Here is a 138,375-nt window from a genome sequence, read left to right as displayed (position 1 = left end):
CCTTTTATTTTTTGGATATTAACCCCTTATTAGATAGATGGTTTGCAGATATTTTCTCTATAAATTGCCTTTTCATTTTGTTGATTGCTTCTTTCGCTGTGCAAAAACTTTTTAGTTTGATGTAGTACCGCTTTGTTTATTTTTGCTTCTGTTGCTTGTGCTTTTGGTGTCATACCTAAAAAATCGTTGCCAAGACCAATGTTAAAGAGCTTTGTCCTTATGTTTTCTTCTAGAAGTTTTATGGTTTCAGGTCTTGTCTTTAAGTCTTTAATCTGCATAGCCATTCCTTTCTCCAGGAAGTCTTTAATTTATTTCAAGTTAATTTTGTGACTGGTGGAAGATACAAATCCAACTTCATTCTTTTGCATGAGATTATCCAGTTTTCTGGGCTTCCCAGGTAGCAGTAGTGGTAAAGAACTGGCCTGCCAATGCAGGAGAGATAGAGATGCAGGTTTGATCCCAGGGTTTGGAAGATCCCCTGGAGGAGGGCATGGCAACCCACTCCAGTATTCTTGTCTGGAGAATCCCGTGGACAGAGGAACCTGGCAGACTACAGTCCATAGGGTTACAGAGTCAGACACAACTGAAGTGACTTAGCACACATGCATCCAGTTTTCTAACACCATTTATTGAAGAGACTATCCTTTCCCCACTGAGTATTCTTGGCTCCCTGGTAAATTATTAGTTGCTGGTGGGTATGTGCTTGCTAAGTCACTTCAGTCATATCTGACTCTTTGTGACCTCATTAACTGCAGCCTGCCAGGCTCCTCTGTCCATGGGATTCTCCAGGCAAGAATACTGGAGTGGGTTGCCATGTCCCCGTCCAGGGAATCTTCCCAACTCAGGGATCAAACCAGCATCTCTTATTTCTCCTTCATTGGCAGGCAGGTTCGTTACCACTAGCCCATGGGAAGCCCATTAGTTGACCATATATGTATGATTTTGTGGGGAAGGGGACTTTTGATTCTGTTTCATTGTCCATTTTTATGGTAGTACCACACTGTTTTGATTACTATAACTTTGTGATATCATTTGAAATTAGGATGTGTGGTTTCTCCAGCTTTGTTCTTCTTTCCAGGATTGCTTTGGCTTTTGAAGATATTTTGTGGTTCATACAAATTTTCGATTATTTGTTCTATTTCTATGAAAAATGTCAATGAAATTTTGATGGAGATTGCATTGAAGCTATAGATAGCTTTGGGTAGTATACACATTTTAATAATATTAATTTTTTGATCCATGAACACAGGTTATCTTTCCATTTAATTGTGTCTTTCAATTTCTTTCATCAAAGTCTTATAGTTTTCAGTGTACAGATCTTTCACCTCTTTGGTTAAATGTATTATTAACTATTTTATTGTTTTTAATGCTTTTAGAAATGAGATTTTTTTCATTTCTTTTTCAGATATTCTGTTGTTGGTATATAGAAAGGCAACCAATTTTTGTATAATTTTGTAAGCTGAACACATCATTTTTCCAAAGGTGTAGCAATCATCATTTTAAACAGTATTTCATGTTATATATAATACATAAAACACTCTCAAATTGTTTAAAAAAAAGTTCCTATGACCATGTAAAGCTGGCAGTGTTCTGTGGGACCTTACAGAATTCTCAGATTCTCAGGAGATTAATTCAGAGATTAACTGACTGTGTGGATCACAATAAACTGTGGAAAATTCTGAAAGAGATGGGCATATCAGACCACCTGATCTGCCTCTTGAGAAACCTATATGCAGGTCAAGAAGCAACAGTTAGAACTGGACATGGAACAACAGACTAGTTCCAAATAGGAAAAGGAGTACGTCAAGGCTGTATATTGTCACCCTGCTTATTTAACTTATATGTAGAGTACATCATGAGAAACACTGGGCTGGAAGAAGCACAAGCTGGAATCAAGATTGCTGGGAGAATTGTCAATAACTTCAGATATGCAGATGACACAACCCTTATGGCAGAAAGTGAAGAGGAACTCAAAAGCCTCTTGATGAAAGTGAAAGAGGAGAGTGAAAAAGTTGGCTTAAAGCTCAACATTTAGAAAACAAAGATCATGGCATCTGGTCCCATCACTTCATGGGAAGTAGATGGGGAAACAGTGGAAACAGTGTCAGACTTTATTTTTCTAGGCTCCAAAATCACTGCAGATGGTGATTGCAGCCATGAAATTAAAAAACACTTACTCCTTGGAAGGAAAGTTGTGACCAACCCAGATAGCATATTCAAAAGCAGAGACATTACTTTGTCAACAAAGGTCCGTCTAGTCAAGGCTCTATGCCCCAACCAGTAACGCTGAAGAAGCTGAAGTTGAACAGTTCTATGAAGACCTACAAGACCTTTTAGAACTAACACCCAAAAAAGATGTCCTTTTCATTATAGGGAACTGGAATGCAAAAGTAGGAAGTCAAGAAACACCTGGAGTAACAGGCAAATTTGGCCTTGGAATATGGAATAAAGCAGGGCAAAGACTAATAGAGTTTTGCCAAGAAAATGCACTGGTCATAACAAACACCCTCTTCAACAACACAAGAGAAGACTCTATACATGGACATCACCAGATGGTCAACACCGAAATCAGATTGATTATATTCTTTGCAGCCAAAGATGGAGAAGCTCTATACAGTCAGCAAAAACAAGACCAGGAGCTGACTGTGGCTCAGACCATGAACTCCTTATTGCCAAATTCAGACTTAAATTGAAGAAAGTAGGAAAAACCACTAGACCATTCAGGTATGACCTAAATCAAATCCCTTATGATTATACAGTGGAAGTGAGAAATAGTTTTAAGGGCCTAGATCTGATAGATAGAGTGCCTGATGAACTATGGATGGAGGTTCGTGACATTGTACAGGAGACAGGGATCAAGACCATTCCCATAGAAAAGAAATGCAAAAAAGCAAAATGGCTGTCTAGGGAGGCCTTACAAATAGCTGTGAAAAGAAGAGAAGAAAAAGCAAAGGAGAAAAGGAAAGATATAAACATCTGAATGCAGAGTTCCAAAGAATAGCAAGAAGAGATAAGAAAGCCTTCTTCAGCGATCAATGCAAAGAAATAGAGAAAAACAACAGAATAGGAAAGACTAGGGATCTCTTCAAGAAAATCAGAGATACCAAAGGAACATTTCATGCAAAGATGGGCTCAATAAAGGACAGAACTGGTATGGACCTAACAGAAGCAGAGATGGCAAGAATACACAGAAGAACTGTACAAAAAAGATCTTCACGACCCAGATAATCATGATGGTGTGATCACTGGCCTAGAGCCAGACGTCCTGGAATGTGAAGTCAAGTGGGCCTTAGAAAGCATCACTATGAACAAAGCTAGTGGAGGTGATGGAATTCCAGTTGAGCTATTTCAAATCCTGAAAGATGATGCTGTGAAAGTGCTGCACTCAATATGCCAGCAAATTTGGAAAACTCAGCAGTGGCCACAGGACTGGAAATGGTCAGTTTTCATTCCAATCCCAAAGAAAGGCAATGCCAAAGAATGCTCAAACTACCACACAAGTGCACTCATCTCACATGCTAGTAAAGTAATGCTCAAAATTCTCCAAGCCAGGCTTCAGCAATATGTGAACCGTGAACTTCCTGATGTTCAAGCTGGTTTTAGAAAAGGCAGAGGAACCAGAGATCAAATTGCCAACATCCACTGGATCATCGAAAAAGCAAGAGAGTTCCAGAAAAACATCTATTTCTGCTTTATTGACTATGCCAAAGCCTTTGACTGTGTGGATCACAATCAACTGTGGAAAATTCTGAAAGAGATGGGAATACCAGACCACCTGATCTGCCTCTTGAGAAATTTGTATGCAAGTCAGGAAGCAACAGTTAGAACTAGACATGGAACAACAGACTGGTTCCAAATAGGAAAAGGAGGTCGTCAAGGCTGTATATTGTCACCCTGCTTATTTAACTTATATGCAGAGTACATCAAGAGAAACACTGGACTGGGAGAAACACAAGTTGGAATCAAGATTGCCGGGAGAAATATCAATAACCTCAGATATGCAGATGACACCACCCTTATGGCAGAAAGTGAAGAGGAACTAAAAAGCCTCTTGATGAAAGATGAAAGTAAAAAAGTTGGCTTAAAGCTCAACATTCAGAAAACGAAGATCATGGCATCTGGACCCATCACTTCATGGGAAATAGATGGGGAAACAATGGAAACAGTGTCAGACTTTATTTTTCTGGGCTCCAAAATCACTACAGATGATGACTGCAGCTATGAAATTAAAAGACGCTTACTCCTTGGAAGGAAAGTTATGACCAGCCTAGATAGCATATTCAAAAGCAGAGACATTACTATGCCAACAAAGGTCCGTCTAGTCAAGTCTATGGTTTTTCCTGTGGTCATGTATGGATGTGAGAGTTGGACTGTGAAGAAGACTGAGTGCTGAAGAATTGATGCTTTTGAACTGTGGTGTTGGAGAAGACTCTTGAGAGTCCCTTGGACTGCAAGGAGATCCAACCAGTCCATTCTGAAGGAGATCAGCCCTGGGATTCTTTGGAAGGAATGATGCTAAAGCTGAAACTCCAATACTTTGGCCACCTCATGCAAAGAGTTGACTCATTGGAAAAGACTCTGATGCTGGGAGGGATTGGGGGCAGGAGGAGAAGGGGACGACAGAGGATGAGATGGTTGGGTGGCATCACCAACTCAATGGACCTGAGTTTGAGTGAACTCCAGGAGTTGGTGATGGACAGGGAGGCCTGGCGTGTTGCAATTCATGGGGTCGCAAAGAGTCAGACATGACTGAGAGACTGAACTGAACTGAACTGAATTTAGAGATTAACTGGGCTACTTGGGAATCAGTCTCTGGAGTTAGGTTGTTGACAACAATTTTTAGCCTTTTACTTTAAACCAGGGGTTCTCAACCTCCAGGCCATGGACTGATACCTCCTGTCAGATAAGCAGTGGCATTAGATAAGAAATAAGTATGCAATAAATATAATGCACTTGAATCATCCCCAAACCATCTCTTCCACCCTCCTTCTGTGGAAAAATTTTCTTCCATGAAACCAGTCCCTGGTGCCAAAAAGGTTGGGGACCACTGCTTTAAACATAAAAAATTCATAAACCTCATGGTAATTCAAGTCAAAACGGTTGGGGAAAAGTCACTCATAATTTCATCACCCTAACAAATGAACTGGCAACCCACTCCAGTACTCTTGCCTGGACAACCCCATGATGGAGGAGCATGATAGATTACAGTCCATGGGGTCGCAAAGAGTCAGACACGACGGAGCAACTTCACTCACTCACTCACTCAACAAATGAACCATATTCATTTTTACATGTTTAGTCCATATGTTTTCTAATGGTTTGACGCATACCCTTGAAATTACAAATTGGCAACACAAATATAGATTGCTTTTGAGCTGTGAGAGATGCTTGCATAGCATTTGAGGGGTAACACCACACAAGCGGTTTCATTGTCTTTAAAAACTCTTCTGACACTTATAAAAACATTAAAAAAGATCATAGTCTGGAGCTTCCCTGGTGGCTCAGTAGTAAAGACTCCACCTGCCAATGCAGAAAATGCAGATTCCATCCCTGGTCCGGGAAGATTCCACACGCTGTGGGGCAAATAACCCCGTGTGCCACAATTATTGAGCCTGTGCTCTAGAGCCTGGGAGCTGCAGCTACTGAGCCTATATGCCTCAACTACTGAGGCCACACACCCTAGGGTCATTCTCTGCAACATGAAAAGCCACTCCTATGAGAGGTCCGTGCGCTCATTGCACTTCAACTAGAGTATAGGTCCTGTTGCCTGCAACTAGAGAAAAGCCTGAACAGCAATGAAGACCCACCACAGCTAAAATGAATAAATAATTTTTAAAATGTGCTTATTAAAAGAAACATAATCTGTGTACACATCTCCTGTTGGAGATTACAGTCTCAGAGAACAAATGAAGATCATGGTTTGTTCACTACTGTATACCTTGCACATAAAGGACAATCTCTGTTGGAAAAGTGAATGAGATTGATAAAGATGGGCGTCTGACTACTGGAGACTGAGACCAAGAGGGAAAGGAAAGTTAGCTATTCTCCAAGCTTCTCTCTGACTTGACTAGTGACAGTCTTGCATGAGAAGGGGTATAAAGGGGTAGGTATAGGACACCACCAGGAATTTACTCAGTGTAACTCTCTGGAGTCCTTGTCCACTTCTGGCCACCTAAGGCTCTCATCTCCACTTATCTAGAGACCAGAGGGAAAAACACTGTGAGAGTTTTGAGAAGCCCTATTCTTTCACAGTAGCCAGAGATTCAAGAAGGTCTATAGCAGACCAGAGTAACAGGCAGGTCCACAAGAGGTGCCCTAGGGAGCACCCTGTGCAGTTAGGGGTCTGAGGACATGAGGTAATTTGGAGACAGCCAGCTGTTAAATGTTTAGCAGCACACCACCGAATAGAGGCCTGTGCTGGGACAAAGAGCTCTGTGGAGACGTCATGACTGAAAGCAAACGGACAAAACCATCAACTCCACCAGTGGTGACAGCGCAATACCTTAAATGGCCAGCGAGGAAGGAAACATATGAGCTGAAGTTCATCATCAAGCAATAAGACCAAACTAGTCCTTCCAGAACGTGACTAAGGAGGATCCTGGACACCCCCTAGACTTCAGGCTCTTCCCCTTACTGCCCCAGCATTCTACAATCCTATCACTGAGCCAGTATCCTCCCAAAGTCACTGAGCATCTACCTACCCTCATTACGGAGTCATTCAAGAGACTTTAAAAGCCAGGACTAAGAGACTTTTGATCATTTAATTCATTTTTCATACTATAACTAAAGAATATAGAGCTTGACAAAATCTCCTTGGAAAGTAGGAAAATGAATTTATTTATTTATTTAGGCTTAGCTGCAGGGCATGTGGGGAAGAAAGGGGAGGGGTATCTTAATTCCTCTACCGGAGATTGAACCCATGTCCCCCTGTAGCGAAAGCGCTGAGTCTTAACCATCAGATGGCTAGGGAAATTCCAGGAAAATTAGTTTGTTAGAGCTGGCATTTTTGTATCAATATTTACTGAAAAAGGAGAAAAGTTTTTTTTAAATGGTGAGAAATGCTGTTTTACACTGCTGCTGCTGCTGCTGCTAAGTTGCTTCAATTGTGTCCGACTCTGTGCGAACCCATAGATGGCAGCCCACCAGGCTCCCCCGTCCCTGGGACTCTCCAGGCAATAACACTGGAGTGGGTTGCCATTTCCTTCTCCAATGCATGAAAGTGAAAAGTGAAAGTGAAGTCGCTCAGTTGTGTCCGACTCTGTGCGACCCCATAGACGGCAGCCTACCAGGCTCCTCTGTCCATGGGATTTTCCAGGCAAGAGTACTGGAGTGGGGTGCCATTGCCTTCTCCACTGTTTTACACTAGAGTATAGATACTTCTATTTTCTGTACACCTCATGATTATGCTATTCTTGATCTTGATCTGGTATATATTAGACTCTGATTGAGGTGGTGTTATATAAATAAACAAATTAACAAAAAATAAATAAGCAGGATGTTATTCTCAGTTCCAAAAAAGTCATCATTAAATTTGGAAATGGTATCTTAGTAATAGTTCTGATAGGGGTGGGCCAAAGTTAAGTGTGTCTATTGCATCCATACTTGGAGTTTTTTAAAATAGTAATTTCACATTTATATAGGGCAATTCTGACCTGGTTACATCAAAGTGACTTTAAAATGTAGTGCTTCAGACCTGTGTCCTAAATGACCTTCTATCTTCACCATTCTACTCCCTCCTCCTTAAAACTTCAGCATAAAGAAGACAGGAGCTTTGCCAATGACAGTGGTCACTAATGTCATTCATAAACAACCATGACCACATGCTTTATACAGGTAGTAGGAGGTAAATAAAGTCTATGCAAATTCTTTTTCTTCATCATATTTTTGGGGGTATGGTAAAAAACATTCTACCTCTTTATGGTTGAAAATACCCTTTTGCCGGCTGCACAATGTGAAAATACTGCAGCATAGAATAGGAACCAGGCAGCAGTTGTATCTTTTGCAATCAAGTTCCTCATATGCCTGACATGTGGTGGTTTTCTTCTGCAAAAGTAGTAGGTGGTAGAGTAGAAAAACAAGAAGAAAAGAGGGAAGTCAGGAGAGTCATTCATTCAGTTAATATTTATTGAGCCATACTATATTCCAACTGTTGTTCTAGGCACTGTTGATAGAAACAAAGCCAGGATCCTTGCAAAGATCCTGCTTTGAGCTTGAGTTCTAATGAGATAGAAATGAATAAAGTTTTATCACAGAGTATGTTGCACATGAGTATGGGAGCTATTGATGCACAATGACAGGCTCACATTGAAGCCTACTGTATGCTTTTTATAGGTATGTTTGGAACTTATTGTAGATATTAATTACATGTACCCACCAATGAGAATTCTAATAGCAATTGTGATGTTATGTTAAAATTATTTATTTATTTTTGGGTATGCTGGGTCTTTGTTGCTGTTCAGGCTTTTCTCTAGTTGTGGTGAATTGAGGTGTGCACTCTCTAGTCGAGGTGTGAGAGCTTCTCATTGTGGTGGCTTCTCTTGTTGCAGAGTACCAGCTCAGTAGTTGTGGCTCCCAGGCCACAGGCTCAATAGCTGTAGTGCATGGGCTTAGTTGCTCTGCCGCATGTGGGATCTTTCTGGACCAAGGATGGAACCCATGTCTCCTGCATTGGTAGGCAGATTCTTTAGGTATATGTTTGGTTGCTGGCATTCTGGGAGCAGGAAAGGGACGTGGCTAGGGCCTCTGTAGTTCAGCATATAGCTTCTTATACAATACACCAGTTTTCAACTCAATGACTTGTCCTTGCCCTGCGTGTGGCTTGGTCTCCAAGTTCAGAGCCTTTTGGGTTAATTTCTTCAGAGTACGAACTTCCATTCTCCTGTGCAGTAGTGAGTAGAGAGGGGAATATCTATCTGGCTGCTTAGAGTTGGAAGGGGACCTGGGACTAGGGATCCAACCATTTCCCACACTTGTCCACCAATCCCACTAATTTTAAAGTCACATCTTCACTTCTCCTTTTGTGGTACTTGCTACCTCCAAACACTGAGACTTTCAATTTTTAGCTCATTCATTGGAATTCCCCTCTGAAATGCTTATATTTCAACTCCCTCTGCTCTCTTAAGTTAGTTATCACTACATTCACTTTCCATCTTCTGTAAGTTTGTTGAATATTTTTGGTTTCTGTTTCCCCTCTAACTTGTTGTATTTCTTGACTGTTATTTTATTGGTGCTTGAGAGGAGGAATAGACGTGTGGTCACTCTGCCATGTCTTTCTTCCTTTATCTAGTTAACTTGATTTTTAATCCCAGGCTTTATGACAGTTAGCATCCCAATAATTGGATGTAGGAATAAAAACTCCCAAGAAAGGTTTAACAGTTGAGCAGTTTGTTGAAGGAGCTTGAGTCATTTTTCAACTGTTTTAGATATTTACTTATTTGGCCGTACCAAGTCTTAGTTGTGGCATGTAGGATCTTCGACCTTCACTGCTGCTTGTGAGATCCTTAGTTGTGGCATGTGAACTCTTAGTTGAAGGATGTGGGATCTATTTCCCTGACCAGGGACTGAACCCAGAACTCCTGCACTGGGAGCACGGAGTATAGACCCTGACCACCAGGGAAGTCCTTGAGTCACTTTTTTCTTCAGTCACTTTTTAGTGGAAGAAACCCTGTGCAAACAGGCTCAAGCAAAAGAAGAACTGATTGGCTCACGCCAGTTGGGAGATTCAGGGGGCTGAAAGAACAATTTTGGTCTAAAAGAGAAATTCAGAGAAATAATTTATTATATAGAAGGAACATAAGCTCTCTATATCAATTAGTATAAGTAAAATAAGTTAATAAATTCAAGACAAAGCAAACATGTCAGCTAGAAGTTTTGGAAGGAGACAAACAAGAAGAGAAACAAGTAGGAACTGCAGAATGTCTATATTTTTGTGAACACAAAGCAAGGGCAGTGAAGAACACAGTGGAAATAAGTCTGGTGTGTTTCAAGCTTCACTCAAGTTGTGATATGTACACTCTTTCCCCACAGTAGTTCTAGCAATAGAACGTCCTCTTTATCATAATGACAAAGACCACTTGCACATTAAATAACTAACTGTAGGGCAAAGTCATAGGCAGTCTCTCTAGCTGAACCTTGGGCAACTATCTAGAGAGGAGTTTGGGGAATGATTTGGAGAGAAGTTTCAGAAGTGTTTGACCACAGATACAAGAGTAGTATCATGAAGAAAATAATTTGCTTGTGAAAAGGATTATCTAGACTTGAGAGAGCTTTTGGTACTTCCAACCTGGTATCTTTCTCCCTGACTTTGGTCAAAGTTAATGAAGACAATAAATCATGTGCTTGCATGTTCTAATTGTCCCAACAGTTGTTTCATTCGCACAAATGAGCTTGAAGGAAATTCAGGGAATCCAGGATTGGGAAATAGTGAGACTTTTTACTCCTGGTGAGCTGGGCAAGGGCGTCCCTGGTGGCTCAGACAGTAAAGAATCTGCTTGCAATGCAGGAGACCCAGGTAAATAAGTCTGGGACTGGAGCAATTGAGCCTACTGCTTCAGAGCAGATGGTAGGACAAGAAAGGAGTTAACATGGAGTGGGCTTTAGATATTACTGGATCCAGGGGCTCAAATGATGTCATCAGGGCTGTTTCCCTACCTCCTAGTTCTGCTTATCTCTTGCAGTTTCATTCTGGGTTTCTCAAGTCCCAGATGTTTATGCTTCCAGCTTAGCAAATCCAGAAAAGAGAGAAGCCTTTCCCAATAGCTCTGATGAAAAATTCCTGAAGGTGATTCTGATGTTCTGCTGGGTTACCTGTACCCAGCAAGAAATGTACCAACAAGAAATGACACTCAGGAAATGGGGAACTCTGGTTGGCCTCATCTGGCCACTTGTGTTCTCTTGTGATGATGATCATCATGTGGCCCTGAAAGTTCAGCCCCAACTAAGATATTTGGATTGAATTCCTAACAGGAAAGAAGAGCTCTAGTCTAAAGGGAAGGAATCAGACTATTAAAATAAATGACGTCCATTACAGATTCATTCAGTACCTATGGAGTAGAATCTTATACTGTGTGCTAGCAAGCATGGTCCCCAACAGAGATTATATCATTTGATATAAAACATTCCAAGCTTTTAGAATAAACATGGAATTGACTTGTAAAGCAATGCTTAAAATTCTCCAAGCCAGGCTTCAGCAGTATGTGAACTGTGAACTTCCAGATGTTCAAGCTGGTTTTAGAAAAGGCAGAGGAATCAGAGATCAAAGTGCCAACATCCGCTGGATCATGGAAAAAGCAAGAGAGTTCCAGAAAAACATCTATTTCTGCTTTATTGACTATGCCAAAGCCTTTGACTGTGTGGATCACAATCAACTGTGGAAAATTCTGAAAGAGATGGGAATACCAGACCACCTGACCTGCCTCTTGAGAAACCTGTATGCAGGTCAGGAAGCAACAGTTAGAACTGGATATGGAACAACAGACTGGTTCCAAATAGGGAAAGGAGTACATCAAGGCTGTATATTGTCACCCTGCTAATTTAACTTCTATGCAGAGTACATCATGAGAAACGCTGCGCTGGAGGAAGCACAAGCTGGAATCAAGACTGCTGGGAGAAATATCAATAACCTCAGATATACAGATGACACCACCCTTATGGCAGAAAGTGAAGAGGAACTAAAGAGCCTCTTGATGAAAGTGAAAGAGGAGAGTGAAAAAGTTGGCTTAAAGCTCAACATTCAGAAAATGAAGATCATGGCATCTGGTCCCATCACTTCACGGGAAATAGATGGGGAAACAGTGGAAACAGTGGCTGACTTTATTTTTTTGGGCTGCAAAATCACTGCAGATGGTGATTGCAGCCATGAAATTAAAAGACGCTTACTCCTTGGAAGCAAAGTTATGCCCAGCCTAGATAGCATATTCAAAAGCAGAGACATTACTTTGCTGACAAAGGTCCATCTAGTCAGGGCTATGGTTTTTCCAGTGGTCATGTACGGATGTGAGAGTTGGACTATAAAGAAAGCTGAGCACTGAAGAATTGATGTTTTGAACTGTGGTGTTGGAGAAGACTCTTGAGAGTCCCTTGGACTGCAAGGACATCCAACCAGTCCATCCTAAAGGAGATCAGTCCTGGGTGTTCATTGGAAGGACTGATGCTGAAGCTGAAACTCCAGTACTTTGGCCACCTGATGTGAAGAGCTGACTCATTTGATAAGACCCTGATGCTGGGAAAGACTGAGGACAGGAGGAGAAGGGGATGACAGAGGATGAGATGGTTGGATGGCATCATCAACTCGATGGACATGGATTTGGGTGGGCTCTGGAAGTTGGTGATGGACAGGGAGGCCTGGCGTGCTGCGGTTCATGGCGTTGCAAAGAGTCGGACACGAGTGAGCAACTGAACTGAACTGAAGAAATAATTAAGTAAAATTTAATTTAGTGTGATGACCATAGTACCTGTAGAAAGGTTGCTATTACAGCCTCATTTATTAGGCTTCATAAATATGAGCTTAAAAAATTGGTAGCTGTGAACATGGAGACCATGGCAGTGGTTGACAGAGGAGGAATAATTTTAGAGTAGATGATATGCCCCTATTGACTTCTCAACACCCAGACTTCTCCAACCTAGTCTTCATCTCAATGCTCTTCTTATCAAGTTTTTAATCCAATTTTTTCCTGCCTGAAAAAGAATATAATGGTTCCATGTATGTAAATTATACCTACAAATGGTTACTTACAAGAAAAAAATAATTTTACCTATGAGAAAATAGTCAACTTTTCTGAAATATCTATTTTATAAAGTGAGGAATACCTAACAAATATAAAACTGGACCTGCAAGATATTTTTTGTTAATCAGATATAGTCTGAATGTTCTCACACCTATTAGCCTATGGGAACCAAAAGAGTCACATCAATAATAAACGCATACCCAAAAGACTTCAATAACTTCCTCTCTCAAAATCTTCACCAGTTAATTTGGGAGTTTTGACTGGGTATTTTGCACGCACTTAGGAACAAACCTGCTCATGTTCCTGTCTTGGTCTAATCTCCTGGTGGAAGTCCCTTGTTCAAAATCTGTTTGAAGGAGTCACCAACCCTGTTGCTGGAACTCACCAGATAAATTCTGCTTTTTGTCTGCTGAATTCCACACAGCACTTACTGTACTTGCTTTGCTCCACTCATTCGGAAATGAAGACGATATCCCCAGCCCACTCTGTTCTTTGTTACTTGGGTCTGACAGATTCTTGTTCACAATCTGCTCTCTTTTCCTTTCTTCCTCAGTTTTCAAATCACCCAAACCGCCAGTCAACACCTATGTTTGTTTACAGATTCAAATATATGCCCCAGAACCATCATTCTCTTTGCCAAAGTGGAGGTCCACTGGATCACCTGCTTTTCAGATAGAGCGCTTTTCAGAATAATGTCATTGAGACTTCCAAAATTAGCTTTTAATCATCCCGTACTAATGGAGCAGGGAACAGAATGGCTATGTACATGATGACAATGGTTTTATTCTTTCCTAATCCTACAGTGGCTGAATAGCCTACACTCTTTGTTCTGTGTTCTATACTGGCTGTGCTGCTCAGCACATATTCATAAACAGAAGTTCTATTTCTTATGCTCATTTCCATTAAATGATAGAATGAACGCTGTAAGTTCGGTTCATTTCAGGTGCTCAGTTGTGTCCAACTCTTTGCAATCTCGTGGACTGCATCATGCCAGGCTTCTCTGTCCATCACCAACTACCAGAGCTTGCTCAAACTCATGTCCATCAAACTCATGACCATCGAGTCAGTGATGCCATCTATCATCGATGGTGAGTCGGTGATGCCACCCATCTCATCCTCTTCTCCTCTTGCCTTCAATCTTTCCCAGCATCAGGGTCTTTTCAAATGAGTCAGTTCTTTGCATCAGGTGGCCAAAGTATTGGAGTTTCAGCTTTAGCATCAGTCCTTCCAATGAATATTCAGGACTGATTTCCTTTAGGATTGAATGGTTGCATCTCCTTGCAGTCCAAGGGACTCTCAAGTCTTCTCCAACACCACAGTTCAAAAGCATCAATTCTTGGGCACTCAGCCTTCTTTATGGTCCAACTTTCACATCCATATGTGACTACTTGTAAAACCATAGCTTTGACTATATAGATCTTTGGCAGCAGAGTGACGTCTCTGCCTTTTAATATGTTGTCTATGTTTGTCATAGCTTTTCTTCCAAGGAGCAAGCATCTTTTATTTTCATGACTGCAGTCACTACCTGCAATGATTTCGGAGCCCAAGAAAATAAAGTCTGTCATTGTTTCCATTGTTTCCCCATTTATTCTGCAACTGTTATATGCTGTAACTCCTAATACTTTTTTTTTTTTTACAAAATTGGGCATTGTCAAAATGTTTTCACTAAGTTTCTCATTGAAGTCAAACATACATTAAGTTCTTACTCAAATCCAGTGATGGAGATTGGTGATGGAATAATTCTGAATTCACTTTTTTCTTGTATGAAGTTCCTTTCCTTTGAAATTGTGGCAACTCTGAATGCCGACTAAGTCAAGAAGCATTCTGCAGAATAAGAATTACATCCAGTATTAATGAGTCATTCTGTCCTTCTTTCTCATCTGAATCACATATCAATTTGGCTTTATGAGTTTTTAAAAAATATTTTTGTAACCATCTAAATAAAGTTTCTTTTGATGATATGCTTATAGTGGGGAGATAAACATTATTTCTAATAGTGAAATGTATCAATATAATAATCTTTAAAGATTTAAATTCCTTAGAAGATTTTATAAATCATAACTGTCCTTAATTTTAACACTCTTAATATTTTCATTTCAAAAATATTAAAGAGAATGTTTAAAAGCTTCAAAAACTTCATCCTATTAAAAATGCCTTTAAATATCTTCCAAATTTCCTTCCAGCTTTGTCTCTATGTGCATATGTTTTATATAACTGTGATCACAGAAATATATACTATATATGTTGTTCATCTAATAAGGATTCTCAACAAGAGGTGATCCCCACTCCCCCTGGGAGACAGCTGGAAACGTCTGGAGACGGTTTTGATTGTCTTTACCAGGGGCAGGAGTGCACTACTGGCATGTCACGGGGAGAAGCCAGGGATGCTGCTAAACATGCTACAAAGTATAGGCCCCTCTTAAAAGAATGAACAAGCCAGGCCAAAATGTCAAAAGTCCCAAGATAAAGAAACCCTTGTACATACACGCACATTTGTATTATGCATTTCAAACTGTTAATACACCCTTTTTTGTAACAAGATTCTTAGAGTTAGTCCTCATTTTATCTATTTGACAATCATAATTTATGTAAATGATTCCCCACTGTCAGATATAGATAATGTGAGCACCTTCATGTACATAGCTTTTAAATTTGTTTGGATTAAACTTAAATTATTATGAGTAAAATTACTTTGATAAATGGTATTATTTTATGGCTCAAACTTGGTATAGGGACCTTATAAACATTAACTTAGCAAAACACATTATTAATAGCTTATTAAAGAGAATTAAAGTTTGCCTTTAATTACAGTTTCTAATGCTCTGATTTTGTAAGTGGGATGTAATGGTGCTGGGTGAGGATTTTATCTGACAGTTTTAGCTTTTGAATAGGCAATGTGATTTCAGAAGCAGAGGATTTCTCTTTCCCCATATTATCTTCCTCACTGTTTTATGAAATATCATTTAAGTCCATGGGAGGAAAAGATAACCATGTGCCTTAGCCTTCTCTAAAATATAAGTACTGGGACTTCTCTCATGGTTCAGTGGTTAACACTCCACGCTTCCACTGCAGGGTTTCAATCCTTGGTCAGGGAACTAAGATCCCACATGCCACATGTTGGTCAAAAAAAAAAAAGAAACACACACCTATATATATACATGGATCCAGAGAGAGCTGTGATGGGGTCATATTCATCTTCGTATCTTTAGTGCCCACCACAACATCAGGTTGAAAATGTACATTATTATAAACATTTGTTGAATGGACAGAGAGGGGTAAGAGTAGTAACACACGAAGTGATTAACTGAATATGTCTGACTTTATTGGGGCTGATGATAGCATAGAAAGGTTGGTGTTCCCATAAAACCATTAGCATTCATGTTATGATTAGTTCTTAGTTATCATTATACTTAATGATTTAAGAATTGCTGCCCTTGCTATCAGACTCTGCTAGAAATATCTGCTAAGGTTGGTGGTAGAAGCCAACATATTAAAGATCTGGGAACAAATACATTCCTCTTCCTCTTGGCCAGGATGAAAAAGCACTCTCTAGCAAGATAACATTGGTTTTTGTTTAGCAGGGACACAAAGGCATTAAAAATTAATTAACTGATTGATGAATTTTTAATAACTAGGGAATACATATACACAGCACAGAAGCTGAAAAGTATAAAAGAATATATAAAATATTTTTTCAAACTGGGATTTCCAGCAATCCAGTTTCCCTCCCTGGAGGGTCTAACATGGATATGCTAGGTTTAGTCTAGAAACTGCCATAAACAACAGGTCACCAAATAAAGCACACAAGCAAAATAGGAATTTGCCTCTGTCATGTAATAGTCTGTAAGTACACGGGGGTGGCGCTGCTCTACAAAAACCATTCCAGGACAAGGTGCCTTTAATTTGCTATTCTGCTCTTTTAGTGTTGTGCATGGTTAAAGCTAACTTGGCAGCACATCTGTACTCCAGCCATATAGGAAAAAGAAAGAAAGGTCATGAAAGTCAAGCAATTTCTTTTTAAACCAATGGTGCAGAAGTTGCACCATCATTTCTACTTATATTCCACTGGTAAGAATTTTCTCACATGGCCATGTTTAGCTACAAGGGAGGCTGGGAAATGAAGTCTTTAGCTGGGTGGCTGTATGCCTAGCTGAAAATGCAGAAGAGAACTGAATTTGTAGTTATGAGTGTCTATAAATAAGCATTCTTTCCAAATGTGGCAATGATATCAACTGGATTATGAATCACTGAATCTGTCCCACTAGTGAACTATGAAGTCTGGCATGTCAGAACTTGATCCCTCTAAAATACCAGGAGATAAACAGCAATCAATAAATACTTGATGATTCAATCCATTTCATTTGTAGATTGTTTTCTTTAACCCATTCTTCTCTTTCTTATTTGAATCTCTAAGACTGTTGTTCAGTTGCTCAGTCAGGTCTGACTTTTTGCAACCCCATGCACTGCAGCACGCCAGGCTTCCCTGTCCTTCACTATTTCCCAGAGTTTGCTCAAACTCATGTCCATTGAGTCAGTGATGCCATCCAATCATCTCATCCTCTGTTGTCCCCTTCTCCTCCTACTTTCAGTCTTTCCCAGCATCAGGGGCTTTTCCAATGAGTCAGCTCTTCACATCAGGTGGCTGAAGTATTAGAGCTTCAAGGGCATGATAATCTAGAGGTCACTGGCAAGCCAACATTCCTTCTCCACTACAACACCTGACAGAGTTAATCTTTTCAAGTTGCGAAGTAGGGGAAATTTGTCTTTGGCAATCTTAGCTTTCTTTGCCCTTCTTCCCTGGGCATACAACACTCAAGGTGCCCTGACCATTCAGAACCCCACACCATGGTACATACAAGACAGCTTTCCATGTAAGGTCATGATTATAAAATTCCCTTCTTTGCTCATCCAGAAATTACCCCTTTATTACTTCATCTCTAGCTGGTTGATAGGTTTGAGAAATGGGGTATAAAAGGGCTGTTTAAGGAGTAGTTGAAATGTTACCACTTGTGAAAAGAACTCAGTCTGATTAGGTAGAATGGTTGCCTTACCTAGTTTAAAATGACTAGAGTTTGTCTTACTGTTTGCAGGACAAAACCAAAAAACAAAACAAAACAAAAACCTCAAACAACCTCCCCCAAAACCACAAAGACAAAATCCCCAAACATATAAAATGTTTTAGTTATAGATTACACATTGGAATCTGTGGAGAAACCATTTTTGAAAATTTTCACTTCTTTTCCGCAAAAAGGATTGTATTATGGAAACAGTCAAGCAGATTGACTTTCTTCTCCCTTCCTATGGTCATTTTGGTGTCATTGGCAGAACAGCTGAGACCATCTTAAAACTGCTTTTGGACAAAGATAACTTGCTATATTAATATATTCTTTTCTCACTGTAAACATTACAAAATGTAAATCAACTATACTTCAATAAAAAAGAAAAATCTTTATTATAAGAGTTGATCTGGTGATACATAAGTTGATTATTGTTATTTTTAGTTTTATTAATTTGTTGAAAGAATATTTAATATTTAAAAAATTACCTGTGACTCAGGTTCCAAAATGAGCATACATATTGGTCAATAATTGACCAAGATTCAATAATGGAAATGTTTATTCAAGCATTTATCCAAATGCTTCCCACATCACAGTATCAGTTCAGTTCAGTCGCTCAGTCGTGTCCGACTCTGAGACCCCATGAATCGCAGCACACCAGGCCTCCCTGTCCATCACCAACTCCCAGAGTTCACCCAAATCCATGTCCATCGAGTCGGTGATGCCATCCAGCCATCTCATCCTCTGTTGTCCCCTTCTCCTCCTGCCCCCAATACCTCCCAGCATCAGGGTCTTTTCAAATGAGTCAACTCTTCGCATGAGGTGGCCAAAGTATTGGAGTTTCAGCTTCAGCATCAGTCCTTCCAATGAACACCCAGGACTCATCTCCTTTAGGATGGACTGGTTGGATCTCCTTGCAGTCCAAGGGACTCTCAAGAGTCTTCTCCAACACCACAGTTCAAAAGCATCAATTCTTCAGTGCTCAGCTTTCTTCACAGTCCAACTCTCACATCCATACATGACCACTGGAAAAACCATAGCCTTGACTAGACGGACCTTTGTTGGCAAAGTAATGTCTCTGCTTTTGAATATGCTATCTAGGCTGGTCATAACTTTCCTTCCAAGGAGTAAGCGTCTTTTAATTTCATGGCTGCAGTCACCATCTGCAGTGATTTTGGAGCCCAAAAAATAAAGTCTGACACTGTTTCCACTGTTTCCCCTTCTATTTCCCATGAAGTGATGGGACCAGATGCCATGATCTTCGTTTTCTGAGTGTTGAGTTTTAAGCCAACTTTTTCACTCTCCTCTTTCACTTTCATCAAGAGGCTTTTTAGTTCCTCTTCACTTTCTGCCATAAGGGTGGTGTCATCTGCATATCTGAGGTTATTGATGTTTCTCCCGGCAATCTTGATTCCAGCTTGTGCTTCTTCCAGCCCATCGTTTCTCATGATGTACTCTGCATATAAGTTAAATAAGCAGGGTGACAATATACAGCCTTGACGTACTCCTTTTCCTATTTGGAACCAGTCTGTTGTTCCATGTCCAGTTCTAACTGTTGCTTCCTGACCTGCATACAGGTTTCTCAAGAGGCAGATCAGGTGGTCTGGTATTCCCATCTCTTTCAGAATTCCCCACAGTTTACTGTGATCCACACAGTCAAAGGCTTTGGCATAGTCACTACAGCAGACATAGATGTTTTTCTGGAACTCTCTTGCTTTTTTGATGATCCAGCAGTTGTTGGCAATTTGATCTCTGGTTCCTCTGCCTTTTCTAAAACCAGCTTGAACATCTGGAAGTTCACAGTTCACATACTGCTGAAGCCTGGCTTGGAGAATTTTGAGCATTATAGGTAGAAAATATTAATATGTGTATTGCACAGTGATGTAAGGTAGAGCCATCTAACCTGGAGGCTCTGCCTGCACGTAGCCTAACTGCCCCAAGGATTGAAGGGAATCATCTCAGCGTACTCCATTCAATGGGCAACCTGGTTGGAGAGGGCTGATAAAATGCTATTCAAAATGCAGTCTTCACATCAGCAGCAGCAGCAGCACCTGGGAGCTTGTTAGAAATGCAGAATCACAGCTCTACCAAAATTTACTGAATCAGAATCTGCATTATTATAAGATTCCCAGGCGATTTACGTGCACATTAAACTTTGAGAGCACTGATCTAGAAAACAGTGGATAATATTACTAGACAGCTGGGAGGCAAAACAGATAATCATTAACATGCTTTTTACCTTTCAAGAAGTTGTGCTAAAATGGCCTGCCTGGGATCTGAGATTTGATCTTGTAACTTTTCTGGCAGCATGTAGCTCTCTCTATGCTACTGCTACTGCTAAGTCACGTCAGTCGTGTCCGACTCTGTGCGACCCCAGAGACGGCAGCCCACCAGGCTCCTCTGTCCCTGGGATTCTCCAGGCAAGAACACTGGAGTGGGTTGCCATTTCCTTCTCCAATGCATGAAAGTGGAAAGTGAAAGAGAAGTCGCTCAGTTGTGTCCAACTCCTAGTGACCCCATGGACTGCAGCCTATCAGGCTCCTCCATCCATGGGGTTTTCCAGGCAAGAGTACTGGAGTGGGGTGCCATTGCCTTCTCCGAGCTCTCTCTCTATATAGAAAGTAAATATAGAGAGAGTATTTTATATATATATATATATATTTAGTATTCTGTGAAATGTGCAGCACAAAATGTATGGTCTACTTAAACCAAACATTCATTTGAGTATGGAAGATAAACAGGCTTGCACTTAACAGTCATCTCCTTCAAGCTTCAAGTATGCTTCCTGTATGGCAGAGGACTGTTAGGCCAGGATCACATTCTCTAGACTCTGTTGCAGCGCTTATATTATGGAAGTATGTAGGTTTCAACAAATGCTTCTATGTAAGATTTGGAAAGCTGTTTCTCTGATAGGTACAGATGTGGAGGCAACTTTTTCTTCTGTAGCAGAGTTACCAGAGGTGTCGTTGTTCAGTCATTATTTTTGTGAACGTCAGGAAGCATGGGTGGTGCGTCCATTTTGCTGGTTCAGATTGCAGGTGGTACAGTGTGATTCTATTCTGAGGAAGTGGCAGCTTCTTTATTCTGGTAGCTTCCAGACAGTGGCCGCAGTCCTGTAGTTCTGAAGATGTCAAGCTTCTCAAAAAGGAGGAGCATAGCTCTTTTGGTGTTAGCTCTGAGGTGTGGTTTTGAGAATTGCTCCCTAATATGAAGGCAATGGCAACCCACTCCAGTACTCTTGCCTGGAAAATCCCATGGACGGAGGAGCCTGGAGGGCTGCAGTCCATGGGGTCGCTGAGGGTCGGACACGACTGAGCGACTTCACTTTCACTTTTCACTGTCATGCATTGGAGAAGGAAATGGCAACCCACTCCAGTGTTCTTGCCTGGAGAATCCCAGGGACGGGGGAGCCTGGTGGGCTGCTGTCTCTGGGGTCGCACAGAGTTGGAGACGACTGAAGTGACTTAGCAGCATGACCAATTATTCTTTTGAAGTGTATTACTAACTGGAGTGTATTCTGTTCTCTGCAGCCTAACTTTGACTGATATAATCTGCTCAATTTGTTTTTAGGACCAAGCATTTTTCATTGATTTAGCAAATATTTATTGAACGCCTTCTCTGAAACAAGTGTTGAGACATATTTTTCAGATGTGTCAAACAATAGTTTTAGATCACACAAATTGTATGTTGTTTTAAAAATTATATTTCCAGCAAAGTAGGTCCATCTAAATAGAACAGAAAAATTAAAAGTTCCATTTCCAATCTAATCACCACAGATAGTTCATTTGTCCTCATTGGTATAATGAAAAGATTATGGGAATTTAGAGACAAAAGATTAGTCTTTCTGAACTTCATCTGACAAATGGAGGCAGTAAGGACCTGTCCTACCTCATAAGGTTTCTGTGAGAATCAAATGATGCCAAGTATGTGAAACTGCTTACACAGTAAAGTGCTACACAGTGCTGGTTATTTACAATTAGTTATAATAATTTTATCCTACAAAGTTTTCAGCATTGGATGCTCATGATAGCACCTTTAAAGAAAACTTTTTTTGTTTGCTTAATTCTCAATTCAGTACAAATCCTGATTTTCATATAAAGGTATTCTGAAAGATAAATCATAGAGTGACTAGTCATTTTGGGAGAGGAATTTTCTACTTTTGAAAAATATCCACAATAGGAAACCTTTTACTAAATATGCCTCTCTCACATTTAATAAAATTGTTGCTTTACATATTTAAATAATACACATCTTGGTACATTCAGTGCACACAATGAGCTAATTATTTAGTTGCTTGAAAAACAATTATATCTTACAAATGATCTCATTTCAAATACAGGTGAGGAGCACACCAAATTATAAATCAGTCTTTGAGACACCTGCATAGTCAAGTTCACATGCTTTTTGTTTTTTTTTTCATGAGCTATGTGAAAGAGAAGCTTGATTTAGATCAAGAAATGTCTAGTTAGTGCCTCCTACATACCAGGTAACATTTTAGGTTTTAAAGACACAAAGATGAAAAAGACACAGTCATCTTCTATGTTATACTTCAGTCCAGTATTATCCAAAGCTGCAGCCAATTGTACTTGTGGCCATTGATCATTTAAGTATGGCTGGTATGACTCAGAAACTGAACTTTACATTTTATCTATTTAAATTAAATAGCCGTTTGTCACTAGTGACCACTGTATTGGACAGCACAGGTCTAGGCCAAACCCAACAGCTGACCTGTGGTTCTTGAGGATGTGGTGCTGGGAGGATGAAGTTTGGGCAAGACCCCTTTATTTTGTCTTAAAATAAAGGTGGCCTATTAATTTTCTGGTCTTATAGGTGGCGGTGGGGAAAGCGGTGCAACGGTTTGGAAGAATAAACAGCAACAAGAGACGCAGTTATACAATTCTGTTTAAAATCTGTTCTTTTGATTAAAATGTCCCCTAACATGTGACTGCAGCCATGAAATTAAAAGACGCTTACTCCTTGGAAAAAAAGCTATGACAAACCTAGATGACATATTAAAAAGCAGAAACATCACTTTGGTGACAAAGGTCTGTATAGTCAAAGCTATGGTTTTTCCAGTAGTCATGTTCAGATGTAAGAGCTGGACATTAAAGAAGGCTGAGTGCCGAAGAATTGATGCTTTTGAATTGTGGTGCTGGAGAAGACTCCTGAGAGTCCCTTGGCCAGCAAGGAGATCAAACCAGTCGATTCTAAAAGAAATCAACCCTGAATATTCACTGGAAGTGCTGATGCTGAAGCTCCAATACTTTGGCCACCTGATGTAAAGAGCTGATACACTGGAAAAGATCCTGATGCTGGACAAGATTGATGGCAGGAGGAGAAGGGGGCAACAGAGGATGAGATGGTTGGGTGGCATCACTGACTCAATGGACATGACTTTGAGCAAATTCCAGGAGATAGTGAAGGACAGGAAAGCCTGGCGTGCTGCAGTCTATTGCGGTCACATAAGAGTCAGACACTACTTAGCGACTGAACAATGTTTAGAATGAAAGACATTGCCAGGCCAAGAAAGCTAGACAGCAAAGGTCAAAAAACTGAGGTCTAAAAAGTCTAGTTTAGGGACATCCCTGGTGGTCACATGCTTAAGACTTCGAGCTACCATTGCAGGGTGCATGGATTCAATCCCTGGTTGGGGAACTAAAGTCCCACATGCCACACGGTGAGGTCAAAAACAATAAAACAAACAAACAAACCCTAGTTTATGTGTTATTGTTAGCATTCCTTGTCATTTTACATTGGCCATCAAAGATCAGAAAAGGATGAGGTTATTAGCAAATTCCTTATGAAAAACTTCCTTGATGGGGTGGGGTGGGCCATATCCAAGATATTTTTTCACTCAAATTTAAAAAGAACCGAGAGCTCATATTTAACAAAAAGGTATTGCATGCTACGGATCACTAATTATTGGGGTGATCTGTAGCACTTAATACCATTTTGTTAAATGTTAACAGCTACTGGTTAAATTTTTAAAAATTCATTTAAATTGAAGAATAATTGCTTTACCATATTGTGTGGTTTTCTGCCATACATCAACATGAATCAGTCATAGGTATACATATGTCCACTGTCTCAAAAATATGGAATGCTTCATGAATTTGCATGTTATCCTTGCATAGGGCTATCTTAATCTTCTCTGTATGGTTCCAATTTTAGTGTATGTGCTGCCAAAGTGAGCACCTGGTTAATTTTGCTTTACCTCTATTTTCATATGCAAGATGAATTTATTTTGATAAATTCTATTTATTCTAAGCAGTGAACAGATGCTATGATTTTACTCTATTTATTACAGTTATTTAAAAAGATATCTAAACACTATCAATTCACATGAGTCAGACAGGAAGGTAAAAATAATGTCAATATTGTTGCTAAGACTAGGGGTAAGTGGCTATAACTGATAACAAGAATATGACCTGTCACTGGTCATATACCACATATCCTTCTAGGGTCAATGTATTCATTTTGCAGATTTGTCCCAAATTACTGTTGTTTTTTTTTTTTAAGAGACCAAACACAGTGGCAGCTCCAGCCCAAAGCAGATGTGCCGGGTGAGAGCATCTGAAATAGAGTACCATTGTGGTTACACTTGACTGCACAGTTAGGTAATAGTGCTTTGATGCACTTCCTGCAGGGTGCATACTCTTGGAACGGTGGCTTCTTTTCACCAAAACTAACCAAATGTGGACTGAATTAAAGTGGTTGCTGCTGCTGCTGCTGCTAAGTCGCTTCAGTCGTGTCCGGCTCTGTGTGACCCCATAGACGGCAGCCCACCAGGCTCCCCCGTCCCTGGGATTCTCCAGGCAAGAACAATGGAGTGGGTTGCCATTTCCTTCTCCAGAATTAAAGGGGTTAGTTTTGGTAATAGCACCATAGTGCTCGTTCTTGGTAATCTTTTACAAGGAAAATGGTATCACAAACAGTATACTCTGGATTTTACAAACTTTCATAGGAACTATTAATAATTGAAATATCTCTGAATAGACTTTGTTTGAAGCTGGATTTCATGTTAAAGTGAAAGTGAAAGTCGCTCAGTTGTGTCTGACTCTTTGCGACCCCATGGACTATACAGTCCATGGAATTCTCCATGCCAGAATACTGGAATGGGTAGCTGTTCCCTTCTCCAGGGGATCTTCCTGACCCAGGAACTGAACTGGGGTCCCCTGCATTGCAGGCAGATTCTTTACCAGCTGAGCTACCAGAGAATCCCTTCATGTTAAATATGTCTTATTTAAAACACATCTCTAGGGTTCCAATCCTTTGGAAATATTGCTCACAGGTAAGATGAAGGCTTTGATTTTTGCAGAAGCTAAGGCAGGAAACAAAATTTTCTGTATTCAGCAAAACAGCAATATTGGAAATTGAGTTTGGGCATAAAATCTTATCATTTGCATCTCTAGCTGTTCAAAATGATGCATCCATCAGAAAATGGTGAGACTTTATGATTTCTGGGCCTTGTCTATAGAAATTACATTTTTAAATGAACACTAAAACAGTATATTTGTAATTTCCTACAGACGTTAATTGAATTTCCTTATACCAGTGAAAAAAGTGATAATCTATTTATGCCTTCCCAGAGTTACAGGTATAAGCCCTGTTAGAAATTAGTGACTGAATATCATGATAAGTGACTCTAAATTTGATCTGTATGTCTTTGGCAGTAAATAACACTTAAATAATCATTCTTCTTGATGAAAAGTACTGGCTCTGGAATCAGATTCTTGGGTTCCAGTCCTGGCTTTCCAGTTTACTAACTGTGGCTCTAGGGCAGGTCTCTTAACTTCTCCTAGACTTTCTTTAAGTGTACCATGGCCACAGTAATAATAATGCCTGTGTTAGGGGGTTTCTGTCAGAATTTACTAACATGACCCTTGTAGTGGTTAGCACAGTATACAGCAGGTTATTTAAGTGGCTGCTGTTATTACATGTATGTTAGATGTGCTTTGTGGGGCTTCCCTGGTGACTCAGATGGTAAAGAATCTGCCCACAATGCTGGACACCCAGGTTTGATCCTTGGGTCAGGAAAATCCCCTGGAGAAACGAATGGCAACCCACTCCAGTGGGTTTTTGCCCAGAGAATTTCATGGACAGAGGAGCCTGGAGGGTTACAGGCCATGAGGCCACAAAGAGTTAGATACGATTGAGTAACGCTTTAGATGTGCCTTGTAGTCTCTCCTGGGTATGTGCCTTGTTTCCTCAACTTAACTGCAAGCTTTGAGAAGACAGAAACCAGCTCATATAGTTTTCTAGTCTCTTCATCATCCAGCAAAATACCTTATAAATTATATTATACAGGTCAGCAATGAGATTTAAAACTAAAAGGCAATTTGGGGCTAAAGGACCTTGACTATCAGTTTCCTGAGACTGTTTGTGAATCCGTCTCCCACTCTAGGATAACCCTGTAGTTCCTTGTGAGTTGTGTCAATGGGAATTCATGGCTGCTGCCTACACCAGTCACCAACAGTCAATCCAATCAAGCAATTTGTCAAAGGCCTGAGGCTGTATGCACAAAGTAGTGCAAAAGAAATTCCAGTTGAGTTAAATAACTGATTATTTGCATGAATTACAAACTGTTTCTGAGTTTTAAAGGCATTTCTGGCTAACCGGGAAGTGTGTAATTTATCTCACCTAAGTTAAATTATGCAGAATATAATTTATGCCTTCATTCTTTAGCTCTTCTCATGTTTTAGTGATAGGCTAGTTAGCATTTTCTGTATCTAAGAACTTACTGTCGCTGAACAACTCATCTGCAATAAGCTCAAAGGTCACTCACAGTGACCTTAAAAACCTACTTCTTTTAAACATGCCTCCTGAGTTTTACTTCTCAATCTTTTTAAAAATATTTATTTATTTGGCTGCACCAGATCTTAGTTGTAGCACATGGGATCCTCAATCTTCGTTGTCACATGTGGGATCTTACAGTTGTGGCACGTGGGATCTAGTTCCCTGACCAGATAGCGAACCCAGGACCCCTACATTGGGAGCGCTGAATCTCAGTCATTGGACCACCAGGGAAATCCCTACCTCTTAAGTCATTTAAATTAACAGTTTGATTTGAGCTGTCCAAAGAAAGAATTAAGTTTAATTCTAGTACATATTGACTCTAACCTACTATAAGTTAAGTACACCCTGAGTATAATAGCAACGTTCAGCAAGGCTGGGTTTCCTTACCAACTGAGGGGTGTGAGAACTGCATTTTAACCTGGTATAATCCATAGGTGGACTTCCTGGTGGCTCAGACGGTAAAACGTCTACCTACAATGCAGAAGACCCGGGTTCAATCCCTGAGTCAGGAAGATCTCCTGGAGAAGGAAATGGCAACCCACTCCAGTATTCTTGCCTGGAAAATCCCCTGGATGGAGGAACCTGGTAGGCTATAGTGCATGGGGTCGCATCACAGAAAACTAACCAATCTAATCACATGGGCTGCAGCCTAGTCTACCTCAATGAAACTATGAACCATGTCATGTAGGGCCACCCAAGACGGATGGGTCATGGTGGAGAGTTCTGACAAAATGTGGTCCACTGGAGAAGGGAATGGCAAACCACTTCAGTATTCCTACCTTGAGAACCCCATGAACAGTATGAAAAGGCACAAAGATAGGACACTGAAAGATGAACTCCCCAGGTCGGTAGGTGCCCAATATGCAATTGGAGATCAGTGGAGAAATAACTTCAGAAAGAACAAAGACATGGACCCAAAGCAAAAACAACACCCAGTTGTGGATGTGACTGGTGATATAGGCAAGGTTCGATGCTGTAAAGAGCAATATTGCATAGGAACCTGGAATGTTAGGTCCATGAATCAAGGCAAATTGAAAGTGATCAAACAGGAGATGGCAAGAGTGAATGTCGACATTTTAGGAATAAGCAAACTAAAATGGACTGAAATGGGTGAATGTAACTCAGATGACCATTATATCTACTAATGTGGGCAAGAATCCCTTAGAAGAAATGGAGTAGCCATCATAGTCAACAAAAGAGTCCAAAACGCAGTACTTGGATGGAGTCTCAAAAACAACAGAATGATCTCTGTTTGTCTCCAAGGCAAACCATTCAATATCACAGTAATCCAAGTCTATGCCCCAACCAGTAATGCTGAAGAAGCTGAAGTTGAATGGTTCTATGAAGACCTACAAGACCTTCTAGAATTAACACCCCAAAAGATGTCCTTTTCATTATAGGGGACTGGAATGCAAAAGTAGGAAGTCAAGAAACATTTGGAGTAACAGGCAAATTTGGCCTTGGAGTACAAAATGAAGCAGGGCAAAGGCTCATAGAAATCTGCCAAGAGAACGCATTGGTCATAGCAAACACCCTCAATACAAGAGAAGACTCTACACATAGACATCACCAGATGGTCAACACCGAAATCAGACTGATTATATTCTTTGCATCCAAAGATGGAGAAGCTCTATACAGTCAGCCGGGAGCTGACTGTGGCTCAGATTACGAACTCCTTATTGCCAAATTCAAACTTAAATTGAAGAAAAGTAGTGAAAGCCACTAGACCATTCAGGTATGACCTAAATCAAATCCCTTATGATAATACAGTGGAAGTGAGAAATAGATTTAAGGGACTAGATCTGATAGAGTGCCTGATGAACTATGGATGGAGGTTCGTGACATTGTACAGGAGACAGGAAGCAAGACCATCCCCAAGAAAAAGACATGCAAAAAAGCAAAATGGCTGTCTGAGGAGGCCTTACAAATAGCTGTGAAAAGAAGAGAAGCCCAAACCAAAGGAGAAAAGGAAAGATATATTCATTTGAATGCAGAATTCTGAAGAATAGCAAGGAGAGATAAGAAAGCCTTCCTCAGCGATCAATGCAAAGAAATAGAGGAAAACAATAGAACAGGAAAGACTAGAGATCTCTTTAAGAAAATTAGAGATACCAAGGGAACATTTCATGCAAAGATGGGCTCGATAAAGGACAGAAATGGTATGGACCTAACAGAAGCAGAAGATATTAAGAAGAGGTGGCAAGAATACACAGAAGAACTGTACAAAAAAGATCTTCATGACCCAGATAATCACAATGGTGTGATCACTCACCTAAAGCCAGACATCCTGGAATGTGAAGTCAAGTGGGCCTTAGGAAGCATCACTACAAACAAAGCTAGAGGAGGTGATGGAATTTGAGCTGAGCTATTTAAAATCTTAAAAGATGATGCTGTGAAAGTGCTGCACTCAATATGCCAGCAAATTTGGAAAACTCAGCAGTGGCCACAGGACTGGAAAAAGTCAGTTTTCATTCCAATCCCTAAGAAAGGCAATGCCAAAGATGCTCAAACTACTACACAATTGCACTCATCTCACACACTAGCAAAGTAATGCTCAAAATTCTCCAAGCTAATTAAAAGATGCTTACTCCTTGGAAGGAAAGTTATGACCAACCTAGATAGCATATTCAAAAACAGAGACATTACTTTGCCAACAAAGGTCCATTGTTTTTTTCAGTAGTCATGTATGGATATGAGAGTTGGACTGTGAAGAAAGCTGAGCACTGAAGAATTGATGCTTTTGAACTGTGGTGTTGGAGAAGACTCTTGAGAGTTCCTTGGACTGAAAGGAGATTCAACCAGTCCATTCTAAAGGAGATCAGTCCTGGGTGTTCTTTGGAAGGAATGATGCTAAAGCTGAAACTCCAGTACTTTGGCCACCTCATGTGAAGAGTTGACTCATTGGAAAAGACCCTGATGCTGGGAGGGATTGGGGGCAGGAGGAAAAGGGGACGACAGAGGATGAGATGGCTGGATGGCATTACCGACTCAATGGACATGAGTTTGAGTGAACTCCCGGAGATGGCGATGGACAGGGAGGCCTGGTGTGCTGCAATTCATGGGGTTGCAAAGAGTCGGACACGATTGAGTGACTGAAGTGAACTAACTGAACTGAGGCTTCAACAATACGTGAACCGTGAACTTCCAGATGTTCAAGCTGGTTTTAGAAAAGGCAAACAAACCAGAGATCAAATTGCCAACATCTGCTGGATCATTAAAAAAGCAAGAGAGTTCCAGAAAAACATCTATGTCTGCTGTAGTGACTATGCCAAAGCCTTTGACTGTGTGGATCACAATCAACTGTGGAAAATTCTTCAAGAGATGGGAATACCAGACCACCTGACGTGCCTCCTGAGAAATCTGTATGCAGGCCATGAAGCAACAGTTAGAACTGGACATGGAACAACAGACTGGTTCCAAATAGGAAAGGAGTACATCAAGACTGTATATTGTCACCCTGCTTATTTAACTTATATGCAGAGTACATCATGAGAAACACTGGGCTGGATGAAGCACAAGCTGGAATCAAGATTGCTGGGAGAAATATCAATAACCTCAGATATGCAGTGGAGAAGGCAATGGCACCCCACTCCAGTACTCTTGCCTGGAAAATCCCATGGAGAGCAGAGCCTGGTAGGCTGCAGTCCATGGGGTTGCTAAGAGTCAGACACGGCTGATTGACTTCACTTTCACTTTCATGCCTGGAGAAGGAAATGGCAACCCACTCCAGTGTTCTTGCTTGGAGAATCCCAGAGATGGGGGAGCCTGGTTGGCTTCCGTCCATGGGGTCGCACAGAGTCGGATAGAACTTAAGCGACTTAGCAGCAGCAGCAGATATGCAGATGACACCACCCTTACGGCAGAAAGTGAAGAACTAAAGAGCCTCTTGATGAAAGTGAAAGAGGAGAGTGAAGAAGCTGGCTTAAAACTCAACATTCTAAAACAAAGATCATGGCATCCAGTCCTATCATTTCATGGCAAATAGATGGAGAAACAGTAGGCTCCAAAATCACTAGAGATGGTGACTGCACCCATGAAATAAAAAGACGCTTACTCCTTGCAAGTAAAGTTATGACCAATCTAGACAGCATATTAAAAAGCAGAGACATTATTTTGCCAACAAAGGTCCGTCTAGTTAAGGCTATGGTTTTTCCAGTGGTCATGTATGGATGCGAGAGTTGGACTGTAAAGAAAGCTGAGCGCTGAAGAATTGATGCTTTTGGAGAAGACTCTTGAGAGTCCCTTGGACTGCAAGGAGATCCAACAAGTCCATCCTAAAGGAAATCAGTCCTGAGTACTCACTGGAAGGACTGATGTTGAAGCTGAAACTCCAATACTTTGGCCACCTCATGCGAAGAGCTGACTACTTTGAAAAGACCCTGATGCTGGAAAAGATTGAAGGCAGGAGAAGGGGACAACAGAGGATAAGATGGTTGGATGGCATTGCCGACCTAATGGACATGAGTTTGAGTAAACTCCAGGAGTTGGTGATGGACAGGGAGGCCTGGTGTGCTGCAGTCCATGGGGTCGCAGAGTCAGACACGACTGAGTGACTGAAGTGAACTGAATCCATAGGTTGGATGTAGGCTTTGAGAACTTAAATATGTTCACTATCACACAAGATATTTGGAAAGTTTGTACAAGGCCACTGGGCTCTGCTCTTTGTTCTCATTGCTTTGTCAACGTTTCTTCATCTGAGATTCCTCTTTGATACGTCTACTTTCATTTTATTGTAGTAATTAAAAAAATAAATTCTAATTGTTTTTTGGTTTATCAGTGTACACCTGCAGGCGCACACGAATTTTGAGTCTAGCTGTACTGTGTTGTGAAAAAACTTGCAATTGGATCCTAAAATTACAGCAGTGTAAATTATAAAGTACTAAACACTGTAGGTGAAAGCACTATCAGCAATAAATAAAAATGGCTTTCTTTGGGAGGAAATAACTGGAAAGAGAGAGAATAGGCTGGGGGAGGAAATGATCCACACCATTAGGAAAGGAAGAGCCATATTTAGGAAAGCATCTGAGGGACAAGGATATCTGAAACAAGTGAATTTTGGTCTTAGGCACTCCTCCAAGGGTTCAAGTCACAGAGGCAGTTAGGTTGCCTGAGCTTTGCCATTTCCTCTCCTGAAAAGACACTGGATTTTATTTCCCAAAGACCGCTCATTCCGTTTTGCTGAGAGCATAGCTTGTGTGCAGGGGCCTGTTCAGGAACTGGCTTTGCAAAGATGAAAAGAGCCCAGTTCCTGTCTCCAAGCGCTTCTCGGCCTTAAAACAGAACATCCTAATAGGTAGGTATGCTGCTACTGCTGCTGCTGCTAGGTCGCTTCAGTCGTGTTCGACTCTGTGCAACCCCATAGACAGCAGCCCACCAGGCTCCTCTGTCCATGGGATTCTCCAGGCAAGAACACTGGAGTGGGTTGCCATTTCCTACTCCAAAGCATGAAAGCGAAAAGTCAAAGTGAAGTCGCTCAGTCGTGTCCGACTCCTAGCGACCCCATGGACTGCAGCCCACCAGGCTCCTCCGTCCATGGGATTTTCCAGGCAAGAGTACTGGAGTGGGGTGCCATTGCCTTCTCCAGGTAGGTAGATTTAAAAGGGCCCTATTATAAGATGAGAAGAAGCTTGCGGAGGCCTGTTTCCACAGAGGAAATGAGCTCTGTGTGGTCCAAAAGGCAGGCACTTTTGATAGGCTTTCTTATCTTCCAAAAAGAATGATCATGTGAAATATGAAACAAATAGATCGCCCAGAAAGGAAAGGATTGGGATGAAACTTTATATGGAAGTTTGAAATAAGTCCTCAGTATCTTCAGGAAAGAAGGGTCTAGAAGACCCAGGAGTGCTAACTGATCAAACGGACAGTCCCCCCAATGGAGCGTCTTCCTCAGACTTGCACCTCAGGAAATGTTGACTGTTCTGGAATATCTACTTAGTGGGGGGAGAGAGTCCACCCACTTGTATCAGATTTGAACGTAACATGGGGAGAAGGCTACTTTCACGATTCTAAGCTCTTTTCTCCCTTCACCCCCTGTAGTTTCAGGGCTGTGTGAGGTGTATCGGCAGGAATGTTCTCTTTTGAAGAGAAGTAATAAAAGCATTTAAATTAGCGGGAGGGTGGTTAACACCCGCAGCTCTGGCCCCACAGCACGCCACCTCGTCCGCTGGGGTTCACTCCGCACCTCCCCTAGGGTTGGCGCAATAGCGCTAACAGCCGTGGAGTAGCAACGGTTCCCGCGCAGCGCGCGGCGAGCGTTACGCGGCCAGGACTTGCAGGCCAGCCGCAAGTTCAAGAAGGGGCTGGGAGGGGGTGGGGGGACGAGGCCGGTCCGGGGGCAGCTTTTGACGAACGGCCCTTACAGCCAATTGGAAGCCTGGTCGACTTTTCCCTCTGCCAATAGGGAGCAAGGCCCGGACTGGGGAGGGGGGCGCTTCCCGAGGGCTGCGGCTGGATTCGATCCCGGGCGGCTGCCTTGAAGGCGGGGGCGGAGGCTCGGCCTGGGCGGTGAGGAACGGATTAGGGGAGGAGGGAAGACCGGAAGCCACGGTCGCGTCCCCATCCTTAGATTCGCTCCTCCGGGCTGGGAGCGGAGACGCAGGAGGAGGGAGAGGCTGGATGTCGGCCCCGTGATAAAGAGGAGCGGCTGCTCCGGAGCCTCTTCCCGGGGCGCCTCCTCATCCCGCCAGCCCTCCGCAGCCACCCGGCTCCTGGGCGCGGGGCCCCCGCGGACGCTTCGTCCGCCCAGATCTTTGCTGGAGAGGCGCTGCCGGTGACGGGGACTGGCCGGCGGCGTCCGAGGCCCGCGCCCCGCCGCCACCCCCACCGGCCTGCCGGCCGGTCCCTCTGGCCGCCGCCATGTCCTCCTCCTCATCCTCCCCCAGGGAGACGTACGAGGAGGACCGGGATTACGAGAGCCAGGCCAAGCGCCTCAAGACCGAGGAAGGGGAGATCGATTACTCGGCCGAGGAAGGCGAGAACCGCCGGGAAGCGACGCCCCGGGGCGGGGGCGATGGCGGCGGCGGCCGGAGCTTCTCACAGCCGGTAACAAAGCGTGGCGCCCCGTCAGCTGAGTCTGGCGGCTCCCTGGGAAGCAGGGCTCCTCGGCTGGGACTCGGCCTCGGGCCCTCTCGCCCTCCTCGTTTTCCCTTTTTGCGGCGCTGACCAGGTCGGGAAGCGCCGACTCTTCTCTTTCGGGCTTTTATTCTTCGTCCTACCTGTTTCCAGCATCCCGAACGCGAGTCCGCCCCGGCCTGGCCGCAGGCCCCGCTGCGAGTCCACTGCCGGCCCTGAACTTAGGGAGGGTCGCGAGCGGGGGGTGGCTCGAGGCGTTGCTTCAGCTCCGGGGGGCTCTGGTGCGTGATTAGCCCTTTGTTAGTTTAACTCCTCAGGCGGTTGACGGGCGTCGGACAACCGGTTCCCTTCAGCCCCTAGCCCCCAGCCTGCAGCATCCGCGCACTGGTCTAGATCGCAGGATGGTGGCGTCGGTTCCGCCCAGGGATCTTTAAGCCTAGATGCTGAGGAGAGCCTCGGCTCACTGACAGATTACGCTGAGGGGCTCACAACCCAGTTCCCCTCAAGGTTTAATGAAAATTTTTTTATTCCTGCTAGGTCTGGTGCGCATGCTTTGCTCCCCAGTTTCATGGTTATTGCTCAGTACAGTTTTCGGCTCTTCGATTAAAAATAAAATGTGTTGGCAGGTGTTCGCATACCGCTACTTTAAAGTAAAAGGAATCTTAAATCTCAGTTTTTCCTGGGCAGTTTGTTCCCAATTTGTTCCATAAAACTGAACTCAGAACTGCATCAGACACACGTTCCGAGATTCTTGTTTTTCGCATCAAAAAGCTTAGATAGAGGCAGAAGGAATGTGAAAATCGTTTCATCCGGAGCAAGTGGTAACTCAACTTCAGTTGAATGGAAACTTTAAGGACGCGAAGCAAAGCAAAAGTTTTTTTTGCCATTTTTGGTGCACTTAAGCTGTCTTTATGACTTAGGTGTTCCTTAAACATGTAACACCTTCTAACTGATTAAAAAAAAAAACTATACCTGAAATTTTCGAAATTGTGCACATATGTTCTAATATCAGATTAAAATGTTTTTCACCTTTTATAAGAGGCAAATTAGAAGTCAGAAGTCTTTCAGCTCTTGTTTGCATTTTAACGTAAAAAATTCTGGTCAGTAGAATTTAGAGTTTACAAAGGATTATGTTGCAAGACATTTAAAAAAGGAACTTTTTCTTCCCCTAAATAGTTTTCTTATGGCTAGATACAGCTTTCAACTTCTGTACCTAGCTATTTGGAATATTCAGAGTGTAACTTGGAAGTGTGAATAAAAGAAGTGCATTTCTTCTTAGGAAGTTTCAGTTCAAAATCAACTCCATCGTGGAAACTGAAAACAGGAATGTTGGAATATTATAGCTGATATTTAGATGCATTGAATCAGCATATTTCTTTTGCCAAAAGTCTTGGTTGAGTTTTTGTGCGGTGGCGTGAAATGTCTTCCATTGAGTGTCTTGGAAAGATACTTTAACCAGTTTACGAAAAATTGTTTTTGAAAACAGATTAAATATTAAGCCAATACTATTATTTTAGATGTTGGGAAGAAAATAAAGTATAATTAATACATTCAAAGTGAATTGTATTTAGCAGTGGAAGTAGCTCTGGGCAGGGCTTGGGGAGTCAAATCTTAGCTAGTATACAACGTGTGACCTTGGTAAAGTCAGTTAACTACTATTCTGAGTTCTCTTTGTAAAATGTGAAAGTTGAACTTCGTGCTTTCCTACACTGAATTACAACCTGAAGTTGTAATTCAGTGGTTGATCTAATGCAGCTTTTAAATTACCCAGGCAGGAAAAATTCAGATTTTAACTGCTTTTTTTTTCCTTAGGAGAGTGTGAATTGCTTTTATTTAATAGTTGAGACAATATTGCACTGTTGAATCTAATGTCGGATTATTTTTCCTGTTTTTAAACATTTTTCTTCATGTAATTTTGGATACTATTTTGAAATCATTGCGGTTGTGGAAACCTGTACATAATAAAATTTTACTAGGACAGGAATGCCCTGAATAGAAATTTATTGTCTAGTGCATCATCATTCAGAAATACAGTAATTCATCTAACTGAGAAGGGTTTGACTCCACCTCAGCCTAGCCCCAGAAGACTTTGTGATCAAACTGTTTAGGTAAATGCATATTAGGTACAATGATGGGTAACCTCTTCAACACTAGCTGGAAGATTGTAAAAGTGTGCAGTAAGACTTCAGAGATTTACAGTATTTGGCTTTTCATGGGTTTTCTTGATTCTTTTATAATAATTAGGTTTAAAGAGGATGTATTTAAGAAAAAGTTTATACAAATGCTCCTGATTTAAAGATGAATTAGTCATCATAAATGATGTTTTTAAGGTTAAAGAGAAATAAGTTTGTAGTTTGGATATGAGAAATTAAGACACTTCAAATTTGTGTCTTGTTGCTTTGAAGAGCGAAAACTCCCAGAGTGCTTTGCATTCTTTGGACTACATTTTGAATAAAGCTTATGGAGGTTCATGCTGTGTATTATACAATTACTTTATTCTTGTGGAGTAAATTGTGTTCTTAAATTTAGCAGGTATGGCCTTCAAGATCATATTAATAGTAAATATCTTTATCTGCTTCAGTTCAGTTCAGTGGCTCAGTCGTGTCCAACTCTGTGCGACCCCATGAACTGCAGCACGCCAGGCCTCCCTGTCCATCACCAACTCCCAGAGTTTACTCAGGCTCATGTCCATTGAGCCGGTGATGCCGTCCAACCATCTAATCCTCTGTTGTCCCCTTCTCTTCCCGCCCTCAGTCTTTCCCAGCATCAGGGTCTTTTCAAATGAATCAGTTCTTTGCATCTGGTGGCTAAAGTATTGGAGTTTCAGCTTTAGCATCAGTCCTTCCAATGAATATTCAGGACTGATTTCCTTTAGGATGGACTGGTTGGATCCCTTTGCAGTCCAAGGGACTCTCAAGAGTCTTCTCCAATACCACAGTTCAAAAGCATCAATTCTTTGACGCTCAGCTTTCTTTATAGTCCAATTCTCACATCCATACATGACTACTGGAAAAACCATAGCTTTGACTAGACGGACTTTTGTTGGCAAAGTAATGCCTCTGCTTTTTAATATGCTGTCTAGGGTGGTCATGACTTTTCTTCCAAGAAGAAGAGTTAATTTCATGGCTGCAGTCACCATCTCTAGTGATTTTGGAGCCCCCAAAAAACTTTGCAGAAAGCAGCTTGATTTCAGAATGTTAGCTCTTCACTTGGCAAAACCAGTTGAAGAATTGAATTGGGAGGTTACTTAGAAAAAATTCTGTGTTTATAAAGATTGATATCAATAAAAATTTATGGACTACTAATTCACTTTAGAGACTTCTAAGTTTTGCTTTTACTCTATTTTGCTAGTGACTAAAAAGACAAATCAAAAATTGTTAAAGTGATTAGTGATGAGGTGAAAGTTAAAAGTTTCTCAACTTTTAATAAATAGACCTGTAAGATGGCAAAATGCCAAGATAAAAATAAGGATCCAGGATTTCCAAACAGAATATTCTGTCTGCCGTACATAAAGAATCTTATTTGAATTTAAGACGCACTATTACCTTAAGCTTTAATGATCTAAATTACAGTGATGATAGGACTACTGTGATGGCTTATTGGGATGAATATAGAATGGGAGATGGGTCGAAGTCACTTCATTAGCTCCCAAGGGAAGAGTTTAGATTGTGACAGTGAGCATAGTAATTACACTCTGGAGAATAAAAAAGTTCAAGGATGTGTACCTCAGAGGTAAGTGCCAGAGCCCTGAGGCTTCTGTAACAGTAATGTCCTGTGTCTTATTTAGCTAAGCTGCTGCAGTACAGTGAGAATTTTAGGTTTAGTTTTGGGAAGTAAATGAAAAGTAGTAGGTTCTGGGACTTCCCTGGCAGTCCAGTGGCTTGTGCTTCCACTGTAGGGAGCTGGGGTTCAATCCTTGGTCAGGGAACTAAAATCCCGTGTGTCAGGCAGCAGAGCCAAAAAAAAAAAAGGTAGGTTTTACTGCCCTTTGGTTTTAACAAGTGACTTTTTTTTCATGTTAGTACATAAAAGTGAAGTGTTGTTAAGAGAGCCGTAAGCCCAACCAAAGCAGGTGTCTTGGCTCTGCTACCAGCATGCTTTGTGACTTAATCTCTTTGGAACTCAACTTGCTACCTATCACATGAGATGGTTAGATTAGATGATCACTGTGATCTCTTAGCTCATTAAAAAAATAATACTTGAGCCCTATCATGTGCTAGGTACTGTTCTTGGTGATGGGGATATAATAGTTAAAAAAATTCCATATTTAAAAATGTGTGATTCTGCATGATTTAGCACTTTATTTTCCCTCTGTGAAATTGAATACAACTTTCAAAGCTTGCAGTTGAAGCCACAGCACCAACTCAGGAGAGCTTAAAACAAAAAGGGGTATAGGGAGTTTATCGGTCCATATAACTATGAATGCCAAGTTGTGCCATAGTTTTAGGCATTTCGTGATCTAGGGATTTAGATGAAGTCATAGGGACTAGATTCTGTCTCTTTCCACGTTTCACCTCTGTGACTCTGCGATCCCATAGACTGTAGCCTACCAGGCTCCTCTGTCCGTGGCATTTTCCAGGCAAGAGTACTGGAGTGGGTTGCCATTTCCTTCTCTAGGGGATCTTCCTGACCTGGGAATCAAACCCAGGTCTCCCGCATTGCAGGCAGACACTTTACCCTCTGAGCCACCAGGGAAGCCCGTATTTCTTCTATGTAATGATAAAGTTAGGCCTACATTGTTTTCGCTAGCAAATAAAGAGAACACAGTCTGTCCCTCAATGTCTGTAACTATCCCCTCTGATAAGCCATTTTTAAAAAATATCTCCCTACTCCTGACGAGTCATTGGACTACTTCTAAAGTTGGGAAGTTACAACTGTGTGAGTGAGAATACCAGTGGAATAATGTGGGACTGGGGTGTTTTTGTTTGCTTGTTGTTGTGTTTAACCAAAAGGAGGAGGAGAGAGTTTTGGGTAGACAAAACCATAGGATTTCTACCACATGAGCAAAAAGATAGATTATTTTTTAAAAAGTTGTTTGAATCATATGACTCTTCATTTTTAATCTTTGTTATATGATCAAATGTACCTTAAAACTTTGAATAGGAAAATTAAAAGACTTCCTGTATTTGGGATCTGCTCTATTGTAAGGAAAGAAAAGACCAAGCTATGTGATTGTTTGACTTGAAGACCATGTACTAGTTAACTCTAAGCATAACGTATAGTAAAAAAAAATACTTGCATCTGTCCCTTGAAACTAGTTGGTCCTTCACCTATGTGAAGTATCCAGAGTAAAAGGGGGGAATAATCTTAAATATCTAGACATCTGCACTCATTTCTTGGTACTACTTTGATAAATTCTAATGTATCCAGAAAACAATTACCAGAATAGAGAAGGTACTCAAGATCATAATCATAAGAGGAATGACAAGAATCTGGGGGATATTTGGCCTGAAAGGTAAACTTCAGTGTGATTTCAGAAATCATTACAAATAGAAAGGTTATGTAAAAGACGGAAATGAAGATAAGGATGGGGGCGGCAATGATTAATATTTATTGAGCTTTTGTTCAGTAACTACATCTGGCACCGTGCTCAACATTTTGTACTTGTCCTTTTTATTTGTTGTAATTTTAAGTGATGAGGATTTCATTTTCTTATTTTTTTATAAGTGAAACTGAGCTTCAGAAGGGTTAAGTAAGTAGTGTAAGATCACAAAGCCTATAAATGTCCAAAGATTCAAACACTGATCTGACTTCACAGGCCATTTTGTATAGGAAGCTACAGGGAGACAGATTTAGATGCATATTATGAAGAACTTTCTAAAAATGTAATAGTCTCTCAAGGTTTTTCCCTGTCATTGAGGGTGTTTAAGGAGAGGCTTATAATTATCAGTTGCAGTGGTTCTGTGCACATTTGGTTTTGGAGGATGAGTTACTCAATTTGAGGTTGTTCACTTTTAATCCTATATAGGAGGACAGAGAATGTTGTTTGGTGTTGCGCATGTGTTATGCATGGAAATGTTGGGAAAAGCAAAAAAAGCCTGAAGACATTGTGCATTGCCTTTATGAGTTTAATTTCACTGTATCGAGAAATGTTAGTGGACGCTTCTCATTTCTCTCATTGTGGAAGCTTCATTTGTACTCTATACAGCTTCCCTTCTCTTTAGTTGAGCCTGGTTTTCAATCAGCAGTAGTCAAAATTAGCACTCAAGGTTGATATTATTGGAGTTTGTCTTTGACGTAGCCTTTGAAGAGGGGCTGGGTGTTTGTAACTGGTCTGTAGCTTGCCGAGAGGATCAAAAAATGCCTCCGTTATAGTTCACACAGTTTACCTAAAGAAGGGATTGAGTGATTAAAAAAGAAAGCAAGCACATGTAAATTGAAGGCATGCCTCCATTTGCTGGGTTCTTATTTAGAATCTTGTTTCTAGTCTGATAAATAGTAGATATAAATAGATCAGGAGAGAGCCTAGATAACTAAACATTTGAAGTGGACAGAATGAACTTCTATATGAGAAACTCTTTAAGCCTTAGAAGACATAGTCAAAATTTTAATACGTGGATGGGATAAACAGTGCTGACTTACTCACCAATTTAAGATTCAGATGCATAGTATGATGCTTAAAGGAAGTATTTTTAGGGTAGCAAAAGAAGGTCTGAAGATGATTTCAAATTTCTTACCACCAGTATATAGTATAAAGAGTTGATTTAAGAAAATGTTAGTACTTGGGGGGAAAATGAGGGGTATAGTGAAAATATAGTTTGAAAAGATATGTTTAATACATCAGTTTTATTTTTGGAAACAACCCTAGGGTTTTTTTTTTTTTAAATTACAGAAAGGATGAGAAAATTTTAAGTTCAAGAAAAGGGTACTAATTTAGAGAAATGTCAAGGTAGGTAAACTCATGAAAGGCAGAGTCATTGAGTGGGAATAAAGGACATAAATAGGGGTTATGGGATATGTTCTCAGCCTTGAGGTGAGATATCTCAGATATGATCATATCTGATATCTTAGAGATGATTATCATATCTGCCTCTAAGTATCATACTGATTGCATTTAACATCTTTCATAAAGAATGACTTAAATTTTGATTTGTTTCACTTAGGAAATATAAAATCAGATCTTCTGAGAGATTTAAAAAGTGGTCCTATAGTCCATTTCTTTGTAAGACCAGTTTGAAAAATACTCTTTTTTTATGAGTTTATTTTCCAGATACTCGTTATCTATGTTGGGAAGGCAGGTAGGAAGAAGAGAGGTGTCAACTGATTTGGCAGTATTATTAAAGTAGGTGTTGAGTTCATGAACATTTTTTATATTGTTCTTCATACTTTTTTGTAGGTCTTAAATGTTGTTCAGTCACTCAGTTTTGTCCAACTCTTTTGCAACCCCTTGGACTGGAGCCTAGCAGGCTCCTCTGTCCATGGGATTTCCTAGGTAATAATATTGGAATGGGCTGCCATTTCTTTGTCCAGGGGATCTTTCCCACCTAGGGATCGAACCCATATCTCCTGCAATAGCAGGTGGATTTTTTACCACTGAGCCACCTGGGAATACAGGAATTTCCCAACTTTTAAAAATGTGTAAAATGTTTAATTACGTATGTCCTTCCTCTAGATTCAGCAGTTTTTAACATTTTACCCTTTGAGATTTTATCTCTATATACATACTTTTTTCCCCTATACTATTTGAAAGTAAATTGCAGATATCACGATCAGGTCAGTCTCTCAGTTGTGTCCTACTCTGCGACCCCATGAACCACAGCACGCCAGGCCTCCCTGTCCATCACCAACTCCCAGAGTCCACCCAAACCCATGTCCATTGAGTCGGTGATGCCATCCAACCATCTTATCCTCTGTCGTCCCCTTCTCCTCCTGCCCTCAGTCTTTCCCAGCATCAGGGTCTTTTCCAATGAGTCAGCTCTTCGCATCAGGTGGCCAAAGTATTGGAGTTTCAGCTTCAACATCAGTCCTTCCAATGAATACCCAGGACTGATCTCCTTTAGGATGGACTGGTTGGATCTCCTTGCAGTCCAAGGGACTCTCAAGAGTCTTCTCCAACACCACAGTTCAAAAGCATCAATTCTTTGGCACTCAGCTTTCTTTATAGTCCAACTCTCACATCCATACATGACCATTGGAAAAACCATAGCCTTGACTAGACCGACCTTTGTTGACAAAGTAATGTCTCTGCTTTTTAATATGCTGTCTAGGTTGGTCATAACTTTTCTTCCAAGGAGTAAGCGTCTTTTAATTCCATGGCTGCAGTCACCATCTGCAATGATTTTGGAGCCCAGAAAAATAAAGTCAGCCACTGTTTCCACTGTTTGCCCATCTATTTCCCATGAAGTGATGGGACCAGATGCTATGATCTTCGTTTTCTGAATGTTGAGCTTTAAGCCAACTTTTTCACTCCTCTTTCACTTTCATCAAGAGGCTTTTTAGTTCCTCTTCACTTTCTGCCATAAGGGTGGTGTCATCTGCATATCTGAGGTTATTGATATTTCTCCTGGCAGTCTTGATTCCAGCTTGTGCTTCCTCCAGCCCAGCGTTTCTCATGATGTACTCTGCATATAATTTAAATAAGCAGGGTGACAATATACAGCCTTGACCTACTGCTTTTCCTATTTGGAACCAGTCTGTTGTTCCATGTCCAGTTCTAACTGTTGCTTCCTGACCTGCATATAGGTTTCTCAAGAGGCAGGTCAGGTGGTCTGGTATGCCCATCTCTTTCAGAATTTTCCACAGTTGATTGTGATCCACACAGTCAAAGGCTTTGGCATAGTCAACAAAGCAGAAATAGATGTTTTTCTGGAACTCTCTAGCTTTTTCGATGATCCAGCAGATGTTGGCACTTTGATCTCTGGTTCCTCTGCCTTTTCTAAAACCAGCTTGAACATCTGGAAGTTCACAGTCCACATATTGCTGAAGCCTGGGTTGGAGAATTTTATGATAGTTCATCCTTAAATACCACAGCTTTCCTAAGAATAAAGATATGCTTTTCATATAGCCATTACCATCATAATGGTACCTTAGACAATCAGTGGCTTCCCTGATTGCTTGGTTGGTGAAGAATCCTTCTGCGATGCAGGAGACCCCTGTTTAATTCTTGGGTTGGGAAGATCCACTGGAGAAGGGATAGGCTACCCACTCCAGTGTTCTTGGGCTTCCCTTGTGGGTCAGCTGGTAAAGAATCCTCCTGCAATGCAGGAGACCTGGGTTCGATCCATGGGTTGGGATGATCCCGTGGAGAAGGGAAAGGCTACCCACTCCAGTATTCTGGCCTGGAGAATTCCATGGACTGTATAGTCCGTGGGGTCAGAGAGTCGGACACGACTGAGCAACTTTCGCTTTTACTTTTCAGACAGTCAGTACTTCTATTATTTAATATCCTGTCTATAATTCAGTTTCTCCAGTTTTCCCTAAGATGACTTTTATAGCAATTTTTATCTATTAAAAAATGAAACCTCACATACTGCATTTGGTTGTCTGTCTTTACTCTTCAATCTGAAGTCTTCCTTCCACTAATTTTTGATACTTTTTGAAGAGCCCAGACCAGTAGAGTTTTATTTTACACTTTCACCTTGGCTAGCTCATTTCTAAGGATCAAAGGAGATAGCTATCTTATTTCTTGTAGTTTATTATTGTCTAATTATTTTTAGAATAAAACTTGTTATTTGTATTTTGTGTTGTCTTTAAATTAGGTTTTTAGGTATTATTTAGAGCTTTCTTCCTGAATTATTGTCATCCAGTAGTATTTAAGAGCTTAATGATGATAGTGTCCATTTGGTTTTTGAGTTTCACCAAGACAGTCTCATTTGTTTAGGCTGCTAATAGAATATTGGTATACATAGGGTATAATTAAAATGATTCATTTCAGACTTAGTGGCATGTAATGAATATCGGGTTTACCTTAGAAAAGACTCAGCATAAGCAATTCAAATGAAATTCCCTGGACTGAATTAATATTTTCAAAGGACTCAATTTTGACAAGAGTGTCAGAGTAATCTCATGGTTACTTATATACTTAAATTAGATCTTTAGATTCTGACATTTTTAATTAGCTGGGCACAAGACTGTTACAGTATTTTCTAACAGCCTTTATAATAAAGCAAAGTTGGTAGGTCTTTAAAAATAGCCATAAAGGGATTTAATTTTCTTAAAATGATTCTTAAGTTTTAATGGTAAAACGTGCTCTTTTAGATTAGAAGGAAAAACCTTTCTTGTCGTTTGTAGGAGAAAACCTTTTCCTTTAATAGATTTTTTGGTTATATATATGAATTGTACATGGGTTTCATGCCTTTCATTTTAAAAACTTTTTAATTGGAATATAGTTTATGTATAATATTATGTTAGCTTCAGGTGTACTGCATAGTGAATTGACTTTGCATACATTGTGAAATGATCACCATAATAAATCTAGTAACCATCAGTCCCTTACAAAGTTATTATAATATTACTGGCCATATTTTTTTATGCTGTGTATTACATCCCATGGCTTATTTATTTTATACCTGGAGGTTTGTACCCTTTAATCCCCTTCACCTATTTCACATTCCTCCCCTCCCAACGTCCATTTGTTCTCTGTAACTGTGAGTCTGTTTTGTTTTGTTTTGCTTGTAGGTTTGTATTGTTTTTTTAAATTCCACGTAATACCCTTGAGCTCCATTCATGTTGTCTCAAATAGCAAGATACTTTTTTTTTTGCTGAGCCTTGGGGCATGTGGAATCTTAGTTCCCCGACCAGGGATCCAACCTGCACCCCTTACAGTGGAATCACTGAGTCTTAACCACTGGATTGGCAGGGAAGTCCCCAAATTCCATTTTTATGGCTGAATAATATTCTTTATCCATTCATCTGTTGACGGACAATTACGTTGCTTCATTTCCGGAGTGAGGTCATTTCTGAAGCGATGTAAGAGTGGTGCCCAGTGGCTATTTGTATATATAAATTTTTGACTTACTAGCGCTTCAGTAAGTAAATGAGAGCTATTTTCATTTTCAAGCTAATTCTCCTATATGGTCCCTTTTAAAATAAAGTATAAGACTGTATATTTTAAAGCTTCTTGCTGGGCATACTCAAAGATACACAGTATTTCACAGAAGCCCAGGGAGGCTTGTGTTTTTTGTTTATTTGCTTTTAGCTGTGCCTGTGCTGCTTGTAGGATCTTAATTCCTTGACCAGGCCCTGGCAGTGAAAGCACCCAGTTCTAACTACTGGACCAACAGGAATTTCCAAGGCTTGTATTTTTGAGTACTCCTTGTTCAGCAGGAGATGGTTGTTGTCATTCAGTTGCTGAGTCATATCCGACTCTTTGTGACCCCATGGACTGCAGCCCACCAGGCTTCCCTGTCCTTTACCATCTTCCGGAGCTTGGTCAAACTCATGTCCATTGAGTCGGTGATGCCATCCAACCATCTCATCCATTGTCGTCTCCTTCTCCTGCCTTCAATCTTTCCCAGCATCAGGGTCTTTTGTTATGTGTAGGCTCTTCGCATCAGGTAGCCCAAGTATTGAAGCTTCAACTTCAGCATCAGTCCTTCCAATGAATATTCAGGGTCAATTTCCTTAGGATTGACTGGTTTGATCTTGCACTCCAAGGAACTCTCAAGAGTCTTCTCCAACACTACAGTTCAAAAGCATCAATTCCTGGGTGCTCAGCCTTTTTTATGGTCCAGTTCTCACATCCATACTGGGACTTCAGCAAAGATGGTACCTTGTATAAATTTAAGTTGTCGAGTGTACTGAGTAACATCAAATTATGGTGGAACTAGATAATCAGTTAAACAAGGTCAAAAGATGATACTAATCTATATCGAAGAAAAATAGAGTGTATACCCTTATATTAATTGGGACTTTTTGTTCACTTTTTGTGATTTCAGTTTGATTTGGGATTTTTATATAAGTGTTTGCTTTTTAATGCAGAGTCGGATTTACTAAAAGATGCAATTTAGACTTTTAACTAGAAATTATTTTATGTTGCTAGGAGGCTGGTGGAAGTCATCATAAAGTTTCTGTTTCACCTGTTGTCCATGTTCGAGGACTCTGTGAATCTGTGGTGGAAGCAGACCTTGTGGAGGCCCTGGAAAAATTTGGGACAATATGGTAAGGCCCGCAGGGACTCGATATATATTGTGGAAACAGTGCAGAGAGAAGACTTCGTTTTCTTGCTAAAAGCCTTGATGCTTAGCCATTACAATATATTGTTTGCCTATAACTGTATTTCTTTGAAACCTTCTGAGTCTTTCTGAGATTAATTTTTAATTTTAATTCTTCTGAGGTGAATTTTTGTGGATCATGATCCCATCTCACTCCTCAACCAGATTGTGTGTAACACCGATTATTGCATCTTTCATCTGATTTTCAAATGAATCCATGATTCCTTCTTAAATACTGTTTTAAGCCATTGAGTTAATTAATTATGCCCTTTATCTTCAGAGTTTCAAATAGTGGTACTTAAATACTGGGGGGTTTTTGGTTTGTTTTAGTTTGTTTTGAACTATTTTATTAATTGGCAATGAAAAGGGGGTAGACTGAAGGGTAGGCATTATTTGCTTAGTGTGAGTTGCTGTGATATCATGAGTGGTCAGTGTTTTATCCTAGCTTATTTGCCTTTTGTGTTTTGTATTCACTTATGCTCTTCCTTTACAGCTGGTGTATACTAAGAATACTGACTTACATGAAAAACGTGATTTGAAAAATGAATCTGCTACCCAAAATAGACACTTAAAAAAATTCTTTCTAAATTGAAATATGCTTGGCTGTTCTTTTCTTACTATGGATAATATAGAATTTATTACTTTTTTTCCATTGATGAATACATTTGGGGTTTTTGTTATAGGCAACAGAGACTATACAGACTAAGTCATAATATATAAACAGGAGAGAAATTTCAGTATATTTGCTGAGATCATTTGACTGCTTCAATTTTATAAAAATTTATGTGGAGTTTTGAGTATTGAAAGAAGATGGTGAGGGAGAGATCAGAGATTCCAGAAGAGAGGAATCATTTCTTCAAAGGAGCATTAGTAGTGTTAGGTGATACCTTCCATCATGGCATCTTCTTCATTTCTTGGTGACCTCATTGAGAGGTGGATGACTTAGCAAACTTATTACCCTTAACTTATGGACCTCAGAAACCACTGTTAACATTTTGTTTATGGTTGGAGGTACAAATTGGAAAACCACATGGACATAAAAAAAGTCCATTTCTTGAAGTATCACTAATGACTGTATCACTTCTTAGTCATTTGGAATGGATATTGAAAGTTAAGTTTGTCTGGAGAGTTACACTGTATTGAAGCAGACTCCTTAGACGATACTTAGACTTGCATGTTGACATTGATTCACCCAGTCACCACTTCCAGGTGGTGTGTTGTCTCATGGAGTTATAAAGAGACTCCATGAGACAATGAGGTTATCTCTGGATTTTTATTTTCTTCTGTTCTTGTATATTTAGGGCTTTTTAAGTTACTTTTTTACAGCCAAGAAATACTGAATATTGTCAGGAAACAAGTTGGTGAACAAATGAAGTTGGAAACTTTAGGGAAATAATAACTATATTGATATTTTGATGTCAATTATTACCATGAACTGGATGTTGGGGATTAAAGAAATAGAACTGTTTGTTTAAGGTTGTGATTAATTTGAATTACTTTTGAGTGGCTCATCAATTTTTAGACTCTATACTGTTTGATATTTAGTCTATGGTAATGTGTTCCATATGAATTTTATTTAGTTAATTTGCATAGTACATCATTCTGCCCTCAAGATTCATAGTTATGTGGATAGAAAAATCATGAAATAATTGGAACAAATTAGTGTATACTTAAGAGCTTAATTGGCATAAATATGTACAATAGGAGTTTCAGTTGTGTGAAATGATCTTGAATAAGAGGTATCTGCTACCAAAGCTGAAGTTTGAATAGCCTCCTATGAGGGGTAGGTGTTTGCTTCAAAATATCACACTTATAGAAACTTTCCATATTTTTTTGTTTGTTGATTTATTTGGTGGTATATGTGAGGGCAAATATAAAGATGATACAGAAACTGCTTGTATTAAAAAGATGAGTCACCAAGTTCAATATATAGTAAGTTTATACTTAAAAACTAGATGTATAGGAAAGAAGTTCAGAAGCAACTGTAAGATGTTAAAAGTAAGTCAGGATAATTGCTATTTTTTGTCTTTATTTAATCAAAAGAATATTTAAAAATATATCCTTATAAGTCTCTTTTCCTCCCTTCTTTCTTTCATTTAAGGAAAAAATACTAGGTAGTGATTAGCTATACCAGTTTGAATTTTAAAACAAAACTTTTGAGACCTGATTTATGTAGTAAATCTCTTGCTTCCTTTTGTTTTTATTTAAAAATTAGTAAGCATGTTTTAAGCTATAAGTTGAACATACCTACTCTACCATATTTCTTGTACTTTTTATTTTTTCTCTCTTTGGTCTTCCAGTCTTTCTCATATTAGTATTTTGAACTTTTTTTTTTTTTTAATTATGTACCCCAGAATTTAAGTGAATTATAAAATGCCTGTGACATTCTAATTTTCCATTCCCTGTCTTTATATGATGCTACTTTTCCTGGGTAACCTGTGTAACATTTAACTCTGTGCTTCTAACTTACTTCTTATTGTAGCTATAGAAAGCATTTTTTTTTTTTAAACTACAAACAGATAAGTCTATTATAATAGGCCAATAAAGAATTTATTTTTTTGAACCATTTTGATTTTTCTGTGTTTCCAAAGACCCAAAGGACATTATTAACATATTTATTTGGTGATACCACTTAGCTTTAAACCAACTTAGATTTGTGAGAGGGAGAATATTTATTATTCTTAAATTTCTTTAGCATAGACCTAATTCTGGTGTTTTCTATTTTTTTGTATACAAAACTTTAGAACCTCAACTAGGAGTTTGAGTTTCTAAAAGGAATGTTTCTCTCCTGAAATTTATATCTTGCATTTATAGTTGGTAAAACTAATCCCAGGCATTACTGTTTCTGTTTTATTCTTCAGTTTTGAATGATGTGGGCTGAAAGCTAATAAACCTCCTAGACTAACAAGTATTGATTGAATACCTGTCATGTGCCAGGCTCTTTGTTTCTAGATGCGGAGGATGTAAGGATGAATGAGGCAAGGCAAACAATTTGTATGCAGGAACTGTAATCTTGACAGCCGTGCTCCCAGTTGTATAAACAAGGAAGCTGAAATTCTTAAGAAATTACATAATTTGCCAGGCTACAGAGTGGTCTGTTTCTCCCTAAGAAATGGCTTGCCAGTTTCTGAAGTGTAGTTAGTTCTGGATGCCTGACTGAGAAGCAGTGCTGTCACTGAGTCCCTGACCTCATGTTATTTCTCTGGCCTTCTGCTCTTATACAAAGCACATTGACTGTATTTAAAGATATTTTTAACGCCCTTGTTTCTGTGAATAGAGGACATGGTTCCCTGTTCTTACCCACGTGTTCTGATTTCTTGCTAACCTCCCTTCATTTCCAGTTTTTTTTTTGACATGTATACACTGCTTTATTTGTTTTTGACTGCATTGGATCTTCATTGCTGCACAGGCTTTCTCTAGTTGCAGTGAGTGGGGACTGTTCTCTAGTTGCAGTACACGGGCTTCTCATTGCAGTGGCTTCTCTTGTTATGGAGCACAGGCTGTAGGTCCACAGGCTTCAGTAGTTGTAACTGCTATGCTGCTTATAAGTGACAGCCTGAGGAATAAAGTGCATGGGATTATTAGTAACTGATAACAGAATTGTGCTTGAGGAGGGCGTGAGGTACATAAAAGCTTTTAATCACAAGAGGACTTTTCAAACATATACCATCTACCTGGTATACCACAATTTATTTGGATAATTTAAGAGTTTACTAACATTGGGTGTAGGTAGTGAAGACTACTAGCCAAATGATTTGAGACATTTTAAATTAAAGTCTGCTTTTACTTGAGAAAAATGTTAATTAAACTTGCTCTATTAAGGTATTCTTTCTCTATCTTCCTTTCAGCTATGTGATGATGATGCCATTTAAACGGCAGGCTCTGGTGGAATTTGAGAACATAGATAGTGCCAAAGAATGTGTGACGTTTGCTGCAGATGAACCTGTGTACATAGCTGGTCAGCAAGCTTTTTTCAACTATTCTACAAGCAAAAGGATCACTCGGCCAGGAAATACTGATGATCCATCAGGAGGCAACAAAGTTCTTCTGCTGTCCATTCAGAATCCTCTTTATCCAATTACAGTGGTATGTATTTTAGTAAGACGGACTAAATTAAAAGTGATTTTGGAATTTGCCTTGGGTGACTAACCTGTAGTTTTCTTCACTGCCATATAGATATTTGAAAATAGTGGGTTTAAAAAAAAAAGAATTATTAAAAGTAATCTTAGTTTTGACTGTCACGTTTAATGAACAAAGACATGGTGAGCACTGAAGTTGTAAAAAGGTCAGAAGCACAGTTGTCATAATTAAATAGGCACATTACTTTTATTTACTACTCTCACTGTTAACTCTCTTTCTGATGATGAAGTATAGACAGACTTGTTGGAAATGATCCAAGAAATCTCTGTCACTCACACGCCAGCACATACACTAAGAGCATCTACTAGGTAGTCACAGAATCCAGTGGTCTAGTAAGATGTACTTATCATTATAAACTGTTTAGAGATAGCTTGTTAAAAACTTCTTTTCTTCACTCTTTAAAAAAGTAATGTTAGAATTTTAAAAGGATTCATGTCCTGAACCAGTTGAGTTTTCTACTTTATAATAATAACATGCTGTTTAATAATAAACTAGTGATAAGAACACTTGATTTTTGTAATGAATAAAATGTCATAATAAGAGGAGCTTCATTTAGTATGATTTCTAGTAAAAGTATATGATATTTGAACATAAACTTAAAGCATTAGATACTATTTAAATTTAGATACTATGTATCTATTTATTTTTGTGATCTGTATAGACTTATTAATAAACACCATTAATATATTTACAGTATTTGGTGTTTTGGGAAAAAGAATATAACTAGTACAAGTACTCTGATTTGTTTATTATATCCTTAGTTACCTAATGGTGTGGCTCTGTAATGTAGGTACTCAAAAAATTTGAAAGTTGAAGACTTGTTCCTAAGTGGGTATTTAGGGTTCTCTCTTAGATTCAGGCATCTTGTTTGGTGAAATTTAACTCTTCATAAATGATCTTCCCTGGGTCTTTTATCTATAGCCATTGTCCTTGAAAAATAAATACTGAGTTGTACTACTCCTACTCTTTAATAAATACTTTTTTATTGTAATTTAAGTGATTATAATATTAAACATTTCAGAGTCACATTTGGGAAAAATGTAATTGGTTACAGCTTTGGTTTATTAATTGTATTATCAGAGATTCTTTTAGGTACTTAAAAATTTAAGGATTCATTTAGGAGATTAAAAGTAATAATGCTTTTCAAATGTTACATTGGAAATTCTCTAATGTGAGTATATTGTGTAGGTGAAGAAATAGCTTTAGATTTATTAAAGTTTAACAGTTTTTAAAAGTTTAATTAGTGCTTAATAGAAATGACATCATGACAGGTTTTTTTTTGTTGTTAAACAGAGTTTAGCTTTATTATATTTCTGAATATAAGATGTGATGAAGTCTTGTTTTCTTTCCTTCCTAGGATGTTTTATATACTGTATGTAATCCTGTTGGAAAAGTGCAGCGTATTGTTATATTCAAGAGAAATGGGATACAAGCAATGGTTGAATATCCTTTATTTGTAAATTTTTTATTGATGTGTAAGAATGCTGTGTAATATAGATCTTACTTTTTCCTGCTTAATAATTTTGAGAACAAGTAGTGTTTGTTATCCCCCACCATCTAATTGTCTTAGGTTTAAAAACAAAACTGCAGTACCCACAGAGAATTTTACTATTTTTGATAACTTCTACTGTAAAGTAATCCAGTGCTTCATCTTACAGTTTGCTTGCTTTTTTAATGGGGGAAAAAAAATAACACTGTTTGATTATATGTATACTTGTACCTTTTTGGAATTTATCTCAAATGGACTTTTTTGAATCTCTTTACAATAGTTTGGAAGTATCAAAACGTTGGAATCAGTAGAATGTTTCTTTCCTTTTTTCATTGAATCTTTTAAATGATCATGGTTTATGTAAGACCTACTTTTCTATGTTAAATTTGTTATACAGTGAGTAAAATGAGCAAGCTGTACATATAGTACAATCCCATTAAAAAATAATTAAAAAAAAATAGCCCTAACCTATGTGTACATGTATATGCATAGAAAAAAGTAGAGATATATAATGGTAATATGTATTATATATATTACTCTGGCAAGGTATTTTTGCTTTTTTTTATTACCACTTTTGTGGTTTGATTTTTTTTTTAAAAAGAAACTTAAAGTAAATTTTTAAAGGCCAGTAAAATGAGGATAAAGATGATAATAAACTCAACCTTCTCAGAAATATATAAAAATCAAGTATTTCTTTTGTTATTATATTGATTCTTTGTAATATTCTTCCTACTTAATTTTTTTGGCCTTGCTGTGTGGCTTGCAGGATCTTAGTTCTTGAACCAGGAATTGAACTTTCACCCTTGGCAGTAAAAGTGTGGATTCCTAATCACTGGACTGCCTAACAGAAAATTATCTGTTCTTCCTACTCTGAGAGTACAGTATTTCCTATTTCAAGATAGCAAGCTGTAAAAAGAGAGAAAGAAGGATTCTTGCTCTTGCCCAGTCGGCTCAAACCAGCATGAAGAAGGAAATGGCACCCCACTCTAGTATTCTTGCCTGGAGAATCCTGTGGACAGAGGAGCCTGGAGGGCTGCTGTCCATAGGGTCATACAGGCTTAGCAGCAGCAGCAGCAACAGCACGGTCTGATCTGGAAATACGGCCTCTATATGTGCTGTCAGTGTTTCCACCAGTATGCAAAAGACGTTGGCTTCATTAAGTTGACTAAGTGAACTTCCTTGAATGGATCATCCAACACATCTAACTTCAGTTCAATCGTTCAGTTGTGTCTGATTCTTTGCGACCCCATGGACTGCAGCATGCAAGGCTCCCCTGTCCATCACCAGTTCCTGGAGCTTGCTCAAATTCACGTGCATCGAGTCAGTGATGCCATCCAACCAACCATCTCATCCTCTGTTGTCCCCTTCTCCTCCTGCCTTCAGTCTTTCCCAGCATCAGGGTCTTTTCCAATGAGTCAGACATCTAACTTAGGCAGAAATAATACTGGCTCTTTGTATATAAAATAAAAGTTTAAAAGCTTCAAAAATCGAAACAAAAAGATAGCAAGCTGGCCTTTGATAGGGAATGAGACCATGCTCCATTTTCCCCCTCCCACTCCCCAATTTATAAAGTATTTCTGATGACCTAGAAGGATTAATGTAGATACTTTGGTTGCATTATGTTTTCTTTGGTACCCTTGATCTTAAAAATAAATTCTCGTACTAAAAATTGTTAGAAATTTTATTTCATAAAGCATTTTCAGAAGTAAGTTATTTCTGACTTTTTTCAATCCACTTCTTAGGGAGTGAATAATGATAAATTTTGGACACTTTAAACCAAATTTCCTTAATAGAGCTTATGTTTGAATCAGTCCTATGTGCCCAGAAAGCTAAAGCAGCTCTCAATGGAGCAGATATATATGCTGGATGTTGCACACTAAAAATTGAATATGCAAGGGTAAATATTTTTTTTCCAACACTTTGCCAAAGAAGTTACTTATGCTTTGGATACACAGTTTGAACTTCCTTTCTTTTTAATCTTAACAGCCAACTCGTCTAAATGTTATCAGGAATGACAATGACAGTTGGGACTACACTAAACCATATTTGGGAAGACGAGGTAAGTATTTTATGCATTTTAGATGTACTTGACATCTGCTGTCAAATTTTTACATGCAGTTAGATTCCGTTTTCCTGACATGAGCTAGTTCATTCAAATGAAAACCTTGTTGGTGAAGCTTTTGTTGCAAAAGGCCTTGTAATGCTGGAAAAGAACCTTGAACATTAGTGCCCCCTTCTGGTATGTACTGAGTTAACGTATATTTAGTTCAACAAGGAGCCCACACATACAGGCACGCCCGCAGTTCAAGGACTTGCATTTCTCCAAGCAGCTCTCTCTCTTTGGAGGAGAGGAAACTGATTCAGAATATTCCTTACAAACTTCAAACTTGCACACTGCTTCTCTATGGAAAGGACTTTCCCCCCAAGCTGGACGAGGCATTAAGAAGGATAGAGGACTCCAGCAGGCTGACTCTACACTTCATCATGCACAACATCGGCATCAGCAAAAAGCCCTCTGAAAAACTCAGACTTGCAATTCACCTTGACTGCATACTGCATGCACCATCACCCCAAGTTTTTAAAGGAGGACACTTAACAGTACTTCAGACTTGCATGGGATGAATACCATGATAGACTGTGCCCATTTATTCAAGTTGTATGTATATATTGGTTTGATTTCCCTTAAGGTTTCAGTTGTAGAATTTAAAACTTTTCACTGACGGATACTACATTTTATCTACAATGTTGTAAATCTTAATGCCCATTGCTGTAACTGTTAGCAGCTTAGATTCAAATTGTTAATTGAATCCTTAATAGAGGATATAATCCTTAATAGAGCTATCTACAGGTCTTGGGAATTATAATGCTCAACCAATCCACACAGATATTAAAGATAAAAGAAATAGATACATACTTGCTGCACCTAAGATTACTTTTTTGTTTTTGTTTTCCTCAATTGTGGACATTGAATAACATAATAATGAAAAGATGCATTATATGTAAAAGATTTTCTGTGTGGTTTGATTTTTGTAAAGTGGCTGTTTATAAGTTGTCACTTTTTGTAACAATTTAAGGTTATCATTCATGTTAATTTGTGTAACTAGAAATTTTGACCTTTCAAATGTAGGTGAAAGTACCATGTCTGTTCAAGGTAGAATATATTTAAACTTTATAAATCTGAAAATAGGAGCATTTCATTTGAGATGCATTTTCACCTATAACTTATAAATGCTAGATCTCATGAGCATAGATTTGAATGATAAAATTGTTCAACTGACTGTGTGGCAATTCTGGAATATACAAATCAAAATGTGGATCTTGTAAAAACAAGGGGGCTGCAGTATTGGCTACATCTCAACTACAATATCAGTGTTTGAACCATGTGTTGGGAAACCTCACCAAGATGAGTATATCCGTAGAAGTCAGTAAACTAGGAAAAATTTTTATGCATCCAAAATATCTTGGTTAGTAGGAACTCCATAGTGCATGTACTGTTGACAAAAAAAAAAGAGACAGTGTGGCGATCCTTTGCATGTTCACATATTTAGGACTTTTGGGTGATTGACCCCTTTAATTCTTACTTCTCAGGAAATCATCTTGCCTTATGCATGGGGTTGCAAACAAGTTTGTTTGATAATGCAGCTTAGGCTGGACCCCACATTTTTTACTACTCACAGAAATCTGCTTGGCCTGGGCTTGGTACAGTTGAATACAGTATTGAAAAACAAAGCCTTAGTCCTCAAACAACAGAACAAGTGGTTGATGAGAAATCTCTCACTTCTGTCAAGTTACAGTTACTGAACATTCAGTTTTGTTTTTTTCTAAACTCATTTGAAGTAGTAAGTTTGGTTATTTTTCTCTTAATGTTTCTTAAAATATTTATGGACATCCTTCTTATTTTAATAGTGTTTATTTCTATTCTTTTAAGAGAACTGAGTTTTACAAAAGCCAGCTTAGATTAGATTTTTATACAAGAAATTATAGTCAGGAAAGTTTAGAAATGTAAGATAGAAATTTAAATAGGGAAATATAAATAAAGGAGGTAAAACAGTTAGCTGTTTATACTTTCAAAGGGAAAACATTCTTATTTTCTGATTCCTTACAAATAGATATTTGTCTGTACAGCAAATATCATATAGCAGTTTATTTTTGTTTTTGTAGTGACTTCAGCTTCCATTCAAGTTGATAATGAATTGTAACTTTTTCTACCAAAAACAAGAGTGACTTTATAAATATAACCTCATATCAAAAAGTTCTTTTCAGGTCAATTTACATTTTAGTGCAAAGAATTCTTAGCCTAGACTCCAGAGAATCCCTCCAGAAATGTTAAGCAAAACTTGTGTGTGTGTACATCTTTTGGGGGAGAAAAGGTCCATAGCTTCCATCAGATTTCAGACTGAATCCATGAAAGTTTACAAACCACTGTTTATGCATTGATAAATTCAGTGTTTGACTTTTCCTCATACTTCTTTATATGACCTTATGTTAGTGCATTCTTCCAATTATTGAAGAGAAATTATTAGAAGTATTGACAATGTTTGGCTGAAAGATACCTTAGAGATCATCTATTCTATAACTCCTTCATTTTATACATAAAGATTGTTTCTATGATTATATAGCAAATTAGTGGTTAAGTTGAAATCTTAATTGATTCCCAATTCAGTGCTCTTTCTTTTATAGCACACAGTTAACTGTCAGTAAAACTAAGCCATGAAGACTTTATGACGGTTTTCGTTTAAGATTCTTAGATCAGATAAGCGCTTGTATTTAGCATTTGGTTGCATTCTTGAGCAGAGGAATGTTAGCAGAGTAGAATAGAAGACTGCATTGATAGAGTGAGACTTAAATGATAATACTGGGAAGAAGGAACTGTGAGTGTTTAGACTGGAGGAGAAATAAATGACTTTGGGAATATGAGGAGGATCATAATAACTTCTAAGCATTTGAAAGAGTTTTTGGAAAAAGACTTAAGTATTGAGTAAGGCTGTGAGGCCCTAAATGGAGTAGAATATATTTAGAGGACAAATTTCTATATGATATAGAAATTAATTTTTTCATGATTTAAGACTAACTGAAAATGTAAGGGAAAGTAATGAGTACCTTGTTACCAGAGTTGGGTCAGCAGAAGCTAGGTGGTCCCTGTTGATAGTCTCAGGGATGATATAAAGAGAATTTATACACTGAATAAAAGTTGAACTAGATGACCTCCTAGGTCCCTTTCAATGCTGTGGTAACTTGAGATAGGTAATTAAAGCAATACTTCTGTAGCGTGAAGTGAAAATTAAAGTATTTCTCATCTCCCATTAACCTCATTTGTTTAGGTGACTAAGGATATGTAGAAAGCCTTTCTCTTTGAATTTTCAAAGAATGACCAGACTCTGAATATTCATTAAAAATAAAAGAAAGAAAATCTTACTGAACACCATAATTTGATCAGCAAACTTTCTCAAAATATTACACAATGATTTTTAAAGTTTACTAACATAGGAAGTACTATTTTAGAAACTTAGAATAATTTTTTATTGTTACCTTAGATTTGAGGAAATTGGCATGCCTCCCCTAAAGATGTAGTTAGCATAAAAATTATCCTTTAGGAGTATTGTAGTACTCTCGTCCAATAATGTAGCCCCCTTGGTTAGCTTTAACTTGGCATATTTAAGCTTTGGGGGTGTTCTAGTTCTGCCTGGTGTTAAGGTCTATAGACAATGGCCATGATACACAGTATGGGCCAGTGATGTGAAAATTTCCAGCTCTCAAGTCAGTAGGTGTTTGTAAATATGTGTATATACATACAAAATACTCTGTGTTTACTGATTGTGAAACCATGTAATACAGGTTGTTGTTGGCTTATGCTGAACTTCTTGAAAGAAGCCCACTTTGAAAATGTGTTGCTGTTGAAGCTAATAGTATGCATCAGGTACTGTCTTTCAAAAGTACTGCACTTAAAGCTTGTTTTAAAGACATGTATTGGTAAAAAACTTCTGTACAGTGTCAAGCTTTAGCATTGTGTACCTCACTTTCTGAAAAGTATCCATTCTTTCCTTAAATTCGAAAGTGTGATTGTATTTGGCGTTTGCCAAAAAGATATTTTCAAGTTAAGTGGAATTTGTTAGATAGAATTATTTTCTTAAACTTCTGGTGTTTGTATTTAAATTGGATATGAATGGATGTTTAACATTAACCAGGAATCACATTTCTCATGAATTGTAATGGATGTTTTGAATGGGTGTTTCCCATGTGAGAACTCTGTTAAGTACTTGAGTCAAAATTGTTAAAACCATGTTTCTACTTTTGTGTCAGATAGAGGAAAGGGTCGCCAGAGACAAGCCATTTTGGGAGAACACCCTTCTTCGTTTAGACATGATGGCTATGGTAAGTTTGTCAAGGCAGAAGGAAGGTAGTATAGACAAACTCTTAGAATTTTTGCATTTCTGATGAAGAATGGCACAATTCTTGTCTCTCTTTTTTTTCTGCTCCCTTGATTTGGTTTATGGGATCAGTCCCTTATTAATATACTCCAAAGGAGTTGTCCAAAGTTCTTTGTTTTCTTAGGCTGTTGTTATATCACATAATCTTTGGGATAAATGAGAGCTCTTGTTTGGGATTGAAAGCTTTTTCACTGTTACATTTTGTTTTGTTTTGATTTTGATTAGTTATGAGCTCCAGACTGTTAGAAGACCAAAAAGAAGTATAGCTCAGTAAGTGTATTTTCTTCCATTCCAGCAGTTTATGAGCAAAGAGGAATTTAGAGTAATAAAAGGCAGAGTGAATGGGGTATTTGTTGAAAAGGAAACATGATTTTGGTTAGATCTCTTAATTCTTTTAGTTCTACACTTGGCTACACTTGGTACTTCACCTTTGGTTAAATTTGTATTTCTCTTTTTTTTAAACTTCTTAGTTTTAATGTTTGCTATGTTGATAAATTAAGATTATGAAACCTAGATTGATAATCTTCAAGTTAGGTATCTTCAAAGTTAGGTATCTGGCTGTTGTCTTTATAAGCAGATGTTGAGAATTGTTGATAAAAGTTTAAACTTGTTCTAAGTTCTGTGTTTTTAAGTATTTTTTTAGTTTTTAGCAGTAGTTATTGACCCCACCTATTCTGTGGTTTAAAGTTGAAGTACAATTAGCGTTACTATTAGAAGTGGTAGAAAAATTGCTATGTTGTGTTCTTGGGATTTATTATTGAAAAGCCACCAGTGTTTCCTGTTGTTTGAAATGTTTTTAAATAGTGTACATATTTGATGACCATTCTTTGCTGTGAGTTTTAGCTTAATCCCTAGTATCTTTTTCTGAACTCCAGGAATTAATTACGTGTATGTATATGTGTCTAATTGTTCAAGTAGTCTGTATTGCAGAAGAGATTTTTAAACAATAATTTATATCAAAACAGTAAGTGTAGTATAAAGTGAAAATCTTACTACAGTCAATATACTGTGTTCCTTGATCATTTTTCTTAGTTTCTTTAACAGTAAATATTAATATGGTCATACAAGTAGTTCTGATCCTTCAGTAAAGAAACCCTTATTATAATAGGAATTTACTGTGCATTGTATAATGGAGGGTTTCAAAAGAATGGCTCATCAAAGTTTGTAGTATAGTTGTAGATTATATAAATGTGTCATGGCAGTCAGCTTAAAGCCAAAAATTGGTTAAATATTCTGCCAAAGGGAGTTAGAAAAAAATCTGTGAGCATATAAACGGACAGAGTACTACAGTAATGATGACACAAGCCATTTCTTAGTGTGGCTTTTTCAGGTTTGTCTTCACTTAATAAAATACATGAAAATTACATTAATAAGAATATGTATGCCCTAGAAGAACTTCATATTTTCTGAAAACCTGTTGTGAAATTCTCTGTTGGTTTCATGCCCTAAGAGTGTGTGTGTATAAATTTTAAGATGTAAGCTTAAAGAGAGATGCAAAACTCTTTGGAATGATTGTTAAATAGGGGTCATTCCGGTTCTGGAGAGTCCTGCTGAAGAAGGATGGTTGTGGTGGGTTTGTGTAGGGGCACCTGCTCTGAGCTATGTTTATTGAAACATTTGTCTCAGAGGAGAGTTTGCTCTATTTTCCTAGGGAGGTAAGCAGGAGAGGGGATAGGAGATAATGACGAATCAAGATTGACTGAAGAGAGAAGTAGCATAAAGAAACTGGGGTAAAAGCAAAGATGGGAGTCAGTGCTCATGATATTGAGCCTTTTTTACAAATGCTTCAAATCATAACTGTGTTCCTTCAGATCAGCAGTTCAGCAAAGCAGGTTCATTTGCATTTTGGTGTCATATCATAGATGACTTTTCCTTTATAATAGTATGTGAAAAATAAAGGAAAGGTTTATTTAACAGATGAAACTTGTTCACTAGTTTATTATAGCAGTATAAATCTGTGCTTTGAGAATTCTTTATCTTTATTTGAAAGTCTAGCCATGTGAGATGAACTGATAGAAGCCCTCATACTTGAAAAGTGGCAAAAAATTATGTACAGATTTTAAAATGTTGAAGATGGGGAAGGCCTTCAAAGTGTTCAAAATGCCATTTATGTAGCATTTTCCCATATAAATGAATTTTTTAAAAACAGAAGCAGCAATACTTTTTGCATGAGTTATTTAGAAAGCTTTTAAGAGACTTGTTTTTAATCTTCTTGATATAGGTAATGATTTAAATCGTGTATATAGCATAATTTAATCCTGATGGCTCAGTGTTATTACAAACATCAGATAATCTTTTGCACTGAAATTGTTACCTATGACATTAGATCTAGAGTTTTTGGACCTTGGTCAACTTCAGCAGAGTGGAAGTTTCCATTACCCATCTAATGTACATTTTCCCACTGTGTGAAAAAATTTAGTTATAGTAGTGTAGTGTCATTACTGTACAAGCAAATGGTAGTATTAGGGGAAGGGCTGGGTGGAGTATAATATATATGTGCATTTTTGCAGCAGGGGTAAGAATAATTGATATTTAATGCCACCGTGTATATAATAGTCTAAATTAGAGGCTGAAATACAGATAATTACTTAACAAGTAACACACCATGAGCTATATTGATTGTTTTGATAAACTAGATTATCAACAATAAGAGCAGTTGAAAACCTTGACCAATTTAAGGCAACACTGATGATAATATATTGATAAAGTATGCCTCCATAACGGAGAAGGCAGTGGCACCCCACTCCAGTACTTTTGCCTGGAAAATCCCATGGATGGAGGAGCCTGGTAGGCTGCAGTCCATGGGGTCACTAGAGTCGGACACGACTGAGTGACTTCACTTTCACTTTTCACTTTCATGCATTGGAGAAGGAAATGGCAACCCGCTCCAGTGTTCTTGCCTGGAGAATCTCAGGGACGGGGAAGTCTGGTGGGCTGCCATCTCTGCGGTCGCACAGAGTCGGACACGACTGAAGTGACTTAGCAGTAGCAGCATGCCTCCATAAAATTGTAGGAATTCACAGTATATTTACATGTGCTCAGTGATAGTATTTCTGTGTTGTTATGAATGGCAGCTATATTTAGAATATTGAATATTGAATCCACATAAGCTGTAATAATGTGCTATGATACCAAAATATAGTAGTTCTTAGTAACTCACTCTACATGACAAGTGTTCCTTAGTCTTACATAAAAGTGAAAGCCAGTAGCATTACATATTCTTTATTTCTTGAAAAATGAGGGAAGGACTTGGGTTTTTGGATTGGTTTCTTGCACAGTAGGAAAATCTTTATATGCACCCCAGAGTATGCTTCTGTAATCATTGACTCAGCCCAGTCGGTAAAGAATCTGCCTGCAGTGCAGGAGACTCAGGTTCAATCCCTGGATCGGGAAGATCCCCTGGAGAAGGAAATGGCTACCCACTCCAATATCTTGCCTGGAAAATCCCATGGACAGGGGCGGGCTGCAGTCCATGGGGTTGCAAAGAGTCCGGCACGACTGAGTGACTAACACTTCACTTCACTTCAGGAGCACTAAGATGTGTGGGTTTACATTTTTGAGTTACATCTCTCCGTCTTAGTTGCTTGTTCTCAGTTCTTATGCCTCTCGTCTTCCTGCTGTAAATGTGCCCTCTGCCAACTTTTAGTATCAGTTTCTCTGGACTCCTTCATTCCCATCTATTCCATTCGCTCTTTGTTTTTCCTGTTGCTTCTAATCTTTTATGGATGGGAAAACTGAGTAAATTGAAGTTACTTAGAGCTAGAGTACTCGAGAGTTAGCTAGTTACTCTAGAGTTAGTTCGTTGATTCTTAGTAAAGATTCTCAGAATCTTTACTAAGAGAGACATAGTTTTGTGTGTTTCTGTGACAGCAGAAAAGATTCTCAGAATCATTACTGAGAGAGACATAGTTTTGTGTGTTTCTGTGACAGCAGATTCAGATATTCAAGCATTATCTTCTTTTGGATTCTTGATGTTTCAAAAAATGGAAGTTGCTGAATAATGATAACCTCTGAGTATGTTTATGGGTGGTTATTAACTAAATCTAGGCTTTTTATTTCCTAAATTATAATCAGGAGAATACAATTCTAGCCTGAAAGTACATTAATAGTAAAATATATTCAAGGGGACAACTTCTTAGTGGTCTTATCTGTTATCTGTATATAGATTTCACTGAAGATTTTATTGTATTATTCCATCCTCCAAAAGATGTTGGCTGGTTTTTTTGAGTTTGATGTATGATTTATATATAGTGGCCCAAAGTTTTACACTGATTCCTTTTCGTCCATCCATAGCCTGATCTTTTTCATCCATCCATAGCCTGATTTTTGTTAAAATCACTTTTTAAAAATAAGAACTTAAATCCTGGTGTATGCAGGTGTGTGCAGGTCAGTGTATATTGGATCTGGTGCAAATAAATACAGATTTTTGTTAATTCCCACAGGTTATATTTGAATATTCATACATTTGAGTTTTCCTTGGATATGCATCAACCTAGCTAATAAGAGTTTGTTTTTGTGTATTGTGAAGTGTGTCTGCTAAAGTTTTATTTTGTTTTGTTTTTAATAGGATCCCATGGTCCATTATTACCTTTACCGAGTCGTTACAGAATGGGCTCTCGAGATACACCTGAACTTGTTGCCTATCCATTACCACAGGCCTCTTCCTCTTACATGCATGGAGGAAATCCCTCTGGTTCAGTTGTAATGGTTAGTGGATTACATCAACTAAAAATGAATTGTTCAAGAGTCTTCAACCTATTCTGCTTATATGGAAATATTGAAAAGGTAAGTTTCATTTTTTTAAGAAATTACTTTTTAAAGTTTCATTTTATATTAACTTCTTTTGCTAGGATATAATAGGAAAATCTGAAAAGGCTGCCAGATACATGTGTTTTCTCGTATTTAAGAACATGCAGGTTCTTTCAGTAGTGATCCACATAAGTTAAAAATTCATTAGGTAGAAATTTAGAAATTGTTTTCTGTTGGTTAGTGATCAGAGTAGATTGTTGGTACTAAAAATATTTTTCTATTTTTATTGAAGTATAGTTGCTTTACAATGTTGTATTAGTTTCTGCTGAATAGCAGAGTAAATTAGTAATAGAAATAGAAGTCTAAAATGGTAAGTAGTTTAATCAATTACTAGCATATTATAGGCTTTATGCCTATAAAATTACTTAAAATATATTCTGGTATTTAACATATTGAACTGTGGAATTTTGAAAGAGCAGTTACTTTCTTGGAGCTTGGTCTACATGAACATGTCTCAGGACTTGGCTGTCTATGAATTTTAGGAGAGTTCTAAATTGATACATCTGCCTCCCAAATGCTAGAGTTCTAGTATCTTCTGCAGGGACAACATGCTTTTACCTCAAATCAGTATTTAAAACTGACCCACTTTGATAGACTGTGTCCAAAACTTTCTGTCTGGAGGCTTTACACTCAAAAAGTGGTGAAACATTTAAATTTCACATATTTTGAAGATCTTTAAAACTTCATTGAACTTTATTTTCACCAGATAACTCTATGCTTTCCCCAGATCTGTGATGTTTTATTGATATCTCACACTTAGAAAAGTCCCTGTCACAAACTATGTTCTAAACTTTTTTGAAAGAATCATGGAAAATTTAACTGGGGAAATGATTGGTAGTCTTCTTACCACTTGTTTGATACATTTGCTAATTTGAGTTTTAGTACTGTAGTATGTTGTTTTTTCCTGTTGCTTTAAGTGATTTTAGTATTGTTTTCACAGCAATAAAAGAAAGTACAGTGTGTGAGTCATAAGTGTGTGTGGTGGGGCGGGGGCATGGAATTGCTACTCTTGAGTTCTTAGTTCATTAATTCTAAAGCCTCCTTGATCTGAGACAGCAACTTGGAACATCTCTGAAAAAAAGTTTCCGCTACCTATTTGACCATGTGAAAGAGAAAAAGAAAAAGAAAGTCCATATTTGGTTTAGGGGATAACATAAGGAATATTTCTCCTTGTATAACTAGCCAAGAATACATGGAACAGATTTAGCAGCATTGAGAAAAGTAGTTCAGAGTTTTTCATATACACATTTATCTTATACATCATCTGTTAAGGTCCAGAAACTGCATAATTTATAACTGATATGCTTTAATGTGTATGTTAACCTTCTTTACATAGTTTAACCTTCTTTACATAGTCTGTTTGTGCTTTTCACATTTGTAGCCAACTGGAATCAGGCAATTCAATCAGCATTTTTAGAGCATTGTCTTTTGTGTCGTGAACTGTTGTCTCATTTAGAAATCCAAATCACTTTCTAATAAAAACAAAATTTTCTGTATGTTATTTGAACAACTCTGGTCTCTCCACATCTCAAAAAATAAAAAATTTTAAATGATACATTTTAAGCCATCATAGTCCTTTAAAGATCTATTTATGGTCAGTTTCTTCTTTTTTTTGAGATTTACCAGGTGAACTACATACTTCACATACATATTTGGTCACTATTACATTTGTAAAAATGTTATTGGATTAAATCAAGGGAGAGAAATTTTGCCCGCAGGAAGGCAATTGATTTCAAATAAAACTGAAAAGTCCCACTACAACTGAGTTTTGTTCAAGTACAGGTGTAGTATAAAAATACTAGGATAGCCTATTAAAATTGATAATTGTAGTGATAGATATAAATGCTACATTGCAATTTGTTGTGTAAGTACTCTCACTGTTCCTTGAGGTTAACAGGTTAGAACTGTGTTTAATACGTTATTAGCATTAGTAATACTTAATAGATAATTAGGGACTTTCCAAGCCATAGGCACTATGCTGAAAGATAGTCATACTTTATCCCGTCTAACCCTTATAGCATTATATACTAAAACTGGAATAATTTAAGAGGACAAATATGGCTTCTCTCAAAGATGTCATGAAAACGTGTATTTCCTATTTTTTAAACTGCCCCTACCTTGCCCGAGCCTTCCTACTGGAAATGCTATCTCAAGGTCGTTTCGTATTATTTCTCATATAGTATCTTGTTTGTTGCTTGTTTGTTACTAAGGCAATAAACAGCACGCTGAATAGTTGGTAATTATTATTTACTTCAACATTTCTGACCTTTCTACTTGAACATAATCTTTAAGAAGAACATGTCTTAAAAAAAAAGACCATGTCTGTTATGTTTGCCATTAAATCCCCAGTGCATAGTACAGTGCATAATTATTAAAACATATTAGGTACTTAATAAATATTTATTGGATTAATAAATATTGATGAGTTCTGCCAAATGTTATCATCATCTCCATTTTAGAAGGGAATCTGTGACTCAGAGAAGTGAATTGCCCTACATCACACGGTTAATAAATAACAGAGTCAGGGTAAGCTTGTGCTCTTCTTCAGGGTGTTTTACAATAGAATTACAGTCTTCTGTTTTAAACTATTGCATTTTGATAAGAGTTAAAGAGTGTCTAATAGAAGAGCAGAATAAAGTTAAGATTCCAGGTATTCGTTACTTGACATCAACCACTTATAATGTCTTTTAGAAATTCTGTTACTGTTAAAGGGAATTAAATGTTCACCTTTTGGGAATTTTGTACTTACAGGTAAAATTTATGAAGACCATTCCTGGTACAGCACTGGTAGAAATGGGCGACGAGTATGCTGTAGAAAGAGCTGTCACACATCTTAACAATGTCAAATTGTTTGGAAAAAGACTTAATGTTTGGTAATTATTTATCTTAAGTGGTAAATTTAAAAAACATTTATCCTTTTTATTGGAGACATTAATTTCCATTTCAGAATATTTTAATGTAACTGAGGGCACATTTGAAACTAGCAGCTATAATGGTGTCCTTTTAAACACTTCAGATCATATAATTTATATTTTGTGTATTACTTATACACAGTTTTATAATCAAAGCAAAATGTTAAAATGAGCAATTTTTTATTTGTTTTCTAGTATGAAATATTCAGTAGGTTTTTCTAAGTGTAAGAGCAATTGATTATAACTCAAACTAAATTTAAATATTAAATAAATGTTTAAAATAGTGAATAGTAAATATTTAAATTGTATTTAAATAGCTGCATATGCCTTTTTTATTAGGATCAATGCAGGCATATATGTTAACAGTTGAGACTGCCAACTTGCTGCTTTTATCTAACAAAGGTATGTTCTATACCTCTTTGATTTCTAATTTTTAGTGTGTCTAAACAACATTCAGTTGTTCCAAGTCAAATATTTGAGCTGGAGGATGGTACAAGTAGCTACAAGGATTTTGCAATGAGCAAAAATAACCGTTTTACAAGTGCTGGCCAAGCATCCAAGAATATCATCCAACCACCCTCCTGTGTGCTGCACTACTATAATGTTCCGTTGTGTGTCACGGAGGAGACCTTCACAAAGGTAGGCACTGAAATGTAAATTGTGTAAAATGTTCCTGTTTCCTATTTTAAAATATGTGATGTTTTAACATCATTTTAAAGTCTCTCACTGTTCATCTTCTGCTTTTGATATTATTGGTATTTTTTTTTTACTTATTTGGTACTTAATACAGTTCATTCTTTGACCATTATACTTTTCTGGCCTCCATCCTTCATTGGTCTTCTGTTGTTTTGTGGCTCAGTATTTTTGAGAATTGGAATTAGAATGAGGTATGCTTAGTCCTGCACTTATAAAGTTCTTTTACCATGTCCTTAAATCTCACCCATAACAGAACTGTATATATCCCTGCATTTTCTCCTAACTGCAGAAGAAATGCTTCAGAAAAGAATTGATTTTTCCAGAACACCACTACCCACCTTAGGTACTCAATTAAACCCTGGTCAGCTGTGAGAATATATGTTTCAGTTATAAGTCTTGGCTTTATTGTATGGCACTAAAATTATGTATGTAATTTATAGGATATCACCATTTTTATTGATTTTCTCATGTAGCTTATTAATCTAAAAACATTTGGTTTAATTCATTCATGCCATACTCAAAACTTTAAATGCTACCGTAAAGTTTACTTTCTGGGGGAGGGGGCAAAAAAGGTAGGAATATTATTTGGGCCTTTTTTAATGAAGTTTTACGTTTCTTTGACAGTTGTGTAATGACCATGAAGTTCTTACATTCATCAAATATAAAGTGTTTGATGCAAAACGTAAGTGCACATTCCCTCTTTTTAAGTTTCCTGGTTAATTTGATGATAAGCAAATAACAAGTGGATTTGTGTTTCTTTGTTTTGTTTTAGCTTCTGCCAAAACACTTTCTGGGCTTTTAGAATGGGAATGCAAAACTGATGCAGTAGAAGCCCTCACAGCACTAAATCACTATCAGATAAGAGTTCCAAGTAAGTAAAATTGTGTCATAGTTATTCAGTGGGAGTTACTGTCCAAACATTGATGATCATTTAAAGATAGCATTTCTTATTTTTTAAATATAGTATAATATAGAAGTTCGAATTTTAAAAAGACATATAAATTCCACAACCCCTCATAATTCTTATATTAGTGACCTTTTGCTATGTAACAGATTATCACAACATTTAGCAGCTTAAAACAGCAAACCTTTATTTATCTTACTGTTTCTGAAGATCAATAGCTGGGTGGGTCTGGCTCTGGTCTCGTAAGGCTTCAGTCATTTTAAGTCTTATGACTGGGGGCTGGATAATCCAGTTGCATGCTCACTTGTGTGTTTCTTTGTAGGGACAGTCAAACCATGTTGGCCATTTCATGGTAGCTCTTTTGCCTTTTTTGAATGAGTGAGAGAGAGATGAAAGCAAAAGACCAACAAAACAGAAGGCACAGTGCCTTTCGTAACCTATTACTGGAAGTGCCATGATATCACTTATGCTGTAATCTGGTGGTCACACCGACCAACCGTGATACAGTGTAGGCGGAGGCTATACAGGGCTGTGAAGGCAAGGAGGTACAGAGCATTGGGGCCCGCTTGGAGACTGACTTGCATAAATTCTGTTGATCTTTTTAGAAGAAAGCAATAAATATATACAGTTAAAAAACTCAAATGGTACATACTAGTACAAAATGAAAGTTAAAGCTTTCTATAAGGCCTAATCTGTCTGTCTTTTCCTTTTATTCCTCCTTCCCAGTATATATATCTACCTTTTTAAAACTTACACAAAATGGTTCTTCTATACATACTATTATGTGCCTTGCTATTTTCACTTAATATGTCTTGGAACTGTTCCTGTATCAGCACGTGTAAAACTACCTCCCCCACTTTTTTTTCACCACAGAGTAGCTGTTTTTAGTAGTGATGTACCACAGTTTATCCATTTCCCCTGTGATGAATACTGTTTGTTTCTAATTTTTTTTTTCTATTACTATAATAAACATCCTAATAGTTGCATGTTTTATATTTGTAGGGCATTTTCCTTGTAGAGAGCATAAAGGTTTATATTTTGGTAAATGTTGCTAGATTGTCCTTGGAAAAGGTTACACGAGTTTACTACCTGTGGTGTATGAAAATGCCTGCTGCCCAACACTCTTACCAATGCTGAGTTGTCAGACTTTCGATTTTTACCAAAATGATAGATGAAAAATGGTATCCCACATTATTTTAATTTGTATCAAATGAAGTGTCACTCTCTTTATGATGGTAAATGGCCTCTTTTTTACAGTGCAAAGAATACACAAGTATTTAACTTTGAAGCTTTGTGCTGTATAATTTACTTAGCTCCTCGCTCTATAGGGTGTTAAAACGTTATCTTTCTAAATAATAGGAGAATAATTAATACCAGTTTTATTAGGAGTGATGATGAATGTTAGTGGGGGGAAGAAAAATACACACTGAAGTATTTATGGATGGAGTAACATATCTAGGATTTGCTTTAAAATATTCCAGCACCCCAAAAGCGTATGGAGAGTAGGTAGATGAAGTAAGCCTGCCAGATGTTGACAGTTAATGAAGCTTTGTGGGTGTTGATTATACTGAGCCATATATTTTTTCATGATTGAAAATTTTCTCAGTAAAAAATTAATAAGTAGGAATACCTCCTCTCATTTTGCCTTAGTCACAAAAATAGTGAGTCAGGCTAAATTTTTGATGGAAGATTTTAGAAGACTTTATATGCATATTTGAGATATATTAAAAATATAGTATATTAATAGTAAACTCCTTGAAGACAGGTACAGTTCTGTTTTTTTTTTTAATCTTCTGCAGTGTCTTGCTAATACTTGCTGATGTATGTACTTTTATAGGAATTTTATATTTCTTTGCATAATCAGTTGACGAAGAACTATCTCTGCTTGTTCTGAAAAGTTAAAGAAGAATGTATAAAATGAAAGTATTTTTGTGTATTATACCACCCCTTCTTTTCTTTAGCAGTTTAAAATTTTATATGCCCTGTTGATCAGATTTAATACTTAACTCTCTTAGAACTTTTTCAGCTCATTTCTTTTACATTCCAATCTTATTCCATTTCCCAAACTATATTTGAATTAACTTTTACAGAGTGATTACCATTGGTGATATTTTCTGCAAAGTGAGTTTTGCAAATGGACTTAGATAAGCCTAATCCTGATACTGTTTATCTATAATGATTAATTCACTAAAAAAAAAAAAAACATTTATGAGTGCATCCTGTGTGTCAAATGATGTTTGGAACCACAGGAATGTAAAATGGACAATATTCCAGCCTTCATTTAGCTCACCTGCTAGTAGGTATGAATGAAAGTAATCTTCTCCTTACCTTACATAGAAATTTTCCTTCTTCAAATACTATAAAATAATGAAATAATTTACTCTGCTAATTCAATTTTATCATGAAAGTTTGATGAAGGAAACTGTTAACTGTGTTTTTTAATTTTACAGATGGTTCCAATCCCTATACATTGAAGCTTTGCTTTTCTACATCATCCCATTTATAAGAAGAGACAAGCATGTTAGAATTTATGTTTTACCTTTATTACAATTTTAAAGCTACACTTCATTTAAAAAAGAAACTAAAATGGTTAATCTAATGTTGCCTTGCTTTGATTTAAGATTCTGTTCTGTAATAAATATTTTGCCTTGAGTAAATTTGTTGTAAACTTAAATATTGCTTTCATTTTAACATAGAAGATCATAATGTAGACTATCTACAGCTTTCTTGTAGATTATACAAATATATGATTTCTAATCTTATTTTTCTTCCACAGTGAAAATATATTTGCATTCTTATGCTAATTATCTGCAAGTATTTTTCCATTGTGTATGAGATTAATGCAGGTGAAAGTATTGCATTTTAATATTATAGAATTCCTATTAGATGTTTAAGTATGTTGCAGTTATTCATATTAAACATGTATTTATTAAGTATTTTAATCAAGTTTGAGAATAACATTGCATATGTTAAATTTTAAGTACTACAGATTTAGCTGATTTTATATTTCTGAAAAGCTAACAGACATGGATACACTTGTACAGTATGCATTCAAACTTATTTAAATTGGTGTATTTTTTTTCTTAAGTCATTGTCCATTTGTATTGACATGCCTCTGTTTCTAGTTCCAGTTTGGCAGTTTTATAAAGTTACAGCAATGAGTTAACGTGTTCATCTTCATTTGTTGCATGTGACTTGATCTTGAAAACACATCTGGTATTTGGCATTGAAATTTTAATAGAAGGTATAATTAACAGTTCCTCTTCTAGAGAATCTGAGATCCATGGATGGGCTTTAGGGAGTCTGTGAACTCCCTAAATTTGTATGTAGAATTTTGGGTACTTGCATTTTTATTTTTTACTCTGAAATCCATCAGTAATATATGTATTTTTCTACATGGTACAAGGTATAAGGATCTAATTTTATTTTTATTCCAAACAGATAGCTATTTGTTTCAATACCATTTATTAAACATTCTTTCTCCCACTGGATCTGGGTTTTTTTTTTTTTTAAGGAACAAAACGTATCTTATACATAGGCAAGTAAAATGTAAGGACTAAGCATGGTATTGAGAGACTATACTATAACACATCTGTTACCAGGTTCATAGTTTTTTAATAATAGAAAACTGATGCAGGCATTTTATTTTCATCTTTAGTAGAAGGGAGAATATGTTTTATCTATCTTGAGTAACTATGAAATCTGTAGTTGGCAATAGCCAATCTCTTGATTCTGAGAGTTTTAAACAAACTTGTATATAGAAGTTCCATTTAGATCTTTTGAAAAAGCTTTATTTTGAATTTTAACAAAAAAGCAGTTTGCCTTAATCCTTTTAGAAATGATGCAGGGGTTTAAAAAAGTTTTAAGACCTGTTGAATAGAAAGTTTTGATGGAAATTAAGCATACATTAACATTTCTCATTGTATTTTGACAACAGTGGACTAATGTCCCTTTAGCCCTCTAGATCTAGAAATTTTAAATTCAGTCTAGAAGCATTTTAGACCCTTATGGAACCCAGTAAATTATGTTGAAGGTAACCTGTGAATGAACTTCTGTAAATGTATGGTACTGTGCTGTATACATAAGTTTACCTGACTTTACAATAAATGAAGCTCTTTTTTTTTTCCCTCTTCTATAAATACTTTTCTACATTCGTTATAAAATTGAGATGTCTTAATTTTAAAAGGTAACTTGTGTGTTTGTGTAATAGTTGTCTCCTTCCCTTGCCCTCTGAAAATTAAGATGGATGTCAGTGTTACAGATTATTTTGTGCCTAAGATTTTAGGAGACAAACCTGTGGATGGTTGACAGGGCTTTTTTAATTTATATGTGCTTTAAGTAGTATTGACTTTACATATGAATTCTTTGTAATGCTTTCTCCCCACCAAAGTAACAAGTAGATTCTTCAGATGTAATTGGGGTGGTAGGTGGGACCTTGCTGATTTGTGCACTGGTATGTCGGTCCTCTTCTGTTGCTCTCAGTAATGTTTCTGACAGTTTACTTGGGTTTCACCACTGTGTACGCTTTGGTGACACACCCTCTTTCCTTAGCCTTAACAACAGTCTTGCCTTCGTGATCTTTCAACTTTTAAGAGAACATGAAGGAGGAGCAGGTTCTACAGCTGCCCTTTTAAGAAATAGTAGCTTGGGGACTTCCCTGGTAGTCCAGTGGCTAAGACTCAATGCTCCCAATGCCTGGGTTCCATCCCTGGTCAGGATACTAGATCCCACATGCCGCAACTAAGACCTGACACAGCCAAATAAATAAATATTTTAAAAAAAGAAATGGTAGCTTTGAGTTTATTTTTTTTAATACTGAAATTCCATTCCATAGCCAATCCCATGAAACATTTGATAATAAATCTGTAGAAGTGAGTTACAGAATATTAGCTGCCTTTTAAAATCCCTACCTTCCTGCTGAGGGATTACCCTACCAAATAAAAATTATTTGCAGTTGTAGCTGGCATGAGACTTAGCAGCATCTTAGTGAGTTGATTATCTAAACAGTATGTTTTCTAGGAGTGAACTGAGAGATGAGGGTAAGAATGACTAAATGGGGTCAATAATTATATTTAATGTTTTTACATTGTTCTCTGCAAGGATAGGTTGCTGGGTAACTGCTTCTTAGTAGTTATCAGTGATATTCTCTGTCTAGAAGAAAATTTTGAGTGTAGAACATTGTTCCATAGTAATCTAAAGCATAGATTTGCTTCATTTAAAAAGTTCAGTTGAACTAAAGTCACCCTAATTTAAACAGCATAAGGAAACTGCTGTGAGCATAGGCTGCTTTGATTATACAGTATTAGCTGTATTAGCCCAAACTATTAATTGCTCTGGTACATGGTTAAAATAGGGGTTACCAGAGACTGGGAAGGGGGAGAACAGAGGTTAACTGCTAATGGGTATAGGATTTCCTTTGAGATAATGAAAATGTTCTGGAACTAGATAGTGGTACTAGTTAACTACATTGTAAATGTACTAAGTGCCACCGAATTGTACATTTTAAAATTGTTAAAATGGTAGTTTTAAGTTATGTGTATTTTACTACAGTGAAAAAAAGAGTCTGGCCCAGCAATCCTTCATTTTAAACAAGGGCCTATGCAGTACTTCACTTTAATGTAGCTAGTTAGGTATGTTGAGAAAAGGGTGTGGGGATAATGTGAGTTAGTTTCACCCCACCAGCAGATGTAATTCCAGATCTGGCTTATGGTTTTATCACTGTGGTGGCTGTCAGCTTCTGTTCTCCAGTCACCCTGGGCTGTGGGTCAGGGTGGGTCACGGGCCAAAGAAGAGACGGGTCTTGAGCACCATGAGCAGTTAGGGAAGGATTTGAGATGGGGAGAGGATGATTCCATGAACAGAAACTAGAATTTCTCTGTGTTCCTAAACCAAAATGATGCACTGGCTGCACAGTTCAGGTTCTGCTGGGACTCTACTATGGTTTGATCTACGCTGACTTAATGAGTCTCAGCCTTCAGGAAGACATATTAGTGAATGTAGTCAAGTTTCCTTGAAGGTTAAGAGGTGATTTTACTCAATTGACTCAGTTTTATGTAGATTTTCACCTGTGTACGAACTATAGCTGTTTCAAAGTCTTGAAGAGGAATTCAGTGAGATTGATATTTATAGAAAATAATACATAGAAACAAAAACATATATATAGTATATAAATTCTTCAGAGGGCCTTTTATTTGTTACCAAATCAAATTTGGATCCACTCACATGCACAATAAAACCAGTCTACTGACACTGGTCTGTGGTGAAGGAAGGTACCTTGTTTATTCCAGGGCACAAAGCAAAGAGTCCAGGCAGCTAAAAAAGCCCAAACTCCCTAATGACTTTCAGGGAAAGATTTTAAAAGACAGGGAGAGGGTTGCAGGGTATATGTTCAATTTATGGGCATTCTTCTGATTGGTTGCTGGTGAGGTAATCAGGAGTCAGCATCATCAACCTTGTGGTTCCAGCCCACCTGGGGATTACATGCTTGTGGATAGCCTATAGTTTTTCCACCTAGTGAGGGTTTCATCTGCAGAACAGTTCAAAGGATATGGCTCAGAATATTACCTATAGCTCTTAAGGGGAAACTAAAAGTCCTTGACATCGTTTAAGGCTGAGCTATCATTATTTTGTCTTGCTTGACCGTTTTCCTTTGTTTCTGTGTTTTCTCACTTCTCTGATTAAATTTATTGTTTGAAACTTGGGGAAGGCCTAGGAGGCTCAAGTTATTCTGCAAATAAGAGGCATTCAGAAGACAGGCAGGGGGGTCTGTCCCAGAAAGGTCTAGTTTGTTGTTTAGTTGCTAAGTCGTATACGACTCTCTGTGACCCCATGGGCTGTAGCCCTCCAGGCTCCTCTGTCCATGGAATTCTTCAGGCAAGAATACTGGAGTAGGTTGCCATTTCCTTCTCCGGAGGATCTTCCCAACCCAGGGATTGAACCCATTGCAGGCAGATTGTTTACCACTGAAGCCACCAGAGAAGCCCTGCTGGGTTACAAGATGAGAATGCAAATGCATTTTGTTTTAGGCACTTGTGTGATACAATAATAAAACCTGAACTATTTCTGCCTAATACAGTATAGTAGGACCGATGCCAATGTCAATGACTTCAATCATGGTAGAGCTTTTCTTGCTAGACTGTTACGAGAATAAGTAATATCTATAGTACTGTTGGCAACACAAAATCAGACTTGTCCTACAAAAGCCTCTCATATGATTGTTTATTTAATGCTATGATATCTCTCAGTAAACTGCTTATATTTGTGCTGAAATTACCACTTGACCAGAAAGACTAAAATAGTTCTGTCGCCTGTTGTACTTATTCCTGCTGTGTAATAACCCTTTGCTTCCTACAGTTTCTGTTCAAAACATTTTAGTCTCAGAATCAGTAAAACTTGTTATTTTCCTTAGTTTGTGTTTCTGAGGAAGGCAGAACTGCTCTGGGGTGTTGTTTCCATTTTGTGTGAATGAAGGACCACATGGTTTATAAATTCTAGAAAATGTACAAAGATAGCATTTTGGAGCCCCAGCCTCAACATACTTGCCCCCAGGTGTGACACATTAGGGGATTGATCTGTAACCTGGAACTGTGGTCATGGGCCATGTTGCTCTTCCAGTGAGAACCAGGTGAGCATGTGATTGTGATAAAGGAAAGGGCAGAGACTGAGGTAGGAGAGACCTGATTGCACATTGATACAATGTAGAGTTTAGGCTAGATGACATGATTTGCTAAAGAATACTATTTTAGGACTTCCCTAGTGGTGCAGTGGATAGGAATCCACCTGCCAGCGCAGGGGACACAGGTTCAATCCCTGGTCCGGGAAGATTTCACATGCCATGGAGCAACTAAGCCTGTGTACCCCAACTACTGAGCTCACATACCTAGAGCCTGTGCTCCACAACAAGAGAAGCCTCTGCAATGAGAAGCCTGCACACTGCCACGAAGAGTAGCCACTGCTCACCACAAGTAGAGAAAGCCTGCATGCAGCAACAGAGACACAGCACAGCCAAAAATAAAAAGGCATTAAAAAAATAGTTTTATTTAATTGTATTTTTTCTGTTTCTTGTTTGACCCAGCAGTTACCACTTGGAAAGAGGCTGTTGGAATCAGTAAGGGGATAACATCAACTATACTTCAATTTTGAAAAAATGAAAGATAACAAACAAAAGAGCTGTACTAGCTTTAGATCTGCTTCTCCCACTGCACAGGCAGAGAAACTAATAGCCCTGGTGATTGCTTAGTATAGTCTTCAACCTACTTGACCTGGGAACCTCACCAGAGTACATAGGATGCTGTGTAGCCCATCCAGTAGCTCTGCCTACAGTGGGACTTGAACTGAGAGCATAGCCCATGGCTTTCCCATCTGCAGAGCAAAGCTGGTGGCTTCAGGGATCTCAGTGCGCACTTGACTGATTCAGCTTCCCAAACAACCCATGTGGGTCCTGGCTGCTGTCCTGCTGCTCTGCAAGGGCAGGGAAGCTAACTCATAGCCCCATGTCGTACCAAATAAGGTATCCAGTCCCAACCACCTCTTGAGCCTGACCAGAAAATCCAGGCAACAGGTGAGGCCCAACCTACAGCCACACTTGGGAACCAAGTGAGCAGTTCTACCCAGCTGTTCTCAGGGTACTTCATTCCTATCCTCAAAAGTAAAATTGTTGCTGAGTAACAGTTTTATTCTTGCCTGAGTTATCCAGATAGGTTTCTTAAATTGATCAGGTTATTCCCTAGTAATTTTGCTTCTGGAGCAGTCTTAAGTGAATAAAGGAGAGGATTAGGCCACCCAGCATTTTGCATTATGAATTCTCAGGTGATGATCCTTTTTTTTAAAGAAAGTTTTTAATTATAATTGACATATATAATATTGTGCAAGGTATACCGTGAGTTTATAAGTTCCAGTATTATCACCACCATAGTGTTAGATTTGCCTTACATCATGAAGTGAATACCACAGTAAGTTGGTGAATATACATTATATCATAGAAAGTAAAATTAGGAAAAATATTTTCCTAGTGATGAGAACTCTTATGTTTTACTCAACTACTATATAATGTACAGCAGTGTTGTGTTTATTGTGCTGTGCTTATTTATCTTATAGCTGGAAACTTGACTTCCTTTATGTTTTGACTGCCTTTATCCATTTCTTCTTCCCTCATCCCCCTCCACATGTGACAAACGTTATTAGGTAAGTTGGATTAGGTGAAGAATTTTTCCTCCCAACCTAAAGCTAACTGAAGAGGCAGTTGTTAAGCAATAGGGGTTCCATTCCATGGGATTCCCAAATGTCACCAATCACCTGTTTAGGTTGGGAGGATGGGCCCAGGATATGGGTTGGGTTGCTGTGGTGTAGAAGAGGGGATGATGGTGTTAGTACATCTCAGTATTAGGTTTGGATATCTTAAAAACTGCACTTCCAGGGATCAACCTTTCTTGAGTTTGAGGACATACCATACCAGATCCTAACTTTTGAGACTTGCAAAAAAGCACAAGAGTTAGAACTTTTTTTTCTTTTTCCTGAAGCTATGTGGCTTTGAGAAAAATCTAGACTTTTGTGGTCACACAAAAACTCTCTGTCTAGAGGTGAAAACGATTGAGCATAGGCATTTTGAAGAACAGGTCCATTAAATGGGAGAGACTTTACTAAGAAAACTGTGTAATGAGCTGTGTGACCATGAGCAGGTTATTTTAAGGAACTTAAGATTCCTTTTGTGTAAAATGAGAACAATCATCTGACCTACTTAGCAAATAAAATACATATGTACTTTCGGTGATGCTCATAAATCTTCAGGAAAGGTGGGGCACTTGCATTTGAGAAGGCCTCTGCATTGTCATGGCATTGACTCTTGGGAAGGATACATAGGCCACCACAACTCAATCATTGCTGTTTCAAATCCATATTTAGCTGCTCCTTGGAAAATCTTTCAGCAATACCAATGAATTTTATACAGATAAAAAGTTTTATAGCTCAGGTAAAAGAAGATCCAGCAAGTTGGTGATTCAAATTATTTCAACCTCTCTGGACATTTTTTTAAACACTTGGCTTGCTATACATTGATAAAAGCCCTCCCAAGTTCTAGAAGCAGGCAAAGTTAAATTTAACTATTAGTTTAAAAGAAGTATATGATAGAACTTTACTTTTAATCCTGGATATATATAAATTATGTATATTTGTATACCTATCATAATAAATGCAGATCTCATAGGCAACCAGGATGTGGTACATATAGACCTTTTTTAGTGAAGAGAGTTTGGAAGCTGTAATACGGATTTTAGTACTATATCTGGTTTATTTATATCTGATGTGAAAAGCTAACTCATTGGAAAAGACCTTGATGCTAGCAAAGACTGAGGATAGGAGGAGATGGGGACGACAGAGGATGAGGTGGTTGGATGGCATCACTGACTCAATGAACATGAGTTTGAGCAAGCTCCGGGAGATGGTGAAGAACAGGGAAACCTGGCATGCTGCAGCCCCTGGGGTTGCAAAGAGTCAGACATGACAGTGATTGAATAACAAATATTCTATTGGTCAAGACCCCTCATCATTCTGGGAAATGGCAAACGGTGGGAAAACAATTTAGTTCCTAATGACTATGTTTTCAAGAAACTCACTAGTATGAAGACTGCCTGCCTATTTCTGACTTCATGAAAGTAGAGGTTGATACATTTCTACTCTGTGAAGTACTTTTATAGGACTTTGAAAGATGCCAACTAGATTATAGAAAACAGTGCCTTGCAATCTTAGTTCTGTCTGTCTGGATTTAATAGAATTTTTTTTTTTTTCCAGATGGACTATTTCTAGGTTGAAGAGTTCCCTTTTTTTTTTTTTTTTTTAAGTTTATTCTAATGAAGTAGTACTTTCACCAAGTCGCCAAATTTCTTCCATCCTTTAGCTGTCCTTTTTCTTGGACGTTTCACATTCTGAGATGTGGTTAGCAGAGCTGTATGCCAGTTGTATAACCACTCCAGTTCATAGAAAGCTCTTTTCCATTTTGGTTTCCATACCCTTAGAAGGAAAAGTGCTGAGGGGCTAGGAGTGGAGGGTTGGAGTCAGACATCTTAGGTTCATGGCCTCACTCTCTCCTTCATTAGCTGTAGAAGCCTGAGTAAGGCCTTTAACGGTGGCCTGAAGAACTTGACTGGCAGTCCAGGGGTTAAGACTCTGCACTTCCATTGCAGGGTGTGTGGGTTCTATCCTGGTTGGGAAACTAAGGTCCCACGAGTCACACAGTGTGGCCAAAAAAAAAATTTTTTTTAATGGCCTGGGCCTTGTTTATTAGTCTATAAAATGGAGCCGTTAACATCTCTTCTACGTATCATTTATCCATTTAGACCTAAATTGTCACAGAGTGGGGGGGAATGCTTTGCAGTGATCCTGCTTTTTTTTTTTTTTTCTCATTTGTGAAGAGATTATTAGACTCTGAACTCCACAAGGACAGGAAACTTTTCTCTCCCCTTCCTCTCACTACCTCATCCAGTAGAGTCAATCTCCCACATGCAGTTATCTTCACACACAGCTGTCTCCACTGGTGCCTAAGCCCCAGCTTGACCTTGCCTAACTTTGTGACTGGGGGGAAGGAGAAAACACGCTTATCAAGGGGAAGATAATGGAAGTCTAAAAGGAAGTTAGAGTACTAAAGACCACTGAATCAAGATGAAAAACTTTCCAACCCAGGATGTGGCCCTGGGTTGGAAGCAATAAGGTGAAGTTAAACAGATAAAAGTTCCTCATTTAAGTTTAAATGGCTAACATTTGGACTGCAAAGAGATCAAGCCAGTCAATCTTAAGGGAAATCAACCCTGAATACTCGTTGGAAGGACTGATGCTGAAGTTCCAGCTTTTTGATCATCTGATGTAAACAGATGGCACATTGGAAAAGTCCCTGATGCTGGAAAAGACTGAGGGCAGAGGGAGAAGAGGCATCAGAGGATGAAATGGCTGGATGGGATCACCGATGAAATGGATATGAGGAGATGGTGAGGGACAGGGAGGCCTGGCATGCTGCAGTCCATGGAGTTGCAAAGAGTTGGAAATGACTGGGTGACTGAACAACAACAACAGCTAACTTTTAATTGAGCATTTATGTATGCTGGGACTCCTGTTCGGAGAAGGCAATGGCACCCCGCTCCAGTACTCTTTCCTGGAAAATCCCATGGATGGAAGAGCCTGGAAGGCTGCAGTCCATGGGGTCACTGAGGGTCAGACACGACTGAGCGACTTCACTTTCACTTTTCACTTCATGCATTGGAGAAGGAAATGGCAACCCACTCCAGTGTTCTTGCCTGGAGAATCCCAGGGACGGGGGAGCCTGGTAGCTTGCCGTCTATGGGGTCACACAGAGTCGGACATGACTGAAGCGACTTAGCAGCAGCAGCAGCAACAGGACTCCTGTTAAGTACACGTTATGTAATTCTTAGACGGCCGGGTAAGGTAGATATAATAAAGATGGGGAAATTCAGTGTAACTTATCCAAGGTTGCTCAATCATTAAGTGGTTGAACAAGGATTCCAACCTATGAGAGTTCCAAAGAACAAATACTTAACTGCTATGTTGTTCAGTTTCTCAGTCGTGTCCAACTCTTTGTGATCCCATGGACTGCAGCATGCCAGGCTTCCCTGTCCATCACCAACTCCTGAAGCTTGCTCAAACTCATGTCCATAGAGTTGGTGATGCCATCCAACAATTTCATCCTCTGTTGTCCCCTTCTGCCTTCAATCTTTCCCAGCATCAGGGTCTTTTCTAATGAGTCAGCTCTTCACATCAAGTGGCCAAAATACTGGAGCTTCAGTTTCAGCATCAGGCTTCAATGAATACTCAGGATTGATTTCCTGTAGGATTGACTGGTTTGATCTTGCAGTCCAAAGGACTCTCAAGAGTCTTCTACAACACCACAGTTGGAAAGCATCAGTTCTTTGGTGCTCAGCTTTCTTTATGTTCAGCACTCACATCCATACATGACGACTGGAAAAAAACAGTCACAACAAACTGGAAAATTCTTCAAGAGATGGGAATACCAGACCACCTGACCTGCCTCCTGATGAATCTGTATGCAGGTCAAGAAGCAATGGTTAGAACCAGATGTGGAACAACGGACTAGTTCCAAATTGGGAAAGGAGTATGTCAAGGCTGTATATTGTCACCCTGCTTGCTTATATGCAGAGTACATCATGTGAAATGCCAGACTGGATAAAGCACAAGCTGGAGTCAAGATTGCCAGGAGAAATATCAATAACCTCAGATATGCAGATGATACCACCCTTATGGCAGAAAGTGAAGAGGAACTAAAAAGCCTCTTGATGAAAGTCAAAGAGGAGAGTGAAGAAGCTGGCTTAAAACTCAACATTCAAAAAATGAAGATCATGGCATCCAGTCCCATCACTTCATGGCAAATAGATGGGGAAACAATGGAAACAGTAACAGACTTTTTTTTCTTGGGCTCCAAAACCACTGCAGATGGTGACTGCAGACGTGAAATTAAAAGACACTTGCTCCTGGAAGAAAAGCTATGAGCAACCTAAGCAGCATATTAAAAAGCAGAGACATTACTTTGCCAACAAACGTTCATCTAGTCAAAGCTATGGTTTTTCCAGTAGTTATGTATGGATGTGAGAGTAGGACTATAAAAAAAGCTGATCGCTGAAGAATAGATGTTTTTGAACTGTGGCGTTGGAGAAGACTCTTGAGAGTCCCTTGGATTGCAAGAAGATCAAACCAGTCCATCCTAAAGAAAATCAGTCCTGAATATTCATTGGAAGGATTGATGCTGAAACAAGCTCCAATACTTTGGCCATCTGATGCAAAGAACTGACTTATTGGAAAAGACCCTTATGTTGGGAAAGATTGAGGGCAGGAGGAGAAGGGGACAACAGAAGATGAGATGGTTGGATGGCATCACCGACTCAATGGACATGAGTTTGAGCAAGCTCTGGGAGTTGATGATGGACAGGGAAGCCTGGCATGCTGCAGTCTGTGGGGTCTCAAAGAGTCGGACACAACTGAGTGACTGAACTGAACTGAGCAGACTAGACAGACCTTTGTTGGCAAAGTAATGTCTGCTTTTTATTATGCTGCCAAATGGCAACCCACTCCAGTATTCTTGCCTGGAGAATCCCAGGGATAGGGGAGCCTGGTGGGCTGCTGTCTCTGGGGTCGCACAGAGTCGGACACGACTGAAGCGAATTTAGTAGTAGTAGGTTTGTCCTAGCCTTTCTTCCAAGGAGCAAGTGTCTTTTAATTTCATGGCTGCAGTCACCATCTGCAGTGGTTTTGGAGCCCAAGAAAATCAAGTTGGTTTCTGTTTCCATTGTTTCCCCATCTATTTGCCATGAAGCGATGGGACTGGATGCTATGATCTTAGTTATTTGAATGTTGAGTTTTTTTTTTTTTAATTTTATTTTATTTTTAAACTTTACATAATTGTATTAGTTTTGCCAAATATCAAAATGAATCCGCCACAGGTATACATGTGTTCCCCATCCTGAACCCTCCTCCCTCCTCCCTCCCCATTCCATCCCTCTGGGTCGTCCCAGTGCACCAGCCCCAAGCATCCAGTATCGTGCATCGAACCTGGACTGGCAACTCATTTCATACATGATATTTTACATGTTTCAATGCCATTCTCCCAAATCTTCCCACCCTCTCCCTCTCTCACAGAGTCCATAAGACTGTTCTATACATCAATGTCTCTTTTGCTGTCTCGTACACAGGGTTATTGTTACCATCTTTCTAAATTCCATATATATGCATTAGTATACTGTATTGGTGTTTTTCTTTCTGGCTTACTTCACTCTGTATAATAGGCTCCAGTTTCATCCACCTCAAGAATGTTGAGTTTTAAGCCAGCTTTTTCACTCTCCTCTTTCGCTTCATCAAGAGACTCTTTTAGTTCCTCTTCACTTTCTGCCACAAAGATGGTGTCATCTGCATATCTGAGGTTATTGATATTTCTCTTGGTGATCTTGATTCCAGCTTGTGCTTCATCCAGCTTGTTCTTCATGCAACCCAGTATTTTGCGTGATGTACTCTGCATACAAGTTGAATAAGCAGGGTGACAGTATACAGCCTTGATGTACTCCTTTCCCAATTTTGAACCAATCTGTTATAAATGTTGCTTCTTGACCTGCATACAGGTTTTGTAGGAGGCAGTTATGGTGGTCTGGTATTCTCATCTCTTGAAGAATTTTCCACAGTTTGTTGTGACCCACACAGTCAAAGGCTTAGCGTAGTCAATGAAGCCGAAGTAGATGTTTCTCTGAAATTCTCTTGCTTTTTCTGTGATCCAGCGGATGTTGGCAATTTGATCTCTGGTTCCTCTGTCTTTTCTAAATCCAGCTTGAACAGCTGGAAGTTCTCAGTTCACGTACTGTTGAAGCCTAGCTAGGAGAATTTTGAGCATTACTTTGATAGCATGTGAAATGAATGCAATTAACTGCTATGGCCCTCAGAAGCTCTTGGGCCTGTCCCAAGATATCCATGTCATAATCCCCAGAACCTGTAAGTATAAAATTTTCATGGCAAGGGAACTTTGTAGATGTGAGTGAACTTACTGACATTTAGAAGGGGAGATTACTCAGGTGGATTGTACAGGTGGGCTCAATGTAATCACATACGTGTTTGAAAGTGAGAAACTTTCGTGTCTGCAGTGAGAGAGGGGACAGGAGAAGGAAAGATTTGGAACATACGAACTCTATCTGCTGTTGACATTGATAATGGAGGAAGGAGGCCACAAGCCAAGACTGTGAGTGGCCCCTAGAAGTTGGGAGCACCCATCAGCTGACAGCCAGCAGGAGGGGGACCTCAGGGCTAGAGTTGCAATGGGCTGAATTCTGCCAACGACCTTAATGAGCAAGAACGTGTAGAAAGGAATGTAACCTTGCCAATGCTTTGATTTTACCCATGTGAGACCAAGGGGAGACATCTGATCTATTGAACTTTATGACAGTAAATTTGTGTTTAAGCCATTACATTTGTGGTAATTTGTTATGACAGGAGTAGAAAACTAGTACTGTTGCGTTCATTTTCCAACAGAAACCACAGTCTACATATGAAACCACACTGTAATGAAGCTAAAATAAAACTAAGGATAGAGAAGCATTAGTTTTCAGATCATGTCTTATTATTTTCTATATTGGCCAGACTGTTTCTGGAATATTGGGTCAATTCTGAAAGCTGTGTTTTGAAAGTCAAAAGCAAATTCAAAGTGCATCAGGCATAAGAGTGATGAGCCTAGGAGTCAAAAAATTTTAACACTTTGGGACATGGATGCATTTTATACACATCTAGCTTTGTCCTATTCCAGTGTCTTCTTAGTGTATTGATATAGCTCATCAGGGTATATAATATAGTTTTTTTTTTTTTTTCCTGACTTCAAAGATAATCAGACAAAATATAAAATACATGACTAAAGTCCATTGTAATCCCTGCTCCTCACCACTCTCATAGCCTAGCAGGATCTTACTCTTTTTGTTTATATGTATATTAACCTATCTACTCATATATTTTTGAGTGAACAATACCACAAGGTTTATAGATTATGAATCTTGAAAGACAAAATTTATTCCAAGATTCTATAGATATTATTTATAGTTTAATGGCTTTTTTTAAATTTAGATTTTTTGGTCTGAGAATTTATTTTTGTGTACTGTGTAATATAAAGATCTACTTCAGTTTTTTTCTGTATGCATAACTAATTGCTTTAACACAAGTTTCTGAATAATCCAGGTGGTGACATTTCCTATACCTGAAATCCCTATAGTGCTTGTGTCTGATTTTGTATTCTCTTGATTTGTTCCATTGGTCAGCTATTCCTAAGCCAGTGCTGTGCTTTTGTTGTGATATCTGGCAGAGTACACCATCCTCATCCATCTTATTTTTCATACTTTTCTTTCAGTCCTATTTCTTCTGTATTATTCTCAAGTATTCTTCCAGATTAATTTAAGGATTACCTGTCAAGTTAAAAAAAAAAGTCTGTTCTCTAAAGCAATTATCCTTCAATTAAAAAAAAAAAAAGTCCTGTTGGGGGAATTCCCTGGAGGTCCAGTGGTTAGGACTTCAAGCTTTCATTGAGGAGGGCCAGGGTTCAGTCCCTTTTCAGCTAACTAAAATCCCACAAGCTGCTTGTTATGGCCAAAAAAAAATGTTCTGCTGGAATTTTCATTAGAATTGTATTAGATTTATACATTAATTTGAGAGGAATCAACTTTTAAAACATTATTATAATTACATATATTATATAAATATAATAATATTAAAATGTATTATATATTTATATTATTTTTTACCTTGTCTGTCCAGGATATTCAGGTCTCCTTTTCAGTCTTTCAGCGTATTTTAATGATATTCTTTATGTATTCTTTTCTTTATACATTTCTTATGAAACTTACACCTAAATGTATTATTTTTGTTTTTATAAATTGAATCTATTTTCTTCTGTTTTCTAACTACTTATTGCTCCTAGAGTGTTATGCTATTGAATTCAAAATATTTATTTTTTATTTTTCCATTCTACTGAGCTCTCTTATTAATCCTGATTTTTTTTTTTTTTTTTTGGCCTTGCTGTGCAGCTTGTGGGATCTTAGTTCCCTCAACAGGGATTGAACACAGGCCCTTGGCAGTGTGAGTGCCAGGTCCCAACCACTGGACTACCAGGGAATTTCAGTCCTGATCATTTTTCAGTTGAGGCTCTTGGATTTTTTTTTTAGGTAGGCAGTTATATCATCTGAAAATAATTACATTTTCTCTCTCGCCAACATTTAAACTTATACTTTTGTTCTTGAATTGTGCTACTGACTACTGACATTTTGAATCAGCTGTTTTGACATCCAAGACATTTTAACATAACCTTAACACAAATCACTAAATAATCTTTGTTTTTCCAAAATGAAATAGTAATAGCTGATGCTTAGTGCATGCCAGGCAGGTTCTAAACATTTTACTTATATTAATGTATTTAATTCTAACAAAAACCTTACAGTGTGGATATTATTACATTTGGTTCAATGTTGGGCAAATTGAGGAACAGAGACATCAAGCAACTTATTGAAGGTTGAACAAGGGGGTGTGCTAGAATTTGATCCTACTGGTTCCCAAGGTCATACTCTTAAATTGCTTCTAAATGATTAAAAAAAAATGGATTCCTTAAAAAAAGTGGATTTCTTGACTTTTCTCATTATAAAAGTAAGACATGCTTATTACAGAAGGTTCAGTCAAAGTAAAAGGCACAGACAAGAGGAAAAATCATTTCTAGTTCACTGTCATTTTTGACCACTGCAGGGTATTCTATGGGATAGAATGGTAACATCTTATTACTTGGGTTTTCATATAGCTTTTCAGGCATCCATTTATTTGCTCATGATACTCTGAGCTGGCATTTCTTGGTCAAAAAGTATTAACATTTCAGTTTTACAGAGTTACCAAATTGTACCTGTCACCCCAAGAAAGGTTTACGTGTTAAACTTTGTTAATTTGATAGGTGAGAATTAGGTTAATATTATTTAAATTTGATTGCAATATATTTTCATGTATTTTAACCACCTTTATTTCTTTTTCTATTGGCTGTTCATCTTTTTATTGATTTATAAGAGTTCTTAAAAAAAGAGTTCTTTCATTCTTTTTATATTAGGGGAATTCTGGTTTACAAACATGTTGCAGTTTTTTTTTTTTTTTTAATACCAGTTTGTCATTATAGAAGGATTATAGAAATAGTGATTTACATTTTCTTATGTATTTTCACAAACTACCAAATATCTTTTTATTTATTTATTTTTAAAAAATTATTAATTTTAAAATTTTGACTGAACTGGGTCTTCATTATTGTGCATGGTTGCAGCGAGCTGGCTCTACTCTCTAGTTTCATTTAGTGGACTGGCTTCTTGTGATGGCTTCTCTTGTTGCAAAGCACAGGCTCTAGGTGCATGGGCTTCAATAGTTGCAGCATGCTGGTTCAGTAGATATGGCATGTGGGCTCTAGGACATGCAGGCTTCAGTAATTGTGGCACATGGGCTTAATTGCCCTTGGCATGTAGGATCTTCCTAGACCAGGGATCAAACTGGTGTCCCCTGAATTGCAAGGTGGATTCTTAACCACTGGACCACCAGGGAAGCCCCCAAATATTCCTTTTAAATTACTAATTGAGTGACCCAGACCCCATCTTTCAGCATCACTCCTTCCCTTAGACTTAACCTCCCAGCCTTCTTGGGTGGGATGAAGGGTCAGGGCTGCCACTTAAGGAGTTTTTAGTTGGTAATTCAGAACTGTTTGATCATTTTTGTAAATGATGTGGATTGCATATTTGTGCAAAGGGTAAGCATGCTTAAATCCACGTAGGACAGAAGAAGTCAGTGAATTAGAGACTCCAGCAAACATTAGGAAAGGGAAGCATACAGATAAATGGTAACTGACCTAGCCTATAGAGGAAACTGCCAACAGTCATACCAGACTGCACAGCAGAACTCTGAAAGGTTCGGGAGTTGGAGGCTCCAAGTACCTCAGATAGCTGGAGGGGAGAGGAGCTCACCACAGGATGATTTGTTGAAAGACTTTATAAGGGACAGGGCCCTTCCACACCTTACCCTGCAAGATGACTACCTCTCCTTTACCCCAGAGGAAGAAAGGAAGTTTATTTTCTTAAGAAGTTCAACCTCGGGTGGTCCCCAGCTTATGATGTTTTGACTTACGATTTTTCAGCTTTATGGTAGTGCAAAAGGAAAACTCATTCAGTAGAAACTGTACTTCAAACTTTGATCTTTTCCCAGGCTATCAACATGCCCTATGATATTCTCTCACACATGAACTGCGAAGGGCCCAGAAGAGTCAAAACAACTTGGAAGAAGAAGTACAAAGTTGGAGAACTACAACTACCTTGTTTCAAATTTTGTGATACAGCTATAGTAAGCAACACATATAGTAGCTCCAAATTGGAAACAGCCCCAAATGTCCGTCAACAAGTGAATGAATAAACAAATGGTGGTATGTCCATGCATAGTGTCACTTCTGCCACACCACAAGCCTAAGCAAGTTCAAGGGAAGGGTACACAGACCCCACTTCTCACCGGCAGGAGGGTAAGTCAGTGTAAGAAGAGCATGTGGGAAGAGAGCTACTGCTGAATATGTCATGGTGTCCTTAGAAATACTAACACTTTCTAAAGCCCTACATCATATGTCAAGCTCAGAACACAAAGAACCATTGTCCCATAGCATGGTACAGGGCTTTTGTTTGTTGAAAGCCCATTAACTAGAACAGCTCTGTCTCTGCTTAATGAAAGCTCTTTTCTGAGAGGCAACAGAGTATGTGCTATCATAAACTAAGTGCTCTTCAAGAACTGTCTGAGCTCAAAGAAATGAAGTATAGGATCGTGGCTTGAGGGTCAGGTATGAAAACTGTGATTAGCTTGGGTCAACACTTACTGTGTTGGACTTCCCTGGTGGTGCAGATGGTAAAGAATCTGCCTGCAATGCAGGAGACCCGTCAATCCCTGGATCGGGAAGATCCCTGGAGAAGGGAATGGCAACCCACTCCAGTATTCTTGCCTAGAAAATTCCCATGGACAGAGGAGCCTGGCAGGCTGCAGTGGGTTGTTTAAACCAGATGCATAGGACATTTTAGGGATGACTGAAGAAATCTGAATATGGATTGGTATTAGAAAAGATAAAATTTTATATGAAACAGTAGTAATCGTTAAAAATCCAGGTTATATAATAAAGTCTGGTTTTGGTACAAAATAAACAGAAATACATAGTTGTCTCTCAGTATCCCAGAGGGATTGATTGCAGGATGCTCTCGTGCATAACAAAATCCAAGGATGCTCAAGTCCCTTATATAAAATGATGTAGTATTTGCATATAACCTATGCATATCCTTCTGTATATTTTAAATCATCTCTAGATTATTTGTAATATCTAATACAATGTAAGTGCTATGTAAGTAGCTGTAAATGCTATGTATATTGTTATCAGCACAGCAAATTCAAGTCTTGTTTTTTGGAATTTTCCCCCCTAATATTTTCAGTCTGTGGTTGGTTGAATCCATGAATGTGGAAAGTGAAAATCACTCAGTCATGTCCAACTCTTTGTGACCCCATGGACTATAGAGTCCGTGGCATTTTCCAGGCCAGAATACTGGAGTGGGTAGCCATTCCCTTCTCCAGGGGATCTTCCCAACCCAGGGATCAAACCTAGGTCTCCCGCATTGCAGGCAGATACTTTACCAGCTGAGCCACTAGGGAAGCCCATGAATGTGGAACCCATGGATGAAGAGGGCCAACTGTATATGCAAATTGATTGTCTAAACTGGAACACTTAAGAAAATAAAGGAGAGCACTATTGATAGTTATGCTAGGACAATAGATACAGATTGGTTCTTCAAGGGGAGCCAGGAGACTGGCCATCCTAGAAGCAGCTGTTCTCAAATCTTACTGGGCTGCAGAATTGACTGGGGTGGGTAGGTGGTGGGGTGTGTAAAATAAAGTTTCCTAGCCCCATTCTCAGAGATTCTGATTCAGTAGCCCTAGGGTGGGCACAAGAATTGGCCTTTTTCACTAGAGCCCAGGTGATTTTGATGCTGGGAATGGCACTTGTCCTAAAGCAATTTTTCTGATGACAGTAAACAGGGATTGGCTAACCTTTGTAGACATATTTAACTGAATTCTGCTGTTTTTTTTTTTTCCCCTTCTTGAATTAATGGCTCAGCAATGCATCTGTTGTCTATTAAAACAGACAGAAATCACAGTGGTTAAATGAATGGCCTCTACAGTCTGATAGAACAGGTTTGAGCACCAGCTTTAGTATGTATTAACTGTAGGAGATGGGTATGTTTCTTAACATCTCTAGGTTTGTTTTCTGTTAGGTAAAATAAGCATATTGATAAGGTGATGAGAATTAAATGAGATGAGACATTTTAAGCATATAGTAAGTCTCAGTGAACAATTCCTATGACTATTTTTATGATCATCATTACTCTTACTGAACCAGCAGGGATTGCACTGGACTGACCCTGGGAGTGTGCAGTGTGTGTCTCCCCCTCTCAAATACAGGGTGTCTCCTGGAAAGCAGAGTGGGCTCCTCTCTCCTGACCCATGTAGGTGATTCATCAGTGCTTGGTGAACAGCTTTATCTGCTCCCTGACAGCCTCTGAGAAGTCTGTGGAACAGTTTTCAGCGTCTTTGGCATGGGAGCCTAGCATGGGAGTCCTACACGGCACAGTGGCTTCACTGCTGTGCTTTGAAATCTTGGTTCTGGTTGCTGCAGAATAAAAAGCTGAGCACAGGAACCAGAGGGAAATTTGCCAGCCTTCTGAACTCAACTTGTCCTTTCTGGGTGTGTTTTATTTCTTATCCAACGTAAATCTAAGAAGGTGAGATTTTTGTGGCAACATAATGATGGCTAGCCAGTAAGAGAAGATGATTTCCTAAAAGATTCCTGCTGTTTTCTTAGCAGGTGGAAACTTGTGTTTGCTGCAGAGGCTGTGTGCGGTCATTGTCCTTTCTGGGTTTATTTCTGTTCTTGAGACAGGAAACAAAACATCCAGAGGAAACAATTGGTAGTCTATCCCTATTTGTACCTATTGGGGGTGGGGGTTGGTTTTTGTTTTTGTTTTTTTGCTTTGTTTGTCTTTTGTATTTCCATTCTGTAACATTATCACCTATATTTTTTGAAAAGTCAAGATGTATCATTTGACACATGGCCTGATAAAATATTTGAAAAAGGAACTGTCTTGAAAACTCGGGAGCTTCTGGCTGCTGTGAGCCCTTCCTCCTAGAGGACAGCTCTGTGCAAATACTTGTGAGGAATTTGCAAGGGGGCCCCTGGTGTGTCCTACTTCATTTCATATAAGGCCCAGGGGCAATTTTATCCTTAAGTTTTAGGAAATAAACTTCTGTACCCATCACTTGCCAGGGTCTGGTTCTTTCTAAGGCACTTCAAGGGGACCTAGTGATATGTTGATATGTTTTTGTATAAATAGTAAAAATAAGACATTTTGTATTGTTTTCCATTAAAGATGATCTCAAACATTTTTTAAGCTTTAGGCTGGACAAATCTGCATCCACTCCTGACCAGGCTTTCCTTTCTGGTCACACCTGTTGTATTTCACCTTTTCATAACCAGATGGTAAGCAACCTCAATTTCAGGCCAAGACACTGGAATGCCAAAGTTCAAGTGCGAATGCAAGAACAGAGCAATATTCATCATTCCATTGGCTACTGGAGGACCACCTTGGCAGTCCAGTGTTAAGAATCCACTTTGCCATGCAGAGGATGCGAGTCTGATCCCTGGTCGGGCACATAAGATCCTACATGCCATGGGGCAGCCAAGATCCCCCCTACCACAACTGAGACCCAATGCAGCCAAATAAATAAGTAAATTATTTAAAAGGTATTAGCTGCTGGATGTTGGAGAAGGAAATGGCAACCCACTCCAGTGTTCTTACCTGGAGAAGCCCAGGGACGGCGGAGCATGGTGGGCTGCCGTCATAGGGTCGCACAGATTCAGACACAACTGAAGTGACTTAGCAGCAGCAGGAGCAGCAGCAGCTGCTGGATGCGGGTAAAACCACAAGATGAAGCAAGAGCACACCTCTAGAGGGAGGATAAGTTACAGACTCTGGTCTGGGGCCAAGGGTTCTTCAGAGGCATGGGTGGCTAATCATTTAGTTGTGTAAAAGTCTTTGAGAAAAAATAATGATCTACATTTAAATCCTTTTCATATTAAAATGTCTGGCATGCTGCAGTCCGCGGGGTCACAAAGAGTGGGACTTGACTTAGTGACTGAATAACAACAACTTTAAAATGCCATTGCCTGCGTGCTGTGTAGCAGCCTTGAGAGTTTATCTCCTGTAGTGGAGAGAACCCGTAGTGGCTACTCCTAACCCCAGCTACTTTGCTAAGCCTGTGATTTTGGCCAAAGTATTAATCTCCTCCAAGCCTTACTTTGTTTATCTTTATTTATTTTTATTTTTGGTCAGCACTGCAGAGCTTGTGGTGATCTTAGTTCCTTGACTGGGGATTGAACCTGGGCCCTCAGCAGTGAAAGCTTGGAATCCTAATCACTGGATGACCAGGGAGTTCCCATTTTGTTTATCTTTAATATAAGGAGTAGGATTAGGGAGCCTTATTCTGCAACTTGAATAATTTTATGATATGCAAGTAGAATTTAGAGGATTTCTATAGTGATATTAGGATATTTCCACTGGGAAATATGATGCACATGTTGGGAGGGAGATGGACATATGGAGAAAAACTGGACCATATGGGATTAGGAAATTAAAAAATTATCTCCTCCTGCTAAGTAAATGTGCCAAATATGAGCCTCTCATCCTAAGAACTGTCTTTCTTTTAGCAAGTGAGAAGACATTATGAGCATTTCCAAAATTAAAAAAAAAAAATTCATGTCATGTCAAATGTGAGATGAGTGTAGGCAGTGATGTGTTAGGTTCTAGGAAGGAAATTTGTATTTAAGATGTGTTCTGGGTTATTTGGGAGACTACAGCTAAAATAAGACTATCCCAGATGAAACAATCAGCAAACAAAGCTGATCAGATATAACCATGAGCCAAAATTGATGATGAACTGATTTAGTAAATCATGGTGCAACCATTCTGTGGAAAACTAATTATCAAACAGAATGAATCACGTTTATATGTATTGACTTGGAAAGGTGTAGAAGACATATTGTCAAGTGAAAATAAGCAAGTGTTGAACAATATGAAGGAGATGATCATGTTTTTATAAAAAGGAAAACTGAGACTCCAAATAGATAATTCTCTGTTTGTATAAGTATAAAAGAAGCATGGAGGAATACACTCCAGCATCCTACCACCAGTTACTTTAAGAGGATGGGGTTGGACAGAACAGGAAGAGAGAATTGTTGTTTAGTCTCTAAGTCATATCTGAGTCTTTTGCCGCCCCATGGACTGAAGCCTGCTGGCTCCTTCTGTCCATGGGATTTCCCAGGCAAGAATACTGTAGTGGGTTGCTATTTCTTTCTCTAAGGTATCTTCCTGACCCATGGATCAAACCCATGTCTCTTGCATTAGCAGATAGGTTCTTTACTACTGAGCCATGTTTTTTTTTTTTTCCTAATCTTTCTGTAATCTGAAATGTTTAAATTGTTACAATAAGTGTGTATTATACTTTTTACAAGTGTTCTTGTAAAACAAACAAACAAAAAGTATAACCTTTGTTTCCTCAGGCCTCGCCAGTGTGTGGGTGTATGTTGGTTCATATTGTTCAATCTTTTACTCTGCAGTATCCCCAGCTCTGTACTAAAACCCACCCGGTGGTCTCAGAGTCAGACTCTTCTTTTTAGCACAGGAGAGACTTGAGCACAACCCTGGAGAAGGAAATGGCAACCACTCTAATATTCTTTTTTTTTTTTTTTCACTCTAATAGTCTTGCCTGGGAAATCCCATTGACAGAGGAGCCTGGCGAGCTACAGTTCATGGGTTCCCAAAAAAGTCCGCCATTAACTGAGCGACCAAGCAACAGCAAAAGAATTTAACACGCCAGGTGGCTCAGATGGTAAAGAATCTGTCTGCAAATCAGGAGATCTGGGTTCAATTCCTGGGTCAGGAAGATCCCCTGGAGAAGGGAATGGTAACCCACTCCAGTGTTCTTGCCTGGAGAATTCCATGGATGTCCATGGGGTCAGAAAGAGTCAGACACAACTGAGCGACTATACTTTTACTTTCAAGGCAGATGCCTGCCGCGAGGGGGCGCTGGCGGTGCTCAGCGCGCTTTCACTTTGGGATTCCCGAAGTACCTTTGTTAGGGAAGGAGAAATGAGGGGAAATGCCTTTCCTCTCGCTTCCCCATCACCCTTTGCTGGGTGGTCACCGGTAGAGGGCCCACTTGGGTTCCTCGAGCAATCAGCCCTCCCAGTCTGGTCCCACTCTTCAGAAATGCCTGGGCCCTCGACGTGGGTTCAGCCTCCATGGGCATGTCCACACATAGTGAGGGCTCAGTTGTGAGGAGGAAGCAGAAACTCGGTAAAGGGCAAGATCTAGGGTCCAGATGGGGCTCGAAGGAGGGACGGAGACAGGGGACATCAAATTGTGTACAGTAATGCCAGCAGCATAAACAGAGTGGAAGAGTAAGAAAGGGAAGAGAAGCCCACCCAGCACTGTTGGTCAGTGTGGGGCACATTCTCCTTAAACACCATCTCATTGAAGGGTCCATGTAAGACAAGACCACTTTGTGACCCTGATGGATGGAGACAAAAACAAGACTCTGGAATCATGTCTGACTATAAAATCAAGAAATTGTCTAGACCACAAAAATGGCCACCAAACTATCCTGGGTAATATGAGTGACTTTGGCTTCCTATCAATTACAGCTGTGGGCTTGCTTTGCTCCTTCTTCCTTTTAGATACAGAATAAGGTACCAAGTGCTTTGGGACAACCTAGAGGGATGGAGTGGGGAGGGATTTGGGAGGAAGGTTCAGGATGGGAAGACACATGTGCACCATGGATGATTCATGTCTTTGTATGGCAAAACCACAATATTGTAAAGAAATTATCCTTCAATTAAACTAATAAATTTAAAAAATAGTAATAAGGTACCAATCCTAGAATCATCCCTGCTTCCTGACAACATCCAACCCAGAGCAGAGCCCCACTTCCTTGACCCCTCCCCAGAATCACCAAACACAAGCCCACCAACCCTATCCTCAGTCCCTTTTAACACTGTCTTAGTCAAAAGAAATGCCATTGTCCCAGCTGGACATGGGAGAGAATGAATGATGGGGGTGGTGAAGTCCGATACAGCAAGCCTTCGTGGGATAGGGTGGAAGGAAGAAATGCTATACAGAGGGGCGCTTCGTGAAAGGCAGCCACACCTTGGGCTGATAGAGACAGCAAGAGAAACAGGTCCCCTCAGAGTGCGGTCATCAGCAGAGGGATTCCACTTCTAACCCTGAAGTCCATGGACCATAACCCCTTCCACTTGTGTGTTGTTGCCAGGGCTTTGCCATCAGTCACACAGAGAAAGGCTTCTTCCAACAGGAAGGACAACGCTGAGATCTGAAAGTCAGTTCTGGCTTCTTCCACATCTTACTGTAGGTGAGTGACCAAGGTGGGCCATTTCACTTTAGCCCAAGGGCAACTGACCCCAAGGAGGAGAAAATAGATGATAGGTGTCCAGAGCTACATTTTGCAACCACTCTTTCCTCACCAGCTCTACCTTTAGTGGTTGCTGAATTTTACAGTTAATGGTACCCCGGCAGACCTTCAAGCTAGCGCATCTCTCACCTAGCAAGGAGGTTTTGGATCTGGAGGGTCTTCCCTGCTGGCTTATATAGTAAAGAAACTGCCTGCCATGCAGGATACCCGGTTTGATTTCTGGGTCAGGAAGATCCCCTGGAGAAGGGAATAGATATCACTCCAGTATTCTTGCCTGGAGAATTCCATGGACAGTGGAGCCTGGTGGGCCACAGTCCATGGGGTCACAAAGAATGGGACATAACTGAGCGACTCACACTTTTGTATCTGGAGCATTTATATTTTAAAGCAAACAAAATTCATGGTGAGTTGTGAAAGACACACAAAAAATTCCAACATGTACCGTATTGCAGGTGGTGTACAAGAGAGCAAAGTCAAGTCAACAGCAAGTTGCCTCCATGATTAGAATAATAAAATCAACCAACGTTTATTGGGGACCTACTTTCTATCAGGCTGGGCATTGAGGAATTAAAAGATAAATAGCTGATCTTCGTTATCTACTGGGGAAGCTGAAGGTATATCAACAAATCTAATGCAAAATCATAGGAAATGTACCCAGATCACCATGGTGATGGGAAGAAAGGAATGATTACATCTATCAGAATGATCAAGCAAGTAAAGTTTGGATTTTAAAAGAAGAAAAGGATCTTGAGGAGTTCTTAATCTAGGCTTCAGTACATTGGCCAACAGCCAGGGACATAAAAGTCACCTCCATGTCCCTCCCCTGGAAGTGTGTGAGGGTCCGCGTCCCTAAAAGACATCTTTTCTGGCCCTTCGTGTCTCTGCTTTTCCTCTTGGTAGCCTGATAGAAGGATGGACTCAAAAAAGAGTCAACCACTGCTCAGCTCTCTTGATTCCAAAGGAATCTCATCCCCAAGGTACAGAGGCCATAGGAATTGGAGATGTATCATTATCACACTCTCAGCATCCTAATCCAGACAGCAGAGAATGATGATCAGAAAAGGTGTTGCAAGTGTTGAAAGTGTAGTTGTGATAACTCATGCAGCTTGCTGAAAGAGACTGGAGGGATTGGGAATTATGTCCCTTGGTCTAAGCAGTCTCTCTGCTAGATTTAATGTGGTCACGTTTTTTTCCTGTTTTGAGAATGAGAGGAAGACAGATGCCTACTTTATAAATATAAGAAAAACAGCACTAAGGTTTGTAGAGCACTGTTGATTCAATGAGGGAATCCACTTAGCTTATTCAAGCCATAAATTAAAGAGTGTGTGTGTGTGTGTGTGTGTGTGGACTCCCTTGCATTTTTTGTTCAGTGTCCTCCTCTGCAAAATGGGCATAATACCAACTTCACAGGGCTGTGAGGACTAAATATAGTCTTTTTTTGTAGAAGGTGTCTTGTAATATAAATATCAGAAGGTCTCAGACACCTTGATGCTGGCTACTGGTATTATTACACAGAAAATAAGCTAACCCTTTCCAAAGAAGCTCAAAAACATCTCTAAGTGCTGCCTGATCCTGCCTCCCATCATGTCAGCATCGTTGGTCAGGCAGTATGTAGTGACATGGCCAGCAGTAGTGTGAATTTCAAACAATTGAATGAGAACCCTATTATTTGTCTAGTTCCCATCTTCTTGTCTCAAAGGGGTCTTAATGTAAGGAATATTAGGCAGTTCTTGATCTGTAATGTAAGGAATATTAAGCAGGGGTGTGTGTGTATGTTTATGTCTTAAGTCAATAATTTAAAATGTTAACACAGTTCCAAGATGCCTTGAGGGGGAAAATTTGGCTACAATTTCAGTGTGAAAGTGACACATTGTAAAAAGAACACTCTAGGAGACAGTGGTTCCAGCGGTGCGACCCTGTTCCACCCGGAAGTATTGGGTATATATCCTAAAATCTTCAAGCGTCTGTAAAAGTGGTTTCCTTCTAAAAATGGATCATATCCTGCTCTGTGTGCAGGAATCTAACTACTTAGGAGACATCTCTTTCCCCGATGGTGAGAATTCAGCCTGGGGTGGTCACCATGGATCTCAGAGCTGCCTTTGGATTCTCCCTGGGAGGGAGTCAGGGGTGAACACATGGTTCCTTCAGAAGAGAGAAAATGTCTCTTGAGAAATGGGAGTACTTTTCCAGCAAAGAAACTGCTACTGATTCAACATTCAGTTCCAGCTTCTATGTCAGATGCTGATGTAGAAAAGATTCTTGTGTTGTGGGAAATCTCGGGACTGATGACTCTAACAGATTGCTCAGAGACAATATTAAGTAACGCTGAACTTTAAAAATACTGTGTAATAGTCAAGTATTTACAGACGAAATGATATGAGAGGAGATTTGGGATTTGCAACTGACTTGGGGTAGAGGATGTGGGGTACAGATGAAACAACTAGCCATGTGTTGATAATTACTGAAAGTAGGTGATAGGTCCTTGGGGGTTCATTATACTATTTTCTCTACTGTTGTAAACATTTGAAAATTTTCATATAAAAAGTTAACAAAAAACCCCAAAGGTATGACTTGTTTGAATGAAAGAACTTTTTTTAAAATAAATAATTCATAGAAGTTGCATACTAAAATATATAACTAACATTATTGGTGCTTATTCTGTGCTTGGCATATGACTTTATATTATGTACATATATTAATGTGTTTTATGTAATGTATAGATATTCATATGTATTTAATATCATAATTTAATCTACATATATACTAAATACACATGTCTAGGCAGTGTATCAATTCATTTAATTCTTGTCAACAATCCTATGAGGTAAGCTCAATGTAAATTAGTGACATTTACAGAGAAGGCAATGGTACCCCACTCCAGTACTCCTGCCTGGAAAATCCCATGGATGGAGGAGCCTGGTGGGCTGCAGTCCATGGGGTCGCTAGGAGTCAGACATGACTGAGTGACTTCACTTTCACTTTTCACTTTCATGCATTGGAGAAGGAAATGGCAACCCACTCCAGTGTCCTTGCCTGGAGAATCCCAGGGACGGCGGAGCCTGGTGGGCTGCTGTCTATGGGGTCGCATAGAGTCGGACACGACTGAAGCGACTTAGCAGCAGCAGCAACACAGAGGAGGCAATGAGGTGACATGCAGGTTAAATACCGTACACGAGGTTGTTCACCGGATTTGAACGCTAACTCCATCACCCACGCCCCCCTTTTCTCTATTTATATTTAAATTGATTTATTTTAATTGGAGCATAATTACAATATTGTAATGACTTTTGCCATACATCAATGTGAATTGGCCATAGGCATACACGTGTCCCCTCTTTCTTAAACAGCACCTCTGCTGTTGCCTGTGTTCAGGCTGTGCTGTACGTTGACGCCAGCTTCCCTTATCAGTTTCTTTTTTATTTTTAAGTTGATTTGGGGGGAGTGGGCGGTTGGAAAATTTTTTTACAAGACTGTTCAGCGACTCTGCTGAAGCAGTCTGTCTGTCCTCCTTGGCCCCAGGCGCGGGGTTGGTGGGACCGAGATAGGGTGCATTCAGGGGTTGGGAGAAGGTTGGCTCAGAAGGCCGGTTACCCCGGATCCCCGCCCCGTCCCGGGACTCGCACCTGGAGCGGCGCGCTGGCTGCCTAGTGGCGCCATCTGGTGGCCAGAAGCCCCACAGCGGCGCCTCCACAGGGCGGGGACGAAGCGGAGGAGGTTCAAGACCTCTAAATCCGTGCGCACGGGCCGCTCTTTAACTCTGGTCTGAACCGAGCGGGCCTCGGGAGGGCGATCTGGTCTCCGGCCACGGACTCTGAGGGAGCGCTCTGCTCCTTCCAGGCCGCCTTCCCAGCTCGAGGCAGGCTTCCCTTAAGAATCTGCTCCACCTTTGAAAAGGGAATTCATTTAAGAGGGGGTGGTTTTACCTAAGGACTCTTGAAATGAGCCCTTAAACATTTCCTAGTACTTAAAATTCATGTATTTATCCATGTAGGCACATGCATATTTCTTTATAACCTCACCTCTTTCCAGAAAAGGCTATTAAAGCTGGAATTATGACATTTAATTGTCCCCCCTCATGACAGTCATCTTGGTCTTGTGAAGAGCAAGTATGATGACCCCTCAGAGCCCTGACCTATGGAGTCAGCATCTGGCAGCAGTCTTGAGGACCTCCTGCATGGGTTCTGAGACCCCTTGACTGGCAGATTGGCCCTTCCCCCTGGCGCTGCAGGAAAATGACACAACTGGAGAGGCAGAGCAGTGCTTTGGGGCCCTGGCAGAGGGCACTGTGTTCCAGAAGGTGCAGCCCCCATCAGAGCAGGGGTCTGGGTACCAACTCTCCCTCGCCCATTAGCCTGCCTGTACAAGGTGAATTCCCAGGACTTCACTGGCTTCCTGAACCCGAAGGCAACCCTCTATGGCACATGCTCCCATTCCTATGGTTGGCACTGCCATGGGCTAGGCACATCCTGAAGGAAGCTCCTTCCTGGGCCCTCTTCAGCTCACAGGTCACAGGCCACGTGCTGTTCCACACCTCCTACTACATGAAGCAGGTCCTGGCTGCCACAGAGGTAGGGGGCAACCCCCCCACCCCCGCCAAAGGTGGCCCCTCACCCAGACCTGCTAGAGATACTTCAGTGACTGCCCAAGTCTATGGCACCTTTCCTGGCCCAAGACTGTACTGGCCATCTACTTTACCTCGTGAACACTGTGTTATTGTGCTTAAGGGCACCGCTTTCCATGAAAAGGCAGGTTCCTAATTGAAGGGTGAGGTCATTTATTATGTCACTCCATTAAAGAGGAGAAATATTTCTCAAATCTGATCCTGCTGTCTGAGCAGAGAATATTCCAGTGGGCTGCAGAGCCAGTGATCCCACTTTGCATATAGAGAGAAGATGTCAAGATTGCCAATGAGGGGCCTCTTGGGGAGCAGGGCTGGAGGATGGTGTAGAAATGAGAGCCCCAAGGGAGATTCGTGAAGACTTGTTTCAGACCCTTTGGGCAAGTGTATAGGTCTCTCAGACACTGAGTGAATTGGGTTAGAACCTGTGAACTCTGGGGACAAATTAGCTATGTTGGAGGCAACTTACATACTGGCGGTGCCACTTGTTCTTAGCAGAGTCGAGACAAAACCACCAGACGAGGGAAGGTGTGGTTCTACTCTTAGCCTAGAGCTGGGACAGAAGGGTGTAGCTCCAGGTTCCAGTGCAGGGTTGACCTGGTACCTGAAGCGAGAGCACCCAGAGCTTAGTGATGGAGTCAGGGGTCTTTAGATAACCAGCCTTTCCTCTTTGCCTTCTTCTGATGCTAAACCTTGCAAGATCTGGGCTTAGTTTTTATTTAGGAAAACATGTTTCCCTGTAACCAGTGGTTTTGATATGAGCCAATAGAGAAGCTGGTTAAAAAGGTAAATGCCAGGTTTGTTTGCATTAATAGCAGCACAGCATCTGGGCCAAGGGATGTAATTATCTCACTGTAGTGTACTTATTCTTTCTTGGTTGTCAGCTGTTACTCTGTTGGAAGGAGATGGAGAGCCCTTGGGACTGGGTGAGCTTCAAGCACTCTTTTTTCCCTCAAACTAAGTGAAAAACCTCTTTGGGCCCCTTTATCTGAACTTTTTTACTTGGTTGATGAGTAGGCCGGGCAGAGGGACCGCAGCATTGATCTTGGTCTAGAGTAGAGCTCTAGGTCAGTCACTCCCTATCTCCTGTACCTGGCTTCACCTTGGTCCTGCTGGCCAGGGCAGGTTCCATCCCCACACAGGGGGCAAGTCCTGGTCCTTTTGACTAGAGGCATGTGCTTCTGTGGGATGGAGATCCTAAAGAGGAGAGTGGAAGAGGTCAGCAGAATGCCCAACTCTGTACCCTCAACCAGGTTCCAGATGCTTCCTTTCCAGACTAAGGGGGCCTTGATCGTCCCCTTGTGGCTAACGTGTGGCACAACTCTGGTCAAAGCATCTCTCTAAAAAGATGCATGGTCCATTAGTATACAGCTAGCTAAAAGGTCATCCTGGATGACAGGCCTGGGAACCAAGAAACAGTTGCTGTAACTAAGGATGTTTAGGTTTAGGATAAAGAAGATATGCAAAGACCAGTCTCTCTTTTAAATATTTAGAATGTTCTTGGAAGAGAAGATTTTTTTTTCCTGTGTAGGATTGGAGGGCAAAATTGGGACCAAGAAATAAATTATTGGGAAATGGAATTTTTTTGTTTGTTTGTTTGAATAGTAAAACTAGCCCCCATGGAGATATTCAAGGAGATGCTTCTGACCACATGGTGTCGCTCTGGGAAGGAACATTCTTCTGGAAAGTCATCCAATCCTCCCATCCCTTGTCTCAGGTTTTTGCAACAGTCCTGTTTTCAATATTCTCCCTGTGATGGTGACCATAAGCCATCACATGTCCTGGAAACTCCATAACCCTTTGAAAGCCTCTTTATTTTGGAAACAGAATAAAGATGTTTGGTCAAATATATTCTGACTTATGGTTCTTAAAATATGGGCACGATTTTAGGGTTTTATCCGACTCTGAAGGTCTGTAACTCCACATTTACCAGACAAGATTAAGGAATCACTTTTGATTATCTAATGACATAGCAGCAGAGGAGGAGCTAGAACCAAGGATCTGACTTCTCTCTGGATGTTATTTGAGACTTTTACAAACATGGCTCAAGAGGAGTCAGCTTTCCTAAATGAGATGCAAGAACCATCTCTTGGTTTGGAGCAAGCTCTGCCTGCTCCATCCTGCAGGTCTTTACTCATCCTCCTTCTTCCCACTTAACACATCTCCATAATGATGGCTTTCACCTGTTAGCTCGCATGTGCCTGGCACAGTATGAGATGAGACAGAGTTCGCTTCTGGACTGAACTGTGTTTTTCTGCAGGTGAGCTCTCATCTGTATTATATCCATCTACCCTTGGCAAGGACAAGCCCTCGTATAACCCAGTGTCCCTACACTAGCAGTATATTTGGAGAGTCTGCTATTGCCTTAGAGGCTATAAGTCCTCAAGGGCAAGGAACACTGAATCATTACTCTGAATCTCCAGGCAGCTAATAAAGTATTACAGCCTGTGGGCATTTGATAGCTATTTGCTATTTGCTTCTCTTCTCCCACATGAAATCTTAAGATTCCACCATTTGGGGACTTAGTTCTACCAGGCCACTCCTCTTCCAGGCTCAGCTTTGGTAAATAAGGAGTGTGTCTTCCCACATACGGCTCTTTTCAACTTAATGTGTTCATTTGAGCACCTAGAAACCATGGTGACAGGTGCCATAGAAATAGAAAGAGCAGGGAGGTGGAACACAGAAAGGGAGGGCCCAAAACACCAGGGGGCTGGGAGCAGTGCTTTTGGGACACCAGTGTTTATTTTGAGCCAGCGGGATTATTTATCATGTCTTCATGCACAGCCTCTCCCTTGGGAACATGGATGCTGTCGCGTCCTTACACACATTCTCTGGGTCTCCAGAGGAGGAAAGACACTGCATTCAGTGTTTAAAGATACACGTCACCATCACTACGTTCTACCTCTGTGTCACTTGTCACTTTTCAGTGCACATTCATGCACATTACTTCCCTCATTTGATGCTAACTGCGGGCAGATATTAATAGTATTCACTCCTGTATTCATCATTTTTCTGATGAATTTGAGGCTCAGACTAACTCATCTCACATCACATGGCAGGTGAAGGGTCAGAGCTAACCTCCAGCTCTATTTCCTTGAGTGGGCCTGCCTCTGCTAAGAGCAGGCTGTACAGTGATGGGAATTCAAAGCAGGCAGTACAGATGGCCAGTGCATTTTGGCCCGTGGCATTCAGGTTAGAATGAGCTGAGTACAGTGAATCATGGAGAGACAGCTGGCACTTCTGCATGAAGCCCACAGCAAGCTGTGATTGGCTGCAGGAGAAATTTTGCTAATCTTATGCCTTGAGACAAAAAGGTAAACCATAAGTGGATCCTGTTTTCAAGGCCGATGCTTCTTCACCGGCATGAGCAAACTTAAGTGCTTTCAACTTGATCTACCTGTGCTAACCCTCTGGTCCTGAGAAAGGCCACACAGCTGTCTCTGTCCCTCCTCAAAGCAGACTGAGCCAAAGGCAACAGGAAGTAGAGTCCTGGGCATAGTGGCTGGGCATGTTCCAACCTCATATCCAGGACCCCGCTCTGTGCATGTCTGATGTAGTTGAACAGTGCTCCCTACAAATCTTGCCCCTTCTTGTCCTCATGTTACTGAGCAGCACCCTGTGGGGCTTTCCTGGAACAGATTTCCCTGTCCTTCTGCCTCTTCTATGATTTGTGTAAGCAACAGAATAAGTTCATGTGTCTTGAGAATGAGTGGTGGATAAGTTTGTTTGAACCACCATATGGAGTTTTCATCATGGCTGAAGGTATTTTTTAATGTAGAAATTCCTTTTTCTATTTTAAGTAACCAAAGTCCATTCTCAAGAATACATTGTCCAACAACTAAAACACTCCTAGGATTTGTTTCTTATTTACACTGATTCTGTTATCATTCTGATATCTGTTATCTGTTATCTTCTGTTATCATCCAAGAGCCTCTGGAATGGCATTTGCTTTTCAGCAGGTATCTAGAATCTAGGATCAAGAACTAACTCAGAAAATGAAGTTTCTTTTAAAAATTATAAAAGAGTTTGATCAGACATGACCTCTAGTGCATCTGTGCTACTATGGCACAGGGCTTGTGTACATCTTTTAGCAGAGTCCAGCCCTTCTTGTTGGTGGACAAGCTTTGTTACTTCGGCAGCAAGTTGTTTCTGAAGACCCCACTTCACTGGCTCTTTGACATGCAGCTGCATTATTTATGTATGTGGTCAGTCTCTGGAAGGGGCAGAAAAATGAAGAGTTTCAGGAACTTTTCTATCAAATCATCTTGCTATCTGCAAAGAATTGATACAACTCAAATGGTGATGTCTTATCTCTGTTTAGCCAAACAGCATTGCTGGTGGACTTTCCCAGTTTTGCTTCAGTTGTAATTAGATGAATAGATTCCAAATATGTATTCTCCAGTCAACTTATGGATGAACTCATATCTGGATATGATATTGCCCAGCTGATCAGATCCACTTAGTTAGACCCAGCGTCCATAAGGCTGGAACAGGTAGTAGAAATCACAAGCCTAGATACAATAGTCAGGACAGGGAAGCAACAGAAAAATGGATAAAGAAGATGTGATACTACTCAGCCATCAAAAGGAACAAAATTGGGCCATATATAGAGAGATGGATGGACCTAGAGTCTGTCATACAGAGTGAAGGAAGTCAGAGAGAAACAAATATCATATATTAACATCTATGTGGAATCTAGAAAAATGGTACTGATGGACCTGTTCATAGGGCAGGAATAGAGATGCAGACATAGAGAAGTGACAGGTGGACACAGAGGTGGAAGGAGAGGGTGGGGGGCATTGGGAGAGTGGCACTGATACATATACACTGCCATGTGTGAAACAGATAGCGAATGGGAGCCTGCTGTACAGCACAGGGAGCTCAGCTCGGTGCTCTGTGATGACCTGCAAGGGTGCGATGTGGGGGTGGTGTGAGGGAGGTCCAAGACGGGGGAGGGGGGATATATGTATAAGTGTAAGTCATTCTGTCATGTCCAACTCTTTGTGACCCTCATGAACTGTAGCCCACCAGTCTCCTCTGTCCATGGAATTCTCCAGGCAAGAATACTGGAGTGGGTAGCCATTCCCTTCTCCAGGGGGTCTTCCCAACCCAGGGATCAAACCCGGCTCCCTGCATTGCAGGCAGGTTCTTTATGGTCTGAGCCCGATATATGTATACATATAGTTAATTTACTTCCTTGTACAGTAGAAACTAACACAATACTGTAAAGAAATTATTCTCCAAAAAAAAAAAAGAAAGAAAGGAAATTATAGGCCTGGAGTACAAGGTATAAGAGCTTTGCCAGACTATTGCCTTTTAGGCTCTTGAGCCCAGTCTAAGTGCCCAGCCAACTCAGCAGCGTGCCCCTCCCCACCGCCCCCCACCCATGTAAGGGGCCGCCCACTGCCTCTAGGAAGTCCACCAGGAGATACTGCTGCTACCATGCGAGGTGTCCAGCACCACAAAGTTGCCCCAGGTCCTCCTATTAGTGAAGAGCTGCAGGTGATGAACCGCCAGGGCCTCGAGCCCTGGGCAAAGGCATGCACTCTGAGACCATCGCCTAGTGCTCCTCGGAACCACCACTCCGATCTCCCAGGGGTGCTTGGCACCTCCCACTAGTGACGTCACGCTGTGGCCAGCTCGCTGGAAGAGAAGAGGTCCAACGGTGCCAGGAGGTGTTCACCATGAAATGAGTTGGTCTGGGCTCCAGGCCGCCATAGATGGTCCTGGGGAAAGTTTTCCGCCGGGTAGCGATGGAAGAGCGCTGGGAGCTCTGTCTTTGTATGTGTCTCAGAGAAGAACTCCTTGAACAGACCTCGAGCCTTCTGTACCACCATCAACCCCCGAGTGTCCATGTAGGCCTCACGACGTCCCAGGGGCAAGACTCCTAACCGGCCTGCGCTACCAAATCACCGTGAAATGCCCTGCAATAAGGGTACCGCCATCTTGGTGAAGCGCTGGACTAAGAGAAAGAGGATGATGAGGGTGGGGATGAAGATGATGAAGATGAAGCTGGTCTGCCTGAAGAAGAGGATGAGGATCAAGATGAACCAGGACTCTGGTGTCTGTCTAGTTTGGTCTGATCTGTGAGATACCTCTAGTAAGTGGCAGAACCCGGAGTGTGAGGACACCGGGGTGTATTTCTGTACTGGGGTGCATTGATTGGAGATTTTCCTTTTGAGGGGGAGAGAGGTATGATTTGGTCACCTGGTTTTGAGTGGAGTGCCCGCTGTAATTGGATTTTCCCTTCTGGGATGAGGAGTCCTTTGGCCACCTGGCACTGCCTGAGTTGTGTTTGGAAAAATCCCCTTAAGGCGGAGGCTGGTCTGTACCCCTGTCTGAAACAATGGGTAGGAAATCTTCCATTCTTGTGCTAGGGAACTGTAGCCCTGGGAAGCCAATGGGCACTGGTTTATCTAGTTCTGCTTTGTCTGTTTCTGATAATATCTACTGTGTGAAAGAACAATGGGGAAACTGAGGGCCTGAATGACACTTTTTAAAAAACTAGAGTTTCTAAGTATGGCTAATGTGGAACTAAGTTCACTGGCCTGGCTGCCCAACTTAAATAAACTTTGAAAGTGGAAACTTAGTAACAATATAATTTCTGGAGGCTTGGAAGTCCTGGCAGAGAAATGTCTAAATATTCCTTACAATTTGAGTGGAAACGAAATCAAAGCTCTTTTTCCCATGTCTTGGCTGTTGTAAATAGTGCTGCTGTGAACACTGGGCTGCATTTATCTTTTCAAATTAGGAAATTTTGTTTTGCTTTTCCCAGATGTATACCCAGGAGTGGGTTTGCTGGGTCACGTTTGTTGTTGTTGCTCAGTCACTAAGTTGTGTCTGGCCTTTTGCAACCCCATGGACTACAGCAAGCCAGGCTTCCCTGTCCTTCACTATCTCCCTGAGTTTGCGCAAACTCATGTCCATTGAGTTGGTGTTGCTGTCCAACCATCTCATCCTCTGCCACCCCCTCTTCCTCCCCTCAGTCTTTCCCAGCATCATTGTCTTTTCCAATGAGTAAGCTCTTTGCATCAGTGGCCAAAGTATTAGAGCTTCAGCATCAATCCTTTCAATGAATATTCAGGGTTGATTTCCTTTAGGATTGATTGGTTTGATCTCCTTGCCATCCAAGGGACTCTCAAGAGTCTTCTCCAACACCACAGTTGGAAAGCATCTATTCTTCAGTGCTTAACCTTCTTTATGGTCCAACTCTTAACATCCATATGTGACTATTGGGAAAAACCATAGCTTTGACTATACGGACCTTTGTTGGCAAAGTGATGTCTTTGCTTTTTAATATGCTATCTATGTTGGTAGCTCTATTTTAAGATTTTTGAGAAACCTCCATGTTGTTCTCCATAGTGGCTGTACCAGTTTGTATTCCCACCAACAGTGTAGGAGGGTTCCCTCTTCTCCACATTTATTGTTTGTAGAATTTTTGATGATAGCCATTCTAACCTGTATGAGGTGATAACTCATTGTAGTTTTAATTTGCATTTCTCTGATAGTGATGTTGAACATCTTTTCACATTTGTTGGCCATCTGTATATCTTCTTTGAAGAAATGTCTATTTAGAAAGGTCTTCTGCCCATTTTTTAAAAATTGGGTTGTGTGTTTTTTGGTTATTGAGCTGCATGAACTATTTGTATATTGGAAATTAATTCCTTATCTGTTGCTTCATTTGCAAATATTTTCTCTCATTCTGAGGGTTGTCTTTTTGTCTTGTTTATAGTTTCCTTTGCTGTACAAAAGCTTTTAAGTTTAATTAGGCCCCATTTGTGTGTTTTTATTTTCATCATTAGGCAGTGGATTGAAAAAGATCTTGCTGTGATTTATGTCCGAGAGTGTTCTGCCTATATTTTCATCTGTGAGTTTTATAGTATCTGCCCTTACATTTGGGTCTTTAATCCATTTTGGATTTATTGTTGTGTATGGTGTTAGGGAATGTTCTACTTTCATTCTTCTACATGTAGTTGTCCAGTTTCCCTGGCACCACTTATTGAAGAGACTGTACTTTCTTCATTGTGTATTCTCACCTCCTTTGTCATAGATCAGGTGGCCATAGGTGCATAGGTTTATCTATGAGCTTACTCTCCTGTTCCATTGATCTATGTTTTTGTTTTTGTGCCCATACCATATTGTTTTGATTACTGCAGTAATCAAGCTTTGTAGTATAGCCTGAAGTCAGGGACCTGATTCCTCCTGCTCTGTTCCTCAGAAAAAGTATTTTTGAAGTGCTGCAGCGAATCACATACTTAGATGCATTTAACCAGGAGAACAGGCCCCATAGGGTCCTGCTAGTTACAGACTCAGTCTTAAATCTGAAGTGATCAAAGGTGACTGGAAAGTTATAGAATATGGCAAAAAAGTGAAAGAGGGATGGACCAATTTGGACTAGTTAGAGAGTAATTATAGGACCAAAAGTCATGTTTTTATTTTCCAACTAGTTGACATTATTCAGTAAACTCTTTAGAATTATTTTTGCACCTGGTTTGTCTCTCTTTAAACATTGTGGAAAAAGACACAAGATTTATTATCTTAAACATTTCTAAGCGTACAGCACTAAGTATATTCACACTGTTGTGCAACCACTCTCCAGAACTTCTTCATCTTGCAAAACTCAAACTCTGTGCCCGTCAAACAACTTCCCCAGCCCCCTCGGCACTGTCACTGTACTTTCTGTTTCTATGAACTTGACTTCTCTAGATGTCTCACATTGGAGAAGGAAATGGCAACCCACTGCAGTGTTCTTGCCTGGAGTATCCCAGGGACAGGGGAGCCTGGTGAGCTGCCGTCTCTGGGGTCGCACAGAGTCGGACACGACTGAAGCGATTTAGCAGCAGCAGCAGCAGATGTCTCACATAAGTGCATTTGCCTTTTTGTGACTGGTTTATGTCACTTAGCATAGCGTCCTCCCTGTTCCTTTATGTTGCAGCATGTGCCAGTGTTTGCTTCTTTTTGAGGCTAAGTAATATTCCCCTGTACGTATATGTACATTTTAATTATCCAGTCACCTGTTGATGGATACTTGGGTCGCTTCCACTCCTTGGCTCTTGTGAATAGTGCTATTATGAACATGAGGATGCTAATATCTCTTCAAGATCCCGCTTGGATTCTTTTGGCTGTATTCCCAGACATGGGATTGCTGGCTTGTCTTAGTTTGTTTGGGCTGTTATAATAGAAGACCTTATACTGGGTGGCTTAAAAACAAGGGGAATTTCTTTCTCAGGGTTCTGGAGGCTGGAAAGTGCAAGATCAGGACAAATTAGGTGTCTGATGTGATCTGTTTTTGGTTCATAGATGGCAGTCTTTTTGCTGTGTTCTCACATGGTGAAATGGGTGAGGGAGCTCTGTGGGGTCTTCTTTATAAGGGCACTAATCTGATCATAAGGGCTCTGCCTTCATGACCTAACTACCTCACTTCTCAGGGACCCTGGCTCCAAATGCCATCACAGCAGGGGTTAGGATTTCAACATATGAAAATTAGAGGGAAACAAAAATTCAGTCCCTTACCTGGATCATATAGTAATTCAATTTTTAATTTTTTTGTGTAGCCACCATGCTGTTTTATACAGTGGCTACACTATTTTACTTTCCCACCAGCAGTGCACAAGAGTTCTTATCTTTCCATATCCTGGCCAACAATTGTTATTTTCTAGGGTTTTTTTTTTTCTTTTTTTTTTGGCAGTAGCCATCCTCGTGGGTGTAAGGTATTATCTTACTGTGATTCTGACTTGCATTTCCCTGATAAACAATGATGGTGAGCATTTTTTCATATGCTCGTTGGTCATTTGTATATCTTCTTCGGAGAAATGTCTAGTCAAATCCATTGTCCACTTTAAAATTAGGTGGTTGTTGTTGCTATGGTTATTGAGTTGTAGAAGTTCTTTATATATTCTGGATAGTGATCCCTTATGAAGTATGATGTGCATGCACGCTCAGTCGAGTTCAACTCTTTGTGACCCATGGCCTGTAGCCCACCAAGCTTCTCTTCCCGTGGAATTTTCCAGGCAAGAATACTGGAGTAGGTTGCCATTTCCTTCTTCAGAGGATCTTCCAGACCCACGGATGGAACCCGCGTCTCTTGTGTCTTCTGCATTGGCAGACGAGTTCTTTACCAGCTGAGCCACCAGGAAAGCCCCAAGTATATGATATATACCAAGTATATGATTTGCAAATATGTTCTTCCATTCCATCCGTTGCCTTTTCACTGCTTTTTCACTGTCTGCTTCAACTCCTCAGACCCCAGGGGTCGCCATCCCTGAATCAGTCAGAAGAGGGTGCATCATTGCAAGAGCAGAGGTGGGGGAGAATGTCAGGATCTACTGGTTATGCTGCTGCTAAGTCGCTTCAGTCGTGTCCGACTCTATGCGACCCCATAGATGGCAGCCCACCAGGCTCCGCCGTCCCTGGGATTCTCCAGGCAAGAACACTGGAGTGGGTTGCCATTTCCTTCTCCAATGCATGAAAGTGGAAAGTGAAAGTGAAGTCGCTCAGTCGTGTCCGACTCTTCGCGACACCATGGACTGCAGCCTACCAGGCTCCTCCATCCATGGGATTTTCCAGGCAAGAGTACTGGAGTGGGGTGCCATTGCCTTCTCCGACTGGGTTATATATCCCCACTAATAGGTTCTCTATTTAGAGGTGCAGCAAAAATTATAGACAGTTTATTGAGGAATTTCAATAACCTTTATTTCCTTTGAAAACTAAAAGGAGCAATATATATGACTGATAAATATATTTAAAACATTAAATGCTTAAGGAAATTCCCTAGTGGTTCAGTGGTTAGGATTCTAACTCTCTCACTGCTGAGGGCCCTGGTTTGATTCTTGGTTGAGGAACTCAAGTCCCACAAGCTGGTGTAGCGACAAGGTGTGGCCAAAATAATAATAATAAATAATAAAGCTAAACAAATAAAAATAGTAATTTTATTACAAATAAACAAATAAAAATAATTTACTGACATACTGTGCTTCATAGGTGCCAGTCACTGCTCTTAGTACTTTACCTATATTTAACTTGCATGCATTTAGTCACAGAAGCCCTGGGAAGTAGGTATTATTTTCACTCTCCTTTGAAGATAAGGAAACTGAGGCATGGGAGGCTGAGAAACTGGTCCAAGACCCCACAGTTAGGAAGTGGCAGAGCTGAAATTTGAACTGGAAGTCTGGCTCTGGAGCCTGTGCTTATGGCCTTGGATGGTTTGATTTTTAAAATTTTAAAAGAAATATAGTTAATTTACAGTATTATATTAGTTTCAGATGTTCAGCATACTGATTCAGTATTTTCACAGATTATACGCCATTAAAAGTTTTTAGAAGATAATGGCTATAACTCCCTGTGCTATATAATATATATCCTTGTCACTTATCTGTTTTATATAGAGTAGTTCATCCCTCTTAATCCCATAGCCCTAATTTGTTCCTCCTCCCCTCTTCCTTCTCCTTGGTAACCATTAGTTGTTTTCTGTGAGTCTGTTGCCGTTCTGCACATACATTCATTTGTATTATGTTTTAGATTCCATATATAAGTGATATCATATAGTATTTGTCTTTGACTTATTTCACTAAGCATAATATTCTCTAGGCTAATGTTGCTACTAATATTCCAGTGTGTGTGTGTGTGTGTGTGTGTGTACCACAGTTTCTCTATCTATTGCCTGTTGATGGGCACTTGGGTTGCATCCATATCTTGGCTATTGTAAATTGAACTGTTAGGAACATGGGGGTGGTTGTATCTTTTTGATGGATGGTTTGGTTTTTACCTGTGGAGAAAGTTTTTCCACTTCAACCAACTTGATTCAATAGAATATGTGTTACAAAGTCATTCCTTTTAAGATTCCATTTTCTCACTTGTACCCTCCGAAAAATTCACCAGTGACTTCGGTGTTTGATGTAGGACTTGGTGACAGAGCCCTGAAACGTCACCCAGGGGCTCCCCAAATCACCTCTTAGCTCTGTTGTTCAGATGCCTGGGAACCTCATTTATAGCCAAACTTGAAAAAAATTTCAGAATAAATTAAAACACACAAGCAAAAAGACATAGACATAAGGGGAAAAAACTCCTAATAAGAAAGGAATTTAAAAAGTTACCATAATACCATGATCACATTCAATAAAGTTAAAAACAATCCCTTAATGTCATCTAATATTAGAGTCTAATTTTCTCAGACTATTTCTGTTTTCTTTGATTATTTCAAAACTCTCCTTTCATAGGTGTGTTTAGTGTTAGGTCTCTTAAGTCTTTTCTAACCTATAAAATAATGCCTTCCTTTTAGTTTTTAAACATATTATTTGTTGGTGAAATTGGGTCATTTATCCTGTGCAATAACACGGAAGACTGAGAAAATCAGTTTAAGATGTTTTTGTGGCTCCCTGTGTCCTTAGGCACTATTCCACTAGGGGTGTTCAGTCAAAATACCGTGTTTTAAAGTCACTTGAGATAATTCTTCCCTATGTGATTATGAAATCAGTTTGATACACTGTTAGTTTCATTTGTTCCAGTTTGATTTTGATTGATGGGAGTTGCCTTTTCTAAATATGATTTCATTTTACAATGCTGCAAGATATCTACATGGTTGAAAGTCAAAATTATAAAAAATATGAACAGAGAAGTATAGCTTCTATGACTGCCATCTTCTCCATCCAAGAGTCAATCCCTTCCTTGCCTTGGAGATGTTTTTGGTTTTTTAAAATTAGTTTTGGCTTTATCCTCCCATTGTTGTTTATATGTGTGCATGTTTGTATTCCTCCTCGCTTCTTCTGACCTTGTATTTCTGGAGGCCATCCTTATTCCTTTTTTTATAGCAGCATAACATTCCACTGTGTGTGGGTTCTGGAATTTTCCAACCAGTCCCATACTGATGGACATTTGAGTTGTTCCCAGGCTTGGCTACTGCAGATAATGCTGCAGAGTGTGTATCATTTTGCAGTTTTGGTCGTTATGTTTGGGGTAGACTTCTGGAACTGTGATTGTTGGGTCAAAGGGAAAAGGCACGTGAAGTATTGCTAGACATGACAAAATTCTTCTCTGTAAAGATTGTTCTATTTTCAGTTCCCGTCAGCAATGTAGCAGAGTGTTTCCTTGGAACCTTACCAATAGAGTGTATTGTCACACTTTTGGATTTTTGTTTATCTGAAGTATAAGAAGTGATATCTCAGGGTAGCTTAAATTTGCAGTTCTCTTGTGATGAGCAACAGTTCATTGGTTTCGTTTGCTTTCCTTTTTCTGTGCAATGCCTGTTTATATCTCATTAAAAAAATCAAGTTATTGGGCTTTTTCTTTTTCAAAGTCTTTAATTGTTAAGGATATTAGCCTTTTGTCTATGATAGAATTTGTAGTTATCGCTCCCAGATTTTCATTTGCCTTTTGATTTTACTTAGGACTTTAAAAAGATTGCCATGCAGCCAAATTTATTATTGTTTTCTCTTATTAGTTTTGGATTTTGCCTCTCCTAGGATATAAAATATTTCACTCATTTTTCTCTGTTATTTGTATGGTTTCATTTTTACATTTAGCCCTTTGACCCATTCAGAATTATCCTGGTGTTTAGTGTAAGAAATAAATCCAATTTTATCTTTTCCTTATGGGTGTCCACTTGTATGTGAATTATATCTTAATAGGGATATTATAAATATATATATATATATATATATTTGGAACAATACATCCTATGCTTTAATAGTGGTTGATTCTGGATGGTAAGATTCAAAATATTCTCTATTTTTTTCTCTATATGAAGAGATATGCCCTATTCTATTCTCCTATATTTGCAGGAACTTCTTTCTATGTTATATACCTCATAAGGCTAGGATATTTATTTCTGAATGGATATAATGCAAGCCCAATAATTTTTTTGGAAGAAGTTTGTCCATGGTTAATGTATATTAATACTTAGGAACCAAACAAGTATTTGAATGTTTACCGTGCACTCTGAACTATGCTATGTGCTGGGGGAAATTTTAGAAGCCAAGTCATCTAGACAGACATATTTAAAGTCGAGTCAGTGAACCTCAATGTGAGTAGGAGCCGTGGAAAAAGTTGAACGAGTGCTTTAGACAGTGAAAACGGAGGGAGAGGGCTCCATAGGCAGGGCTGGCCCTGGAGGCTTCAAAGAGGGCGTGTCTTTTAGTTAGTTCTTGAAGGATGAATACAATTCAGACAGGGATGAAAACAGACATGTGCAGGCAAAGATTACTTGTGAGTAGAGGGGAATGGGAGTCCTTCAGGACATCTGGGGCACAAGGTAGGCAGGGCTGGTCAGAGGGTCTGCCCTGAACATCTGACACTGTGCGCTGTGACTGGCGCACAGCTCTCTGCTCCTGACAGGGGGTGAGCTGTCTTCAGTCTCCAGGGACTGGGAGCCTTTCAGAGGATCCAGTTACACACAACTCCTCCCCAAGGAGCTTGTTTCTGGTGGCGAACCTGCTTGCAGCGGCTGAAGCCTGCAGGAAAAAGGGCTTTCACGGTTTGCATTTGATTTTCCTCCTTATCATTCCATTCTTTGCTGGCACCCATGGTGTGGGGCCCTGGGTCTACCCCAGGACCCAGCCGGCCCGCCACGGTTGGGTACACAACAGCTGCTTGGCAGAGCAACTGCCCAGGCTCAGATTGACTTCTACTTCGAATGACTCTGAGCACAAACTTGCCTCCTCCTCTTCCAAGTGTCAGAATAAGCAATGGCATATGTTGGGGTTGGGGGTCAGGGAGGTGGGGTGGACAAGTCTAACAGCCTAAAACAGCCACCTCACCACTTGTCGGACATCCCAGCCTCAGTCCTTTGAGACTTAGCGTGAAAAAAGGCCCTCAAATTTTCAGTTAATCTTTTTGATTGTGTGTGTGTGTGTGTCTCTTGGGTAGGGGTGGGAGGTTTCTGCGGTTCACCATCCTTTCTGACTCTCCAGAACCACTTTCAGACCACACATACATTCCTTTTCCTCTGCACTCCCTCTCAATTGCGATCGGTGCCCTTCAGCATGTGTTTTCCTAATTCAGGACAGGGCAATAATTCCAAAGGGATTTCTTTAACTTCCTGAGATAATCCATTTCCGTTGTAACCAATCCTACTTATATGTAACCTAACACTCTCATGCTGAAGAAACAGAGAATCCCTGAGTGCCACCTTTATTCCCTTAATTGCAGACCCTAATGCGTTCTTCCTAGAGAGCCACATGATGGGATGGACAGAGCGTGGGTCTCAAGTCAGATGGACCCCTGGCTCTGTCACTACTAGCTGAGTGACCTCTGGTAAGTGATCGAGCTCTGAGCCTCTTTTTGCACCTCTTGGTTCTATGTGTGTGTTAGTCCCTCGTGTCTGACTCTTTGCGACCCCATGACCTGTAGCCTGCCAGGCTCTCCTGTTTATGGGATTTCTCAGGCAAGAATACTGGAGTGGGTTGCCATTCTCTTCTCCAGGGGATCTTCCCCACCCAAGGATTGAACGCGGGTCTCCTGCATTCAAGGCAGATTCTCGACCATCCGAGCCACCGGGGAAGCCCTCGCCTGGTTGTGATGGTGACTAAATAACCAGGCAAAACTCATGGGCAGGTGCTACAAAAAATGTTCTTTGCTATGTTCAGAAGCCCCCAGCCTTCTGTGTTTTAAATTCCTTAATCTAATCCATCCTATTTTCTGAAACTTTAATCAGCCCCCTGCCCTTTGAGTGCATTGCTGTCCCTGAGGCACTGGCTCACCCAGCAGCCTCCTTTGAGCCTGCAAACAATAGAAATATTTCCTGGCAAGGTTTCTATACCAAGAATGGTTTCTAGGCCTGAGGAGGCGGCCCCTGGGAGAGAGCATGCTGGACACGGTTCCCAGAACAGGAGTGGACACAAGCGCCTGTGTACAATCTTGTCCTCAGTTACCTGACACCAGTCTCCGGGGGAATTAGCCAAAGACATCTCAAATGTCAGGGCACATATTTATGTCTGAGGTTGCCCTGTCTTCTCCCTCCATGGGCCTGTACCACATCCTTCCAGAATTAAGTGACCCAGCCTCCTTGTGGGATGGCCTAAACAGAAAGCATGCCTTCCTCGGCACCGGACAAGAACTGGGACAGTGCCGAGGGGGAGGTGAGGCTGCTGCGAATTAAAGAGGGCACACATAGCTGGTCAGGAGCCAAGTCATTAGTGTTTCTTTGATTTCCCTCTGGAGTAGTCAGGGACTTTTTCCTCTCACCTTTCTTCCTGTCCTTTGCATTTTGCAACTGTTTGATAATCAAGATGGAGGTACGTACAAACAGGTACCCAGTAGCTCCCTGTAACCTTATTTCGGTGTTTCCTTTCCTCCTTTGCTCTTGAGAAGCCACCCTTATACCCACATCTTCAGGCTGCCCCCTCCTCCCATCTCATTGTTCCCTGGGGCTGGTTTTAGCTGTGGTCCTACACATAGAACTTCATTGCATCTCACTATCTCAGCACCAGAGTGTTAACAAACTAGTTTAATGAATGTTGCCAAGCTGAATGAGAGAAGACCAGAACGTACTCCAGGTTCCCTGTTGAGTTTCCTGTTTAGATCCAGACACACCATCCCTGACTTGGTGATTCTGATGTTGGAATTTTCTCATGAAGTGGGAGATACTTTTGGGCCAATGGGTCATTCAGGTGATTTCATTAGATGCTGGATACCAAAGTTCTTCATAAATTCAAAACAAAATTGTGAGATGATCATGATGCTCATAAGCAATCAGTTTTTGAATATTGTGTTTGGTGATTGGAACCAGTCCTATAATTAAGTATGCCATACAAAGACCATCTGATAATCTGATGCATATTTAGTGATATTATTTTTTGCTTCTGTCCAGCCCTCAATTAGCCATTGAGGAAAAGTATCTTTTAATTTGGCTTTTTAATGACAGTGTATATTTTCTGATAAGTTTTTAAAATTTTTGTCTGCTAAGCTTGTGGGACCTCAGTTCTCCGACCAGGGATTGAACCCACTGGACCACCAGGGAATTCTTAGATAAACTGTAGTTATCTAAAATTCTCAATCTTAGATTCAGGTTTGAGATCCGATGGTGGAGAGTAACCCATTAACCAATCAATAATGTATTAACCTGCTCTAGTCTGGAGCACCGCCCTGCCCCTTTGTAGGAAATCTTCCAGAGAAAATACAATTCTTGTCAACTCTGTCTCTTTTCTAATCAAGTTGCCTTGTTTTGTCTGGAGCAGTTGAATTGAGGTGAGGAGGAGGGACCTAGTCTTTGGAACAGCAGAAGTACCTGCTTAGTCTGACTGAGCCGCAGGCAGGCGGTACACCTGGGATTAAATTAAACAAAATGGGAGGCTCAGACACGCCCTTTGCCCAGACACCCCCTCCCCAGTGGTAGGTTCCTTGTCTGATCATTCTTCAGTGGGATAAACATCTGTTATTGCTGTGTGGTCAGGTTTTAAAGTAAGTCAGGAACAGAATTTATCACAGGGGTGGTCTACAAGGGTCCAGCCTTTTTTTTGACGCAGACATGATAAATTAGATTTTAGATTGGAAATTATTTCTCCAAAGTGTTGCAGTAAAAGGAAAAAAGAGGAATGAATTTTTCTCTTTCCCTTTCCTGAGAACAAAGACGATAAAGAGAATGAATAGTAAGCAGGCCTGAGTATTCCTAGTTTTCTTACTTTAACTGCTCCTAACTCTGCATGTCTGTAACCAAGTTTGCTTTTCTGCCTCATAACTCTGCAGGAGCTACAATTCACATTTTTCCTTTGACTCTATGCTAAATCCATCCCGTGTCTGGTGTTTACCCTTACAACATCCTTCTTTATAGTTACATATTAGAAAGGCGGCAGAGCTACCCAATTGCCAGACTCAATTACTGGGTTACTGATGCCAGTCTATGACTGTCTTTGAAACAACACAAGAGGAAGAAATCAAGGTCCTATCACCTTTATTCCACATCTCCGACTCCTGACTTTGAGCCCTTGCCTTATATAAGCCCCTAGACTCCTCATGGAGGGGGGCACAGTTCCTAAGGCATGAGCCTACTGTGGTCCCCTCTCCGCCAACTGAGAATAAAAGCCACCTTTCTGTTTTCTCCAAACTCTGTCTCCACATTTTTTGTTCAGCTTCGGTGGGCAGAGAAGGCCAAGATTTTGGCCAGCAACAATTGGAGGTGTTAGAATTGTAATAATTCACATTGGCCGAGTGCTTCTTACTACAGTGTGGCCATACCAGTTGATGAAGCTTGATAAATACCAACCACCTCATTGCATTTGCTACTCAGAACAAGTGTCTTCAAGGGAGACACTCTTATTAGTCTGTTTATCAATGGGGAAACTGAGGCTCAAAAAGATTGTCAACTGCTTGTTGTAAAGAGACAGAACTGGTACTTAAACTAAACAGCCTCAAAAGCCCAGGTGTTTAAGCACCAAGCTGGGCTCCCTACCGTGAATTTAAAGCAGTGGTCCCCATCCTTTTTAGCGCTAGGGACTGGTTTCAAGGAAGACAGTTTTTCCACGGACCAAGGTGGGGCAAATGGGGATGGTTTCGGGGCGATTCAAGCACGTTACATTTGTTGTGCGCTTTATTTCTATTTTTATTACATCAGCTCCACTTCACGCCATCAGGCATTAGATCCTGGCAATTGGGGTTTGAGAGGGAAAGTGAAGTCACTCAGTCGTGTCCGACTCTTTGCGACCCCACGGACTGTAGCATACCAGGCTTCTCTGTCCATGGGATTTTCCAGGCAAGAATACTGGAGTGGGTTGCCATTTCCTTCTCCAGGGGATCTTCCAGACCTAGGGATCGAACCCAGGTCTCCCACATTGCAGACAGATGCTTTACCTCTGAGCCACCAGGGGTTTAAAGGACCAGAATCATCTTTTATTCGTTTCCCATGAAGTCTCAGCTTCTCTGCCCCTCCCCCTTTGCCTTCCTGCCCCTCTCTCCCATTTAGTCTCCCTCTTTTTTTTTCTCGTTTGTTGACAGTCTTTTCTCTATCCTGGCTGAATGCTTTGTCTTCAGGGGTCTCTGTGTGCTGCTTTTTGCCTGATCCATCGATAAGTAACCCAGAAATTTATATTTAATTTTTTTGGGTACTTTCTCAGGCTAAAAAAACACAATAGGTTTTGAATAGTATTTATTTTCTGAATGGAGGACTGGCATCAGATCCCTATTTAGATGTTGATGGTGTTGGGCTGAGGTGGATACTATGACTAAACCTGTAAGGTATATAGTTCGGGCCGAGGCAGAAAAAGGAAAGACGACCTCAACAGAAGTAGGTTACCTTTATTCAGGCAAGGAGGAGCGACAGTTGGCCTAACGACCAGGCTGAGCGCGGAGGGGGATCAGGGAGGCTACATATTTATAGGGAGGTTTGTGGAAGCGATAAGGGAAACATTAATCAGGTGGGATGTTTTAGGTATTCTTTAGTTGAGATGGCATTTGTAGTTGGGCAGGGGTGATAAGTCTTCTGGGCAGGTGTAGGGGTGGAAGGTTTCCGGACAGTGGGTGATAAGTCCCAGATAGATGCAACCAGCCTGGAGCATCAGGGCGGGACCTAAAGTTCTGTTTTGTTTTTTTCCGAAGTTAGATGATTCAGCAAGGGCCTTTGAAACTGTTGTTTTCTTTTCTAGGCCCAAAAGACTCCTTCAAAACCAATGGTTTCTGGAGCCCAGAGCAATAATCCTCTTGAGGTTGGATAAGTGAGCCACGCTTATCCAAGGGATGTCCAAATCTGAGCCTGGCTATTTCAACTCCTCTCCCACTCTGATTCTGAATTCCCTGGATAGGGGTCAGGACATTGGCTGTTATTTAGAGGTCCCCAGTAATACTTAAGATCAGGCTCTTTGGGAAATGCTGGACTGAAGGAGTAAACCTTGATTCTCTCATTTTCTTGCACCTCCAGATCACCTATTCCAGAATTTCCTTTTGCAGATCCTAAGGCCAAGGGTCCTAGGACCAAATTTGGGAACACTGCTCTAGAGCACATGTCCCTAAATTTGAGCATGCATCAGAATCCTCCCCAAAGCTTGTTGAAATACAGATTGTGGGCTCCTTTCCCAGAGTGTCTGACCCAGTTGGTTTTGGGCGAGGCTGGGAGATTTGCACTTCTAATAAATCCCCAGGTCACCCTAATGCTGGTGGTCCTGGGACCACACTTTGAGAACTACTGTGCTAGATCATTCCACCACATTCAAAAGTAGATTGACCCTCAGCCCAGACCAGAGACCTTTCTTCACTTCAAGCTAAAATGTATAACAGTAGTAACTCTTGACCAGCCAGAGCTTTCTCATGAATTACCAGGCTCCTTAAGTACCTCTGTTCTCAAAAGGTGCAGCAAGTGCTTTCTTTGCTGTCAAAACCAGGTGCTGGGAAACCTGGGTCCTAGGATTTCATTTACATCCCAGAGAGCAACATCATGAATGACCAGAGGGATGTCAGCTACCTTTCTTTGGCTTGTTCTCTCCCCATCTGCAGACTATGACATCTTTAGGAGATAAAATGAGAGAACCAAGTAAAACACATTCAGGAAATATTTAGAGCTCAAGGTACAAATACTGGCCATGACCCTGAACCATTGACTGGGAAGGTGAAGACTGGCTGCCGCGTGGTGGTTTTTCACTTACTTGTGGCAGTCGTGGTCCAGCTGCTATTTCTTCATCTGAGCTAAATAGAACTAGACCCTGAATGGAGCCTCTGCGAATTTAGCTGCTTTAGTGCTTACTTGTAGCTTGCAAGTTGCATTAAAACTGTCTTTAACATTCATTCTCATTGCTATTTTTGTTTGTAAGTTCTTCCGTTTATAAGGGGAGAACTCTGTGCCAATGGCTCCTGCCTGGGTGTGACCGGTAGGCTGTTAGGCAGCAAAGGCTAAAAGTGGGAGATGGGGTCAGAGTTTGGTTCAGTTCAGTCACTCTGTTGTATCTGACTCTTTGCAACCCCATGGACTGCAGCACACCAGGCTTTCCTGTCCATCACCAACTCCCAACTCATGTCAAACTCATGTCCATTGAGTCAGTGATGCCATCCTCTGTCGGCCCCTTCTCCTCCCGGCTTCAATCTTTCCCAGCTTCAGGGTCTTTTCAAATAAGTCAGTTCTTCGCATCAGGTGTCATTAGAGTACATAAAATATAAACAGCTGTTGTTCTTGTTAGTTGCTCAGTTGTGTCTGACTTTTATGACCCCATGAACTACAGCCCTCCAGGCTCCTCTGTCCATGGGATTTCCCAGGCAATAATACTGGAGTGGGTCGTCGTTTCCTTCTCCAGGGGATCTTCCTGGCCCATAGATCTCTCCTGCATTGGCAGGAAGATTCTTTACCACTGAGCTGCCAGAGAAGCCCATAAACAGCTGTGAACGTTAATTTTTGTAATAGTTAAGGATTGACTAATAGCAAGAGACTATTTAGCCACGATCACTAGGATTACAAAAGAGTTGACCCGCACTTGTAATTTTCTGTTTACGTGTCCACAGTTGCACTTAGACTACAAGGTCCATTTGGATGGGCCCATCTTTATATTTTCACTGATGTTGTCTCTCTACTATTAGAGTTGGCATTTAATAATTACTTGTTGAGTTAAATTATAGAATGCCATGGATGATAGATGTGAATTAGCTTAAAAATGTCACCTTTTGTATAAATCAGTTTCTTCACTCTCTTTTGTAACAAGGCAGGGATAAATATTTTAATGTTGAGTGACTGAATAAAACAATGATCAGGTGGTAAATAAACAGTTGTTGCTGTTTAGTCACTCAGTTCTGTCTCTTTTGTGACCGGATGGACTGTGGCCTTCTAGGCTCCTCTGTCCATGGCATTTTCCAGGAAAGAAAGAGACATATGGGCCAAAAAATACACCAGTATCCTCTTGGCTGGTCTGTTTTGGGCTCCACATAGGTCCCTAGTAGTTTAGCCCAATTTCGATGGAGACTAGAAGAATGAGACCAGGGTCATCAGCTTGACTCACGAAGGAGCCCCTTAGTTTTGCTCTGCCCGGTGGCCTAAGCTGCATTGTGAAACCAGACCGAGGTCAAACCGGTCTTGATAGATGATGGTGTGAGCAACATACTTGCCTTCTCAGAGATCCTCCCTTGGGGTGATTCTTTATCTTCTTACAGGGGCCAGAGTCACGGTTTACATCCCAGGAGCAAGTTCCCATCACACAAATAACCGAATTCCATGGGTCAGCTCCCCACCCCCCACCCCCATTTAATTCGTCAAAGGGCCCTTCCCTTGGTATTCCAGTAAGGACCTGTTAATGGTTAACCTGGTAAAAGGAACAGGTGTCCAAGAAGTAAAGACTCTTATGATGAGACTGTCAGACCTAATGAGAGCCTGAGGAGAAGGCATTTCTGGGAAAATGGGTCACACATTCCCTCCTTCTATAAGTTAGTTGTTTATGTGTTCGATTCCAGGCCCAGTGCTGCAGAGGATTGAATACAGACACAGACAGATTGAGAGGCATGCATATACTCATGTATACACACACACACACTCACACACAGACTTTCCGCTTTAGAACCTTATAAATGGAGGAAGCCTTACAAATGCATAGGTTATTATAATAAAGGCAATAGGTAATAAGAGCAATCATTTTCTGTTTAAATAATGATTTGCTGATTCCTATCAATAGCCTCTCTTGCCCCTCTTTTGTTCCCATTAATCTCTCTTTCCTCTCTACCTTTATCTGATTGTGCTTTCCAGCTCCTGGGCCTTAACACAGAATGGCAGTTCCTAGGAAAAGCAAAAGCAAGAAGAACAATAGCCTTTCAGTGGATTCTTGTTTGCAGGAAAATGCTAGAGACTGGAAGGGTCATGTGAGTCAGGAAACTCTTGCTCCTGGCAATTGAAATCCTTGTCATCTGATAAAGAAAGGTCAGGTCTGCACTGGAGCTCAGCTAAAAGCCATGGGGTTACCTGAGGTCTGGGCCCCGGTGGCCAGGAGCTGGGAAGGGAAATAACTGGGTGGGGCCTGGGCAGCAAAGGCTCCAGTAAGGACTCGGCTTCTTATCTCTGCTCTGCCATGTCCTGCCTCTGATTTCGGGAGTCACACTGCTCCTCTGAACTTCGGTTTCTTCATTTACAGTGTGGCTATAACATGCACTCTACCTAATGCAATTGTTGTGAGGCTGAAAATGCTCATTTCAGTAGAACTCATGTTTCTTGGTTCCCTGGAGAATTGGCACATACCTTACACCCCCTTAAACTTGAGAAGTGATTCAGCAATTTCCCAAAGGACCTTGCAAGGAAGCATACAGCTTTATACGGCATCTGCTCTGTAGCAATGTATGTGATTCAGTCTAATGATCTCAGCCATCCTACAAAGAAGATACTTTCTTCTTCCCTATACAGAGGGAAAAATCAGAGCTTAGGGGAGTTGACTGCACCATACCTGGGATCCCTTGGAGACTAGAACTCAGGTCTATCTGACTCAGCATTTATCCATTTCTCACTGTGCCCCACTGGCTCACACTTTGGATACAGATGGATATAGAAGTAAAACCTAGGCTTCTCACAAAGTCAACAGGAGCCTGTACACTCAAGTAGGCCATGGAGAAATGGGAGAAGAGACAGTGGGACCTCTAGAAGACACCCACCTCAGGACTGTTTTGTGGAGACAGCTGAGGGCCGGTGAGAGGCCTGTGTCTACCCAGTGGATGTCACTTCTTTCTCTCTCTCTTTCCTTCTCCAGTATCTATTTGGACAAGATCGGGCATGTTCAGGGTAGTATAGCCATGGACTCCAGTATCTATTTAGGATGACCCCAAAGCCAAGGGTCCACAGAATACATTTCCTGTCCCACACTGGGCTCTCAAAGCTGCCTAACTGCCCTCCAGCAGTCGGGCCAGGTGGAATGGAACCTGACTGGGGAACAGCTTGGAAGCTGAGGGGGGGTGAAGGGTCATCAGTGGCAGGCTTTGCTCTAACTCCCTTTCATGGTACAGGCTGCCGCCTCCTCCTGGCCTGCTTTCTGATATCCCTAAGGCCTCTCCAAGTAGGGAGAGTGGAAGGACAGAGCGGATGTGGCCAATCAAGAGATGCTATCCTCTAATCAGGTCACCCCAGCAGCCCCCTGTCTAACCCAGTTGGCACTGAGCTTTTTGCTTGGGGATCATTTTGTTGTGTAACAGTAATGCTGACCTCAAGCTAGGCCACTCTGTCCAGAACCTTGCTTGATCTACAGCAACTCTCCCTGGGAGTTCTGTCTTGCTGGCAGGTCTCCAGAAGGAGGTGGTGCCGTTTAGCCAGGGGAGTCAGCAAATGGCCTTTCCCCCAGCTTGGCCTGCTTAGATAATCTGCTGATGGGTTTTCTTTGAGTACAGAAGGATCCTAATTTCCTAGAGATGTGTGAAAAAAACCTCAGTTTATCAGAGAAGACATCAAAGTTGCTATATAGAAGTTCGTGATATAAAAATCAATTTGGATTTTTATCCAAAATTTTTATCAAAATCGAAATTGATTTTTATGACCAGTCAGTTAGGAAACAAAAACTTTTAAAGTGAACATTTATAAGAGAAACAAAGCTATGAGGGGCCAGGAATAAATCCAATGAGGTATATATATGATCTCTATGAAGAAAATTACAAAACTTCATTTACTTAGGTATTCTTTGCTAGAGAGATGAGGCATGTTCATGATATGAAGATTCACTGTTAAAAGATTTTAATTCTCCCGAAATTAATCTAGAAATTATAAAAATCCAGACAGGATATTTTGTGTAACTTGGTAAGATGATTCTAACATTGCTTCAAAAAAGCAAAGGGCCAAAATACCTATGAAATTTTGAAAAAAAACAAAGATGAGTCACTTGCCTTATCAGACTTATTAAAGTGGTGTGGTATTAGCCCAGAAGGAGACAAATAGCCCTGTGGAACAGAATAGAGGGCCCCCAGGCAGATTCCTGTGCGTATGAAGGCTTGATGTATGACAGAGACAACATGCACATCTGTAGAGAAAGGATGAATTATTCAAAAAATGACACTGGGAATTCAGTAACCCATGTAGAGAAACAAAACCAAACACAACCCATTTAATTAGAGGTGAAAAATTTGAAAAGCAGGATTTTAGGACATCTAGGAGAAAATATAGAAAACTCTCAGGATCAGAGAGTAAACAGTAATACCTGAAAACACAGAAGGACAGACTATAAAGAATAGTGATAAATTTATCAGCATTCTCATCAAAAGACGCCGTAAGGTAAAAATAAAAAATAGACAAGTATGAGCTGGGAGAAAATGTTGGCAAGGAGGCAGCTATAAGGGGTGCTTGGTCTCCCTTCAGGAGAGAGGCGCCTGCCAGGTGTGTGATTGGCTGACAGCCTGTGGCTGCCGCACCTTCTAGATCCACCAGTGTTCAGGCCGAGACCATGCTCTCCCTGGCCCAACTGCGCATGGTGGGGGCACTCAAGCTGAGCCGTTCTTGCCCAGCATTGGTTTCCTTTAAAAGGCAAACGTTCTTCTGAGGCTCTCCGTTAGCTGGACGGAGACCTCAGAACTCTCTTTGGACGAAGTCTCTTCCTACCCAATCCTCCTTTCTTCTCTCTGCCATCACAGGTAGCAAGATCTGCATCGGGATCTGCAGGCTCTTCCCAGCCACTCCTGCTCTTTGTCCCATTACCTTTCAGAGCATTGAAAGTAAAAAAAGTTAACGTGTTAGTCGCTAAGTCATGTCCAACTCTTTGTGATCCCAATAATTGTCTTCACTTCTAATTCCTTCTTGGTGTCTGCTTCTCGGAGGGCCTGAACAGACATAACTTATAAAGTTGTAGAGGAGTGCAGCTTTCCTGGTGGTCCAGTGGTTAAGATGTCACTTTCCAAGGCAGTGGTGGAAGTTCAGTCCTTGGTTGGGGAGCTAAGATCCCACGTTTCACAACCAAAAAAACCAAAACATGAAACAAGCAAGATTGTAATAAATTCAATAAAGACTTTAAAAATGGTCCACATAAAAAAAAATCTAAAAAAACAAGATTGGTATTCAGAATGTATATGTAAAAACAAGTAAACTACAGATTGATGAGGTAAAAAGAAACAACTCCATAGATATGTAGGCAAAAGATGAAAACAGGCAATCCATTGAAGAAATCTAAAAAGTCAATACATACATGAAAAGATGCCCAACCTCACTACTAGTCAGGAAAATGTAAGTTACAGGAAACCAGTACTATTTAATACTACGATAGCCTGCCAGGCTCCTCTGTCTATGGGATTTTCCAGGCAAGGAGATGGGTTGCCATTTCCTTCTCCAGAGGCTCTTCCAGGGATTGAACCTGCCTCTCCAGTTTGGCAGATGGATTCTTTACCACTGAGCCACAGAAGAAACTTTTAATACTTAAAAGATTGGTAAAAACCAAAAACATTTGCTGAAGTATTGGGGAAGATGTGAAGCAACAAGAACACGTGTGCTGTTGGTGGGAGGGTAAATTCAGGCGACAATTTTCGACAGTATAGTGATTACTCATTTAGAAATGATGAGGAAGTGCTTACCCATCTTTAGACTTCCCCACATGTGCATGAGGAGACACACAGAAGAATACTTCGCAGAATTATTTGAAAGAGGAAAAAACCCAGAACAACCTAAATGTCCAGCGAAAGAAAAATGGATGAAAACATTGTGAAATGGACATTGCCAAGAAATGTCATACAGCCATAAAAATAAATAAACCACAGCAAAAATTTCTGCATGGAATGGAAGTGGCAAACTGACTTTTGGCTGTGAAAAGTCCTGGCAATGTATACTTTATTTTAAAAAGCTAAAAGAAGAAACAGAGAAGGAGGTGGAGAAAAAGGGCCTTGTTTATCCTCTAGTCTACAGGAACTAAGTTGGCAAATAATTTGATGTGGTTTATCTTGGCCACACCAACTGCTGAAGGAGACTAATTATGATTTTGTAAATCTTTCATCTATTAAAAGCAGACACAGAAAAGGGTCATTTGTTAGCAATATTTTTTCTCATCAATCCCAGCAGGTGTTGAAGTTGCTCGAAGTTGGCAGTAGTCTCTCAAATGTCTGCCTTGAGTGGGCCTGGCATTCATGAGTACAAAGGGAAGGAAGAGGGTGGGGAGGAGGCTTTGGCGGAGGAAGCGGGGGATGAGTGGGAGGGCTGGGGAGTTGCCCCTCCCTCCCCCCACCCCCCAACCCTGACCCAGGCCCTACTTTCCTCTAGCCCAAAGCTTACAGCCCAGCTCCTGCCTCGTGTGTGCTGTCCTGGAATTCTTATTATGTCTCAGGAATCTGGTTCTGGCCTGTGATGCAATTACAGACTGCGGTGTCCAGCCTCACCGATGTGACCTAGGAGGGGAAACCTCTCTTCTGGATGCCTGCTTTGGTAAACCTCCCAGGCCTTTCTGCCAGGGCCTTGTCCCCAGTTGCCTTCCTGATCTGGGACTGACTGACAAGCCCTGGGCTGTTTACTCGCCCCTCCCTTCCCCTAGGAAAGTGTCCCTGCAAGGCCTGTGTCCACAATAGCTAGTAGCACTAAGAAAGCAAAGCAGAGCAGGTCTGAGGCCCAGAGAGTTTCCAATCAAAGGAGTTTTATTTTTAAAAATCCAATTCAAAAAATGTTCTTTGAACCTTATAAGGTACTTGGGGGACAACACAAAAGAAGATCCTTTTAAACAAAGGATTAAAAAAACCTTTTAAAATAAATCTTAAAAAATAATTGATTTATAGTTGATTTACAATATGTTAATTTCTGCTGAACAGCAAATTGATTCTTTTTGAAATATTCTTTTCTATTATGGTTTATCATCGTTCAGTTCTGTTGCTTAGTCGTGTCCAACTCTCTGCGACCCCACGGACTGCAGCATGCCGGGCCTCCCTGTCCATCACCAACTCCCGGAGTTTACCCAGACTCATGTTCATTGAATCGGTGATGCCATCCAACCGTCTCATCCTCTGTCGTCTCCTTCTCCTGCCTTCAATCTTTCCCAGCATCAGAGTCTTTTCCAGTGAGTCAGTTCTTCGCATCAGGTGGTTGAAGTTTTGGAGTTTCAGCTTCAACTTCAGTCCTTCCAATGAATATTCAAGACTGGTTTCCTTTAGGATGGACTGGTTGGATCTCCTTGCAGTCCGAGGGACTCTCAAGAATCTTCTCCAACACCACAGTTCAAAAGCATCAATTCTTCGGCACTCAGCTTTCTTTATAGTCCAACTCTCACATCCATACGTGACTAATGGAAAAACCATAGCTTTGACTAGACGGACCTTTGCTGGCAAAGTAACGTCTCTGCTTTTTAATTTGCTGTCTAGGTTGGTCATAGCTTTTCTCCCAAGAGTAAGTGCCTTTTAATTTCATGGCTGCAGTCACCATGTGCAGTGATTTTGGAATCCAAAAAAATAAAGTTGGTCACTGTTTCCACTGTTTTCCCATCTATTTCCCATGAAGTGATGGGACCAGATGCCATGATCTTAGTTTTTTGAATGTTGAGTTTTAAGTCAGCTTTTTCACTCTCCTCTTTCACTTTCATCAAGAGGCTCTTTAGTTCTTCTTCACTTTCTGCCATAAGGGTGGTGTCAACTGTATATCTGAGGTTATTGATATTTCTCCTGGCAATCTTGATTCCAGCTTGTGCTTCATCCAGCATTTCTCTTGATGTACTCTGCATATAAGTTAAATAAGCAGGGTGACAATATATAGCCTTGACGTACTCTTTTTCCTATTTGGAACCAGTCTGTTGTTCCATGTCCAGTTCTAACTGTTGCTTCCTGACCTGCATACAGATTTCTCAAGAGGCAGGTCAGGTGGTCTGGTATTCCCATCTCTTGAAGAATTTTCCACAGTTTATTGTGTCAAAGGCTTTGGCATAGTCAATAAAGCAGAAGTAGATGTTTTTCTGTAACTCTTGCTTTTTTGATGATCCAACAGATGTTGGCAACTTGATCTCTGGTTCCTCTGCCTTTTCTAAATTCAGCTTGAACTTCCAGAAGTTCGCAGTTCATGTACTGTTGAAGCCTGGCTTGGAGAATTTTGAGCAATACTTTACTAGCGTGTGAGATGAGTGCAATTGTGTGGTAGTTTGAGCATTCTTTGACATTGCCTTTCTTTGGGATTGTAGTGAAAACTGACCTTTTCCAGTCCTGTGGCCACTGCTGAGTTTTCCAAATTTGCTGACATATTGAGTGCAGCACTTTCACAGCATCATCTTTTAGGATTTGAAATATTCAACTGGAATTCCATCACTTCCACCAGCCTTGTTCATAGTGATGCTTCCTAAGGCCCATTTGACTTCTCATTCCAGGATGTCTGGCTCTAGGTGAGTGGTCATACCATTGTGATTATCTGAGTCGTGAAGATCTTTTTTGTATAGTTCTTCTGTGTATCCTTGCCACCTCTTCTTAATATCTTCTGCTTCTGTTGAATATAGTTCCCTGTGCTATATAGTAGGACCTTATTGTTTATCCGGAGAAGGCAATGGCATCCCACTCCAGTACTCTTGCCTGGAAAATCCCATGGATGGAGGAGCCTGGAAGGCTGCAGTCCATGGGGTTGCTGAGGGTCAGACACGACTGAGCGACTTCACTTTCACTTTTCACTTTTCACTTTCATGCATTGGAGAAGGAAATGGCAACCTACTCCAGTGTTCTTGCCTGGAGAATCCCGGGGACAGGGGAGCCTGGTGGGCTGCCGTCTATGGGGTCGCACAGAGTCAGACACGACTGAAGTGACTTAGTAGTAGTAGTATTGTTTATCCATTCTACGTGTAATAGTTTGCATCTGCTAGTCCTAAGTTCCCAGTCCATCCCTCCTCTACCCCTCCTCCCCCTTGGCAACCACAAGTCTGTTCCCTGTGTCTGTGAGTCTGTTTCTGTTTTGTAGGTAAGCTCATTTGTGTCGTATGTTAGATTCCACATATAAGTGATATTGCATGTACTTTTCTTTCTCTTTCTGACTTACTTCACTTAGTATGATAGTCTCTAGTTCCATCCATGTTGCTGCAAATGGCATTATTTCATTCTTTTTTAATGACTGGGTAAATTTCCACTGCATATGTGTACCATGTCTTCTTTGTCCACTCATCTGTCGGTGGACATTTAGGTTGTTTCCATGTCCTGGCTGGTGTGAGTAGTGCTGCTGTGAACACGCAGGAGTGCATGTATCTTTTTGAATTACAGTTTTATCTGGATATTTGACCAGGAGTGGGATTGCTGGATCATTTGGGAATTCTATTTTTAGTTTTATGAGAAACCTCCATACTTTTCCCATAGTGGCTGCACCAACATACAAGTTGCAAGATTCCAACCTTGTCCTCACAGCAGGTACAGCTCAAAGGAGACAGGCCTGTGATCAGGCAGCTATAAAAGGATGACATAGGAGTGGCTCGAAGAAGAGCAGTGTGCTGGTACCCACTGGAGCTGGGTGAGAGATGCTGGTGCCGTGCTACTGGGATAGGAGGAAGCGTGTAGTAGGCAGAGTAATGGCCCGCAGAGGTCCGTTTCCTAATCTTCAGAACCTGTGATACCTTATAAGGCAAAAGGGACTTTCCAGGTGTGATTAAATTCAGGATTTTGAAATGGGAAGATTATCCTGGATTATCTGGATGGGATCAGGAAGGATAATCACAAGAATTCTTGAAAGATGGAGGAAGGCATTTCATCAAAATCAAAAAGAATTGAAGATGCTGTGCTCCTGTCTTTTAGGATGGAGGAAGGGGCCAGGAGCCAAGGAATGCAGGCAGCTGGAAAATATCAAAGGAATGGATTTCCCCCTAAAACCTCTGGAAGGAACCACAGCCCTGCTGACACACTGATTTTAGCTCATTTCCCACTTCTCACCTCCAGAACTGCAAGATAATTAATTCATGTTGTTTTAAGGCACTGAGTTTGTAGTGATTGGTTACAGTGTCCATAGGAAGGGCTTTCCAGGTGCCGCTAGTGGTTAAAACCTGCCTGCCAATGCAGGACACATAAGAGATGTGGGTTCGATTCTTGGGTTGGGACGATCCCCTGGAGGAGGGCATAGCAACCCACTCCAGTATTCTTGCGTGAAGAATCCCATGAACAGAGGAGCCTGGTGGGCTACAGTCCATAGGGTCACAGAGAGTTGGACACGATTGAAGGGACTTGCACGCACAAACACAGCCATAGGAAACTAATCTAAAGTAAATAGGTTCAAGAATGATTTAGTAGGGACTTCCCTAGTGGTCCAGTAGTTTTAAGACTGTACTTCTAAGGCTTAGGGCAAGGGTTTGATCTTTGGGTGGGGAACTAGGTTCCCACATGCAGAGCCAAAAAAAAAAAAAAAAAAGATTTAGTAAATAATTTGATTAGAGAAAGGAGGGGAGAGCAAGACCTGCTGGGGATTGCTGGGTGAGGCATTAAGGTGAATTGAAGTCCCGTCCCTTGAGCTAGAGTCCACTGGGGAGGGCTGGAGGGAGGAATCTAGGATAGTGAGGAGATACTCAGTTTGGGACACATAATGGCGTTAAGTTGGAGTGTACGTGAGTGTCAAGGTGAAGATGTCCAGTGAGCAATTGTCTGCCAGGAGAGAGACTGGCGGGGGGACGGGGGTTGTCCATGGCAGCTGAAGTCCTGGGCCCCATGAGATAACCCACAGAGAGTGACACTGTGGGGGGAGCTGAGGACCTGATCTTGGACGGAAAATCCCTTTTTGGTAGAGACACAGAACACACCTCCAGCAAGCGAATTCTTTTTTGTTCTGTAAACGTTCCAGTTCTCATGTCCCCTGTGCTCCCCACCCCCAGGGCTCTTATTAAACCTCCTGTCACATTCAGATGGGCAGATTTCAGTTCTGCACACCTAGATTCTCCCTTTTATCCTGGTTCATAACCTCCCAGATACATAAGGGGTTTAAGATGTCCCCGGGCTCCAGCTCCCACACTTTCTTCTTGCAGAGCGGCCCTGCTCTTCCTTCTTGGGGCCATCAGGGTCTGCACAGAGTCTGCCTGGCAGCAGCGGGCCTGCCCCGTCCCTGGTTGTCCGGCTTGGATTTTGGCCCCGTGAGAAGGAGGCCACGTTCCTAACGCTGCTCCTGGCATTTGAACCTGAGCTTTAATGTGACTGTTTCAGAGTTAGGGCAGGTTGCTTTTGTACATACTGTTCTCCCTGCCTGGAACACCCATCCGGAAAATACAACATCTGCCTGACTCAGCTTTCAGAGCATTTCTGCAGGAGTTTTGTCCAGTGGAGACAGTGTCCTTGTCTTCTCACATGGACTGTAAATGACTGTTTACTGGCCCACGTTCCTCTTCTTGACCATGAGCTCCTTGTGAGCATGGACTCTGGTTTACTTAGTTCAGGTTTCCCAGCACCTAACAGAGTCCAGGGTTCAATAAAAGCTTTTGCTAAACAGAACCGACTCTTCTCGATTGCATCTGTTTGCATCTGACAGCTCAGTTAGCCTGCATGGCTGATAGGCAGCGCACTAATCAGCAACAGGTGAACAGCTGTGCTCAAACCCACATGCTTCCTTATGTAACAACCTTCCTGGTTAGCTAGCTCCAGGGGTAACACAGAAACCCCTGTGGCCTCCTCTTCTCCTTGTGCCAGGTTGCCAGCATCATACATCTGGCCTCCCTGACAGATACCTGTCTCTGGCCTCACATATCTTGCTTGACAACGTGAGCCAGGCAGGAAGCAATTGCTTCTGTCTTGGAATGTTCTGGCAGGCCCAGAACACACACACACAGAGCCAGATGGAATGTGTGCTGGGGGTAGAGAGGGGAGCCAAGGGGTGAGGGTAGAACCGAGTGTCCAGGGTGATAAAATTCCATTTTCCTGGGGATTGATTGGTGGGGGAGGGGAGGTCGATGTTGAGAAATGCTAGGATAAATGAACCTGGTAAATGAAAAGGAACCAGGGCAGCCTGCGAGCCATCTGAACTGTTGCGGCCTGTCTCGTGCTGTCCTCTGAGTTCTGGTTTCCAAAGGGAAGGAACCAACTGCGGCAGGTCTTAAGGACACATCTCAGTTGCCTGGCCAATCCAGACAGCTCAGAGGGAGCCAAATGCAGCCACAGCTCTTTTTTTCTTTTTTACTTTGCTGCACTTCCCCAGCCTAAGAAAGAAAGATACGGGGATCCAATTACAAATTTGACCTAGGTACCTCTGCCTCACCCCCGAACTTAGAATAGTCGACTCAGCAACATGCATAATAACACCAGAAACCTTGAGCTACGTGTCACTGAAAGTTTAAATACAAAAGCCAAACAGAGATTGATAAGTAGTGAAAAGGTAAAATAAGTCTCTTATAGCTCAGTGGGCCTGCATTCTGCTCAGGAGCAGTTCTCAAACGAGCTGGTATCAGCATCAACCGAACAGTTTGCCGGCCCCATCCCTAAAGTTTCTGCTGCTCTCCATCTGGGTCAGGTCCAGTGTCTGTGGTTAAAACAAGTTCCCCCGCGAGATGTTGGTGCTGCTAGTCCAGGGACCCCTGCTTTCAGAACCGCTATTTTCCTAACAGCTTAAGAAATGGGGTCGCAAAAAGTCGGACATGACTGAGCAACTGAACTGAACTGAAGAAACTTGTTTAGAGAGAAATTGAAACAAAAGGACAAAAGCAGTAACTCAGTTTCCTTAGAAACTGTGTGTGTGTGTTCTTAGAAAAACAAGAGGGAGTAACATTGGCTTTTAAGGTCCGCTGTAGAAGATACTGCGCTTTGCTCGGGGCTCAGTATCACATCCAGGGAGATCCAGACCGCTGTGCGCTTGCTGCTACCTGGCGAGCTGGCCAAGCATGCCGTGTCCGAGGGCACTAAGGCTGTCACCAAGTATACCAGCTCCAAGTAAATATAATATGCCTAGCCGCTGTTAACGGAGAAGGCAATGGCACCCCACTCCAGTACTCTTGCCTGGAAAATCCCATGGACGGAGGAGCCTGGTGGGCTGTATAGTCCATGGGATCGCTAAGAGTCGGACATGACTGAGCGACTTCACTTTCACTTTTACTTTCAGTGGTAAAGAATCCACCTGCCAATGCAGGAGATGTGGGTTCAATCAGAAAAAAAGTACTGGGTGAAAACCTCAAGGCAGTTGCAAATTGAACATCTTTGGACACCTCTCTGCCCCCTGTATGGTAGGTCATGCACTTCTAGAACTATCCAAGGTCGAGGAGAAATGGCTTTTGTAAAGCGGTACCCTGGGATTCACCTGTCCCCCTTTGGGCTCCCGTGGTGTCCCTCCCACACAGCGTCGATGTACCCAGCATCCCGGTGCAGAACCAAGTGAGGATGAATCTCAGGGGATGGTATATCGAAGACTGCAGGATTTGGAGGTCAGAAGGCTCAACTTGTGTTAACCGAAAATATTACTGTTATTTCCAAAGCTTTCTAATCTCCGCTCCTCTTTGCTCACCTAGCCCTGACTTGTGAATCTAGTGTCTTCTAAGTGCATATGCACATGCTCAGTGGCTAAGTTATGTCCAGCTCTTTGCGACCCCATAGACTGTAGCCTGTCAGGCTCCTCTGTCCATGAGATTCTCCGGGAAAGAATACTGGAGTGGATTGCCATTTCCTTCTCCAAGGGGTCTTCCCGACCCAGGGATGGAACCCATGTCTCCTGCATCTCTTGCTTTGGCAGGTGGATTCGTTACTACTGAGCTACTAGGGAAGCCCAGTATCTTCTAAAGCTGACCTTAAAAGCCAGTGTTTCTCCTCCTGTTTTTCCAAGAATGCACACATGCTTCCCTGTGGAAACTGAGTTATTGCTTTTGTCCTTCATTTCCTGGATGAATCAAGATAATTTTCTGCTTGGGCTCCATGTCTTCCCTTTGATCATTCTGCCAGAGGCTGGAACAGCCTTAGTTCCTTCCAGAGACTTCCTGTGTTGGATTCTGCTCTCTTCCTTACCCCAAGATTACAGCATCAGGCTCAGCTCCTCCAGAGAATTCTCGTCCCTCCCCCAGTGAGCGGCCTTACAATGGTCATGGCCTACTTTAGACCACTTTTCAGTGTAAGGAAATCTCTCTCTCTTCCCCCTCTGAGAAGGATCTCTCACTTTCTAAGCAATAACTTCCTTAAATGCAACCCCTCTCTACCCCCACCCTTTAGGCCAGATTAGAAATTTGGTGGAGGGAGGAGGGTTAGAGGGGTGGAGATCTTTTGCTAGTGAAATATTCCTCACAGGAAAAATCAGATCCTTGTTTTCATCCTTTCGTACTTAAAAAAATGTGCTTTAGTATTTTTTTTTAATATTTAGGATGAGATTTCTTAATCGGTTTTGTATTTATCGTCTCCAAAGGTCTTACTTGGACTCTGACCACTCCTGCTGAACCAGCAAATCTTGTGACTACAGCCTGTGTTTCAGTGAGAGGAACTTGACACATTGCTTTGCAGGCTGTTTTAATCTTGTGCTGTGTGTGTCGCTCAGCTGTGTCTGACTATTTGTGATCCCATGGACTATAGCCTGTTAGGCTCCTCTGTCCATGGGATTTTCCAGGCAAGAATACTGGAGCATGTTGCTATTTCCTCCTCCAGGGCATCTTCCCAATCTAGAGATCGAACCCGCGTCTCCTGCAAGGCAGGCAGAATCTTGAGCACTGAGCCAACTGGGACGCCCTGTTTTAGTCTTATGCTGGTCAGATATTTGTTGAAGGAGAGAATGAATTATGCTCCTCTGATTCCCTGGGCCTTTGGTTAGTTGTATAGTGGGATTTGTAATAACAATATCATACCTCACATAGACTTTGCCTCAGAAAATACTGAAATTAAAAAAATGTTTTTTGACATTGGAAAAGGCAAAATCTGCAGAATGTATTTTGACCTCCACAGAGAAAACCTCAGTGCCGATACCCTCTTATTGATGTAAAGAGAGTGGTCCTCCTTGGAGGAAAATGACGTCCGTCAAGGGTCAGGGCCTGTGCCGCAGGGTGACAAGGCAGGAGCTCTCCGCCCTTCTTTTCTAACCCAGAGCTTTGCGGGGGTTGTGTGTTGATGGAGCTCTAATGCCGCTTACCTCAGATCACACGTGTCAGTCATTAGGACTCACTCAGGAGGTGACTGTGCAAGCCGGGCTGGCAGAGTCCACAGTTTGGTTCAGGTCTGATTCAAGGATAGAGGTCTTCATGCCACCTGAGCAAATACCAAGCACTGGTCACTGCTGCAGTACCATGCACAGCTTGCATCTGGGGGTTAGGAAATGCAGACTCGGGGCCAGAGATGTCATTCTGGCTGCGCAAGAAGGCAGTCACTGATCACTACATTGTACACCTGTAACTTACATAATATGGTACATGAACCAGATTTTAATAAAAAGAAATTAAAGAGAAGGAGGTCACTGACAGACGCTGCAGCCAGTGTGGCAATCCATCCGGCGACCGAGACACTCACAAGAGACACTCACAGTGCAGTGGGGCTCCCCTTGCCTGCCCTTCAGCTCCAGAGGCAACCCTTCTCAGGGTCACCGAGCAGTTTTGCTGAGAACTGCTGCAGGAACAGAGGGGTGCGTGGCGGAGACTCCCACCCTGGGCCGCTCAGAGTGCTCAGCCTGGGCCAGGCCCCCAAGGTTTGAGGCTCCTTTGTTCACGTCACATGCTTGGCAATGAGAGGGTAACAGATAGGAAGGCCAGGGGTCTCCAAATGGAGGAAATAGCCTGCAAGTGTCAGACATTTTTCTCTCTCTTAAGCGACAGGAGGAAACAAACTAGCAATATTTTTTTCCTTCTCTATACAAATTTAAAGAGAGGTTTCTCTTAAAATACTGTGTTGCCATAATGACACTAGAGATAACCAATGCCTTTTTCTTATGGAAATGTTTGTCTTAAGCTATGCTAATGTACTACGCCTTTACCCCAAACTCTGTCTCCAAGTCGGTTCCGCCTCTTGGCCCAAAACCTACTTGACAAACCAGTATGTTATACTCAGATATTGTTCCCCTAATCTATGTAAATGAAACTATTTGTATGGTGGTCTGTCCTTCTTTAAGATTCAAGTTAATTATTTTATGGCCCAAGATAAACCATTTGGTGCCATTCTAAATTTTAAGACATTCCTTTCTTTCATTAACAGACTGCTAGTGACTATATAACATCCAGCTAAAGACTAGCAAGGGGGTACTCTTTTTGCCCCCTTCTGATGCCTATGTCAGAAGCTTTCTCTATCTCCTTTATACTTTAATAAAACTTTATTACACAAAAGCTCTGAGCTATCAAGCCTTGTCTCTGGCCCCGGATTGAATTCTTCTCCTCCGGGAGCCAAGAATCCTGGTGTATTCGCGTGATTCAACAACAACCTTTCAGCAACAGCAGAGCAAAGGTCACTGAGGCTGGGTGCCCACCCTTCCCACTTCCTGCCTACCCAGGGGGTCAAGGACCGCTGTTTCTAGTAAAGGGCTTGGCAGAGAGGAACAGGCTGAATTCTGGAAATTAAAATCCTTTTAAAAGGTCCACCTCATTTCAAACTCAAGGTGGGGGTTCTATGTCCCCAACCAGGAATACAAAGGCCTGAGGAAAGGCTGGGCAATCCTTTTTTTTTTTTTTTAGTTAAAAGTGGACCAACCTTATTTTATTTATTTTTTAATTGAAACATAATTGCTTTACAGAATTTTGTTGGTTTCTGCCAAATATCAACATGAATCAGCCATATGTCCCCTCCTTCTTGAACTGGGCAATCCTTTTCTTTAAAGGTGTTTAAGGCAAAAACAGTTCTCTGTACTTTTTCCAGGGAGTCGCTCCTCAGCCCTGGACTTGTCTTTTGCCCTGATTCTGTGAGGTGTATATGTTCATGCTCCCCCTGCCCCCACACTCAGGGCACACCCCGGAAGTCTAGGGGGAAGGGGTCCCTCTGAGACTCCACTAATAAACCACCCAGATGATTGTGCCGCTGGCCATTACGATGGTCTTCCTCTGCTGGGGGCAGACTGAGGCTTTCAGGTGGGAGGCGGCTGCTGAGGCCCCACAGCACAGGTGCAGCAGAATGGGGGCCTGGGCTGCCTCTTCGGGAGGAGGATCTGCCCAGTCAGGGCTTCATTCCCAAGCGCACAGGAAGGCTGTGGGAGCCTACACAATGTGCTTCTGGCCAGAGGAACGTGTTCCTCTTAATATAATGAACATGTATTGAGTGTTCACTCTGGTAAGCTCTGTTCTAAGCCCTTGACATGCATCAACTTCATTATCAACTCTCTGAAGCAGAGGCTGTTATTATCACTCCCTTGTACAGATGAGAAAACTGAGGCACAGAGAGGCTAAAGTCATTTGTTTGAGGTCACCTGTGCAGGAAGTGCCAGAGCCATGATCTGACCCCAATCAAGTCTGACTTCAGAGCCAGTGCTCTTGATGTCCGCATCCTGCTGTCTCACGCCCTTCACTGGGTATCAAGACAACTATTTATCTCACACATTGTTTATGCCTAACAAGGGTCACATACATGATCATGTTTGATTTCTTTCTACAACAGCCCTAAGGAGGTGAGTGGATTGAATGATATTGTCCCCATTAGATGCTGAGTTGGCAACATTGCCTTGCTAGTTAATAATAAACTACGCAGGGCTCCTGATTTAAAAAAAAAGAAAAATTATTTGGTAGCACTGGGTTTAGTTGCAGCACTTGGGATCTTTGATCTTCCTTTCGACATGTGAGATGTTTTTAGTTGCAGCATGTAGGATCTAGTTCCCTGACGAGGGATCCAACCCAGGCCCCCTGCATTGGGAGTGTAGAGTCTTAGCTACCAGACCACCAGAGAAGTCCCCAGGGCTCCTGACTAAAGGAATATTTGGTCTGGTTGACCCACAAGGAATTAATCCACATGTTGGATTAGGAGCAAGTCCTGCCCTACATGGGACTCAAGGTGTTGTGTGATTTGTGACCCAGGCCTTACCTGTCATGACCCACTTACTGAATAGAATAGATTAATTGCTCAAGGTGCTTAGGGTTGCAAGGACAAGACAAGGAGGCCTGGCTCTCCTCAGGTGGTGGGTATTGGCTGCCAGGCCACAGGAGGAAGTGCCCTGGAGGGTGTCTCAACAGTGGCGCGGCTGTGCCTTGTCTGAGTGCTGCCAGGCTGTCTGTGGGAGTGCCTTGGAGAAGTGGACAGCGTCCAGTCCTTGTCTAGAGCGTCCTGTCTCCTGTGGTCACTCTGACATGCTCTCCGAGACCCTGGTATTCATCCCCTGACAAAGGAGCCCCTAAGGATCTGGCCTCCATCAATCAGGAGGGTCCCTTTGGGGCAGACAACCTCCCTGGTGGCAGCCTCACTTGGCCCAGTGTGTGAATTGCTTTTGTTCTGGGCATCTTCTCTCTTTCAGCTGGCCCGGGGCAGGACATTTTCTGAGTAACTTCTCCAAAAGAGCCTCCTGGACGCCTTTTCTTAGAGCAGGGCTGGCCAGGCAGTAACCATTGGTGACCTTCTAAACATGAGGATAGAGCTAGAAGAGCCCTTAGAAACTGCCTTGTTATTGAAAGCCCAGTTGAGTGAGTCGAGACATTTGCTCAGGACCACTGGGAAGGTTTGCAGCAGAGCTGGAAGCAGAGCCGGGCTCCTGACTCCAGGTTCGGCACACCTCCTGCTGCCCCTGGGAGAGACCAGGGAGGAGACTTCGATTGGCTTTGCCTGATGCTTGCTAAAGGCTGCTCAACAGTTAAAAAGAAGAG

General features: G+C 40.7%; 1 protein-coding gene, 1 long non-coding RNA gene, 1 other non-coding gene and 1 pseudogene across 3 annotated transcripts; 2 read left to right on the top strand and 2 right to left on the bottom strand.

The window, feature by feature from the left end:
* Positions 1-23,871: 23,871 nt before the first annotated feature.
* On the bottom strand, positions 23,872-23,977 carry LOC129623971 (U6 spliceosomal RNA). The gene has a single exon (XR_008700712.1). It is a non-coding gene; the product is annotated as a U6 spliceosomal RNA (small nuclear RNA).
* A 9,099-nt stretch (positions 23,978-33,076) lies between these two features.
* On the top strand, positions 33,077-71,318 carry HNRNPLL (heterogeneous nuclear ribonucleoprotein L like). Its single transcript, XM_055539845.1, has 13 exons — positions 33,077-33,619; positions 45,630-45,748; positions 49,650-49,887; positions 51,299-51,379; positions 53,226-53,327; positions 53,417-53,489; positions 57,731-57,802; positions 62,426-62,643; positions 65,419-65,540; positions 66,017-66,218; positions 66,900-66,957; positions 67,048-67,146; positions 69,630-71,318. The coding sequence occupies exons 1-13, from the start codon at positions 33,434-33,436 to the stop codon at positions 69,683-69,685; spliced, it is 1,626 nt and encodes a 541-aa protein (XP_055395820.1). The 5' UTR covers positions 33,077-33,433; the 3' UTR covers positions 69,686-71,318.
* A 21,244-nt stretch (positions 71,319-92,562) lies between these two features.
* On the top strand, positions 92,563-95,255 carry LOC129622372 (uncharacterized). The gene is made up of 3 exons (XR_008699934.1): positions 92,563-92,691; positions 94,132-94,230; positions 94,743-95,255. It is a non-coding gene; the product is annotated as an uncharacterized LOC129622372 (long non-coding RNA).
* Positions 95,256-102,658: 7,403 nt separating this feature from the next.
* On the bottom strand, positions 102,659-104,853 carry LOC129622708 (tyrosine--tRNA ligase, mitochondrial-like; annotated as a pseudogene).
* Between the last annotated feature and the right edge of the window lie 33,522 nt (positions 104,854-138,375).

This window comes from Bubalus kerabau, chromosome 11 (genome assembly GCF_029407905.1).
Source record: "Bubalus kerabau isolate K-KA32 ecotype Philippines breed swamp buffalo chromosome 11, PCC_UOA_SB_1v2, whole genome shotgun sequence".
NCBI lineage: Eukaryota > Metazoa > Chordata > Mammalia > Artiodactyla > Bovidae > Bubalus > Bubalus kerabau.
Note: the sequence above shows the minus strand (reverse complement) of the source record. Positions and strands in the feature narration are given on the sequence as shown.

What these genes read in the sequence shown, in the direction of transcription:
- HNRNPLL (XM_055539845.1), top strand. Translation starts at nt 33,434, where the DNA reads ATGTCCTCCTCCTCATCCTCCCCCAGGGAGACGTACGAGGAGGACCGG. An exon ending in GCCGGAGCTTCTCACAGCCG is followed by an intron (nt 33,620 to 45,629) that starts GTAACAAAGCGT and finishes TTATGTTGCTAG; the next exon opens with GAGGCTGGTGGAAGTCATCA. An exon ending in CTATCAGATAAGAGTTCCAA is followed by an intron (nt 67,147 to 69,629) that starts GTAAGTAAAATT and finishes TTAATTTTACAG; the next exon opens with ATGGTTCCAATCCCTATACA.